Source organism: Pseudopipra pipra, chromosome 7 (genome assembly GCF_036250125.1).
Source record: "Pseudopipra pipra isolate bDixPip1 chromosome 7, bDixPip1.hap1, whole genome shotgun sequence".
In the NCBI taxonomy this organism is placed as follows: Eukaryota; Metazoa; Chordata; class Aves; order Passeriformes; family Pipridae; genus Pseudopipra; species Pseudopipra pipra.
Genome location: NC_087555.1, coordinates 15517475 through 15639370, shown reverse-complemented (window position 1 = coordinate 15639370; position 121896 = coordinate 15517475). Strand labels below are relative to the sequence as shown.

Genomic DNA, 121896 nt, shown 5'->3' with positions numbered 1-121896 from the left:
CAAATTCTCTCATTTCCTGGAGCTTGGCATCCTCTTCCACATCCTTGCTCTTTCCCCCCCCCATCTTCTTAAGAAATGTTGCACCTTATTTTCTCCCACAGGAAAGATTTTGGGGCCCACTTTATTTCACAAAATAATGGAAAAGGGGAAGTCGAAATGGACATAGCTTGAACAGTCAAAATGTGACAGTTAATTTTCTTAATGGACTTGTCTGTTTTATGGGCTAACAAAACATTTTCCCTAACAACACTAAGGTTTTAAGTTGCACCCTCTCCCTTTGGTTTTTGTTTTTTTTGAGTTAGAAGAAAAAGTTTGATGACATTCATGAGTAGACAAGAAAATCTCAGCTAAATTACAGCTTGAGGAAAACATAAAAGAAGCAGAACATCTTTGAACTGACCTCGTTTTTCCAGTATATAAAGTAATACTTCGCTCATGACACTTTTAACCTACCAATTCATGTCTTATGTAGTTTTAATTAAAATACCCCTTTATTCTGCATTATGACTTCATCATTTCTTAAAAAATTATTTTGACAAATTCAAAACAGCTTTAAAAAACATACTAAATCTAACTGAAAGTAAACTGAAGGACAAGTCTTCCTGCTCTCTGTATGTTATTAGAGTAAGGGGAGTGAATTCTCTGCTCACATAACTACTTTAGAGAAAATTAGCCTTATGCTTTCCTCAACAGTGAAAGATAAAGCAGTTTAAGAATGGTGAATGAAGACAAGCTATTGTCTTCTTTTAAATTCACAATACCAATTTAATGACAGGGAGGCCCTTAAACTGTTATTGGAGCTTGAAGTGCCCACCCTAGCTCATGTATTTTTGGGGGGGCTGACAAGTACTAAGCTACTTTAGAGTACACCTGCATTCAAAATTTAAGAGTTATGTTACTGGAACCTTAAGTAAACTAGAGAACACCATGCTTCTAGGTTAATATAACATACCATCGACATCCAGTTAGTACTAGTAGTAATATTAAAAATTGTGTTTGATCTTCAACATGTACACGATCTGATTGTAAAACTCATTAAACACAACCCAAAAACACTTTTGTAGTCAGTAGAACTGAGGAGATGAATTGTCCACAATCTGAAGGCTGCAATATTGCTTATTGCAACTCAAATGGCTTTAGAAAGCAGGACCTGTAAATGGTAATTTTAAAGTATTTTAAACAAAGAGTGGACAGTTTTGTCCCAAAATTTATCTAACTGCTTTCATACTGTGAGGTTGTATTTTGACAATTTATGTAACAAAGTGGTCTAAACAGCGGTAGTCTTTTTTTTTTTCTCCTTCAAAAAAACATGCTTTAGACTTGAGCATATGAATAAGCAAGCTTCTCAGACCTTGCTCCAAATAAAATATAGTTACAGCACAGAATTACAGTTCTTACAAATACCACAAACACTTCTGTCAAGATTTATTCCTGCAGGAATGGCGAATTTGCTGGGTGCGTCAGCAGCTCATCTCTCTAACACCTAACGCCACCACTGTGAGGAAATCCAGGATCTCGGCCAGGGAGTCCTAGGAAGACGGATGAAGCCTCTCTTGCTGTACCCATGGACCTGGATATTACAACCAGTTTTGAAAGGTAAATTTTAAGCATGCAAGATCAGAACAGGTTCCTTCCCAAATGTCTCTTTGGTTCATAGCAGCTCAGTCCCAGCCGAGTCTGGAAGCTTCCTCTGTGAGCCATCCCCCTGCAGGAAGCCACAGCCAGGCTGTTTCAATTGTTCTTTGAAGTACCAAGGACTAACAACTGAAAAAAATAGTGAAGAACATCACAGGACCTCCTCTTCTTCAAGTCTTTCAGCCAACACTGGAGCCAAATTCCAGTATTAATTATAGACTAGATGACTTTACTCCTTCGCTGTGCTTCGACTACCAGTAGCTGTTACTGCTGAGAAAAGCAAGCCCTGGATCCCTGCATGTTATTCAGCTCTACAGTAACTCAGAACTGACCACCCCCAAAACTCCTATGGCACTGTGCAACTCTGGGAATACCCTTGTTTTGAATACTACATTCTATTTTGACTTCTTTCTCTTGTAAAAAAAAATACAACTTTGACCTGCTGAGAGCATAAACAGTAAAAACAACAGCTACTTTAAATAGCTCAGTCTGTTAAATATCTGTTAATATTTCAAGAAATGAAAAAACAACCAACCAACCACAAAGAAATTGTATATGCAGCAAAGACTTGAACTCAAGTCCTAATTTCATCCTCTCTCTGTTTTCTCAAAAGAGCACAGTATTTTTAGCCACTAGGGTGAAATAAGACAGAGAACTAGAGATGTTTAAGCTGGCATTTCCTGATCAGAATGTCTGAGATCAAGTGCTTTACTTTTTAATAAATATTTTGTTTTCACAGGTACTGTTTTAATGCATTTCCATTTATTAATGATGTCATTAACAAACTTTTTAACTTGACCAGAATATCTCAGAAGTTATGGGTTGATAAAAAATATGCTATTAAACCCATAACACAGGAAGGGAAGTATTACTCTAGATAAATTAAATAAACCTGTACAATTAAACCATTATGAAGTATTGATTATTTTCAATAATGTCCATAGACAGCTATCGAAGAAGCATAACAATCATCAGAATTCTTTTTAGAAAACATTCTTTCAAATTAAGTTTTCATGGATTTAACACACATTGCCAAAATGCACAAATCATTTTGAAAATGAGATGTGGGTTGGGCAAAAACCCAACAGTTTAAACATATACAGCATGATGCCACTTAAGTATTTTTAGATGCATGGCTTAGCAAGATAGAAACCTTATTTTTTTGCAATATGAATTTATTTTCTATGCAAATGTTTTTGACTTAAAACCTTTTATTACATGAAAGGTTGCATAAATAAATTCTGTTAAATACAGAAAAAAAACTGAGACATTTTTCTTAGAAAAATGTGACAAGACTTAGGCAAAAGTCATCTATTTCCTTAGGAATGGTTTTATTTTCTGTTATAAAACAGCTCAAATATATTTCTTATGCTTTATAGAAGATGAAATATGATTTACACATGAAATATGTAAGTTCTCATATGTCCAGCATTGTGTTAATTTCACAAATTAAGAAAGAAAAATGTAGTTATACAGCTTCAACAACTGCATAATGTTCAACTATCACCTCTCTCTCCTACCGACCATGCCCACACTATTTCCTATTTCACCCCAGAAGACTTTCCATATTCTTCTTAGCTATTTACTGTTGAGAATTAGAGCCTTAACCAGATGATTCTGATTAATTTCTCATGCAACCAAGGTAGACAGAGCTAGTTGGTCCACATGACTTCAGACAGAACAATTTTATACTATAGACTGCTGCAGCAACCGAGTGTTGCTTTTTTGTTTTAAACTTTGCTTCCAATGAGCTTGAGCATTTCAGGCCCTGTAATTCAAAACGTCTAAAAAGACTTGAAACACCTCGTATTTTGCTTACTTTTTATATATTGGGAAAGATGTTCCTTAAACAACTCCTTTGTAGTGCTAGAGTTGAAGTCTATGACTTTAAAATCAAATTCATAGTTAAAAAAATAAAAACCAAACTAATCATTTTCCCCCCTAAGATCCCAAGTGTAACTCACTCAGGATGTCACAATATTAAAAAACATTGTGAAAAGTAACAGAACAAGTTGACACACTTTCACATGTGACATTTAAAACAGCAACACTGGGGTTTCAATTTAAAAAAATCTTAATTTAAAAAAATCAACTGAAGTATTTACTGATTTTTTTTCATATTTGTATAGTTGGAAGAATATACACATATAGAATGCCTGTTTGAAAATTTTTGTAAAGTTTTCTCATGTAACATTCACGCTGTAATCTGAAATTTGTTGTTTATCACCCCGGCCTCAGCATCTGGCTTTGAATTAACAAGCAAAATTAAAAAAAAAATGTTTTTTTTGGACTGTAAAGTTACAATTACAAATACTTAAAACTAAGTGACAAAACACCCATTTTGCTGATATCTTAATGGTTTTATTCACAAAATAAAGAGCTTTGTCTTTCCCAAGAAGAACTTAACAGAAAGACTTAATGATACAATTATAAAAAAGTGGTACAGAAAATTTGAAAAGGTCTGGTAAAATTTACAAATGCAAACTATCACTTTGTACAAAATCTTTTTTTAAAGAAAGTTCAGTAATAGATTTTAAAATACAGTCTTAACAGCTCAGAAACGTACATTTATGTCAAACTGTGGTTGGCCTTCATTTTCGCCTGTGTGGGGAATTCTCCCTTTGTCTGTCCTCATTCCTCCTGGATTCCCTCTCCTCATTCCTCCTGGATTCCCTCTCCTCATTCCTCCTGGATTCCCTCTCCTCGTTCCGCCTGTGTGGGGAATTCTCCCTTTGTCTGTCCTCGTTCCTCCTGGATTCCCTCTCCTCGTTCCTCCTGGATTCCCTCTCCTCGTCTCTTCTGGACTCCCTGTCCTCGTCCCTCCTGGGCTCCCTCTCCTCGTTCCTCCTGGATTCCCTCTCCTCGTTCCTCCTGGATTCCCTCTCCTCATTCCGCCTGGATTCCCTCTCCTCATTCCTCCTGGATTCCCTCTCCTCGTTCCTCCTGGATTCCCTCTCCTCGTTCCGCCTGGATTCCCTGTCCTCATCCCTCTTGGGCTCCCTCTCCTCGTTCCTCCTGGATTCCCTCTCCTCATTCCGCCTGGATTCCCTCTCCTCGTTCCTCCTGGATTCCCTCTCCTCGTTCCTCCTGGATTCCCTCTCCTCGTTCCTCCTGGATTCCCTCTCCTCGTCCCTCCTGGATTCCCTCTCCTCGTCCCTCCTGGACTCCCTCACCTCATTCCACCTGGATTCCCTCTCCTCATTTCTCCTGGGCTCCCTCTCCTCGTCTCTTCTGGACTCCCTGTCCTCGTCCCTCCTGGGCTCCCTCTCCTCATTCCTCCTGGGCTCCCTCTCCTCGTTCCTCCTGGGCTCCCTCTCCTCGTTCCTCCTGGGCTCCCTCTCCTCGTTCCTCCTGGGCTCCCTCTCCTCGTTCCTCCTGGGCTCCCTCTCCTCGTTCCGCCTGGATTCCCTCTCCTCATCCCTCCTGGACTCCCTCACCTCATCCCTCCTGGACTCCCTCACCTCATTCCACCTGGATTCCCTCTCCTCATCCCTCCTGGACTCTCTCACCTCATTCCGCCTGGATTCCCTCTCCTCGTCCCTCCTGGGCTCCCTCTCCTCGTTCCTCCTGGGCTCCCTCTCCTCGTTCCTCCTGGGCTCCCTCTCCTCGTCCCTCCTGGGCTCCCTCTCCTCGTTCCTCCTGGGCTCCCTCTCCTCGTTCCGCCTGAGCTCCCTCTCCTCGTTCCGCCTGAGCTCCCTCTCCTCGTTCCGCCTGAGCTCCCTCTCCTTGTTCACCCTGGACTCCCTGTCCTCATCTCTCCTGGATTCCCTCTCCTTGTTCACCCTGGACTCCCTGTCCTCGTCCCTCCTGGGCTCCCTCTCCTCATTCCTCCTGGATTCCCTCTCCTCGTCCCTTCTGGACTCCCTCTCCTCATTCCTCCTGGGCTCCCGCTCCTCATTCCACCTGGATTCCCTGTCCCTGTTCACCCTGGACTCCCTGTCCTCGTTCTCCCTGGGTTCCCTGTACTGGTCAGAGTAGCGGCTGTACTTCTCCCGGTGTTTCTCCGAACCATTTCTGTACCGGTCCTCTTGTTCCTCCTCTCTTGGACTCGAATCGTCACGGTCTCTCTCTCTGGATTTCGATCTTTCTCTTTTTCTACTGCGATGTCCATTATCTTTGCTCCAGTGTCTGTAATTTTCATCATCAGACAAAGAAGCTCTTCTGTCTGCTTTCTTAACTTTTGAATTACTGTGTTTATTTTCCAGATCCTTAGTTCTGTCATGGTTCCTATCTTTTCCACTATGGTAACCATCTCTGCCATTGGACTCATCTCTGTGATGATATTTTGACACACCATCTCTGTGTGATTCTCTTAAATGTCGGTGATTTCTTTCTGATTTGCTCTCAGTATCACTTCTTTCCTCTTGATGCCTCCTTCCCATTTTCTTTTCAACGGATTTCCTTTTCCTTTCTTGCTTTTTCCTGGAAACTTTATTGGATTCTCTATTTTTCTTCTGCATTCTCCTTCTTCTAGTTTTAGAAACATCTGAAATTATAACAAATTATGGGACTAAGATTGCATTTTAATTTAATATGTTTAACTTATTAAACTACAAATAAAATTGTAGAGAGCTATTTTTTTTGTCAAAAAAAATGTGTGTGCGTTATATAAGGACAAAAGTTCCAAAATAATGAACTCTGATTTTTACCCCTTAGCTCTCTGCAAGTGATGCCTGTCTTTTGAAAACCTCCACCTGTCATCATCCTCTTGTTGACTTGATATGAAACGACCACGCATAGGCTGTAAAGTTACACATCAAAGCACTCTCATAAACAATCTTTTTTTTTGGGGGGGGGGAAGATGACTTTTCCCAGACTATCCAGTCCCAAAATCATTTACTTTTCCTGGAAAAGCTTCTCAGTCTATGGAGATTAAAAACAGCAGATGGGGGAAAATCTCCAACACTATCCTATGAGGAAATAGAGGGATGATGAAATGGCTTGAGATAATAGTACTGCAGCAATATAACAAAGGCCCTCGGGCTCAGTTTTTCAGGAGAAGTAGTGACAGCTTTGTCAACAAGATTAACTTCTGTATTTCTAAATACACAGCAATGCTCATCTCAGTGGAAGAGGCCTTCCCTTTCCTGTTTGCTCTTTATTAGGGATCTCCAGATTCCACTTGACAGTATTTATCACTAACTGCCATTTAGAATAACCATTAATTCACCTTATTGTATGAACTATAGTATCACATCAGCTTTTGAAAATATCACAGCCATAAACTGACTACTACGTATAACATCTGAGTTCTACAGCAGTTTTCTAATCTCATGTCTGAACTAATGCTTTCTGACATTCTGACAAATGCAATGATGAATCAATTCAGATACATTATAATGCATTAAGTTTTTTAAACAGTGTTTTCCATACTATTTTACATCCACCAGAATGCAGAAAACGACCCAAGAAAGTAAACAGAAAAGAACCAGCTGCTTTGATAACAGATAAATTTCATCCTCTGCTGGACCTGCTTTGGTTAGAAGTACCTCCCCAGAGCAGTGCCGAGCTGAGCTAGCTGATGAAGTCCCAAACATTAACTGGCAGTAAGACAGTAACCTGTAATTTAGCTGTATACTCAATTTCTCAGTTTCTAATTAGCAGGTTTTTTATTTTTCTCTTATACACTGCACTGTTAAAACACTGAAATACTGCAGCACATTGCTCTGAAAAATGCCTTTTAACTCTTCCAAGTTATTTTACAGATTTAAAAAGCTGCAAACACAGGAAAACTTGGAGTTATAACCAGTAATGGGCCTTAACTAAGTTTACCATTAGAGTACAGTTATTTCCAATTAGTGTTTTGATCACTGTATTACAGTACACAAGAACCTGAAAAAGACAAGTGAAACCAGGCTGCAAAGGTATCAAGATTCAAATTTTAATGAATATGTTCCTGAATGGAAAAAAGGCAAGTAGGAGAAGCCATGGTCCTAAACTTTGAAAAATAAGTGTTCACACTGGCAGACTGCAGACTCAGTTGGTTTGTCACTAAGGACTTCCCCCTCTGGTTCCTATCAAGCAGCTCAGCAGAGCCATCTGGCTCTGTGCTGAACCAGTGCCTCCTCTGACCCTGTTTGACTGTGCCCTCCTCCAGTGCTGTCGTCATTAATGCGATTAGTGTGATGACACACAACCCAGACTCCTGTGCACTAAGACTGTGATGGAGAACTAAAGTGCATTTCCAAAGCATGAGCAGTTCATACCGTTTTTATTTTATAAATCAACACTTTCACTTCAAAGGCACATAATAAATCAAATTAACTTCGAATCAGCAAACCTCTGTACTGCAGGAAGTCATGCTGTGCTATCATCTGCTCATGTCTATATACTGGGGGAGACTGCACACACTAACTCATACTACTAGCATGTACTTTAAAGACTAAGCAGTGTTTATGACAATTCGTGTCAGATAAAGGTTCTACATCAGCAGGATGGTATAAGATGCTAAATGCTAATTATAATGCATAAAAATACTAAGTTGTCGGCAAAAGCTAATTCTTCCTTGGAGATTTCTCTACAGACAAGAACCTTCACAGTATCACTACACAAACTCTTCCTGAAGAAGAGGAATTAGAAATGGAGCCTCAGATGAAGAATAATATTTAAATACACTGCTAGAACTGAAGAAAGTAATTTTTGACTCACGAAGAAGCACATATTTACTGGGAAGGACACGAGTAGTATCAAGCTCACTCAGTCAAGCCAAGCAAAACAGAGTTGTGGACATGAGTCTCTACAGTTCACCAGTAAACATCCCACAGAGATATTAATAGGGAATGACTCTAATTCCTCCATTCTCCAATAAACTGAGATCATAGTAGTATGCAACAGGTATCAACTGTGTAAAAAAAGTAATCTACAAAACAATGTTTCTCAGACATTTAAGTCTCTAAAAATAGAACTCTCAATTTTTCTAAATTCCAAAATAAATTTCCATGAGCAATATTTAATATTTTAAAACTAAGTTAGAAATGAATTGATTAGATTTTAAAGCAGAGAAATTAACACTGTTTATAGCCAGATTTTCCTCAAAACAAGCATATATAGAAACAGAAATAAACAGATGTAAATAAACAGAAGTAAAAGAGAAGTAAATAGTTATACAGCTAGTGTTTACGTACCTGAGTCACTGCTGCTGTCACTGCTAGATGAAGAGTCACTGCTGCTGGATGACTCTGAGCTAGTACTGCTGCTGTCAGAATCAGAATCTGAGGAAGAGTCTGTCTCTGAAGATGAAGAGGAATCTGATGACTCAACATTTTGCTTCTGTGTCATAATTAACTTCGGTGCATTTTTAAGATGCTCCCGTAGTTCATCCCTAATTAGCAAAAAAAAAAAATTGTTTTTCAATTTTATTTTTTTGTTTGTAGGGGGAGGGAAGATGAAGAAAGTGAATATTAAATCAGAAGTGTTCCTCACGTTAGTCCTCCAAGGCCAATAGAAGTGAAGAAATTGATGGCAAAGCGAGTGTTTCTTGGGTTATCCCGAGGCAATAATCCCTCAAAGAACGGCTGCAGTGTCCTGATGGAAACAAACATCTAAATTAAACACCATGCCAGCTCAGCACTCTCACTGACATCAAGAAACTGAAAAAAGAAACTGTATGGATCTCCACAGGAGAGCAAGGTTTCTCTTCATGTATTTTTCAACACTTTCATTGTTTGCATCTATGATGGATCTAATCAAATGCTATTTAAAAATTTGCTCTTTTATGAAAAGCGAACTTCACACACAGAATTGCTACATACTGACAGATCATGTGAAGCCCTTAAGTGACCTGTGAAATTGCAGTAGCCTGTGACAGCAAAGGATAACATGCACTGACCGAGAAGGTCAAAGATGGATGTACCTATGTTGAAACCCCATTATACAGGGCCTTAAGTATAGTTTCAAATTTAAGTTTACAAGAGCTAAATCATCTACCAAATTCTTCATCATACACAGAAGAAATGCCAACTTAGAAGAAACAGCTCAAGCAATTGAAAGTAACATTGCCAGAATGCAATGCATTAAATCTCATACAGAGTTAAAAGAACGTGTTATTTACACTACACTTAAGCAACTGATCCTAGAAAACCTGTTACTAATAATTGTGTGTTTTTTTCCTAATTTTTGTCACAAAGAGAAGCCATAGTGTCATTTAATATGCAGCTATATAGCTGACAGTATATACAAATAAATTCACACATGGAAAATTCTTACACAAAGATGAATATCATTATGGGGGGTGAGAGGGGGAAGAGATATCTTGCAAACAGTCATGCACATACTTGAACCCAAAATGATGGTAATACACTCAGCTTAATATGACTCTTTGCAATGACTAAATCTATACATGAACTTATTCTTTGAAGTAATGCAGCTACAGAACTTATTTGAACCTGAACAGAGTTTTTATCTGTACTTTTTCAGATAAAGGAGCTCATTAAATTTACAGTTTTGAAAATAAAATTTCTACTTACTCATCTTTTAATCTTGCATTTAAATTAGGAAGTCCCATATATTCACTGAGTTCCTGAAAGAATATTTTGACAAAAATTCTACTGGAGGATGTGGTAGTTTCTTCACTCAGTATTATACATTCGAGGACCTGAAAACGTTCAGAAAAATATAAACCCTTAAGTTTAAACACACATTCTTTTATTTATCTTGAAAATTTTGTTAGAAATAACAAATAAAGACTGATTTTTATTTCTTTTTTTTTTTTCAAAAGACCATGAATTCTATGATTCCTAGTCAAGACTGTCTTTCTCAAAAATTCTTTTCTACCACCTGGGAGTGGCTTCTGATTATATTTATGCTAGTAATTCTTTAAGGATTTCTTTCATATACAAAAGCTCCATAAGAGAAAATCAGGTGTGTGAACTTCTGGGAAGTTAGAGATTTGGGACTTAAGTACTAAAGAGGTAAAATATTTGGACTGACTTATGTGTGCCTGAAGAATGACAATTAGACTAGGCTATGAAACAAGAATAAAATGATTTGAAAAGAGAAGTTACCCTATATTTATTTCTTTATTTTTTAATGTTATTATATCTCAGATATAATATGTTATTATATCTCAGATGTTATTATTTTAATGTTATTATATCTCGGAATGCAAGATTGCTTTTATTTATATGGTACTTAAATTATAATATGGCAATATTTTTAAAAGTCTTATAATAATTCTACACAACTTTTAATTTAATATATTAAAAGTTCAAAATTCTTTTCTAAAAGATGTACATTTTAATCAACCAATTCCAGCTGAGTTCCATAAAGCAACAGCTTAAATCAACTACTGAAAAATGGGGAGGAAGAATAATGATGCAGAAGAGGCAAAAAGAGGAGACGGAACCAACCAGAATTGTTCAACAGTGTCTGAGAAGATACTTAACATAATCCAGTTTGCTACAAGGACAAGTAGTTCCAAATTGCAGAACAAATACTAGAACTAATACATTATATATTATTGTGGAGTACTGGAGATTAACTCTTGAAAAAGAAATCTATGACAATAGCTCTTTGTTTTTAACTTACACTCCAGGGAATTGAATCAGTGTATAGTAGATGAGCAAACATCTTGGCAACATTTCTCAGTTTGTTCGTTTCCAAACGATGAATGGTATCATATTGTTCTTTGAAAATAGCTTCAAAGGATTCCATGTATTCTTTTTTTAACATGCAGAAACGCTGAGACAAAATTGTACAATTTAAACAACGAGATTAAACAAAATACTAAATATGCAAATAATCTACATGTAAGTGACCTAATGGTGTGAATATTTACTGCAAAATTTCCTTTTTAAATAACCCTTGGAGGAAGAGAAAACACATTCAACTGGATATATTTTATTGCTTTGAGCAGTTGTCAGAACAAGAAACTCATCTGAATTGCAAAGTAGTAATTATAAATTTTGAACTACAGCAAATTATCCAGCAATTTGTTTTACTTCTATACATCCAGTATTTTCAACAGATATAACCCCACTTTTTTCATGACATTACTGAATGACTATTTCAATTTAGAGAAGCAGTAGGAAACACATTTTGGATCTATACATTCCAAAGAATACGGAAATAAAAATTTATATTCATCTGAACCTGCAGATTTGTATGGTTAGTGCTTTGTAACTGATTGTCAGCAGATGGATTTCCTCAAGTACTGGATCACAAATACAGATGAGAAAAAACACTCTCTTTCAGCATAACTTGCCCCCTTTAGAATGCAAGTATTTAATCTTAACTCTTCGGATCTGTAAATATTGATAAAAAAAAGCTAAGTAAGAAATCACTGCAACTAAATCAGCAGTTAGTTACACAAAAACAGAGAGTTAGCTGTTAATTGAAAAGCAAACAAAACACTCACAGGCCCGGGACAGTAAGTATTCAATCTTGCACTCTAAATTAGTCCTACTAAGCAGTTCTGAAAGAAGTGGTAAATGACAAGTCTCCAGAATTAATATTCGGCACTGTAAAAAGGCTATTTTCTGGTAACTCACAATACTTTTGTCTTTTTAGTACCACTAACACAATTAACTAACGTAAGCATTTTCAGAATGATAAAAAGGCTATTAGTTTTATTTATCCATTAAAACTTAAGTTTGACACACAAAAAGTAGAGTAAACCAATGAAATTTTCTATCATAAAGCGTAAAATTTTAAAACAGAACTCACCCCAGCCAGTAACCCAAAGAATTTCTCATATGTTCTTTGCTGAGCACAGCAGTCAAGTATCATATTGCAGAGTTCTTTCTGGGTTATGGAAAAAAAAAAATATTTCTTTAGGAAAATTCACTGTAGCAGCAAAAACCCCATCACTAAGTACCAAATAATTGAAGAAAGCCTTATACAAGTACGAGCTTTGAAACGAGCATTTACATAAAACTTCATTGGTGACACCAGTAGTTTTGTGAATTCCTCTGGGATGTGAATATGAACTTTTGCCCTTCAAATTTCTTCTAACACACTGTGTATCTAATCAAAAAAAAGTCAGAACTCATTTACAAACTGACTTTACCACAGTGAAAAAAGGAGATATAAGATAAAAGGTAAGGTTTTGAGGGCTTTTTTGGTGGTTTTGTTTTTGTTTGTGTGTTGCTTGGGTTTTTTGGGTTTGTTTTTAGGGTTTTTGGTTAGTTTTAAATAGCACCGATTCCTGCATTTATGGAAAATGAAAACTCTTCACAACTTTCAAATGTCAAAATGGCTTACAGACAAGCCATTTGAAAACGCCATGTGCATGGTTAGCAGTGTTATTTCCAAAATCAGAAGTATCTGGAGTTTTTGGTATATACTAATACCTTTAACTACTCAACCATCGTTTTCCTGACAAGCTTCTGCAAGCAAAAGGCTGCATTACAGTGCAATTGCTTCAGTCCTGAGGGTGATGTTCAGAAAGACTAAACTCAACCCTGGGAGGCGAACATGCCTAGACTTACTCTATAACAAAGAGAACAAGAGGAACTTTTCTAAAGCAGCTGTTTTAGGCTCATATTCAGAATCACCCTTTAGAAAAGCATCTCTCCTTGCCTAGGAAGAAGCAGAGGAAGCCTAGCTAGATTAGTCTCCCAAAACTTTTGTGCATCCCCCATTATCGACAGCCTGTCTTTCCTTTTCCCGTCTCCATGGTGAACACAGATGTAAGCAACAGAAGATGCTCTCCTTCCCTTACACCAGCTACCTGGAACAGTTAGTCCAGTCTTTCTGGAATACAGACTGACTGTCTCCCCTTCTCCTTGTCTCCCAACACTATCACCCCAAGATCATTATCGGATCAACCTCTGGCAGCTTCCTCCTCCTCTTCTTTCACAGGCCCCAACCCAAGAACCAGAAACACAAGGATGGGTTCTGCTCTGTACCCTCCCCTCTAGGACCAGCGCCCTGGCTGAGAGCAGTGAGCCAGGCAAGTAAGCCTACATGAGTTTAAAACCAAACTTCCCCCACTATGTAAGTTACAGATTGTAATACAGCTAGGAATTGGTTTAGGGCACATTTGGAAACATTAAGAAAAGTGAAAAAAGCATTTTTATATAAATTAACAGCCATGAAATACACAATGCTTGAACTGCATTGCAGTTTTTCCCCATTCCCTTTTTTTTCTATTACCGTTTTCTCATTAAGACCAATTCCATAGCATAATCCAATTTATGACACTTCCAAATATGTTTCTGACTGTCAGTCATGTATCTTTCATTATTAATTTAATTTATCTTTAAACTAATATTAATGTTCCCATAGAAAAGGATGATTTCAAGTGTTTTGTTCTCACACCAATTTACTATAGCATATACTAGATTTCATATTCTCCCACTTGTGCCACTCTTCCAAGCATAAATTCAGAAGAAACATTTTTGCCCATCATAAAAAATTCGAAACAAATAAAAGGCCAACCATGCTGAACAAGAAAAAAAAAAATTACTCCCCCAAATAAAAAGGCAGTAATGTACCAAATAAACTTAGAGATGTGTTTGAAGGCATTCCTTTTAACACTGTCACACTCTGTTAGTGTGATGTATTAAAAATGCATATCAATTTTTTATATTATCCCATTTTATAGGATTGCTGCAGTTAATCAGTTTTAAAACAATAAAAAGGGTAAAGTGCTGATGTCACTGTTAATAACATCAGGAAGACTTGAAAAACAAATTACTTTTCTTCCTCATCTTAAATGCAATTATAACCTTGGTATCCCCTGTGGTTTACAGTAATTAAATATTTTAACATTTTAATTAAATATTACAAAGATTTCTAGGAGGGTATCTTGAATAACCACATGCATGAAAATAGATTTGCCCATAAAGACATTCTTGCTAGTGTTATCTAAACAACTCAAGGCTAAGTTTAGGGTAACTGTCTTCCAGATTTAAAATTAACAAACTTTACAATTATTTAATTATTTTTTTTGAGAGATCCAACAAGTTCAGATGGCAATTCCAGCTTAATTTCCAGCTTCAAAGGTTAGTTAACTCATTTCTGTACTCCCAATGATGTTTATGGCAGGAAGAGTCTACGTTATTTAGCCCATCACTTGTTTTGAAGAACGGAATGAATTTGTTCCCCAATTTTACAGGTAATTCATATATTGTGTTGTTCGACGATTTTCATTCAATGCTCAGCGATTCCTCAGTTTAGTTAAGAAAGTATGTATAGCTATCCAGTCATGAAATAAACCACTTCAAAAATACCTGTCATCTCATACAGATGGTGAATGATCTTTTGTGAAGATCTTGAATTTATCATTGCATCATGAATAACAACAACGCTTCCCAAAACTGCTAAGAGAGAAGATAAAGAGAAAAGCTCCCTCTAAATGCACTGCACTTCTCACACTTCTCCCTAAACATTTCCAACTAGCTCTTACCCAAACAGAGCAATGGTTTAGATGAACCGTGGTTCCACCTAACATGGCAACTATCATCATACATTTGAAGATGCTAAAGGGTAAGCCAGGAAAAGACAAAAACACTGGACTTGTTTTTTTTCCCAGTTTTACCAGTTTAAAAACAAGCACACCCTGCCCAGTCTATATGCTCTCAGCTTCACCCAAAGGCTATGTTCACTGCAGACGGAGAGCCAAAGTAACTCAGCTTTCTCACTCCCTTCTGATCATGGGTTCCTTTTTACAGCTAGTACTTACCCCCGTCATCTCCCCCCCATCTTTCTCCCCTCATTTTTTACAATTTCTTTAAGATTTGCATTCAGCTAAGACTGGAATTTTGGAGCTGCCCCACAGGCTGAGGAGACCTCCTTCATGAGGAGTCTCTACTCCCCCCCCTAGCCGGCAGGGATGCCATCTGCAGCTCCCCTCCCTTGCCAGCCCCACGGCTCTGTTCCATCCATTGCATACACAAACTGAAACCACCACGAGACATCCCCACCCAGTAAGCTAACACAGCTTCTTAAAATAGAAAACTATCAATGCCAACCCTTGGTTTCTAGGAGTTTCTTCATAAAACTAAAGGAATTAATTTGCTGGGAGCAAACCTAGTGAAGGACATAGGTTCATTTAAATCAACGTGAAACTGGAATTATGTGAAATGAGTGCCTTGCATTTTATATATGTGCACTGCTTTTACAGACTCTAAATTTTTCCTTTTTTCTCTTTCATTTCACTGAAGTGTATTTAACTTCCTCTGACTACCCTAAAGCTTTGCTTACTGCTGCATATTTTAATATGTGTAACAACTACACAGGCCTATTTTTTCCAGCATCTCTGCTCTTTTTCTTCCTTACTTGTCAAATTACCACAGGGAGCCAAGGCTGGCAAAGCTATGGAAGGTGTTCCAGTAGCAGGTGGCCTCTCCGCATGCTACATGCAGTGCTTTTGACAGCTACTACACTGTCTCCAGGTCTGTCCCATGGTCAGCTAACAGTCTTCCTCAACTTTTGTCCCTTTATTTACCATTTTTTACCCCAACTTGTTCTATGTTTAGAGCAATATATGCTTAAAGCTGAATATGGTAATCAAAAATCTTGCATAAATCAGACTTAACATTTTACACAGGAATCATTAAATGGATATAAGCATAGAAATATACTTTTCATTCATGCTGCTACAAGTCTGCAACACACAAACAAGAGTCTGGTGAAATAATACATAAAAGCCCCACAGTATTTCTTTCTTTCCACCGGAAGGCTACACATGCAAAACTTCATTTTAAGTGATTTCACTGAGGTAATCTGACCAATTTCATCCCCTTAGGTTAAATAAATGCATACATACATGCTTAGAAGATCAAAGTCTAGTCAGAATTCTAGCTAATGCCTGCTATCAGTAACACACAAATACAAGCTTATTCTACATGGATTCTATATCTTGATTTTCTCTAACATCAACATATACCACAATATGGCTTGTACATGCTTTTTTCTTAATTGATAAATTATGAAAATTCAGACTGATTCTACATCTCAGGCCCATGAAAAGTCCTGCTTCAGAAGACAGGAAATCTACCTGAGGATGAGCACCTTTTACAGGCAGTAGCAACTCTGTGAACTAATCATGGTGCAGATGCCAAACCTACCAGTTGTAATACCCTCCAAATTAGAAAGGAAAGCAATGAATCTAAGAAATCATTCATTTGACCTGAACAGAATTATCAGCTTTAGACCATCCCAGTCTACATCAGTTTCCTGAACAACATTTTCACTGAATGTCAAGGTAGAGCACTTCTGTTATCTTCAAGACTCAAAGCATAAATAACACAAGAGACACTGACACTCCCACCCCTCCAACTAGGGTTGCTTTGAGCAAGTGACACCATCCTGTAAAAAAGATGATGTGTCAGATGCACACATAATTCTTTCAAGAAGGCTGTGCCTACAATAATTTTTCTCATTTCAAGTAAAAAAAAAAAAAAAAAAAAAAAAATCCCATGACCCATTACTTTTGTCTGGGATACCAGATTGAGGGGCAGATACAGAAGAAGCTCTAACTTGAGCGAAGTTTCAAGCACTGCTGTATACAAATTTAGTTCTTATCACAAGTAAAAAAATGAAGAAAAGCCTAAAAGCCAAACCCTTTTAGACATGCTTTCAAAGAGCAAGAACAATGCATGGTTGGTTTAATTTTTTGGTTGTCCCCACCACCCTTGAGGGAGACTGGGCAACAAGTCATGACATTTCTATCTTCAAAAAAAAAGAAAGAAAAAAGGAAAAAAACACCACCTATATTCCTAATGTATGTTTTCTTAAAGAAGGATCAATTCTACATCTAAGCAGTTGTCACTCTGGCATACTCTTTTATTACTGTGAGGAAACTCAATTCTTTGGGGTTTTTTTTAACTAAAAATGCCAGAAACTGAAATGTAGTCCCCCTCCAAGACCAGAGGCAACAAAAATCTGTTCAGGGTAAGCATAACGTAAAAAGCCTATTTCTGACATTTCAGTAGGGCTTGTTTGTTTGCTTTCCTCATAGTTCAGAAGCCAGAACAACTGATAATACCATACTCCAACCACAGTTTTAATTTATTTAAATTTTCTTCTTTAGTAATGCATGGGATTAATGTAGCTTTAACACAGATAATAACAGTACCTTTTAAAAAAAGAGAAATAGTGTTCTCTGCCAAGCCTGAGCATATGTCCAAAAAAGCAACTGCAAGGCTTGTTTAGAACAGCTTCTCATAGGCTGTAGTACAAATTACAACAAAGCTTTTCAACTTTCGATCTGCAGGTTTCAGTTGGGTCTAAGTAACATGAATAAAAGCAAACCTATTCCTAGAAAATTTACTTAGAAAAGAAAGAATTTCAACTCTTTGAATGTCTTCCCTCCTTAAAAAATAATCAGAGGACTGTTGACATCCCCCTCAGCAGCTGGTACTAAACTGCAATGCCAAAAAGCAGTATTATGTTGTTCTAGTCTGTAGATTATCCATTTGAACCTTAATCCTCTTTCTGCAAGTCAGAACTGTGAGACAGATCCATTACTGGTATTAAGCATACAAATGCTTGTGTTGCACAGCAGTTAATGAAGCTTTCAGTAAAACAGACCAAAAAAGAAAAAGGTGCTTTATGACTAAAAAAGTAATAGTAAAGAATCATAGAATCACTAAGGTTGGGAAATACCTCTAAGATCATCAAGTCCAACCATTAACCCAACACCATCATGTTCTCCACTAGATCATACCCTCAAGTGCCACATAAACCCATCTTTTGAACACTTCCAGGGATGGTGATTCTACCACTTCCCTGGGCAGTCTGTTTCAATAACTGACCAACCTTTCTTCTTTACTGAAGAAATTGTTCCTAACACCCAATTTAAACCTCCCCTGGTGGAACTTGAGGCCATTTCTTCTGGTCCTGTCCCACCTTGCTGCAACCTCCTTTTGGGTACTTGTAGAAAGTGGTATGGTCGTCTTTGACCTCCTCTTCTCCAGACTAAACAACTCCAGCTCCCTCAGCCACCTACAGCACTCAAGGTGTGGCCTCATCAGTGCTGAGTACAGGGGGACAATCACTTCCCGGGTGAAGATCTCCCCTCACTAGTGTTACACTAATAAGGTTAGTTACTACATACATTGTTTCAAATAAAACAGAACAGTAATTACAGCCACAAGGAAATTACCAGCTCTCTCCAGTGCAACTCCCATGATGATAGCTTACAGCTGACTGAAAAGCTGTTTATAAAATTAGATAGGTACTTACATTCTACCAATATCAAATATAAGTACCAGACGAAGAACAATTTCCTTTACTTGAAAACATACCAATTGTATTGATCTTACAGAGTCTGAAAACAAAACAGCTTATATCTGATACTCTACAAGATTACAGCAAAGCAATCATACTCAAAACTGCTTTAATTCAGTACACTGTTTATTCAAAGAAGACTGTGAAAGCAACAAAACAACACACTCTTTTAGCACTATGCTAAATTTCAAACCCCACTGATAAAGTCTACAGTTGTCTGCAAATATCTTCAACCCCATCTTCTTTCAGAGACAGAACTCTCAGAGTGACTGCCATGATGCAGTACTCTTGTCATAGGATAAAAGTTTCAACAGTCCAAACAACAGACCTTTTCAAACAGGCTACAAGCAAACATGTGAGTTGCCTGACAGAAAAGAGCAAATGCATAAGACAAATTGCTTATGAAATATGTGTCAGTCTATTTGCTCTAAAGGTTGCGAAATTCATTTTGAGGAACAGCTGTAAGGAATCACTCTCACTCCTCTGGTTGCTATACAGACTAGGTCCCAGAACATGAGCAAGGATTTCAGACACTACCATAGTACTGTTTCTTAATAATGTTAATAACAAAAAAGAGTAAGAAGCAAGGCTTACAGTCTGACTTTCAGGGAAGTCCATCTTCAGCAGTTTGTGAGCACATTCTTCAAAGTCTAAGCTGAATAGAAAAAATACTTCTCATTATCTGTGCAATATATGCCATGCTAAAAACATTTCAGAATTATATTAAGATTGATTGTTGGTGCTGAAACTTCAACTATTTGGAAATAAAGTATCTCAGCTGTTTAACTTGCTGGATTTTTATTGTTGTTGTGGGGGGTTTTAATAAACATTCCTATTTTCTGAGTTTGTATCTGAAAATTAATCCAAATTGATTAAATTTGCAAACCATTTGAGAACAAGATGACTCAAGTCATTATTATTACATTATCTTACAGAACTACATAAAACATAAAAAAGCAGGAGCTCATTTTGCACATCCTGAAACACTCTGAAATGCAAGCACTGTACATAAGATCCAAAAGCAGTATATACCACATTCTCCTCTTTACACTCCTGTTCTGAAAGCCTTTAGCTACCACCAATACCTCCTCCCACCCAAGTAAAAGATGAACAAACTTCAGTATGGCAAGAAACTATTTAACAGCCACTCTGAGAAACATAAGAGCCTTTCATACCTCTCAGTATGGTATTAATTCACATGTCTAATGATCAACACCACAACTACATTATCACACTCCTCATGCAAGTTCAGAACCTGCAGAGTATTACGAGCCATGCCTACTTTTAATGATGGAATTCAGTGGCATGCAACAGGTCAATCTCCCCTCTCATCCCGATGAGACAGGAGCTATACCACCATGTTTTGATCATTTGTGCCACATACTGCAAGGGGATTTCATTCTCAAGACAACTTCAAACAGTACACTTCAGGGTTGGTATCTGTATACTTATTTTCCAAGCCATGTAGATGTTAATGGGCCTAAGAGAACCACACTGCAGAACTCCTCTTAGAAGTGGAGAAAATGTACAGCATTTCTAAGTGTGTCTGGGTAATTTTTTTCACAAATTCTTAAAATGCTGTATAATCTAAAGATCACCGACTTTCATTCACTGAGAAAATTCTGATTACAGCAATAGTAACATAAAAGTTCCAGTTCACTACTCAAAACATTTTGAAACAAACAAGATTTATCTTAGAAAGAGAATTTGGGTATCCATTTGTCAAAACAGTCTGCTTTACACAGTCAGGTCAGGCTCCATAATGAACACTTCCCTACTTTGTTAGGTTTTTTAAAATTTCATATTAAGAAAGAATTTTAAAAGAAAGAAAATTAGAGATCACCCATTTCAAAAGAACTACACTTATAGGTGTACAAATCATATTCTATTTACCTTGACTGAATAGCAAGATAAATTGTACGACGGAAGGAGACCAGGTTAATTTCTGTTTTGTCGTGAACAGTAACTTTCTGGCCTGGAAAAGAAAAACATAGTTTTGTAAAGAACAAAAGATACATGTAAAGATACATGTAGCAATCTCTTAGCAGAGCTCTATGTATCATTTATTACATCTGTAGTGCAGTATTTTTCTAGAAATATTTAGGACTGCTTATCATGTTTATGTATTTTTTTAATCTTTATTTTTACAGATAAGGAAAAAAATCGTTATTCGCTTCATCTGTAACTAACAGGAATATTTAAATATTGTTTTAACAGGATAATTCTACTTTTAAATTCTTCTTTTAAAGACTTTTCAGTGACTTAATCACTGCAACCTCTGGATTTAACATTTCTTGTCTACATTATTAGCAACCTGTTTTCTGCACAATTTAGCTATACAATGCTTTATGTTGCACCCCTGATTTTAACAGGTAATTCTTAGTTTCTATTATGTGTAGGATCTATGTTACATCATTTTGCAAAGTTCTGTTTTGTCCTGCAGTAAGTGTAGAAAAATCCACTCTGAACCAAACCATTCTGTGAACACTCATTTGTAAGGTATTCACTATTCCTTCAGCCTTTTGAAGTTTGAAGCATAAATGATGAAAAGTTATGTGAATGATCATACTTTTCATCAGACTGGAAGCTCTGCTCTTCTGTGAAATACCCCAGCAAACTAGTAAGGAAATCCATTACCGTTATTCCACAAGAACAATACTTGACTGGCTTTTCAATTACTCATGCAGTCTGCACAAACATTGTTTGCAAGGCTTTTCTCACAGAAAACTGATACTGTCAAGAATAACAGGGCAAAGTTGCTTTTCTGTTTCTGCCTGTGTTGAATGTTTTAAGACAATTACTTTTATACTGTTTGCTCGTAAACACTTAGATCTGAGAATAAGATGAAAACATCCCTTAACATTTGAACATCTTAGTTCTGCAAAATAGCTAAGAAGGTAAGCTTTCCCATTTCATCTACAATAAATCACTAGTAAGGTGCCAGTTATACACTTACCATCTTCACCCTCCTCTTCATCTTCTTCTTCATCTTCCTCACTACTTCCAGCTTCTTGATCTCCTTCAGATTCACTGTCACCTTCATCAAGAATTTCTGAAAGAAGAGTATTCCATATTATTAAGGAATATAGACCATAATATTTTCATTACAAAAAAATCCCTGATTCAACACCTAAAGAGGGAAAGGATACCTCAGGTGGAGAACGTGGCACAAGCAAAAAAAAATAGGTATGTCATAATTAAAGGAAAACACCACTGGAGAAACAATACTGAATAGCAGGAGCACAATGATGAACTTAATGACAGCTGTCTAGGACAGAAATATCCCCCACTGTTAAATAATAAGGCTGGCAACAACAGTGGGATAAGTAAATGCCATAGATAAGTAAGTACATAAATATCACATATAAGTGAAATATACACACGAATATCCCTACCTTTCTTCAGTGTTTTGTATTTCTCCTCATTTTCCATAAAGTTTGGATCCATCTTGAAAACATCTTTAGAACAAAAGAGAATCTTTATTTAAAATACAAATTGAAGAAAGCAATGAACATTTAAACTTGATTTTGTTTTCTCAGGGCATGCAGTCACAGAATTATCTTCCATTTCTAACTTACTAAGAACATCCTCTGGGTTGTAGTCATCTTCTAATGGCAACATATGAGTAAACTGATCCTCCTCTTCAACTAGATCTAATCCCTCTGGAATAATTGGATGATCCTTGAAGCCATCCTTCCGTACAGCAAACATGACTTCTATCATATACTGAACACGCATATCAATTTTAGATTCATGCAGAATGTGTCGAAGACGGTCAAAGATTGCTTTGGAAAAGAAAGAAATGTAAATATGAAAAGGATTTACTAAATACAAATGACAAAAAGACATGTTTTGGCTAACTATACTTACCATTGATACCTCTAGGAGAAACTTCTGTTAATTTGAGCCCACTCTCTTTGATAAATCCAATTGCTACTTCAATACTGTCATCAGTAGGCCTTTCAAGAAGCAAGGTGAGCATTTCCAAACATAAAACCTCATGAGCCTACGAAAGGAATATCAGCAAATAATTAGAATGCACAAAGTTACACTATCATCACAGTGACTTACTTGACAGATCTGTACAGCCTTTGAGGATGTCACAACACACTAATCACACACACAAGGCAACAGCAGCAGGACAAAGCTGCTTAAGAAGAAGTCCAAATTTCAAATAGTTTTACCACCTCTATTTACACCAACTTCATAGTAAATGTGACTCTGCTATTGAAAAAGCAAGCAATGAAAAACATTTTACCATTAAGAAAATAAGAGAATGCATTTCCAAGAAGCAAATAAACCAGCACTTGCATTACAGAAACTAGTTCCAAGTGCATTTTGTCTATAAATAAATCAGTTCTTCCAGGATTAGGCATATAAGCAAACGGCACATCTTGGATTAGCTTCCTCTTTACCAAAATGCTGTACATTCCCAAAGCATTCCGGAAACACTGCTTCTTGCCATTATTTAAAATGGAGTATCCTGATTTATCACACATAAACAAGGTGCATAGAGCTGGACATAAATTTGGTTTAGATGTAACCGAGTCCAGTTCTGCTTACACAAATTGTTGCAAGAAAATTCTGTTTAAGATCTGTGGGATAGAGCCTCAGACGATCCTTACTTTGCAACAAGACTTGTCTGAATAGTAGCCCAAACGTATATATGAAATCTAGGGAAGCTGTGGAGCGTAAGTGTAATGATAAGTGATGATAACTGCACAAACAATGACCAATGTCTTTTCTAAAGAGGTCCTAACAACTTAAGGTAGGCACCACACTCAGGTTTTCAGGAACCGTTAGAGCAGGGATTGCATCTTCACTTAGGCTATTGCTGCCTTAAAATTAAAAATTAGCTATGGCTATGGTTTGGATTGAATAGAAACATAAAGTAACATACCACATTCTGATTCATCAAATGTGCGACAAATTTTGAAGATGTTAGACAGAGTTGCTGCAAAAGAAATAAACCAGGAAATTTTAACATACAGAAAAAAAGACTTAACTCAGACATACTACAGATTTGTGCATTTCACAATAAAATTAAGTCATGAGTTGTTTGCAATCAGGAGTGTAGACTTTCAAAAAGAAAAAAAACGAAAAAACTATCACAGTATCAACCCAGAATAGGTTGTCAAAGTTTCAAGATACTACTAAATGTACTAAAGACTGGTCTCAACTGCTCTCAGTTGTGTTTCTTTCAAGTACATAATTTGACCACACTTAACAGACAGTTAACACAGCAGAAGGACAAGTTTCAGCATGTTGCTTCTTCACGTTTTACATACCTTGTCATTTCTGCGATATCCTTTGCGAAAATTTAGTATCAACCTCTTGAGAATCAATTCACCAATATTTGGAAACTTTGAATTGATAATTGCCACAAGAGCTGCGTAAACATGAGTAAATATCGGAGAGGCACTCTGAGCTTGCAAAATGGATCTAGACAGCAATCCCCTGTAAAAATAGGTAAGTTTTAAGATTTTTCTGGTAATAAGACATGTAGCTTTTTTATTCAAATGGTGTTCAGCCAAAGTAAAGAATAACAAGTACTTATCACATAAAATAGTATTGTGCAGTTGGAATAGTTGGAAGATACCAAATGGTCATTTTCAAAATGTTGTTTATCGTGCCATAAATGGAGTTTGGCAAAACACGTTGTCCAAATCTGCCTGAACTCAAAAATTCTTAAAATGGTACCTTATCTTCCATTAAATATTGTTCATTTAAAAATACATTTAAAAATGCTAAGCATGCAAACAGCCATCTTGTATCCTGCAACTTAGGCTGATTATAAAAGACTACTATTTAGAGCCTAAATAAATGTAAACACAGGGCTCATGAGAAGAGTTCTTTTATTATTCTAATGATCTCTCTTACATTTATTATCAAGACTGAAGTCTGAAAAGAATCTGCAACTTATTTTCCCCCCCCTCTCAATTTTGCTTTTTGTAATGCTTAGGAGCACACACAATTTGACTTTTGCTGTATTACTCCATTACAAATAGGTGAGGGGGGGTAAAGAGCCCTCCAAATGTGAATGTTCAAAGTACACACTGGAATCCAGCTATCTTATCTTCTCTGTGGTCTACTGAAATCCTCATAAAAACCTCCTACATGGTACTAAATACAAACAGCCTAGGGACCTCATTCCTACTTACTTTGGAATTGACAAAGGGAATAGGACTCATACTAGTGCACAGAAGCGGAATATTTCCACTTTGAAACGAGTAGTTACGTCTCTTACAAAATGAAACTGGTCTGTTTCAGTTCTTATTTATCCTCCACTTAAAAACTCAGAAAACTACTTGACAGCTGGCAAAACTTCATGTCATTACTTTTATATGCACCTTTGTGCAAATCTGGAAGTCAGACTTCAGTGTAAGAAGGAGGGAAGTGGTGCCGTTTCCCATCTACGTTCCTTTGCCATTTATAAACCACACACAAAAACTTCCACAGATAAGTATATTCTACAAACATTCAATAAGCTTATTTCTAAATGAAAATACTATTGCTTGTATGAAAATTATGTTTCAGGGACATGAAATGTGGGCAAGTAAAAAGCAGTCCTACAAATCCCTGAGATTCATTATTTTTAAAAGGAATGACATTCAGGAACTACTTGCTCACTCACTAGATTTTACTTAATTCTTGTGTTGGTAGGTTTTTTTTGTTTGTTTAAATGGTAGCCAACCTAAGAAACCCATGCTCCTTTAGACTTGCAGATTTAACCCCCAGTGACATCAAAATTAATGCAAGGAAAGTCATCACACAATAGTTGCATGATCACCATGACCTAGTACCGAGCTCAGGTAGCATAATCATCTTTTCTCTACATTACAACAATAAACAACATAGGCAGGCAACTGTAGTAAAACTTGTATTGCTAAATACTGACTACAAATATTATTTGTCCCAGAGAAAAAAAAATCCAGCACTAAAAAAATAAACAGCCACTGACAACCGTAAATTACAAGCCAAGTAAAATACACAGGGAAAACCTTTAAGAAAAGGTTGCATTGTTTTATTCCACCAAGCATTCAATCCCTTTCCCAAGTAAGGGACTATTCTGCATAGGACAACATAGCCTAAGGGTAATTTTAAAATCTGACCAGACCCCATACACTACACATAGCACACACTGTGAGGTACACGTGAACAGTACACATAGTACCAGAAAAGCAAAAGAAATATTTTAAAATACAAAGACTTACCTTCCCCTAACAATATTTTCCTGAAGCAGCTCATGAATGATGTTTTCTATATTAGAAACGTTCACTTTATTGACAAGACCATTGATTGACTTCTTCAAGGCTTCCCAACTCATCCTCTGATATGCCAAGCTATTACAAAGGCATCACAAATTATTCAAGCATAAATTTTAAGTAGCACTGAGTAAATTTTTATATACATATACATATATAAAACTTACATTCACATTTTCATTTAATCAGTGAAACAAGTAAGAAATATTCACTGCATAAATGTGAAGATTAGTTCACACCTATACATTTAACTACTAGAAAATCACTGATATACCAAAATGTAATACCAACTCAGTATGTTCAGCTTTCTATGCTGTTCCAAAAAATCCCTAAGTACATTCTGTATCCCACTTTCCCATTTACATTTTGCAGCAGAAGCAAGTACAGTTTTAATGTGATTCTCTCATCTCTCTTCTGACAAAAATATATCTTCAAAACAACCATCACAGCCCTCTAAATGGATCCCATTTTCCCAACATTCTCTAAAACCCTTAAATGTTTTGCTTTCAGCAAAAAAACTAATATGTCACTTCCAACTCACCTATTTTTATCAGTGATTTGCTCTTGCATCATCCTGAGCTTGGCAGGTGGAATATATGCACCACCTGTGCGAGTAAGGATTGGATCCACTTCTTCTTTTTTCTTCTTTGAAGTGGCCTCATCATGAGCAAGTGAGCTCTGAACTGTCGACCTCTCTGGACTCCTACGATCGGGTGATGAATATCTCCTCTGCTTCCTCCGATCATATTCTCTCTCCTCCCATCTGTCATAGTATCTATCTCTCCCCCTTTCCATTCTTCTAAAAAGAAAAAAAACACCCACCAAACACCCAAGGGTTCGTGAAAAGTTTTCACATTTTATTCTTTAAAATAAGTATTTTACTACCGATTAAGAAAGGGTTTGATACCTTCCATCTGAATTTCTGTCATCATAGTATTCCCTTCTTGAATATTCCTGATCATATCTGCTGTCATCGGAGTGTCTTCTCTTTCTGGGAGACGGAGACCCATCATGCTCCATATCCCTGCTCGCAACCCAAGACACAAAAATTCTTAGTAAAAGGCTGAGAAAAGCAATGGTATTAATATAACATCTACTTACAATACAATGTTACAACGCACAACTGTTCTAATTCTGCAACCTGAGTTTCAAGATACGCACCATTCAAATAAAACAGTCCACTTTTACAATACTTTCTTGTCAGGAAAAAATTATCATAAATCAAAGCTCTGTAAAAGGAAGCTCCTCCCAGAATTTAAAATTAAATATTAAACATTAATAACATTAAATACCAAAGGTAAATTCGGCACCATGCACACTTTTGCTTGTGCAGCACAAAAGTCTTGCTCTGACAATTGTGGCATCAGCAACATGTGAGTTTAAGCAAAAAGCCAGCATCTAATTTCCATTTTCAAGTCCCATGACAATTTAACTAAATGCTAAGGATTTTTATAGATTTAGTTCTAGTAATAAATCTATTTAATTACTGTTATATTGACATGTAAATATTTTATTAAACCTACACTTACTTTTCACCGCTCAGTTATGGTAATACAAAAAAAGAAACACAACCTGATGATTTTTTTAACTTCTCTAAATCACTATTTGAGGTGTATATATATATATAGAACTGAAAGGTATAAAACTCACTGTACCTGTCCTCTGGAGACAAACTTCCTTGTCGGGAACTGTAGTTTTCCTTCCTTTCATGGCTGGAACCATGCTTTAAGAAAACAAAGAAAAAAAAAAAATCAAGCCCCAGCACGACTGTGAGCACATACTTTCAGAACAAAGCATACCACATCTTCAGTTCCCTACTCCTTTACAAGAAGGGCCATCAGGTAAAGCTAAAGGCAGTCAGTTATGATGAGAGGAGCTGGTTCTCTTAGAAACACGTAATTAAGTACTGGACTCTCTGCTACAGGATGCTGCAGATGCCAAATGTTTATACGGGTTCAAGACACTGGATAAACACTGGAAAAATCCACATAGGTTACCAAAAAAATTTATCTGGCTCAGGAAGCTGCAAACAGGTAGAGTGGGAGTGTATGTGGGCAAGTACTTTTATAGTTGCCCTGTTTCTAAATTTTTCAAGGCATCTGCTGTCAATTACTGCTGGGGGCTAGAGTACACAGACCACTTCCCTGCTTCCTCCTTCCAAATGCCATTTTACTCTGTTGCATCACATGCAAAACCATCAACAAAATTCTACCACTTCTTGTTTGAAAAGTGTCTTTCCTCTCTCCTAAAACTCCCCTTTATTGAGTAATTTCTCCCTATCTTCTTGCTTTTTATTAACCATGATTTATTTTCTCATGAGTCATTCCTAGCTTCATACATAAACACCTAAGTGACACTGTTCTATCTGGCAGATTTGTGAAATTGTTTAAGTCATACACACTTAAACAGTTCACACCAAATTCCATGGGCTGAATATGAGATGGAAATATGGAGTCATACTCAAAAATCAGAGCACGACAGCATCTACAACATACACAAGACATTTCTCAAGATGTTTTAAAACTACTCTGGCAGAGTTAAGAAGCAGCTTTCGTAATCTCAGTACTTTTATTTCAAAGGTCCTCTCTTCACTCAGAACATTATTTATCATTTTTCAAAACCATGTTGTCAGACAGTGATTAACTGTGAAATAGGTAACATCTCACCTGATGCAGAAAGTCAACAAAAAGGCTTGCTTGTGCACCTTGACTGAACTTCCTGCAGGAATTCTCACCTCATTTGTTGAAGTGGCACCCTCTCCACCAACATGCTGGTACACTAGTTTTTGACCCACCAGAGAACCAGTTAAAACTACTGGTTACTAGAATACAATGACACCTCCTCCATAAACCAGGTGGTGGAGGTCACCACAGACCAGGGTGGACTGTTATACCACTGATCTCCAAAACTTAACTGGGGAGTGTGTGTATATATGCAAATAAATAATTGCATTTTTGAGGTCACTATAACTTATAGAATATTGCCTTTCTGAGGGTACATTCCTAACACTGTATTAAAATTATACCCAGTACTATCTTGCCTGCATCAAGACAATGATACAAACCCAATGCATTGCATTATTGGGAGCAGGCATCCCTATAAAAGTAAGTCCGTCTAACAACTTAATTTTAGGGCAACATTACCTTTGATGGCAAAGCTAGTACAAGAAATTCACATACTTTCTACAAGGTTTTCTTCCCCTTTCAATAGTCATTTGTGGGATTATACCATAGAGCAGATGACTGAATTCAAGGTTAAGAAAAGCTCTTAAATTGTTTTTTTTTCCCTGCCCAAAAATATAATGCAAGTCTATATCTTAAGCTTCCAAGGAAACGGTAATAAAAATCTTCGAAAAACATGGAACATTTACTGTATTTAAATCCTGTTTAGCAAATGGGAAGGAAGCAGTGGGTCTTTTTAGGATGATCCATTCTCATGGGTTCTATATCATCTGTCTTTGCCCAAGCAGAAACAAAAACACAAGTGTTCACAGAAGTAAAACAATGTCATGTCTGTCTCTGTATTTGGCCTTATCACATCTCCTTGCAAAAGCACCTCTTTGCTGAAGAACTTTTTCCCCTCAGCTCTTCATGACCAGCCTTTCTGCCACAAGTTAGCCTTCTTCCTTGTCCATTTTGATCACAATGATTAACTGAAAGTGTCCAAACAGTCCAAAACTCTTGCTAACTGCCTTATTTTAACAGATGAGGAAGCACTACCACAACCATCAAACTGGGAAAATAGTAGAAGCACCCCTATTAAAAGTCACTTCAGTCAGAAAAGTTGGATCCAAAAGGAAGCCTATGCAGGGTCAAACTTCAGAACACAGGTAGAGAAATACCACAGATTTGAGGCAGTGTATCAGAACAGCATTGCTCTGCTAACCTGTTCCAAATGTAGTGTACTGTAAAAACACAGCATTTCTAAATGATAATTTTAAAAAATTAACTTTAAATTTTTTCTTCTTGCATTCCTAAAAAAATCACTCCCATCCATTCAGAGATGGACCGCACAGCTTTTAAAATGAAAAGCTTCAACACTCACAGTATGACAAAAAGTTGCCAAATTAACTACTACTTACTGTCACTTTATCTTTTCATTTTAAGATCACTGTTAATCTTTCTCCATTCCTCCACATGCCTATGTTCTCTGTTGAGCCACCATCATTCAGTCAATTTTGACGAACTACTTTATCATTATATTCCAACAATATTCAGGACTTTCAGTGTTAGGACAACAGGTGCTAGAAATAGCTGTAATTTACTGACTCTTACAGTAGTTGTTACCACTTACTAGTAGTATCTATCTCTTAAACAGCTACTGTCAATTACTGCTATTGCTTGCTTTGCATTCGGGAAGCTTGATGTAACATAACATCAACTAATTACCAGTAACATGGGAATAATAAAACCCTACAGTTCAGGTTGAAGAAAACTTACATTTACTTGTGTCACCCTGCTCTTCATCTCGACCTCTTGCTTTTTTATGAAGTCCTAAACGTGCAGCAACCAGACAACCCAAGCTGGAATTCAGCATGTGAAAAACATTTCACCTGTAACACATATGAGATAATCAAAAATCTTTCGACTGCACACGGTGCCGGAACCTGCACTTTTTATTTTGCTCTTTAAAGCCATGCTTATATAGATCCTTAAACCAAAACAAGCAGCCCCCCGACCCTAGCCTATTCCGCTTTCTGGCGGTCACACAGCCCCTGTGGCAGGAGAGCGGCTGTGGAGCAGCACCGGGAGCTCACGGGCACAGACGGGCCCGCGACCCGCTTGCCAGGCCACGGTGAGGCTGCCGAGGCCCTGCCAAAGACCCCACGGCCCGGCTTCCGGCCCGGGTCCACCCGCCCATCGCGCTCTTCGCGGGGCCACGGAACCGCCCGGCCCGCGGCCTCCGCCCGCCGCGGAGCGCCCGCACGGCAGGGGAGGCCGCGACCACCCGACCCGCGGGCGCACCTGGCCGGGCGGCGCTCGGGGGCTCCCCCTAGTCCCACGGGGAAGGCGGTGAGGGCCGACCCGCGCACACCCGCTGATTGCGCACACCCCCCGCACACCGGCAGCCCCCGCACCACCCGCAACCCCTCTCCCGCACCTCCGGTCCCGCACGGCCACGAACCGCGTCACTTCCGGCGGCGCGCAGTGAGCACACGGCCCCGGCCCCGGCCCCGCCCAGCACCGCCCCCGCGCGCACGCGGCCGCCCCCCCCCGCCTTCCCCCCGCCTTCCCCGCCATCTTGCGGGCGCGGGAGCGCGCGGGCAGCCCTCGGTTTGGTGTTTGAAATGAACGTGATGGTGGGAGTTGTTAATAAATAAATAAATAAATAAATAAATAAGGCAGGAACTAAGCCGGCAGAATGGCTCCTTAGGGAAGTGGTCACGGCCCCCCAAGCCTGACGAGAGTTCAAGGAGCGCTTGGACAATGCTCTCAGGCACGTGGTGTGACTGTTGGGGATGGTCCCGTGCACAGCTAAGAGCTGGACTCGGTGATCCATGGGGGTCCCTTCCAACGCGGCATGGTCTGCGATTCCGAGTGACTCACCGCAGTGAGTGGCTCTATAGCATGGGCCGTGCTCCCTTCGGTTTGCCCTGCACTTCCCTGGTGCCGCACGCTCCTCCCGTGAAGGGTCTGGGAAAAAACACCTCATTGGTACCAAAGGTACAAGGTTCCTGTCAGACATACACATAACAGCAAACAAGCAGTCAGCTGGCGTCCCTTAAGGATGGAAACCTGCCCAAAGCATCTCTGTAAAATGTAGCGAATTCACGGAGTGAATTGGGTACTGTAGCACACACTTCGGTCACTTACACATGTACTACGGGTTAAACTGCTTGAAATATGTTCCAGGAGATACACAATGCGCTATATACCATGTTGAATGTTACAATGCTCTTAGGGCACTTGTGTAGTAGAGGGGGAGTTGACCTCTGAAAGTTCAAAGTAATTCAGCACCACAAAGCCACAAGAACAGAGGGACTGTGGCTTATTATAAACACAAACTTGTTTGGATTGTGGAAAGTAATTAAATGCATTGGGAGGAGGGGGAAAAAAAAGGAAAATGCTATGTAAGGTCTTAAGTGCTTTTGGTTCATTTTCAGTTCTTGTGAGATAAATGGAAATGAAAATGAAAATAAACTTTTATAGGACACAGCAGATCAGGGTCAGGAAGGCATTAACTCAGCCGAGAGCCAGATGGTTCCTGCAGGGATATCTATATTAGTGCAGTGCAGCAGTGCTGCTGTGCTGCGCCCACCTGTGTCTGTGTGCAAGTTCCTGTGCCTCCATATGTAGTGGGACACACAAGTGCCTCCATATGTTGAGAGGCAGAAGATGGCAAGGAGGTAGGAGCAATTCTAGGAGAATGCTACTTGCAATTTTCCTTTTCAAACATAATTTAGTGAAACTTTTCTCAAGGTTGGAAAATGCTACCAATTTTTTCTTTCTTTCTGTAGGTTTTTAAATCAACTTATTTGTTCTCTACTCAACATTATGGTACTTCTGTTTTGTCATGTCATGTAACACACCTGTAGCACTGCTTTCATTGCAACAATTATTACATGCTCAAATCACAATGTAGGAGGGGACATTGATGATTGGACAGATCTGGTTTATCTGGTGCAGCCATAGAAGACTTCTGTCCTCCACTACAAACTCACAAAAGAGTGAGAGAAAGGGAGCAGCTGCCCATGTCTGAGATCACTGCACATGCTATGCAGCACTTTAACTCAGAACCACTTCAGTTTAAACTAATCTACCAGTCTTTTCAGCACTTGAAGCATTAACAAAATGAGTACAAACCTTTTCTCAAACTTTTCCAAAGCCAGCAATGCTGTCTTAACATTGTGTATCATAACAGATATAAATATTCTGCACTTGAGAGATAATATTTTTACTTACAAAGTCATAAAAGTCAACTCTCTTATTTACTTTGCAATACTAAGAAATATAATCAATAAAGCAAGAAATCCCTACTCAAAATCAACACATGGATAGGATATGTTAAGTAATAATAATAAAAAAAAGTACATACTTGTTTTTCTGCTTACAACTAATTTTTAGCTACAGAATTTGATTTCTTTGGCTTTCAAAATTATTTGCAACTGTGGCACTTACACAGGAGACTGAAAACAGCATGTATCAGGACAGTTGTACAGATTCTGACAATATGAATTGTTAAATGCTTAAATATTATAAATAAATAGATATTCCCTGAACCCACTGCCTGTCTGTGAATGTCCTATGATTTCCTATTCTGCTGTGGAAGTAATCTTTTTCCTGACTCATACTGTGTAAACAGGTGTCATGAAATAAAAAGGCATATGGCACCAATGTGGCAGTGGCATTTTCTGAGAAAGACATCCTGTGGCTGATGGCGCACGTACCATCACTCAGGCTGTCCCTCCAAATGCCCTGGGAGAGAGAGAACATGGACAGCTGAGCTTTCCCCTCAGAGGGAGCCTGAGGGCAGGGATGGGAAATAAAAAGGTCTGTTTCGAGGTGCCTTCACCAGAAGATAACTGAGAACCTCTGAGAAACATGATTATGTTTTGAAAGCTGCTGAATAACATGGGGTGACATAAATTACACTCTTCAGATCTCTTCTTAAATGTGGAAAATAGAGGAGCGGCTGGAAAAGTGGGATTCATTGAACAAGAAAGGAAAAGGGCAGTCTAATACTGAATAGGAGCAGCGAAGTGAGGTTTCCCTTTTCTTCTTTCCTAAGTTAATGCTTTTACTATTGGATTATGGAGTGAAGCTCCCTTCTGTTCCTTTCTTCTCTGTTCTGCTCATCTTGCAGTTCCTTTTCTGCAGTGGGTCACACTTAGATTTTATTCCTCATCAGGGTGAAGGGAGAATACCTTCAGTTTTATTGTGAGTCTAATCTTGTGGTTTGGTGAAATGCTTTAAGAAATGCAAGTTTTAATTCTGTACGGGTGAAAAGACAATGCCTTCAGTTCCCAAATAAACGTGTTAAGGGAGTAGGTCTCAGTGCAGGTTGAGTACTCCAGATGAGCCTTTTTGAATCTACTGCACTCGAGATCTCAAATGTACAGAGTCTGAAGTAGAGCTGTGAGTGTGGTTTCAGACTTCCAGAGAGTAGGAAGAATTCAGGTGCATCCTTTTGCTTGATGTGTCTTCCACAGCTTCTTGCTCAGCATGTGGGCCTCCTTAATTGCCTGGAAAGCACTCGGATCTCTGTCTGTGGTGGATGAAGCATCTAACTGTAGCAATCCTAATAACCCCACAGGAGCCATGCAGCTACTCCGTTAGTGTAAGAGATGGTTCGGATCTCTTATCTCTACCTCAGTCTGAAGTAAATTCTTACAATTGGAATGGAGTGTGATTATGGAGTCCGGAAAAACAATCCAAAGACAAAGCCACATAAGAATTAACTCATGTCAAGTGGCTTTATATGTATTTAAGACAGCAATAGTCAACAGAGAATGCTTCTCCTCTTCTTAAGTAAGCATGGTGATAGATCAGACCTTAAAATACAATAACACCCTGTTCATACAAAATTAAATCAACATGAGAAGTTTGCTTTCAGATAAGGCAAATTTTAAATATAAATTTCTGCACACTGAAAATCCTGAAAGCAGTGACAATTCAACTGAGGCTAATAGTAATTAAACCAGACATAATTATAATATTTGAAACCTGCACAAAGGGAGAAGGATAATGTGTCCAACAAATTCATATTCATCAGCTTAATGTTGTGCATGAATACTCCATTAGTAAGCCACAGGAAACATACTTTTAGTCACATTGTTTTCCCATGGCAGTTTTTGTCATTGTGCTTGAAATGATACAACTTAAAAATCATCCACATGCTACACTCCCTGGACTGGCACCTCTCCTGGCATAAGCATCTGTAGCTTCATCAACTCCCAGTCTTCCAAAAGTGAGCAAAAAAGGTTCATATGTAGAAACTCACTGGAAGTACCTAATACTGCTGGATAAAGCAATCATTACCTTATTCTGGTAACTAAGTCTTTGTAGTTAATATTGCTTTATTAATTAATTGTAGAATGATGGATTGGAGACTGGTTTCCCTGCCTGCTTTATTAGGAGAAAGGACACTGCTAATTCCCATCCAAGTTATTCAGTGTGACATTTAGCATACTGTAGACTTTAAATTTTGTGCAAGGCTCAAACTGTGTTTCCAGATAGCTGTTGCCACCTGCCAACTGTGGGATATTACTCCACACCTCAGCTGAGACAAGAAATTGCATTCTCTGTGGTTTTAATTTAAGGTCAGATGAGTGAGCTGAGCTTAGCCAACAAAGGTAAACTTGTTTGGTAGCAGAGTGGGATGTTGCCATGCAATCCCTTCTGCTACCCTTTGTTGTGGCAAGAGTAATCTCTGATACAGCATGTTAAGAAGCAACATGAGGGAAAGAGAAAGAGTGCTCTTACATCACATATAAACATCACTGTTTCGGAGGGATCTAATATCTGTGCTGTGAAGTCCCCTCACCGTTACATTTTAATAAATGCTAGAAGATCATGGTCTTACAATACTGAGAAATCTGTCTTATTGGTTCCTCAAATGGGTGACATTCATGACACTCCATCACAAATTTTGTTTTTCTCAAGGAAGCACCAGCAGACTCTTAGTCTGTTTTGAAACCTCGTCAAAGCAAAGCTGTGCCCCTGAGCTCAGTGGGAAGGGATGATCATATGTGGAACTTCCACACAATTTCCACTGTGTGAGAACACATAACATATGTTTTCTATTATTTTTAATGACAGTCTCTCAGCTGCTTCTCATAATAGTAAAAAAATCTGCTCAGCTACTGTTTAAAGCAGGTTCCTAGTCTGTGTGCTAACATCTCTCTTCTTTCAATTTAGTGGGAATGCTGTTCTCTGACCAGCTTCTGGGACTGGAAACAATTCCCATCCCTTCAGGCACCTTCTACCCTTAAAGTGATATACAGACTAAGCATATTATTCAGAAAAAGAAGGCACAGTGAATCCAGATTGGCATAAAGGAGTAATATTTTTTTACTATGCGGTTCTGCTCATTGATATTCTTAATGTTTTTTTGGTTGTTCGTTTGAAGCCTGAAGCTGTTCCTGCTTAGTGATGTGGACTGAAGCCAGAGGTAGCACTGCAGGTGCAGGTCACTCTGGTCTGTGTGAACTGGTGTTTTCATGTCCTTAGTGTCACTTTGTCCATACACAGTGCAGAAGAATGTCAATTCTCTCCCACAGAGCTGAGTTCATCAAACCAAGGTGTCACTTTACAGCCAGCCCCCTGAAGTCAAAATACATGATGTCTAAAATTTCAAGGCTTTACCATGAATTGAGTTGTGTAATCATTTATCTTTAGCTTGTTTAGCAATTAAAATCCCTTTTTAGCAACCAAAACCCTTTCAATTATGTTTTTGTTCCTTTGCACTGCTTTTTTTTAGCCTCTGAAGTATTTTTATATCTCCTGACCTTTAAAGAAAAAAATATCTCTACTCTTCTCCAGAGCTGGGACAGTAGAGCCCTGTTGTGGGGTCATGACATTCAGTGCTATAAGGTGTGTTTGTGCCTCGAAACCAAAGTCCAGGGTAATGAATGCACATTTCTTTTGGCTTACCTGCACTAACTCAGTGATTGCCTCGCATAATGCATGGGTTAGTGGTTTGGGGGTTGTGTCCACATCCTTTGCTAAGCATGCAAAACTTATGTGATGTAACCCTTGCCTTACTGAAATCTTGGTATATAATTTTACAAATATTTTACTCTTTAAATAGATAAAGGAACATGACTGTAAAGATATCAGAAACAGGAATATTCTGTCCATACTGCATTTTTATGAATACGTCATTGAGCAGAAGCAGCCACTCAAGCCTTTAACTAAAGCACAAGTTAGAGTGACTGCTTCTCAGCTACTGAATGGACATTTGGATGTTGTGTTCATCTTTCAATGCAGAGAGAAAGGTGCTGTCTGACCAGAGCTATTGACTGCTTCCAATGAATCTCATGTGAGATTAAAGCATAAATACACTGTGGGTAGATGGTATATCATAATGTGCTGGAGAAAGCCTGACTGTGTATAGGTTGCCTTATTTTAGTTAAAAAAATCTGTGTATTCTTAACTTCTGAGTTTCTTCAGTTTCTTGATAATTCCTATGGTCCTGATGTCGTGACAGGACATCTAGATCTTGGGAGGACGTTGAGCGCCTCTTGGAGCTCCTGTATCTTGTAGCATATACAGCCATGTGAGTTAACCCCAACAGATTTAAAAATTCAGAAGGTTGGTTGAAAACATTTTTTTCAGAGTTTAAACACAGTAACAACACTGGGAAGACCTCCTGAAGTATTTCACTAAGAGCTTTATTATATAAAGCAGTAACATACTTGTAACAATAAAGGCAGAAGAATATTGTAACAATAAAAGTAACAACTCAGTTCTAAACTTGGGCATATTTGTATTAAAATATATAATCCCTCTATAACATCCAACTAGTGTTACTGTAACTATTAGATTTTGTACAAAATGTGATGCCAATATTCTTCTCTTGGAAGTGACACATTTTAGTTCTGTTAACTATGTTCTGTTTCACTATGTGAGATCAACATTTGTCTTCAGGGTGAAAATGATCCAAGGATCCTACCTGACTTGTGAATGTAGCTGGTCTAAATCCTCACAGAACCTGGATGCTCTCTTCTGTCTCTCATTTTAATATTTTTAATCCTATTTCATATAATAGAAGTTGTTAGCTCTACCCAGAAGACTCTATCTTTTTTTTTTCCTAGAATGAAGAATCTTTGTGGTGTGTAATGGAGGAAGTTAGCCCTTCAATCTGGAAAAGAAAGTATTGCAGTCAATAATAGACAAGTACTAAATAGATAAAAGCAATTACTTTGGAGTGACAGTGACAGCATGGATGTAATTAATTATGATTTTAAACAAAATACAGAGTTTCTATCATGTTTAAAGATGAATATATTTAAAAAATCATAAAAATTGGTAAAATTACTGGTTCAAAATAGTGAAAACAGATGCCAAAATGTTGGCACTTCTTTGATAGTTTTACCAGTTGTCGTGTGGTTTTGCATACTGTATAATCAATGGTAAGAGCTCTTGACCTCTTTCACTTTACCCAGAGACAGATATAAGACCTGTTAACATTTTCCCCCCATAAATTACTATGGTGTATTGTCTAAAATTTTACTGAGAGCAGTGTTATCCAGAAGAAGTCATCATAACAAGCCCCTTCAGCAGTGTGTTCATCATGTCACAAAGTGCGACATTAGTTAATTTTCTCTTCTTAGCACTGCAGCAGAGCTTCAAATTAATAGCTATTGCAAACTATAGGCAAACAGTAGGTGCCTGACTTAATTAACTCTGACTCTGTGTGATGTGATTTGTATCTTGGTGTTGCTTGTGCTAAAAATGGGCACTGTTTTTCCTATGGCATATGGCTGTATTTCTCCCAAGGGCTGTGATATTGCAACTTTAGGAGCAAGATTATTGTTATTTGATGATTTAGTTATCATTATGGTCTGCAGATCAGAAGATGTGCAAACACCAGGGTACAGCGAGTGGAATAATGCCAAACTAATTGTACTATTGTGTTGATGAAGACCTCCTATAAGTAATAGATAAATAAAAAACTATTACTAAGAACAGTAGAACAGACTTGCTGTATGGTCTAAATAGAAACAGACTGTATGATGACATGGGTGATCTGAAGAGCAGAGTCCCACTGCACTCAAGGAAGAGATTTCTTATTTTTCCCTGCAAGGTTAAATTTTAATCCCAAGCACTGTCTCATCCCTGCACCATCATGGCCATGAACGGTTCTGCTCAACTGCCCAGGGCAGGAAATTCAGCTTCTCAGCTACTGGAATGGTTATATGTCTTTGTTGTCCTATTACTGGTAAAGGATTTATTTCACAAAGCTTCTGGGGACACCATGAATGAAGTTGAACACTGTCAAAAATGGTCTTCTTCCCAGGAGGGCTTCTGGACAGATAGCTTTGATCCTCACTGAGGGGAGAATCACATAAAATAATTACACTGTTCTCTGTGAAGGCATAAAGTGATCATGAAGAGTGCATAAGAAAACCTGTCTGGATACAGGTGGCACCCTCTATCTGCATCCTGCTGCACAGGAGGTGTTCCAGCATAGCAACACATTCTTCAAATTTTTACAAATTTGAAAAAAATTTAGATTTTTTTTACAAATCTGAAAAAGCTTGAGGTTTTTTTTCAGAGTATGTAATGGTGACTGTCCCGTCCTTTTTGATTATGGTGAAAAGACTTCTACATTGTAAAGCATTAAATGCAGCATGAAAGTACATTCAAAAATAGTAATTTTCTTTAATTTTCTTTCTTTAAGATTGTATGGTAAAGTCCACATCAGAAAATGTCATATTTAGTAACTATCAAGCAATTAACCAATGGTTAAATCAATGCTTACAGTCTCACACCATGTTTTAATACCCTATGAATATTAATATTTTTTGTTTTTTTCAATGGGCTTTCTCCTCAGATGTTATATTTGAAGGGAGGCAGTACACTTGTCTTACGGTTGCTAACTGTACCTTCTATTTTGAGTTGAGTCGTCATGGTCTTTGCAAAGAACCAAATGTTCCTATTTCCTATGAGAAGTGTTTCCAAATAAGTCTTTGGCAATATTTCTGAACAAAGCAGGATCACTGTAGAAATAAACTGGCTTTGCCTCTCAAATCTCCATGGGGCTTATGAGGCAAAATGGCTTTAGCAGGGAAAGTAGGTTAAAGCAAGGACAGGCAGCCTCCTCAATTAACAGAGATGAAAATAAGTGCCAATACTCACCTGATTCAGAACCTTTAAGATGCAGTAGTCCTAGACCGCAGGTCAAAAGAATAAAAAGTAACTAAGATTTACAAAAGCATGTTCCTTAACTGTTATTTGGATGACTTACCTTTAAACTGGGTTTACTTTATAAAATAAATTAAAAAACTCGTCTGATATAATCTTAATATTTGAGGGTAGTCTATTTTTTCTTTATATATGAATTTTTATACGAATGCTTCCTGAAAACCTGATTTTTTTTTTCTGATGTGCATTCCTGCCAGTGTACTTCAGTAAGGAATTAGAGGGATTTTGTTGTGGTTTTTTTCCAAGCATTGAATCATAGGTAATTTGCTTGTATAAGAATTATTTGGGAAAATAGTGTCTTGTTAATCAATTATTTTTAGAATTTCATCTTTCAGACAAAGATTCTCTAGGAAGTAAGATGTTTTTCCTATTTTTTCCCTTACCTAATCCAATAGCTTTTTTATTTTCTACCGTACAAGTTGTTAGCAACAATATGGATTTTTTTCCCCACCTCCTACCTATAGCTATAATGAATTATTACTTCTGGAAATCCTTCTGTAAGTTCCCTAATGTACTGTTACATTGCTTCTCAGGTCCAGTGGTGAATTACCTTGAATGTAGTTATTAATTTTTGACACTGAGGAGTTTTCATAGCTCCAAAATTTACTAATAGTAGTTCCATCACTAATGTGCCATTCTCTATAGTATCACTGTGTATCGTTGTGGGAAAATAAATTCTGAGAACAGAAGCATCTTGTTCTTGTCAGCTTTTCGCCCTTCTTTTTGTAATGAAACAGTGCCCCCAAGAGCTCTTTTTCAGGAAGGGGCAGTTTAAAAAAATTAAGTCAACTATTCATGACAGTATTAATCTCTGAACATAAAAATCTTGCCAAGCATTGCAACCAGAGGTGTTACTTTGAGGGACAATTGTAAGACTGGTTTTGATTTGTGTTTTGGTTTTCTTATTTTATGCCAAATGATAGAAAGTTAACTAAATGACTGAATTCTTCCAATGGTTCCAGTTTAGAGACCTCTGCCTGCAGAGGACATCCTTCTGGCCCTCTGAAGAGAGGGAGGATGCACCGTGCAGAGCAAGCGTTGCTCCTCAGTGAGAAGGGCAGGGCTGGTTTTGTCCTTTGCTGGTTGACATCAGGACAGCTGGCAGTGGTCCAGGAACCAGCTATTTGTTTGTTTGTTTGCGTGTGTAGATAAACAGAGAAGAAAGATGGCATGAAGTGAAGAAGAACAAAGAGAGAGTAAACAAGGAACAGCTTTAGTTACATCAGAGTCATAAAAACGCAAATACCAAACCTATTAGGCATTTTCCTAAAATACGTGAAATACACATGAAAATAATCATGAACAGCCTCTAAATCTCAGAAAGGCAGATTTTTATGATAACCTGAAGTAATAAAATTTTTTAGCAAATAAAATTTTTTAAGTGTTAAGAGTCATCACTACATTTTCCACATTAAACACAGCAGTTGATTGACAGCATCATGACTACTGGAAATCTGAGGACTCATCATCACAGCACCTAGTGAATTCATCATCCTCAAAGGAGGAATTTATTAAAGTAAAATTTGGAAAGTAAAAAATGACAGTTTCTCTGTCAATTAGCCTTTACATTCAGAGAGAACATGAAGGGGAGGGTAAGAGAGAAGAGGGCTTGAAAATAGGAAAGGATACCACTTGGGGGGAAAAAAAATCCCTTCATTAATCTTTGCATTCAGTGTAGAATTGAATTTAATATATTATTAACACCACAGAGCAGAAGAAGAGTCATAAAAGAAAGCAAAGAGAGGTTGAGTTTTGCAAATAATCAGTCACTGGCTTCAGTCTGCAAACTAGTTTTGTAAGTGTATTTAATTATAATCCAAAGCTGCCTGCAGATTATCCACTATCCTGTCCACAGACAGGACAATTTGAACTGCAGATCTTCCTGGAAAAGATGATACTCTAATCTGACTGCTTGATAATATATTGATATAGCTATATCTACAGAAAAGTATCAGTTTTTATGGTTAAGTAAAAGGGTGTATATCAGAGTGGTGCTACCAGTTGGTGCATAGGCACTGAACATTCAGCTCTGATTAGCTTACTGCTGGTAGTGTCAAAGAAGGAAGAAGGGACTGAGGATGGTGACTGACGGGCTGAAGTTGAGTTTGTGGCAGGAACATCCAGGAGAACTGGGCATGGGCCTTCATTTACTCCATAGTGCTGGGTCTTCTCCTGGGGTAACAGACCTACCTGGAAAGGAAAGCAATAAAAAGATTCCTATCAATGAGCTCCACGCTGATGAAAACTTTTTCAGAAGAATTTAAAATGAAAGTTAAGAGCTCTGCCTTACACAGCAGTTACCCCACACAGCAATGACAAATTCATGAAACATAAAGGAAGACCTCCCTGTCCTGACAACCTCCCCAGCAGTCCCAGATACCAGTCTGTGACAGATGAGCTTTGCAGTGTGCTGTGATGTTTAGCAACACAGGCTATTTCACACCAACCCCGAGGAGCTGGGAGTGTGTACACACAAGGCTATCAAAGTCACACATTCACACACTTCAGCTGGTTTTCCACCGCCCAGCTGAGGCACCTTCTGGCTTCAGCAGGGCCCTCTGCCACCTGCTGAGCTGGTGACCCCCCAGCTTTGCTTACTCTCTTACTCTCTTCTGGTTCAAGAGAACTGCCTCCTCCACAAACAAAATTTGTTCCTCTCCAACACTTCTTACACCATCCTGGTGCCCTAAGATTGTCTAACCCTGAAAAACATCTACTGGAAACAGAACTTTAGATAGTTTGTTGTTTTTCTCTCCATCCCATTGGATGGGTTGGCCAAAAGTTGACATTCATAAATGAAATTAAAAAACATAAATAAGCAAATAATTGCTTTAAATAATTTTCAATAACTGGTCCCAGGAACAGCTCAGGACTTCATCTACCACAGAAGCAGGAAATTTAAATAGTAGGCATGGTCTCCCCAAATAGCCTGTTAATATCTCTCTTTAGCAGTGATCTAGTTTTCTCAGGTGTATCTCAACAGACCGTTTCCAGCCAGGTCCCAGGCCCCTCAGAGATATGGAAGTGGAACCCAGCACTTTGAACTCTTCCTGGACAATGGGCAGATCCTTTCTGTCTGGTAAATAAGTGTAAAAGGCTTGTGATGTGATAAGATCTGTGCCAGAGCAGGAATCAGTAAACTAGATGCCATTGTTCAGATCAAACGTGGTTATTTCTGAGTTGTACAGATCTGTCTGAATGGAGATAACTATGAGAAAGAGGAAGTATTATAAAGCACACACAGAAGAAATAAATCATAGCATTCTTAGGCATTCCCAAGTCCCAAAGAATAAAACTATGCTTTCAGTAGCAGCAGAATTAAGCTTAACTCTGTGGCATGTAGCTTTGTTCTCAGCATAAGACATGTTTAGATCCTGTAGCTTCCCACAACTTCATTACATATTCACTAAATATTTTTACATGGAAATTCTAAACTCGTTTTAGGTCACAGAGTGTGTCCATTTTTTATCTCACTGAGTTTAAAAACTTAATTATTCCTTCTTGTATTAGAATTACAACTAATTAGATTCCCTACGAATAATAAGAGAAATGTGCTGTAATTTATCTGTCAAATGCATCCATGTAAAAATATTTTAAAGGCTATACTGGCCTCTCAAATAAATGTAAATAAAGACCTACTCTGTTAATCACTGTTTTATAAATCTTTATAGTTTTGACAACACGTATCTAGTTTTTCCAGTCTGTTTGCATCACAGCACATACCTTAGGGGTGGAAGAATAACCTGTAGTCTGGGAAAATTAAGCAAATGCTCTTGGTTTTTAGGTGCCTTATGATAGTTACATATACTTTGAGGTGAGTCGCTTGTGTTTTATGCTTAATATAAGCATAGGGAAGTTGTGGTACAGCTGATCAGCATGGCTTTTCACTAGGCATTCAGGGCATTATTTGCAACTCAGTGGATTTATTTTGTTCTGATCAATAATCTGAAAAATTTCTGAGCTTTAGGAAATATTTCACTATCCAACATCCATAGATATAAAAATAATTTGATGCATTTCGCTTCTAGCATTTAAAATTCAGCATTTGCCTTAATCTGGAAGTCTGTTCTTTTAAGCCTTAACCCTCTCAAATATGAAACTTGAATAGGTGTATGGATGAGCGTGACGTTTCCCTGTATAGAAAGTAGTTCTGATGCTTTTGAAATTTCTTGCCCTCACCAACTGTAGTCAACGTTTCCCAACTTGAATTGGCAATACCAAAATGTGATACCACACAGCAAGTCACTTGCTGGTGGAGCAATGATACGCAAGCATGTATGAAAGTGTTACTCCTGCTTGAAACTTCAGTATTCCAGTTTTGCATTTGTTATTTAATTGGAGTTGGAGCGGGGAAAGAATATTTGTCACTGATTTCCCCATCTATAGAAGTAATTTCTACTTAAAAATTAGAAATAATTTCAATTGCAAAAGCACACACTAATTTTTTTGCTTTCTTGATTTGATTTCTATGTGGCAGTAAACTCACTAAAGACAAAATGCTGTGGAAGAAAAGGTGATAATTGCTAGTTTTGTAACTGGGGTCAAGTGAATTGGGCAAAATGTGGGAGAAAGGTGACCTCTGCTCAGAAGCCTCCCTCCTCATTAGCAGGTGTCTGTGGTTTAATGACTCACCATAGTGCAGAGAAGGAATCAAATTAGTTGTTGTGTGAAGCTGTCATTACTCTGTGTGTTTCTCTGTATAGTTCCAGCTTAAAGCATGTCGTTCCTTTCATAGCAGCCCCTCAGATTACTGTATCTCATCCTTTCCACATCAAAGTGCTGTCAGCACTTTTATAGTATAAAAAGGATGCAGAGATAATTTTACGATACATTCTCTTCAAGCAGCTTTGACTTGTGCAGTTGCAACATTTCCTTTTATTCTGGGATTTGCAAAAGAAGTTGCACTAAAATGAGTAGCGTCTTAAAACTGAACAAAGCCAGGAAACTAAATGTCTATTTGGACCAAAACACCTCTGCAGGGACAATGAGGATTTTAGGAAGTTAATTCTTCTCAAGTGCTGCCTGAATTATATTTCAGTCAACTAGGAAGAACCATTGACAGTGTGGAAAATGTCCATTCTTTGAAAAGCATGGATCATCTGTTTTTATTTACTAGCTGAAGAAAAACTTGGTACCTTAGGAAGTCTTCTCACTCCCAACATCAAAGGTTCGGCCTCAGCTAGTAGCCAGTACGTAGAGAGCTGGGCTCACTGTCTTGACCTTGCTGCTCTATGGGAAAGTAAAAAAAATAAAAGAATTAATATAGGAGGAAAGCAAGTGAAAGGCAGCAGAAAAACAGAACTTTGTAGAACTGGCTTTAACTTTTTAGGACTTCGTTTAAATCCACTCTGCCAAGAAATTTGTTTTCCTCTTAGTCATTATGCAGCTATGCATATATAATCTAAAAATGTTTCACATTGTTTTTCCTAACCATGTTTGTCATTTGCTAGCATCTGTAGAAGAGGTCATCACAGAAGTGAATAATGACAGAGAACAGAAATCTGAAAAGCTGACAAACTGCAAAGGGGAAGCAGCCTGTGTGTTGGCCAGCAGACAAGCAATTTGGTGTGGTTCATCCGGCCATCTTCTGTTTCAGGTATTCTCAACAGCTGGGACTAGACTGATCTGATGCAAGACTTTGCCTCTTTTCCCTGGGGGAAGGCTAAAGGTGCCTGATCTTACTATGTCATTGGTGGTAAACTGGGCTTACTACAGTCAGTCTTTCCAAAGTGAGCAACAGATTTAGGTTTTCTGATATTCTCCCTGCTGCTTTCCGCATTGGCAAGTAATAACATAACAAGGTCTGGAGTTTCAGGTGGATGTGGTGTACCTTTCTCAGGAAGACCTGGGGACCCCTTCTGTACAGTGGTGGTTGAAGGTGGTTGAAGGCAATGCAACAAAGGAACAATTCTGGACAGGATAGACTTACCATAGAAAGGATAAGCCTGAGTCAGCAGGCAGGGACTGCATCTTACTTTCATGGAGGAACTCTAACATTTTGGTTTTATCTCAGATTTCAAGAAATTCAGATTTATTTTTTTTTTGCAACAGGAAATAGAACTACAGATCAATGAATAATTAGCAAAGCATTACTGTGAAAGCATAAAGTTCAGTGAGAGAAAGAAAAGTGAATATTTGGATGACTCATTTTTTTGGACTTGATGGAAAATATATCTTGAAATCATGAGAATGAAAGTTTAGATCTATATATAGTATGTTTGTGAGATCCATCTCTACCTAAATACCATTCAGCTTTGCCTTAGAATCATAAAAGATTTGAACTTAAAACTAGTTCTTCCTTCCTTCATTGGGGTTTTATCTTTTAGCATATGACACAGTAGTGTGTCCTTGGCTCTTCATGACTTCAAAGGGACAAATACTTAGTAATAATGTTCACACAGATGTCACAAACTGATCTTGGTTACAGCAGTGTAAATCTGGAGAAACTCAGCTGATCTCAATGGACTTACTCAGGCCTGAAATCAATTATTGCTGTGGTGTGAGTGCATGGAGCCCAGGTCATCGGCCCAGTTCTGGCATTGAGATGCAAATAGAAACCAGGGGGAACAGGAGAGCATTGCCCAGGCATCCCAGAGGCAGCTGGGCCACGCAGGGCTCCTGGCACCACTCGTGCAGAACAGGCGAGAAACAATGCCGAGGCGTGCCTGGGTGGTGCATCCCGTGTAGCTACACGGCCAAGGAGCAAGCGGGGAGAGATTCAATGGAAGTGGGTAATTGTTATGCAGCCATGCAAGAATAGAAACAAAATGCAGCTTAAATACTCCTCCCCCAAGCCAGCCCCCGTGATTATGCTACCAATAACCACAGTAGTAGCTGTGGTGCCCATGTTTCCATTTCAGTCCCTGGCATCTCTGGGCACTGGCACTGAAGCAGACCCCAGTTGGATGCCTGGAAGGCAGTGCTGTGCCAGGCTAGTGATGGGCTACATCAGTTTAGATAAAATGATGCTTCCTGACACCCTCCCTGTGTCAGCCACCTTGTAGGAACAGGCTGAAAACACACATACCACAAAGTCCCTTTCCGTTTCCTTCCTGTGTCTTACCTCCTACTGCCAACAACCAAGCAAATAAGAACATGAAGTAACACATTGTACCAGCTTAAAAATTACACTTCCCACCTGATGTGTGCCATTACATAATTTTTTACACAGAGAATTTAACCCAAAGTGGCACATATATTAGTGGCTGAGTCTCAGTTGTTTTCACAGAAGTACCCCCCAGTGGATTCTCTGGGGGGTAGGGATCTGCAGACACTCTTGAAACCCCTTCCCAGGCAGCCTGCTCTCCAGCTTGCATTAGCTTTAATAAAAGGCAGAGGGGCTTGAGAGTTTTGTTTCTTTTACCATATCAGTATTTTCCTATATAGTGAGTAGTAATCTATATAAGACAAAATAAAACTGAAATAGATTTTTTTTATCCTTTGTCATATTTATCCATTAGTGATTTTTCCCCTTTGGTACCACACATAACTAAATGTGAAGAAAAGAAATGTTGATTAGGCAGCTAATTCTGAAAGCAAAGGATGACATCAAATTTAACGGTGAAATTAATCCTCCATTTCTTCTTGTCCAGTTTTTGTTATAATTAGTTACTGTCATTTACCTTTCTCCATTTGTTAAGCTCCAAGGGACAAATTTTGGAAAATAGTAAATAAATACATAAAAACCTTAATAAACCCCTTGATCTAGACAGGCAGAGAATAAAGCCTCATTTGGAAGGGATCAACAATAAATACTAAGGAATTGCTTGATTTTTCTGAAGCTTGGTTGTTGGTTTTTTTAAATTCAAGAATACAAAATATTAACTCCATTTTGCAGTAAGTTTCAACTAGCTTACCTTATTTTTTGAAAATGGGGGAATTCCATCGTAGACAGTGGATTTGGCACTTTATTTTGAAAAACAGCCCTAACAGGGAAACTCTCTTGTTCCCCGCTTTACTCCCTTCTGCAAAGGCCATATGACTTTACAAGCTGTTGTCATACCTACCATAGAAATACACTGCTGCTAAAACTGAGAGTGGTCATTTTCTTCATCTATAGTGCTTTTAGACAACCTGGAACATCTATCTACGCTTTCACTGCTAATTGTGTAAACATACACATTGTAAGTGCAAAGGAGAAAGCTGCCAACTCTTTTATTATCACCTCTTCATTAAGCTCTTACAGTTTAAAAGACTTAATATGGAATATAAAGATACCAAATTAAAGCTGGTGTTTCACGCACCTCCTATTTTGGTGAGAATTATCCTGGCTGAACACAGGCCTCAGAGCTGACAAGAATAAGGATAACAAGAGGCTGGAGCCTCTACTCCAGCCCAGAGTTCATAAAACATCCAGAGGGGTCCCTGGGCAAAGGCTGAGGAGGGCGGGGACTTGCCATTCTCCTTGGCTAAAGCCCCAGGTGTAAGAAGGCATTTTACATTAGAGCCTCTCAGAGCTGAAAGGTGATTGGGGCTAATAGATCAAAACAAAGGAGTCTTCTTCACATCACTATTACAGAAGGAAATGACATGAGTTAGTTAAAAAAGCATTCTGAGGGCACTGAAGATAGACAGAAAATGTTATGTTTCTAGTTATGGGGTGCACATGGTTGGGTCACGGTCATACCTGCAGTAGATGTTGTCATGCTGGGGGCCATATGCTGTTAAATTTCTCAGGAATTAATAAAGTCGTGACTCTGCTTCCCCAGCCTCCTCCACAGGTCAGCCAAATTGTGGGGTGTGCTGCCCTGGCATGTTCTTGCAGAATGGGGATACTTTGAAAATCTAAATACATCTTCTTTGCATAGGGAATACATAATAACTCTACCAACAAGTATCCAGGCAGACTCTGCACAGCAACTTTGAGATGCAAACATCCTGTGAGCTAGTCGGACTGTGCAGGATCATACAAGTGGAATTCCAGTTTTATATATGGGCACACACCAAATAGTTTTGAGGTGTTGTGATCTAGCTAACCTGCTGTCTGCAGAGCTTTAACCCATTAGTCGCCTACCAGATGTATAGTATTTATTTTCTCTTGCTGGCCACAAATCTGAGATGATCCTGATACAGTCAGCCAGAACAATATTTTCATTTATTGATATAATTCAATACACTGAGTGCATTGGCCATACACAGAGTTAAGTGACAGGCTGACTGTTATTTATCGAAGCGCTCTTGTAGTGGCCAGAAGTAAGAAGTAAGGATAGCGTTTAGGGCCTTATCCTTCCTATGCTGCTGAGTCACCTCAGTTTCTGTAGGAAAACAGTGAGGAATAGGGGACAAAAGCTTCCTTTGGAATGGTGTCTTTGGGAAGGAGTGTTGTCTCATGACAGCCAGCAAAGCTGTGCTGGCAGTGGGGACAGTTTCTGTGCTCACTATACAGCTGATACTACTCAAAAGGCATTACTGGGAGTATCACATAATGCTGATATGTCACAGTAGAAGGTCATTGCTGTCCCCAAATTCTGCACTTCTACTTACTGAAATAAAAACCATAATAGAACACATATATATACATATATAAAAATCACTATGGTGATATGTCTTAAAGGTACTGTAATAAACACAAGTATTAATTATTCCATGTAAAAACAAACAAACCCCTTGCTCTAGTTCCCCTGAAATGTCAAGCAATTCTAACTGGAATGGGAACTATCCACTATGAATGGTGGATTGTTATGGTGAAGCTGGAGGGTGTCTGCTTTATAGAAATAGAACTAATGAATTAAGAAAAACCCAACACTGATATGATAAGCTCACATTATTCAAATTAGTTGCTATGAGAAATCACTGAAAAGAGAGCCTTTTATAATTTTTTTTTTTAACTGGACTCTGCTCGTGGTGTTAAAAGAGTGAATATATGAAATAACTGAATTGTAGAATCTTTATGTTAACTTTCTTTTGATAACTGAGCTTTGGCATAGCCTCTGCTTTTAAATGAGAGCACTCAGTTTGTAGTGCTGGCTTAAATTCACTGTATGGCTAGTGAGCTCAGCAGGTTTAGCACTTCTCTACTCCAGACATAGCAGTCATATGTTTTTTTCCTCCCCAAAGAAGTAAATTATTTATACAGCACCAACCTTTTTTAACCTAGCTTCTGACAGGCTGGGATTTTTCCAATCTCAGTTGAAACTGTCTAAATAATTTATCAAATATTCTTTCGAAGTACAATGAATTCTGAAACCTAAGAAATGTTAAATGAGATTCTTTGCCCTTCCAGTGGGAAAGGGTTACTGAGGTTAAGCTAGTATGTTCTTTGAACTTTTCTCAGTCTCTGTCTTTTCCCATTGTACAGTCTCCTTTTTCTCTCCTACTGTCTATCTATTAATTTTCATGACATTTTCTATTTATCAGACTTTTCCTTTATGTTTCTGTATCTCTTGCTAACTCTTCCCTTGCTGAAGTCTTTCTATACCTTTTCTTCTTCATTATAGTAAGACAGCTTTCCTTTGAGATGGTCCTCCAGAGAGAGGAACCATTGATTATTGTGTCCCAAGCTGTACAGGCAGTCCTGAATCTTTCAGTCCAGCCTCAAATTCAGCTGAATCATCTCCCATCCCCATTAAGAAAATGGTGACAAATCACAGAATCATAGAGTCATGGAATGGTTTGGTTTGGTTTGGAAGGGACCTTTACAGGTCCTCTAGTCCAACCCCCATGGGTCTTCAACTAGAGCGGGTTGCTCAGAGCTCCATCCAACCCGGCCTTGAATATTTCCAGGGATGGAGTATCTACCAGCCCTCTGGGCAGCCTGTTCCAGTGTTTTGTCACCTTCTTCATAAAAAATTTCTTCCTTATATCTAGTCTAAATCTAGACTCTTTCAGTCTAAAACCATTATCCCTTGCCCTGCTACAGGCCCTGCTACTAAAAAGTCCATCCCCAATCTTAAAAAATCTGAAGATCTTTGGTAAAGATAAGAAAAAAAGACATTTCCCTAGAACTTGAATCTGCAAACAACGTGTAATCTTGCAAGAGCATATTTCCAGATCAGGTATCTGACACACACACACATACATGCACACCCCCTCTCCCCCTGCCCCAATCCATTCCTGTCTGGTCAAAACTTCCTCAAAGATTGCCTTTCTGTAACACTTGGATAATTCTCTCTCAAAGAACCAATAAAAAAAGTTTGTAAACACACATACACACACACACAAATCCAATCCACCAAAAGAAAACCTTGGGCTATTCCAATTTTTCCAGAAGGTATTTTAATCCTTTTAAAGTTTTGTCAGTGATTCAGGTGGCTTCCTTTACCTGAATCAATTCATCCAATTTACTCAAAAAAGAACTTCCAATTTTCTTTTTAGGAAGAAGAAATAATAAAGTAGCACCCCACACTGTTTTTACTTAGACTCAGCAATTCAGCATTGTATCCTTTATAAATTAATGATATAATGAACTGCGCTTCAAGATGTCTGACGTAGTATCACAGCTGAAATCAGCAGCAGAAACACAAACTAGCAGCTAAGTTTCTGATACTCTGCTGTACTGTAACTGTTTAAACAGAACATTACTCCTTTAAGGAAGCCATTTAATTTTGAAGTTTTAAAGCAAGTCGCTTAACCATAAAAGCAGACTTTAGAGAAGCTGACCTGCATGAGCCCCTATGTCAGAGAATGATGCCCAGGCACAATCTTATAGGAAATGTGGTAGGATAGGAATAAGAAATAATTTAAAAAATTGCAACCAAAAAAAGGGGATACAGACAGCAAACTAACTAGCAGATTAACTCCTTATAACTATTCTTTGTGAAGTACATGTATATCGTAAAGTTTTTTATTGCAAGTTTGCTGAATTTTTCCATCTTCTGACTTGCACTGAAGATTTCCTTACACAAAGGATATTTTTCTGAAGATTTCCTTACACAAAACTGCTTCTAGCTCTAAGTCTTAAAAATACATTTGTTACATCATAACCTTGAGTTATTATTTCACCATATATTTAAAAAGGTCAGTCAAGAATAAAGCTTTGCTTTTGATTTGGAGAGCAACAGTTCCTCCAATGTATGGCCACCTTAATATTAATAAAATACTTTAAAACTGTATGTGTAAAGATTTGTTATGAGATATGCAAGTTTGCATTATTTAATGGTATGTTATTATTTAATGTTTGTGGTTAATAAGTTTTTATAAGTCTACAAAAATTTAATTTCACTCCAATACTCTGGTTTCCTTTTCTGTTTGATAACAGCGTAAAACTTAATTGTGAAGAAAGCTCTGTTTATCACTTAATAGCTATCCCTGCTAGAGTATTTGACCCTGAGATCACCTCAATTGATTAGAGCATGGTGCCAATAACGGCAAGGTTGTGGGTTTAATCCCCGCATGGGCCATTCATTTAAGAGTTGGATTCGATGATCCTTGTAGGTCCCTTCCAACTCAGAAGATTCTGTGATTTTGTATTTTCCTTTTTAGAAAACAGTCTACTTGGAGCTGAAGGAACAGGGAAAGGATGTTCGATAATCCCGATTCCCCACTAGATGACGCTCTAAGTACAAAAACACACTCCGGCATGCTCATTAATATATGTGTGAATTGCTTGAGCACATTACGTGTTCATTAATTTACTGCTCTTATGTGCTCATAAAGATTAATAATATGGAGCTACAGTGGCCTATGAAAAATTCAGTTCTATTCCAAAGTTTGGCTAGATATTTCTCTCAGTATGTCTGTGGCTATAGCACATTATTTAACTTCAGTATTAAATGGTTTTGGTCACTTGTGGTACAACAGACATGCTAAAAGCCTTTTTTTCTTTTTTTTTTTTTCTTTCTTGGAACTTACCATAATGTGGTTAAATGCCAAAATTTACTGCACTCCACTCCAGTAAGGTGTAGTAATTTGAATAGCTAGCTGGGTATTAAAATGCAGCATGTATTATATACATATATTGTATACAAGCATGTACACTCATACCGATTCACAAGCTGCAATAAACTGATAAATGCTATTAAATAACTGTGTATTCACCTGACACCTCACAGACATCTTTACATAAAATAAGGTAGCATAAAGGAATTACTGTCATAACAATGCATTCCGTGTAAAGTGTCTTCCATGTGTGCCATTCCTTTATAAAAGATGTAAGACTAAGATATGAAACTACTACTCGATTGGAGAACTTGAGCTGTTTACAGTGCCAGTTGTGTATAATTACACCTCAATCCTGTTAACTGTTTACATTTTGTATTATCTATTCTAAAAAAAAAAAAAAAAAGACATTTCAATCTTTCTCATTTAAAATGGTTGAAATTCTTATTGCCAAAACACAATATGCAAAAGAAAAAAAAACATCTCTAGCAAAATTTCAACCAGAAAGGCTACTTTTCTAAGCAAACAGTGCTGAGCTTAAAGATGTTTTATGTATCCTGACATATAGTTGCTTCTGAGTGTCTTATCAGCAACTTAGTGTGTTGTTCAAGCTGTGTGGAAAAACTTTCAGATCTAAGTCAAGTGAGCACAAAACACAATTACAGTCATAACTTGTTTGAATACGCCTTGTATTTGCATCAGTGGCAAGCCTGAATGAATGGCAAGCCTGAATTCTTTCCAATTCATGAATGGTAAGTTTGAAATGTGTACTAAATTAGAAGATGGACATTTGCAGCAGAACATTGATGTGCAAGATTTTTAATGGTTACTTTGATTTTTGTTGTTTGATTATATTAAAATATTTCATGTATACATTTATCTCAGTCTCTGAACGTAAGTATTCTAGGTAACATGGCGATGACAGCTTTAATGGGAGCAGACTTGGCCACCCTGCTGTGACAGACTAGTGATTCACAGTATTTTAATCTTTCATGTATTGACTTTCTTACTCTTTAAAATACATTCAGCTACAGACACAAAAGATACTGAAGTTCTGTTTAATAAACAATTTATCAGGATTCTGAACTTCATTAATAAATTAAGGAATATATTTACTTATATGAAAGCCTGACCTGAATGTCTAAATTTCTTCTTTGCTTCTGTATTTACTTGTTAAAAAATCCCTTAATCTTCTGGCTTGAGATAACTTTTATTAGGATTGTCACTAGTGACATGTTATGAGGATTTATAAGAAGATTTTTTTTCTGTGTTTTTCTGTCAATTACATGCTAACTATTTTCTATACCATCAATTTTTAATGAAAAAAAATCCTTGTTGTCTGATAAACCAATACTTAGGGTACTTAGAGAAATGAGGTACCAATAATCCTTTATTTCCTGAAAAGTAACAGGAAGACTGAAAAAAAAGAAGTTTGAACCTTTAAGCAGACATTATATGCTATTTACACCCTGATTCTGCTCAAGTAATGGAGACTTGTGTCAACATATGACTCCACTGGCTGCAATGGTTTCAGGGCACAAGGGAAGGGCTCTCATGATTCAAACAATGTTTCTAGTTGCAAGAAAAAATAAATCATGACCTATGCTTCCCCACTACTGAAAATAATGAGAACTTTTAATTTTAAACTTGACTTTAAAATTTGTTTTATAGTTCTAGAGCCTTTTGGCGTTATATTTTCAAGATTTCTGGAACAATCATGACAGATAATTATTTTTTAGGTTTAAAAATTAATCCACACTTCTGGTTCTCTTAGCTACACTGGCAGACCTCTTCTGTGTGCTCAGCTGTGTCGGCAGAAAAATGCTGTCTTCACTTATGTCAGTCAGGAATGTGGTGCAGTTATACCAGCCAAAAAATTCCCTCTGTCAGCATGTCTTGACTCTGAACTAGGGCCTCTGGCAGCCAGGCTGGTCTGACATCACTGCAAAGGCAATGAAGACAAGCCTTCAGAGCCACTCTGGCTGAGCACCTGCACTGGCAGAGCCCAATCTAACCCTTGGAGCACCCTAAATGACAAACCATGGTCAGCAACTCCAGTGTATGTTTAAACCTGAACTCTTACCCCAAGAATAAAATCTACATTTTGTCCTGAGGAATGTCACAATATCAGCTGTACACAAGTGACGCTCTGGCACTGCAGAACCTGCCTGACACTATCCACACAAAAGTCAAGCTGTTTTTGCAGCATAAAGGTATGGATTTATACCTGGCTGCCTTAGAGCTTTCAATGGCTCTCAGACTTCCCAGTCCTAGGAAATCTTTTTCTCTTAACTTCTATTTCTGTCTTTCCCAGCGTGGGAACAATACCTTTTGTTTCCAATCTGTATCTGTGAGGTATTGTGCACGTGGGTCTCTGAGGGTGCCACTGTTTGAGTGATGAGAACTACTTGATGAGAAAGTGCAGCCAGATTACAGCAAAGAGGTTGAAAATTAGAGCAAAAGGAAGAAATTAGGAGGAGTACGACCCAGGTGGAACTGGGGATGCCAAAATTAACATCTCCCTTGCTCTTTTAGAATATATTTTGAAAAAAGCCTATTTCAAATTCTGGTTGAGGCAAAAAACTGAGTTTAAGCCTATTCCTCACTCTGTCTCACTTGTTTGAATGTAAAGCATTCTCAAGTTGTGTACAATTTTTGCTTTCCACATAAAAAAAAATGAAAGTGAGCCAGCTGGAAACCCCCACAACCTGTAACACTGAGTGAAATCTCCAGCAGAGGCATGCTCCCAGGCACTTCGGGTAGAGGAGAGGGCAAAGAAGGTTTAGCAAAGAGCACAGTGTCTTTTGTTTTGGTCAGAAACTCTGGGATCTGTGGCCTGAAGAGGAGAGGAGAGAAAGGAGAGCAAATAGGGCATTATCCCAGCTGTAAAAAAAAGATTTACTCAGAGCACCTTCTGAACTAAGGTGAGCAATAATTTTCTATGTGTCTGCCCAGCTCTTACCCCCTCTATTTATATGGTATTTTAAATGATTGGAATAAAATATTTGAAGCTGAATTGAGCAGGCAGACATTATTTTAAACTGACCTACAACTAATAACAAGAATATGTTCTCTGCAAACAATGAAAGAAAATATGTAGAACTGAGATTCTAACTAATTTTTTTTAATTCCATTTGAATGAGTCCCTCATCCTTCTGAGGAGAAAGCAGAGAAAGGGAGAAGTGTTTGAAAGTCAAAATACTACTTTGCACATCTCTAATGTTTTCCATTCTAGGATGTCTAGTTCTTTACAAGCTTAATGTGATTAACTTTATGCCAGGTAAGCAGTTCTACCCATAAAAATAGGTAGGTCTTTACAGGATTAGGGCCTCAATTTGTCCTTAAAGTGGTGAGCAGTGAATATCACTGCTTTAACAGATAGAATAGTATAAATAACAGATACTGTGATTTGCCTGAAGATCTGTCAAAATTAAAATTGTATTGGATTGACCTGAAACAAAACAAAAGAACACTCACATTTGCAGCCAGCTGCAAGGAAAAGGAAAGCAGAAAGAAAGAAAAAAATTAACATGATGAAACATTTCCTTTGATTAAATTATGAAACATTTCTTTCTTAAAGCTCTTAAAATGTCATTCTTTAGAATAAAATGGAAATTATTTAAAATTACTGGTTAGAGTTGAAATAGTAATTCTTAGTATGTCAAACTGAAATGTCTACTTTTCTTTGTGCGCAGCATGACAATTGTCACATTGTAAAAAATACCCTTTGGTAGGGAATGTTTTCTGGTCTCTGTGTTAGTGCAGGTTAAGTGGAGCTTTTGGCACATGGCTGTTGATGGGAGCGCTCCCTCAGGTCGGAGGGTTTTCAGAGGGTGGCTGCCCCGTGTGGCCCTTAGCCCTCTCATGGCCAGGCTGGCCCCATCCTTCTCCCCCATCTGCCATTTCTGGTTCCTCTCACATCTCTTGCTACACACTTTGTGCACACAGACCCCACAGAAAATTACTCTATTTTTTTTTCTGATTGTTTCTTCTTGTTGTGTTAGTTGGGGAAAGATCTAGGACTCTGAAAAGCTTGCTCATCACTTTCTAATAAAAGTCTGCTTAAAGGATAAGCAACAGTAGAATAACCTGCATGGGAAAGGGCTGAGGAATCACATAGTGAGAGTGCAGCTGTCAGGGAGTTTGAGAGGGTTTTGACAACCATGGATAGAAACCAGGGTTCAGGACTGAGAAAATCTGAGAAGTTTCCTGAAGTTCACTGCTAGCTCAAGGGAAGAACAGCTTATGAAAATACTTTTTTTCAGAGAAGTCATGCAAAATATATAAAAAAAAAACAGATTAATTTTAAAACTATTTAAAATTTAATGTGAAATTATGTGTGGACCAAGCATGTGTTAAGACTTGGACTTAGTATAATTTACTGCTAAACAAAACCATGTTTAATTAATAAGTATCCTACTTAAGAATGAGTTAAAAATGTTATTTTTCAAATTATCACCTAAATATTAATTTAAATATTAATTTAGTTTTACTCTATCTCAACTTTTTTATTAACAACATATATAATGTATTACTGATTAAATATATCTTCTATGCAGTAGAGGCATAATGAGATTTTTCAAAACTGCACTGACTGGAAACAGATACCTCTGGGAATTTTCAAGACTACCTACAGGTCACCTTGTATCCATCGATTTCTTTGGAAGCAGGCACCTGATTGTCATATTCCTAATATGTGGCTTAGAGTGACAAGAAACAAACTTCCCATTCGCTAAGTGTAGTTAATACAAATGTAATGCTAATATATGTTTTAATAAATGATGCTATTGGGTAATTAAGAAAAAATTGGGTTACTAATAACATATTTTCTAAATCTCAATTTGTACATCTTTTATGCTGTAATTGTACATTCAGCTTGATACAAATTGAAAAATACCTTGTCTAATAAAATTGAAATATTTTCTAATGTAAATTAAGGTTTCCACAATAGAATTTGAATTAATATATGTTAAAATTTCTGCTTGAGTAAACACATATATGAACAGTATGTAGTAAGAAATATCCACCTGAAATAAAGGCTATGTGCAGTTCCACTTTTGAAGGATTATGCACAACTTTAAGAGCAAGCATTTTTAGAATAACAAGGATAAGTCAAATGAAAACCAAGAGTAAAAGAAGTTATTCAAATAAAGGTTCCATGATTCAGATCTGTGATTTATATCACTTTGATTTACATGTCAATCTATAGTGCTTACAATATTTTGCTCCAATGCAATTAAGCTCATGAACTGGAGACTATATAGTTGTACTGAGCTGCAAAGACATCTTTCTAATCTCTCTGATTCCATTTTACTCATCTGTTAAGAGAGAATAAAAACTTTTGTCTTTTATGGGGGAAGGTACCATGCAAATGCAAATGATATTATACAGAATGGAAATTTAAATGGTAAAAGAGCAAAGGGTTTTAATAAAATGACAATTCAAGACACATATAAGCGTCCCTGTGTGAATGTTGATTGAAATGAGGAAAGTTAAGAGTGAATTTTAAGTGCCCATAGCAAAATGCATCGAATGTTAAGAGTAAATTAAGAAGTGCACAGGCCAAGGGACAGAACTGTCTCATAAATGTATAAAGAAAGAACTGAAATATTCCTTTGAGGATTTGGGACAAAGGATCACTCAGTCCTTGATAACAGTGCAAAGCAGGTTGGGGAATAGGCTGTGGGGAACACAGGCATAGTGACACTTCAAAAGACACAGGAACTTGAAAAAGTTGAAAATGCAGTTAGCGACAGATTTGGATCTGAAGAGGGAAAAAAGCAAGAGTGAGCACAGCTGGATATGATCTTTGATGTTGAATTACACAAGGTTTAAGAAGAATTAGGGCCTTTGGAAGATACTGTCATTGGAAATTCTAAGGAGTGACTCCAGGGCAGAGCAAAGGCAAAGTTTTTCTCTATGCTCCACAACCCAAAGCTGCAGCTGGCAGGTCGCTCTGGTAGAGGCTGGGCCAGGTGAGCCTGGCACACATCACTGTGCAGATGCTCACAGCTTCTAGGAGGCATCCACCCTGAGGTGTCTCAATGAAGTGAACAACAAAGATGAAGGAACCAGCAATGGCCTCTCAGGTGCACAGGAACCAGCTTTGAGATATTCCTGCTGAGTCTTGCACAAAGCCTGCGTGTCAGGTGGAGGCTCTCAGAGAATACTCTGGGTGGCATGGGAATGATGTGCAGGTACTAATACAGGAATGATAGGTAGGCTGCCAACCCTCTGGATAGGCTATGGAAACTATCCTTTCCTGTTTTCAGGGGCACTAGAGTTGTGGCAGTAGTCTTTAAAATTTAACTAAAATTTGCCAAAACACCAGTATCTTGCTATGAGAAGCAAGATACCATGACAAGATGACTGCAGAAAAGGAGGATGTCAGGCTGTCATCTAGCCCTTCTTATACTAACAGAGGCATCCACAGTGACAACATAAGGGTTATGACTGCACAAATGGTACTGCTGAAAATGTTATTTGTGAATTCTATCTTTTATGAAAACTTTTTTTTTTTTCAAAATGTGCTTTGGGAGTGTGCGAGTGGGGCAAATAAACACAATGGGGAGAATCTGTGACTTCCTAATGGACACTCTCTTATAAAGGCAGAAAAGAAATAATTTCCAGCATTACCTGCCTAATGTGAGAGCTGAGGAGGAAGACAGGCAAATCTCACCTTCTTCTGGAGGAGTTCTTAGGCTGAGGCTATTTTCTCATCCAGGGTATGGAAAACTTACTGAAAGTGAGGAGCATGATGTCTCTGTGAAATGACAGATCTTTGTAGTGAGTAGGAATTTAATGCTGAGTAGCCACATATTACTCCTGGCATCTAAAACCTCCCATGTGGTCTGCTCCAGACTTTGCACCACAAAGGGGAACAACAACCAGTGCAACCCTGTAAATCCCACTGTCTCTTCAGAGACTGCCTCAGACAGTCAACAATAATGAAGAGTTTCAGTGTCAAAGGACATTTTCTCTAATAGCCCAATCAATCAAGTCAATTCCTCCTCTCCTCCATGCCTTCCCCTCCCAGCCTTTGAATTTTCCCAGTTGCCACTACTACTGGAGTCTCACTGGTGAAGACAACAGCTGAGAAAACACCTGAAGTTTTTACAGAGCTTAGTTTAAAAAGGTCATCTCCTTTGAATTGAAAAACAAATAAATAAATAAAATTAAATCATTTTAATGGATTCCAGCTGAGGAAACCATACGACACCGAGATACAGTCAGCCTAAGACAAGGCTGTCTTCTCACTTTTCATCATTTTACTGTCTGCTCAACTGGTTGGCAGTTATAATGCTGACAGTTTAATCCTAATTTCGGAATCAGTGTCAACAACTATTTCTTTCTCTGGAAATGATACAGAAAGACCATAAACGACGTAGAACATGATGCCAAACAAACTCTCTCCTTTTGGCACACTAGGAGAAGAAAAAAAAAACAAAACAACAAACCCAAGAGAGCGTATCCATAGCCATTCCTTCTTCCTAGGAAAAAGCAAACAAAACACAGTGTAAGAAATATTTTCCCAGCTAGAGTGGGCAGTTAAGACTGTCAGAAGATGTGACTAAACCACATTTGATTCCTTTGCTTGTTTAATTTACAGATACTCGTGCTTCTAAAATTTAAACTGGCAAACTGAAGAAATCCTACTGGATCAATGATAATGTGCTTTTTCTGAATTAAGAAATATCATCACTACAGGAGAGACAAGGGGTACTGACTTCAATCTCCTGGGGAACAATGGATGTCTGGATCAAATATAGACTTGCTATATGTCCTTTGGGCATGAGGTTTTGGCTATATAGGGTTGTTACTTGTGACATGACCCCAAATGTGTGAATGAGGTAGCTCACTTTATGCTACTGCATAAAGTGGAGCTCGAGAAGTAAAATTGAACCTTGTTGAAACCCACTTCTTGCAGGCAGCATACCTTGTACCAACCCGCCCTAGTGGAACAGATCCTTTTCAGCTTGTCTTTTTTACCCTATACTGCTGACTGATAGAGTAAAAAATGTTCTTAGTTTCAGTATGGATCTTGGGAAGATTATTAAAAATAAATGCTCATCAGTAAAGGCTGGATTCAGAATGCTTCTGAAAAAAATGCAGTCCAGTATTTACCTAGGAAGACTTATTGTGAAAACTCTGTCAACAACCTCTTCCCAATTAGCCTGTGATACCCTATCCCAAAGCCTGGTACTGGAAAGTGCACAATATCCAGCTCCCACTGGAATCAGGGCAATCCTGTTGCCTTCAGTGTTTAACATGTTCTCAACATCTCATAGGATGTGGTCTTCAAGCTCCAGTTCACAAGCACATGTGCTTAACTTAAGCATGTGAGTAGTCCTATTAATGCTGAAGTGCTTAAAGTTAACCATGTATGTAATTGTTTGCAGGCCTGGTTCCTTAATTAGCTACACTCATCCTTTAATCCTCCCTGTCTTTTAACCTCTGCAGTGTTACATGCCTCAATTTCTTTAATCAGATAATGAACATTAGGGAAGTTGTTATTTACTACTTCTGCTTCATGGCTTGAACTAAAAAAAGATGGACCCTTTGGAGAGACCTATTATTAAATGTGGTAAAATTAAAATATAATGGCATAAAAAAGATGTTTGCAGCTTTTGAAAAAAATCTTGATTTTCCTTTTGTTAAATGACTTTTCACACTTCCTGAAGTCATGTATTGATTTCTTGATAAGATTATCCCTAAGTTTAAAAATTGCACGTTCACTGTATGATAAACTTTCAGGTTTAACTAAATTCCTATTACACTTTCAAAGCAGGAAATCAAAACTGAAATGCAGCAATGCAAAGATGACAGAATGGCCACATTAAAACAAAACCCTCTGCCAACAAAAAAACCAGCAAAACCTCCCAACAATGAAGTTCTAGAATACAAAATAGAACAGGGAAAAAACCCCAACAAAACACCTCTGGCAAAAGTAGTTTTGAAGTGGACATTTTCCAATTACTGTTTTTCATTAAGTGTCTGCTGCTTGCACTTGGATATGCTGGTCGTGCTGCCTGCTTTCTGCCAATCTCTCCTTATCAACTCCAAGGGTGCCAGGAGGGTGGGAAAGCACATTTGCAGTCGTCAGGTTTCACTGCCTTTTCTACTCCCTTGACCTACTTTTTTCCTCCTAATCTTTAAATTTCCCCTTTTTCTTATTTCAGCACATTAGCATTCCTCCAAATTTTTAATTATTCTCCATAGTAATTCCCTGGAGTCCACTGCTTAAACTTTCTTTCTCTGCTTGCTTTACCTCTAAGTAATGAGCACCTATACTATACTTTACCATAGTCCAATCCCCTGTAGTTTCCTTTACTTCATCTGTATGCTGCAAGCTGTCCCTTTTGGAGAGTTGCCTTGCAGTTTGACAACACTGGGAGTCTATTCTTTCTCAGATGATTTCCCTGTCAGGTTCACTGCTACTAAAAACAGGACTACTGACAGCATACATTTTGAATCCAGCCATGAAAATCGCTTCATGATAATCTTCACCCAACACTGCATTATATGGTACTACACTGGCTACTGGGCTGGGAATTCTTCTGTTTGTAAATCTGCTTTTTTGGCCATATTATTTTGAACATTTCATTTCATGCATTGTACTGAAAAACGAATAAAGTATCACAGCAAAGCATTAGATGCTTACCTAAAAAAGGGAATGCTAGCCGATCCAATTTTCCTACAGTGTTGCTCACTTAATATAGTGAATAAGCCTGAGGTCCAATATGATTCCTTCATAACGGACACTGAACTCTATCACTTTCTTCCTCAAGCCAGTTTGCCATTGAGCCAGATGTACTCTACCCATCTTCTCATTACTATGATCAATCTTCTCTCTGCTGATCAGAATTTAATCCTATTAAATCACTAGGCTTGCAGTAAATGAGTATCATACACACGCATGCTTGCCACAGCAGATTACTATAACTGCCTTTATTTTTGGAAGATGCACTCAAGGCTGCCCCAGGCTAATCTGTACAACAACCCTGCTGCATGGCTGCAGGAAGCTGGGAGCGGCACAACCCTCCCCTGGCAGGGAAATGCAATGCAGGGATTGCTTGGAGCTCACAGACCCACCCCCCTGGTCTGTGATCTGGGATTGCCGAGTTTGGGGATGGGTGGCAGGGAGGACTGAGCAAACAGCCTGGAAGTTATGGGCCTGTTTTACACCTTGTACAGCTGCTCATGGCTGGGTTGGCAGCTGGGGGATGTCAACATCTAAGGTTTGTGGAGGCTTCTACATATCCTGGTGCGGTTCATTTTTCTCAATTTTATTGAAATTTTTGACTATTTGCCCTAAAACGGTAATAGAGCAATAAAGGTCTTGACTAGGGGAGAAATGTTCCAAGTCATTTAGTAATTTGTAGCTGCCAATGTTTCAACTAGTTTGGGTCACTAGAGGGTGCAGATTAGCCTCTTCAGGCTCAGTCTGGACATTTGTGTTGTGACATGTAGACCCAGACAGCCTCCTGATTTGCTGTATTAAGTGCTTAAGAGAGGAGGTGTGAATTACTCATTTTGAGTCTGTTGCATGTGTTCAGTTTTCCTTTTACAAGCACACACTACCAGGGTGCTATGGTATGTAGAGTAAAGCATTCCATGCCTGTTTCTGCAAGATATTTGCCAATATAACTATTAACCAGAATAGCAAAATAAAAATTTAGGTATGGCTTACTTAGCCTTTTAATAGTCTGAAAGCAGCACATTCAAATTACATCACCTATTTTAAAAACACAGAATATAGCCCAAAGAGATTTTTAGCCTGTAATTGATCTCTTTTCAGATAAGATGTACAGAGTTTTCAGTAAATTCATATTACTTTCTCTGTGTGGCTTGCCAAATGATTTTCCCCATTTTACTGCATCTAATAACAGAGTTTTATAATTTAATGGTCTCTAAACTTCTTAGGATTAACAAAGCAGCAAAGAGATAACAGATTACATTTGAATTAAAGTGTTAGTATCTTCTGCATTTAGGTACATAAATACCTGTGACCTAAAGAGTATTTTCTAAGCTATAAATACACAATTGCTAATGTTTTTCACATTTTATGAAAAACATGACCATTATGTCCGAATCTGTTTTTTGTTTTATATGGCAATAGTTTTAGATCACATTTTTGTCTAGCTATCATAATGAACAACTTGGATTTACAAATATTCTTGCCAGGGAACTAGTGGTTCGGAAAATAATGAGGATGAGAAAACCTTCCTTGTTCTCTGAGCAGGGTAGTCTCTTAATGAGAGATAATGGTGATGAGCTATAAAGCAGAATGGTCCAGCAATGCTCCCCAGAAGCTGCACAGGACAGCATCCTAAAACCTTCTGCTGAATAAAAGCATCTGTCCAGAGCTTAATTAACAAAAAATTAGGCATTTAAAACTATTTAAGAAAGCTAAGATAATTCAGTTAAGAGTGTACCTCTGAGTTCACGTGGTCATTCGTGGTTCTATTGAAGATCTATGCTGTTGCAACAAAGAAGCAGAAAGAGTGTTTATAAACTTTGGCAGAAGGAAGCAGATATGATTTTTGTCTGTTAGATGTGGCTGGATCCACTTGCTGGACCACAGGCAGATCAATAAATACTAATTAAATGAAAGTCTTTGCCCACAGTTATCATTTTGCTATTTAACTTGTTAAAGAAAACTTTCTTTTATGAAAAGTCAGGAGTTATGGTGTGAATTTAGTTCTTGACAGTACTCAAATTAATCATGCTGCACAGGAGTCAAAATTTCATTAAATGTTATTAACAACCTGAAAAATAATGCCCCATGCAGGTTATCCAGTGTCCAGAAGTACATATAACAGCATAATTGTGGCAGTGTAGACAGCTTCTGGTTGCCAGTTTGTCTGTTATTATTTTTATGTCTACCATTCCCACTGTGGATCACAAAGTCTGTTTCATTGCAGAAGTGGATGGGCAACTAAGAATGCTGAAACACGTTCAATAACCTGTTGGGGAGCTGAGCTGAGGATAAAGAAAGTCACTGACTCTCAGTGACACTTTGTCAGAAACAGAGAGGTCTGAGTTGGGGAAGAGGATATAGTAAAGACAGAAGAATGAAAATAAAAATACCCTCTTTTTCTACTGTGAAAAATGTCTTTACTGTGATAGGGAGCTGCTAGTGCAAAAGGGGAAAGTAGGAGCAGCAGCATTTTCAACTTTTCCGAAAGACACCTGAAAAAATTGATGTCTTTGATAGAATTGTATCTAAATTAACAGACTTAATTAATTACTAAAATTTCACTAGTTCCAACAACAAGCTGCATGCTTAAGAAATTCTAGTTCAAAGTTTGCTCTTTACCTGACCTAAATTAGCCTCAAATAATTTCACCATAAAAAATGACTGCAGCACTGGAGGAAGGATCTCTGAGGAGTGGGTGGCATGAAGGGGAGACTTGGTGTTGACTCAGGTCCTCAGCAGGAGTGAGATGTTCTGGGTTCCAGGCAGAGCTGGCACAGTCACATGCTCTGCAGAACCAATACCCACGTGGGAGCTCTGCTTTTGGCCCACTGTGGGCAGTGCAAAGGAGACCAGCTCTGCTGAATCGGAGCTTGGCTCTGCATGACAACATGAAGTTTCTCTGCAAAGGTGACAGCAATAAAAACTCTGTGAGGTGGCTCTGAATGGGGTCTGAATACAGTAGGGCCTTCCACATGCAGCCTGGGCAAGGGCAGTGCTAGTAAGAGGCTGAATCAAAACACAAGAAAAACACTATCAATTTTCTCAGACAATTTTCATCTCAAAAAACGAGGAACCCCCATACTCTAGAGCTGCAGACAGAGTTGTGACTGGTGTAATTTCTCTGCTGAGAGTTGGAAGAATGTAAAACCCAGTGACAGCAAAAGAGTAACTGTCCAGCAGGGAGATGTCATAGGAGCTGCGAGTGTAGCCTGCAAGTAGATATATTTCAAGGCCTGATACTCTTTGGATTATTTATGTGAGAATGCTGTGCAGAGAAATATATGCTGCATATTTAGAGTACGCTTAAATCTCCATGTGGACATCTCCTCGCAGTCAGTATTTGAGTGGAGCACAATACAAGGCTGGAGGAAATAAGGCTTTACTTTTCTTCGACTGTGGCTGTGGAATTCTTCACAGAGCAATTGTTCTAGATTTGATTCTATTCTGAGTCAAACAGCTTAGATAAAGGGGGTTTAATCAAATCTTAGTTCTGGTTCAGTTGTCCATGACCAGGAAAAAAAAGAAAATAACACAACAAAGCAATTAAAAAAACTAATATAGTTGCACAAAAATAACATCATTAGATGAAAAGATTTGAATCAAAATTCCTAGTCCAAGGTAGATGTTAAAGTCACTTACTTTCATTCGTGAATTAGGGAATATAGTGCAATATAATGCTCTTTTTTAATCTATTCCTTGACTCTGTACTATCTGAAAAGTAAATATAACACTTTTCTTCCAATGATACCTTTATAAGCAAAGACAGGCAATTTCCTTAAGGAAATCTTTTTTCGATATTTTGTAATAGAAAAAGATCAATTTTTTTCTTTTTTTTTTTTTTTTAACTTTTCTTTTGTCTTTCATTTTATTCTTGTATTTTCTTGCCCTTTTCTGAACATAAATGTCTAGATCAGTGAAGAGATCCTTGACCCTCCACTAATCATTAGCATTTTGTGATGGATTCAAGTCAATGACCTATGGATTAAAAGCACTATAGCCTGTTACCAGTCTACCAAGAGAGTTTGTCCTAGTGTTAAATGTCATTTAGCAAAGAGTCTCTACTTTGTGACCTTCTACATTTGATTGTTTAAAAAGGAATTAATCCTAAAATAATTAATGCCCATTTACATTGTTCTCATGTATCTGTAGGCTTCTGTTCACTCTAGGTATAAATACACCAGAATTCACTCTTTTTTTATCCTTCATGGTTCCATCCCTGAAATTGTAATTCACGGTCAAGATATCTGTCAACACATTGCTCCTTTTGCTGGTTGATAATTCATACAACAATAGAAACTATCTTCCAAGTGCCACCTATCTTTTTAATAATTCAAGATATTAAATAAATAAAATGAAGTATGTAGTCGCTGCCTTATTTCTATAAACTTGCTCATCCCTCTCATACACATTTCATGATAAAAGCTGTAAGTTAAGAGACACTGATAAGTCATCACCACAGAAAGGGAAGTTTCAACCACAAAAACCTTCGCTTTTCTAACTTACTCTTTCTCTACAAGAGGAGACAACTTCCAGTTGCTGTCACTATGAGTGTGACAGTTGCTTAAGTTAGCCAAGTTTCATGCATCAAGTCCATGTGTTTATACTGCCTGTGCTTTTAAGCAATTATAACAAAATTCAAATCCCTTCATATGGAATGAAGTTTAACACAATATTTTTAGAATTCAATTATTTTTAATTTTTATTAAATAAAAATCTATATTTTCTGTATTTCTATAATTTTATTTTCTTTAACTTTTCGATTGAAATAGCTTACCATATGAATTTCAGATGTAGGTGTTGAACACAGAAAAGTTAAAAATTTGATTGTTACATCCATGACAATGTTCTGCTATGGTCTCCATCATGAAAGTGTTGCATTTACTGACAATGGATCTATGAAGCATACTGTGAAACAGAAAACTACTTTTTGATCCTTTATAGACAGGGAACTGATCCACGGGAACCAAATTCACATTCTCAAGAGCTGCTTAAGGATCTTCAGACCACCAAGTTGATTTCAATGTTGAGTGGCCATTTGAGCATCTGGTTTGACAGAGTATGTGCCATAGACAGAGTCTTTAGTGCAACAATGATCATGAATAGGAACCTTTCCTTCTCTGGGTCCTAAACATGAAGACATCTTTCCATTTAGTTTTTTAATATCTATTTTGAATGTTGTTTTTCAGTCAGCATATATTTGAATAATCAAATTTTTTTATTTTTATCAAGAGGGAGTCTGAAATGTGAGAATTCACTGTTTTGTATTTTTCCCCCAAGCAATCTGTAGAGAGGCAATAGCTGTATTTCACAGATAACACATCCATTAGCAGCTCAGTCTGCTTCTTCTGACCAGTGGGATTATATCACACATGGTTTTGATGTCAGAACTGAAAGCAGCAGGTATCCCCTTTAATTAATTTTTTCCTTTCTATTGCAGACATGTATTTAGTTAGATAATACATTTTGCAACTTACTAAGAAGCAACAACAACTTTGATAACTGAAGAATGATTATTAACACCCCTCCCAACAAACAAACAGTAGGGAGAAGCCAGACCTGGTGTGCACGGTGGGGAGGGGGGTTGCAGAAATTCAGATGACAAACTTCCTTGCCTACAGCCTCTTCCAGCCTGAGGGTTTTCACAGTGCACCCATAGTTACAGGAGAAGCGTTACCCAACTACTACACTGTGATGTGGATGATCTCAGCAGCATAAATGGGTTCATTTGGTCAAATTTCTAACATGACCTTGTCATCCCACGATATGAGGTGGTTAAACAAGGTTTGAGGTTCTAAGTAAAGAAATATAAGTCTGCCAATTTCCGTGGCAAACCACCACTGTTAGTGATTGTTTAGGCTGGTTATGTAAGAAAATGTTGGGGTTTTTTTCAGCTGGTGTTGAAGATAACAGCTCTTTTGGAGAGATGACAAAATGAAACACCCACAAAGAGAGAGGAGCAAACAGTGCTGGCAGAAGCAGAAACTCATGTCTCTGAGATTGTTGCTGCTTTGGAGACCATAGGTTAGAAAAGGAAGGCCCCCCCATCGCCTTATCCATTCCTCTAGATACAGCAAACGACTTCTAGTCTTAAACTGAAGCTGCTTTTCTTGATAAGAGGTTCACAGCACCATGGGCAAGAGTCACAGGTGACAGTAAAAGGCCTGATGTCATTTGGTTTCCTTTGATACATGTCCTCACTCTAGCAAGGCCCTAGTGGCACTGATGAGTATAGGAGGCAACTGGATGGGATAGCCATTATGATAAAAAAAAGTTCCTTTTGTTACATCTGCACTTGTAGCACTGATACCAATTTATATAGTTCCCAGGTCAGCGGCTGAATAAGTACCTGAATAAATCTCACCTTTTTGTTGACTAATTTCTGACATATCATTTTTAGTCTTCAGATTTCACTCTCTTTGAAGGGTTTTGTTCTTCCCAGCTATTTATATAATATGCAGCATGAGATTCTTAGCTCCTATTTGAAGACTTAAAGACAACTGCTTCTAAGTGTCTTGAAAAACCTTATGCTTCATGTTCCTGGAGCTACTCAACATCAAAAATAATGGAAAAGAAAAATGAAACAAAAGAAAAAAATAGGGGAAGAAGGAAAAAAAAAAGAAAAAAGTATTTCAGAGAGGGACTATGTGGTGAAAAATGGCAATATAACTTTATAGCTTATATCCATAGGGTGTTCTTTTGGGCAGCATTCTGGATGAACTTTTCAAGGACTACTTTAAGACAGGCCTGTAGTCTTTGAAGTAGGCATCAAAACTCTGTGCTGCTGTTGAGCCTCCCTGCAAGAGCCCTTCACCCAGCAGGAAGGAGAGTAATGCTGCCTCTTGTGTAACTTACACTCTCATATGCACCCTCGCCCTCTCACTTCACAAATTTGCCTTCCGTGCTGCTTTAAAGCCCACACAAAATTCCTTGGTGATGCAAAGATGAAGCCTGCAAAACCTCTGCGCAAGTCTTGCCAGCACCATGCCCTTGTCTCCGTGGATTTGCACCATGCAGCATCATGAGCACTTAGACTTCAAGGTGCTAGGGCTAAAGACTGTGTCAGTGACAAGTTTTGTCAATTGGTGCGTGCAGTTATGGTGTTTGAATGAATCATAATAATGCAGCATTGAATCATAATAATGCAGCATCAAACTGCCATGTGGCATCACCGGCCTGCCGTGTCAGACAAAACACTGTATATCACAAAATGAATTAAATGGAAGTGAAAAAAAGCCTTGGCCTTGGCATATTTAAGGAAAAGAATGGTTTTACTCCTGCTGTAGAAGAAAACTAAAAAAAGAAAAAAAAAAATTGGTTGCTCAAGTATGCACATATTATAAAGCTGTCATTTACAGGCAGGAAGCAAAAATAAACTCCCTTGCTACTACTGACATAGTCTAATAACTTGCTTTGCTTGATGCAGAATCTGCCCAGAGCTAATGACTTCAGGTCTTGCTGACTCTGTATGGCTCAGTTCCCAGAGCCCTACTGAGCATATGGGGAAAATAGCCAGGTTTTGTACAAACACAAATGTTTGCTTGAGTTGAGCCCAGGACCAATAGAGTCTAACCATCATCTTGGGAAAGGAAGTTTTGTTGCCAAGTAAAAATTTAATCTGGAAGCTGAGAGTCTGTAAGAAATAGAGTTGTTTCCTCAGACAGTCCTTCTCTGCTATGAAAATCAAATCCATGGTAAGAGGAACAGATTGTAAAAAATTGTTCTATGAAGATATCTAAATACCTCCTAAAAAAGATTTATGATTTTAGTCTAGTCCTGAAGGGAATTTGTAGAACTGCAGGACCACTGGCACTGATGTGGGGATTGCAGACAGCACAAATTAGGCTCTAAATAATGGATCAAAAAGAGGAGCCTCCAAAGCTACTTTCTATTGCTCTTTAGGGAATAGCACAGACTATTATAAAATACTGCAGGTTGTGAAGCTCCAATAGAATTGTGTAGTTTAAAGGAAAAAAGCCCCAAGGAAGATGAGGAAAGCTCAGTGGCAGTGAGCTTGGTAGAGCTACACCTCAGTACAGCAGAAGACAGTGGTACACAGGGCAGGGATGTTGAGAGGCCTTGGAGATGAACACATCCCAACCCTAAGTAGTGCTCAGACCCCTGCCCCTCAACTGTGTACAACGTAATGTAAACTTGCAATGCCTGGATGATTCAGTTGGTCCCTGTCAATTCTATATTCTGAAAATAAAGCAAAGGTGATTCTGTGACCTGATGAAGAAGAGCATTCATGGGATGATGACATTCAGGTATATCTAGTGGTTTGCTGATACCATGTTTTATCTGAGCATGATGACACCAGGAGCCATCTCTGTTCCTCGTGTCAAAAGGAGCTGCCACCATCAGCATAAAACAGCCTTTGCTACTTCAGGTTTTGTTATAAGATGCAAGACAAACCTGTCCTCAATTAAAGCTCTATAGCATGGTTATTTATGGTTCTTTTTCCAAGTGATTTTTAGTTGGGAAAAAAAGCAAGAAAAAATACAAAATCAATTATGATCAGATCTAAATTAAATAAAAGTCAAATATAAATAAATACCACATACAGATCAAATATAAATTGAAATACAGCAGAGAATGGTAGTTTATTTTCACCTGAAACTTAAACAGGCCAATATCAGTGAATGCTTAGCTATCTCCAATAAACCAAGAGCTTACTTGCCAGACTCAGTCTCTGGTGACCAGCTCTTTGCAGCTACATGCAAGATTCAGTAAGAAAACAGATGGTACACTGGAGCTTTGCTTCATGAAGAATAATAGATGAGTAGACAGAGCCTCTCAATCTCAGAGTGGCACACAGGGTGATCAGAATCCTAATCACAACCATGCTGTGATAAAAGACTCTGGATAAAGAATGAATTAAGGTGGTTTGTCTGTTTTATCAATAAAAGTAATAGTAAGATATATTTCTTACAATTCTTTAAATAGAAGACTACTCACAGGAGTGATACATACTGCTTATAAAGCAGTGTGAAGTGGGATAAATCACCCTGTCCATTTAAAGCCTGTGCGTTTTCTGCCTCTCTATTACCAGCAAGATTATTCCCTGCGTTCTGTAAAAATGGATAAGAATATATAAAAAATTAGAGACCAAAATTCTCCTTCTGGCATCTTTTGTCCCCTTACTGTGACGGCTGGCACGGGTTAGAAAACAAATAATTTGCTTTATGTGACACTGTTTTGTTATTATGATACATTATAGACTAATGCAGGATTCTGTCATGTAGAAACATTTGAGCAAGATTTCCATATTTGAAAAACAATTTCATGTCAAGAAGGTAATAACAAGTGAAATAACATCAATATAACTAGAATATTAGGACAGCCAAAAGTAATGACTTTGCAGCCAATGGTATTAGAAGGAAATAGCTTAAATTATTCAGCAAGTAAACTGATGTCATGTGGTCAATTCACTGCATGTTTCACATATCCCAATTAGAATTAATGTAATAATAGAGATTGATTATTAAGTAATAAACAGTGACCAAACAAATTACTGTAAACATAAGTCAAATCTGCTAGGACAGCATATCTCTCTCCCTCCAGTTTGAAGAACAGCCCTTCAAACAAACCAAAACTGAACAAGCAATTCTTCAGAAATATTTTCAGACTTTTTTATTTATCTTGAAAACATAGATTAAGCTGTCTCAGAAGAAGTCATTGAAAAATTTGTGAATGATATTTTCTCAGTGTATTACTGTCCAAGATGTGATAATAATAAAAAAACCCAAATATTTCTTTGGGCTTACATGTAAGACTGCACTGCCCATGCTGGTTATAGTGAAATGTGAAAAACTAGGGAGGTCATGCATTTTTGTTTGTATTGCAGCACCAAATTCAATTGATAAAAGCAGACTCATTTATGAACTTCTAGATATTTTACTCAAAGTAAATAATAATTTATGCTATAGAGATTTTAATACCGAATTGAGCCCCTTCACAAACGTTGATTCAACTAGACAAACTGCAAGGTTTCACATCTTTCATGCAATACCATTCCTGCCTTCTAGTCTTTCAGATGGTGTCAACTGGTACAAAGTTGTGCCATAACACAGTTACTGGCAGAGAATCTGTCCTTACATCTTCCTTTAAGTCACTGTAAATAGAGCGTTTTCATTCTCAGTACAAACTTATCTTTCCAACAGCTACAAAACTGAAGCTGAATCTTGGGTTCCTAAGGCTAACACTAGAAGGATTTATTAGCTGAAAAAAACCCCTTCATCCCACAGCTTTCAGTCTGTGGGATAGGATTCAATCTCATTTCGTATGCAAACACTGACAGAAATCCTAAAAACCCTGTGTAAGCCCCTTCAAGACCTTCATGTTTGTTTTCACCTCTTCTGAGTGAGTAATTCCCATTAAACAGAAGTTCTGGCATGGTGCTATTGCTGACCTGTCCTCAAATGTTGTTCTTTCACTGCTTCATTTTGTGCAAGCCTTCAGACTGCATACAGTGATAATCTCATTGTTTTAAAGGGGTTTATCACCAAGAAACAGCAAAGGAATTGGAAACGAAAGAATTTCCACCTCATGGTGGACAACACTACTGTGAAAAGGCAGGTCCATCTTGCTTGTGTGGATCAAAAGACATACAGCTCGTATGGCAAAAACTTTTTCTTTTTTTTTTTAATTAATATTTGGTGTTAGATCACAGAAATAATTAAGTATTCAAGAATTATTATAAAATTCACAATGGAATTCATAATTTACTATACCAATGCAAGGCTTAAAGTAGCATAAAGAATACATTCTCCACTTTGGGATGTTAAAGAACTTTGTTATAGATTTACCTTATTAAAAATGTCCATCCGCACAGTATGTTGCCCTTGCCAGCATATGTAAGAAACACTTGATGAGATGGGAAACCACTTGGCCTTTTCAACAAAAACTTTCCTACAAAGTTACAGTAAACCAGTACTCTCAGAAGTCGATGGTAAAGATGGCAAGTTTGAAAGACACTATCTGTTGTTTCTAAATGTTCAAATAGCAAAAAAAAGAAATACGAGATAACTGCTTGATGCCCCAGATACTTTACAGTTTGTGACCACTTTGTAGAGAACTTAACTGAGATACAGCGCTTTTGAGACACTTGTTCAAACACATATTGCTCTCACCAAACCTCTCCTCTCTGTCTCTTGGCATACTGTGCAGTTCTACCCTCCATCAGACTTATATGCAGTATACTCCTAGATCTTGAGATAAACTAATAGGCATCTGAAAGAGACCCCAAATGAAATATTCATGAACTGTCATAACATTCATTACCATTTTATGATTCTCTTTACTTGGTTGAACAACAACGCTTTCTAGCACTCTATTAAATCAGCTAGCAAACTTTATAAATCACCAGCTAAACTACATGAATCTGTCACTTCTTAATGTACTGTCTGGGCTCCAAAAATACTTGAGTATATGGCTAAGTCATACAACTTATAGGACTCTTTGCTGTCATTCTACAACATTGATTTTTCTGGGCAAACTATTATCGTACTAGGAATTCACCATCTTTTTTACAATTGAGTTCGAGTTTGGTAGCTAGATATGCCAAAGAAACACATAAAATCGAAGAGATATTTACTTTTTCAGTAATGAAAATATACTTAGCTTATCTGGAAAAAAGATCCCAAACGAATTTGTATGAACTTACCAATTAAATTCAAAACTTTTTTCTGAGCTATAGTGAATAGAATGTAGATGTGCAGATCTACCTAAAGCTCTGCAAGACTCCTAATGTTGGACTGAAGGCTAGCTCAGGCAGCTGGAAGATGATGCTAAATCCTAGTGAACAAAAGTGGAAGTGACTGGAATTGCTGAGGACACAGATAACCTAAAGAAGAATCAGACCTGTCCATTTCCATTAACATTGTCAGCTCTTGTTTGAGGGCCTTCTGGGCATAGATCTTCCTGGCTGTCTGTACTGCAATTTTTCCACTTTTCTCTGCAAGATAACAATAGCTCTCATTCCAACTTTTATCAATTACTTGCTGCCCAAGATCAACATGATCCTTTTATCTGTTATATTTGCTGGAGTCAACACTGCACACCTTATTGTCTTCCTGGTTTTTTTTCCCCTACTTCCATCAGGTTTGCTTAGCCTGTTTTTCTCCGTGTTGCTTGCTAAAATCCATAATCTACATAGTTCTTATTCATGAAAAATTTTAAACAATTCTCTGATGGCTGACTTTGGCCACATCAGCCTAGTCAATAATGTAGCTGAGAAAAAACCCTGTAAGCTGTCGAATAAAAACAACACCCTGCCTCTAAACCAAAATGAAGCTATCAACTATCTCCTGATTTTATTGGCTCTAATTGCACCTGACATCCGAAATATTTTTCAACAGCATCTGCTTGGCTGATTCTACAAGATCACAGTTACAATAAATTTTGTCTTCTGAAACTGAAATTTTCAGTATCTGAATCTTTGGCCTCTTTTCTACCATGCCCTGGGTCTTACTGGTTTGTGTGGCTTTTGCCCCTGAAGCTCTGGAAACCTAAGCTTATTTTGAAGCTAATTCCTTTCCTCTAAGGAGCTGGTAGATAAACTAGAAATTATCTACACACAAAGTTAGCCTTCTGATGCCAGTCATCTATTCCTGTGATTGAATTTAAGCACCAGTTTAAGTGCTTTGTCAGGTTGGAGAAACAGAGTCAGGTTCAGGGCCCCTGGTATTAGCAGGAGACATATACAGAGACAAAATAACCTTTGGATTAGGCCAAGAGTATTTATAACCATTACAAGAACACTTGACATGTATCCATTAAAAAATTATGAAAAAGGCAGAAAATTTCAGAGTAGACTGTAAAACTTTGGTAGATTCATTTTAAGTTACAGGAACTTTTAATTGTTGGTACAGAAACATTGCGCTAAATGATATGAAGTATGATTTTGAAATTCAAGTTCAGAAAAGAAAAAGCAACACAGAGAAAATTATTATTTTGGATATGTTGATATATTAGGTGTTTTTCTTTTTTAAGATAAAATTATTTTCATTAGCCCTTCAATTTTTTCACTTCTTTCTTGTCATTAACATGCCACAGACCAGAGATTTGGCTTTAGAGTTGATTCTGAACAATTTGCAACAAGCTCCAGACTTCATTTAATAAAAAGCAGTAAAGTCCAGTCTGGCATCCTAGTTCTGGCTTCATTGACTGCAATGGCAATTCTCTCATTATCTTAAATAGGGGCGTATTTTATTTTTGGTGATTAAGTGCTATCACAAAAAGCTCTAACATCTTTCTTATTTTTTATAAACACGTCTCTGTAGAGCACATTTCCAAAAGATGAGTGTACAAAGGTGAAAGGGCTTTCCCTGGGTCAGGTCTGAGCTTCTTTTGAAGAAGCCTGTAGTTTCCATTAGAGATGTAGTAAGTAACAAGAAACATGTATCTACTGCAACTGAACTGTAAATGTTTGACTTTTTAACTTGGGAGGAACACTTGCTTTGCAGATACCTTTCCAAATGTGATTTATTGTACCTTAAGGAAACAGAACTGAGTGTTGCTGAGGTTAGCAGAACAATATGGCAAAGACACTAACAGAGCATCACAAGATGGAAGTGATTGCAAATTTTCCATTGGAATGTTTTCCAAGAGGATAATTACTTTTGATCAATCAACTATTTCTATGGAGAATAAGCTTTTTCCTCAAAAGTTTTCAGGTTATGAACCTTTTTGTTTTTAAAAAGTTTATCTAAAAAAACAACCAAGCAAAAATCCCATTTTTTTTCCATGAAACCTCATTTTCCTGCTCCTACATCTATTGTATTGCACTAACTTCAAACTTGGTATTGCACTGTACAAGTAGTGTCCTCTGCAGATATTTGACAGCAATTTTGTTACGCTTCACATATAAGGAAGCATAAAACCCAATACAAAAATTAATGACTGAAGTTTGTTTTAACTAAACTTGAAGACCACTGCTTTCCAGTTCAGGATATTTCGTGTGAACATTCCAACTTATTATTGAAGTTCTGGATATGACAGCTTTATAGATTGCAAAGCATTCCAACTGAGATAATACATTACAGGTCAAAAGTTGATTTGGTGTTAATTGTCACATTCCATAAACTCCAGTTGAAATTTAATGCAATATCATCAAAATTATGTGATGCACAATACAACACATCATAATGGTACCAAAATTGTCCTTGTTTCCAAATAACTGCCACATTTTGCTTGAGATATTTAATTGTTTTGTAACAATTTTATTTTGCTTCCTGAAGCAATGACCAAATTTGCTAGGGAATCAGTTCTTCAGTTCTGAATTGCAAAAATACCCCAAATCGAGACAACAAGAGTTTAAAAGATTGGCTTATAGATTTCCATCAGACATGACAGTGGCTTGGAAGTTACTTTTGTTAAGGATGGAACATTTCCATGACAATATCTCACACCACTTTGTATTGTTAAAATGAAATATTTATATTCTAGACAGAGAAGGTGAGATTCAATTGCTCAAATGTGTTTGTCTAGGGACATTTGAGATATCCTAAAATATCAGTAACATCTCTGAATGACTGGCAATGGTATACAGTACACAGGAGACATCCAGGTTGCTCTGAGGCAACAGACAAAGGCTAGACAGCCACCTAAAATGGTGTTGGCTCTCTGTTTTTTTGGGTATCTGAATTGTTTCTATAAAGCATGTAGTGTCATTAATCCTACCACTCACTGGGTAGCTGGAAAAACACTTTCTACTGAATTGTAAGAGAAGGAGCTATGAAGTCCATGTCTTGCTTCTGATACATATATCTTGACAGTGACAGGTTAGTTATGGACCTTGTCCAGATACCTAATAGTATAATGACATGCTTGCACACCAACAAATAAAATCAGAGTGCCTTGCTTGGGTAAAATCACAGGGCAAAAGCACATGAAAGTCACAGGATTGTATACCCACGTCTGAAGTAACTTATTCCTTAATTCTGCAAGGCTCTAAGGAAATTTGTCTCTCTGCTTAACCCTTAGGAGTAAAGGAGCATTATTCCCATCTGAACTTAGTTGTCTAATTTCACTAATAAATCTAGTTAGCAAAGCCCCTGAGACCCTTTTCATGTCAGTGGAGGCAGGCACTCTGAATTCCCTTCTGAAAGAGCCCAAGTTAAGCTTTACTCAACTGCTTTCTGCAAGGCTTACATTAAGGGATGAGATATCAGCATCAGGTAACCTAATATCATTCTTTATGATCAAGTAACAAAAACTTTAGGGCTTTTTGTGACTATGTTAAGGATTTTCAAGTCTGCTTTTTTTCCCTAACTACTTTATTATCTCATATGAGATATTATCGTATCAAACTCATATTATCTCATAAGAGAAATGCTGTTTTATAAAAGTGCATATTCTTTTACATGAGATCAGGGAGACTGCCTTACATCAGACTTCCACAGCAGTAGAACAAAATATAATGGTTCAGACTCTGCTTTCAGTTATATCAGCTTGGGTTTTTGAGTCACCAGTGGATATAATGAAATTGCACAACTTAGGTATTGGCCATAATTATAGTGCTTAGAGATAATCAGATGAAAGATTAGTTGAAATATAGTGCTATAATCAATAGACAATAAGTAAGAAAACAATTAGTTTACCTTTTAGGAGAAGCTTGTTGCCTTTTTAAAGAAACAAACAAGCAAAATCAACCAGAAAAAAACCCAAACCCAAACCCAAACCAAACCACCCCCCCACCCCCACCCCCAAAATTTATTTAAGGAGTTTTGGTTTTATGGAATTCTAGCTTAAGAATGTGATCAACATTTTTGCTATAGACATCTAGAACTCAGAAGCAGGACAGATATGTATCACAACTATACCTAGATGGAAAGATAGGAGAAAGATAACTTTGTGAGAAGAAAATAATTAATTTTTCCTTGGTCATTAACAAAAAAAGATATAACTTAATGAAATGAACCCTAAATAAATTAAGAGTACAATATGATCTCCAACATCAGGCTTTGTTTGATAAGAACTTTGATGTATGTGGGCAAGATGGAACAGCATAAGGCCAGATGAGCCTCAGGAGACCTTTCTACTGCTCTCCTTGGGCATGGTCACAGACAAACCTCTGCAATTCATACTCACAACACTGGTTCCTAATGCTCATTTTGCAGGCTAGGTTTTGGTAGTGCATATAGGGAAGTTCTCCAGGCTCTAGGCCCATCCTGTCTGACTTTCAGCCATAACCCATTAGCCAGATATAAAGAAACTTGGGAGAAGAGAGAAAGGAAGACTGTACAAAGTAGAGGAGCTGGCCTCAATCCAGACAGCATATTCTTAATGGCTTCTTTACAGTGGGTTTGTGATCACTTCAGTGCCAGCCATGAGCACTATCAGACCTTCAGCAAGACCAAGACTGACCCACAATTTGATCTGCTTTGCTCAGCAAACCTCTCTGTTCAAACTTTCATCATAGACAGAAGCAATGTCTTCAGGCATTTGAATGCCTTCCAAACCAATAACATCAGAGAGTAACTTCCCTCAAATTTCCAGAAGAAAAGCTACTAAAACAGGAATAAGATTGCTATTAACACTAGGCTGGTAAATGAAAGGAGTGCCATTCTTTGATCATCATAGGTCATTACATTAGTTGATACTTTTCAGAATCAATCAGATTGACCACTACATAATAGCAATATTTTCATAGAATCATAGAATAATTTGGGTTGCAGGGGACCTTAAAGATCCTCTAGTTCCAACCCCCCTGCCATGGGCAGGGAACCTTCTGCTAGACCAGGCTGCTCCAAGCCCCATTTGACCTAACCTTGAACATTTCCAGGGATGGGGCATCCACAGCTTCTCTGGGCAACCTGTTCCAGTGCCTCACCACTCTCAAAGTGAACTATGCATTCCTAACATCTAATCTACACCTACCCTCTTTTAGTTTGAAGTCATTGCCCCTTGTCCTGTCACTAAAACCCCTTGTAAAAAGTTCCTCTCCAGCTTTCCTGTAGCCTCATTAGGTACTGGAAGGTGCTATAAGATATTCCTGGAGCCTTCTCTTCTCCAAGCTAAACAATTGTCAAGTTCTGTGTATCACAAAGTGATGCAACATAATTTGCCATGATCTCTACACAAGTAAATATCCAGGGAATGGAAACACAACTTTCATTTTATGCCCTGTGACTAGACTAGATTTTACTTCTTAGCATGGTGATTTTGGTAATTTCAAAACTATGGGCAGTAATAAGGTTCTTGTACATTAACTAGCTAGAAATAGTCTCCAGATATGTGCACCAAAGGAGTTATTTCTCAGGAGATGAGTCCTATGAGATGTGGAACATTCTGGATCCAATTCAACAGAGTATTTAAGCACATATTATTTCATTTTAAGCATAGGAGCAAATCCTTTATTTAAGCTATAGTTCTCAGTGCCTAAAAGAACTAAACTCTATTTTCCTGAATTCACAAGCAATACAACCAGTGAACAAAATAACAATTAGATGGTGCAAGTCAAGCCATAAAGAACAAACAGCAACAATACAGACTACTTGCTCTGGACAGACTGTTTCCATTTAGCTTACAACCTCTCTGCTTTGCAACTGTTGTCTTATATCCATGTTTTCTCTATCACAGCTAGTTAATTCCTAAAATACAGTACACAACATTATTAATTTCCTGAACAGCTCTCCTCCTTGAATGAGGCAGATGTTCTTCAGTTCCATACTGGCTGTCAGCTTCAATTATTGTGGAGCCAGCTGAATTCCCCCTATAATCACGGTTGTCATGCTAGTTGACTTGGAGAAAGCAGGCGTGGTCTGTGAGATGACGTACATATGCCTGCATTCTCCCCACTTTCTTAAAGATCCAAAATAAATTCTCCTGTAAAAAACTGTTTAAACTAAAACCTGAAGAATTGTTTCAGAGCCAGTTATTTTTGTTGAGCATAGGTTTGGGATAAATACCAACGTTCAATATGTTGAAGTCCTAATAAAAAGAACAGGCTTAAGTGCTACCCCTCATCAGAAGAGCCCAAGGATGCAGCATTTACTAGCATTTACAGCAACATTTTAGCACCATTAGCTGACCTGAAGCAGTTTTTAATTCTGGTGGCTGAGAGTGAGCTGATGCATCACCAGCTGTACCATTCCCAAGCAGGGTACCTCTAATAAATTGGAAAAAGGTGACCCAGATATTTTTAGTGCTGTGCTCAGTTTTTCAGATCAGTACGACAATTCCTGTTTTGCAGCCTGTTACTGTCCTTCCTATTCTTGTTCTCAAAAATTTTAATGAGGAATTAAAAAAAAAAAAATGCAAACCAAAATGAAAATTTGGCTTGTCAAGAACAAAAATGTCTGGCACCTAACTTATGCACTGGAGTTTGGACTGCTTCAGTCCCCTTATGAATACAATGTCTATTTGGTGTCCAGCAGAGGAAAGAAGAATACAACATTCATAGACATTTTAGTCTTTTCATAACCTAACGAATGTATATAAGCCTGCTAAAGAAGTGGTTTTTCTTCATTTTGACTTTTTTTTTTTGTTTTGGTTTGGTTTGTTTTTTTTTCTTTTTCCTTTCTTTCTAGAATATATGTTGGGTATTTATGCTTTTTTCTCCCATTGTTGAATGCTGTCCTGTGACTTTGGTTAAAAAATTGAAAGAGACAGACTCCAATAATCTATATTTAATGGGTAATTGAATTAGGTATTTTCTCAAAACTACACATTCCAGCAATAGCTTTTTCATTGCTTCCAGCCTATACAAGCACGAGTTTGTTCAGTTATCTCCTGGCTATGATCCAGTCAGATAGTTAGATGCTTGAATGAACACAGAGAAATATTTTTACAGTGTGAAGAAATTTGATTCTTGGCTACAATACTTACCCTAAATTGCTTAGTCATGTGAAAGTATAATTTCACTAGCTAGCAGATATCCTGTCAAAATTCCACTTGCAACATACTTTAGCTCACCAGCTTTGACCTTTATGTAAGGTCATCTACACAGCTGTTTAAATAAAAATATACACCATGATAACTCACAGTGTGCTCCACTCATGCAGAAACATGAGTGAACAGCTTATTGATTGTAGTGTCTGACATGACCTGTTTGTAATTAGGAAGTCAATAACCTGGATTCTTCCTCTCTTCTCCACCACCCACCTTTTCCCAAATTCCAAAAATATCTCTGCGTTCAAATAGTGCTGATTTTGGATTCCCATCCCAATTTTTGAACACCAGAATTTCTGTAACTCTTAAATAATTTTCTGCATTTTACTTTGGTCCAGAGGTCTGGATGGTTGTTGTGGAAGGAATTTATGAAACAGTACAGAAATAATATTCAAAAGAGATCTTAAAACATAGCAAGGATATAGCAGATTTTGGCTGATATTAAAATCATAACTGCATAAGAAAAAAATACTTAGCTGACAACACTGGCCAAACTATTGCTGCCTCACTATTTGACCGAGCTGACAAAATAGCTACAAAGCATGATCTTCCCCCATCCTTACCACATGGCCTCAGCCCTTTGCAAGATGCTATCTTTTAACTTTAGCACCATTATCCCCAGTTGATATTTTCCAGTTACCTACTTGCTAGATACTACTGGTCTCTTTCAGTACATATACAGAATGTTACAGGGCTTGAAAACGTTTGAGGTTGTTGCTCAAGAGAGGAACAGGGCATGCAGATAAACTAATGGAAGAGATCAAATATTTAAATAACATGTGTAAAAGACTTCAGGTATCTTACATGGCATCTCAGAAAAGAGTCAATTATGGGGCACAGAAAGAATCTAATAATAACCAAAGTAGGCCAAATGCAAACATTGTCATCCTGGCAAAAATTTAAAAGAAGCTATACAAATAGCAATGAAGGAAGACAAATATGCACACTCAGAGCATGCACACCCCAGAGTATCCTTACTGAATCCCGTGATGAGAATATGATCTACCAAGCTGAGGGAATTCCAAATTCAGATACAGCTACATTTCACCTGAAAAGCCTGCCAAACCCAAGCTACTTTGCACTCCCAAATTGCCACAAAAACACAGAAAAAAATCATGGCAAGTACTTTTGTACTTACATGATTCTTTATACTGGCTAAAAAAGGAACAATGCACAATGTTGCATCATTTTCACTAGGCTTAAAATACAGAGGCAGCATGTAAAAGCAGCAGGAACAGTAATCAGAAGAGAATAATCCTGCAGGAAGCCCAAAGCAAGGACCCGAGTTTCAGCAAGTATTTGAAAATACACAATTTGCTTTCTTGCAACTTCACATTCTGAAGGATTTGCATGCATATTAAGGTACTGACAAAATACCAAAGTATTCCAAGACAAAGCACAAGCTTAAGAACCCTCAGAAAGACACATTAAGAATTATTCAGTGAATGCTGAAAAACAGAGTTGTTGAAAGGATTTTTTTTCAGTGTAAGCTTTCTTAAAATAAACATACGTTTTAATAGACAGCATTCTCAGAAAGAATTTTTTCTAGTGTAACAGGCGTAAAGGTTCACCCTTCATTTAAAGTACTATTCACTAGCCTACAGCCTTTTAAGCACTGTATAATTACCACATTGATGTAAGAGGATATAAATTTGCTTTCATGAAAAATGCCAACATATTAAACTTCAGCAATGCATTTGTATCATTCAGGGCATTTTTGACAAAAACTAGGTGACTCCAGGAATTGTTTTCCATAGACTCAGTTGTATTCACTATAAGACTTCTCCAAACTCTATCTTTTGAGAAGATGTGGGTTTATATCTTGACTGGCTTTCACTAACATTCTCTCACTTCCAGCTTGCAGTGCCTGAGCTGGGATTTGGAGGGCTCTGACACATACCCAGGTAGTGATGCTCTCCCTCCCTCTCCAGGGGACATTCCAGGACTTAAACACACCAGTTCCCAGAACTCTTAAGTTATATGTGCTGAGGGTTTGTAATTTAACACATAGCATGCACACATTGCCCTTCACAAAAGTTTTCATGCTTTTTCTCAGAAACTTGTATATTATTGTGGAACCAGTGTGGTAAATTGGATCAATTCAGTGACATAATTTATGATATGAGACTAACCACAGCATCTTTGAAGCACAGTTAAGGGGGAAACTTTTGAGTGGAAATGAGACGCCATTTTGGAAGCAGGAAAGGGATGTGAGAATTTAAAGTGGAGAAAAAAGTGTAGAGTCGTAGCTGCTCTCCTTAAAACCCAGACAAACCCAAAAAATATTCCCCCATTTCCTCCTTTGTACTTATCTTCAGAATCCATAGAGCAATACAGAATGCTTGCCTTCCAATGCCTGATTCTTTTTTTTTTTTTTTTTTTAACCAGGGCTTCTCTTTACTTGCCCAGATTTATTTCCTCTGATCTTCACATCAGCAGTACCGTGGCTGATCTTCATAGTCCTGCTGCAAAGCACCACTTCCCTTCTCCTCTCCACATTTTCATGTAGTTAAGAGAATTAACTTGGCCTATCAGATATCATTAGTATTTAAAAATAAAAATAAATTTCTTCACCTATTTATGGATTTATTAGTTATGCTTACCTGCATAGCAGGTAAGTGGCAGAAGTGCATTCAGCTCCCTCTGCTTCTACCCCTCCATGCTATTCCACAACAACTAAAAATACAAAGTTTCTTTATCCTAGACTGGAAAATCTAGCTCTGCACCACAGCCTTACTATTAACTGAGGTACTGAATGCTGCAGCAATCTTATTAAATTGTATTGTAGAAACCTCAAACCATGCTATATTTTAATAGCAGAACTAGGTTTGCTTTTTTCTTTTTTAAAACAAACTAAAAATACTCGATTTCTCATTTCTGTACAGTAAACCAAACCTTGCAAAAGTCAAAATAAGTCCCAGTCTGATTGCAGTAAACACTTCAAAGTACAGCATACCACACTCCCCCTCCCATCCCACCACCTTCTCATACTATTTGACTGAGGCTTTCCACCATGTGGAAACATTCTGTTTCAAACGTGCTTCTCATCTTTCAGCGAAAAGCATCTGCCTAGGCCAGATGCTTTGGTTGTCTTCTTCGTTTATTTACTTGGCTGTTATTTAACATGAAATAGTTAGCACATGATGACAAATGCAAATCTACCCCTCTTGCAATAATTTCTTTCCAGACATAAATGCTTGTTCTTCATCCTGGCTTGTCCTAGAACAAGCAGAGACTAGAAACAACTGTTTGTTTCCTGGAATAAATTTTTAGGGAAGGTGTAAACTTGCATTCATTACCATTAATTAGATCAAGCTAATTAGCAATTATTTCCATTTAAAAAGGAAAAAAAATGTTTAGTCTAAATAAATCCTGATCTGTGCACGTGTGTGCTCAAGAAAGTGGAGCTAATTTCTACGAGTGCATTTCATCAGGTAGAAGGAAAGTGAAGACTGATCATTAAGAGAACTGAACTGAAACAGAACAAAAAGGCATATCAGAAGTGCCACTTGCTGTATTTCTCCTTTTGAGGGTGTATATGGCTGTTTTTCTACTGTTTTAAACATATGGCATAACAAAGGACAACTGGCACTTGAGGTCCTACAGAGGAAGTGAGTTTGGAAAGAATACTTTCAAGGAGGAAAGTGTTATCAAAACTGAGATAAATGACTATTTCTCTCAACAGTAATGCCAACTTATGCATCCCCTGTGCCCTTCTTACTCCATGCTCTTCTTCTCTCTGGTGCTGGTGCCACAGCTGGTGTGGCTGCACAGTGAATGAAATCAGGGCAGTGGTCCCGTTTAGGAAAATTGCTTAAAGACAATAACCCCTATAGGTGCCATTGTAAAGGAATGACTTAGATGGGTAGAATAGAATACGTTATAAATGTTTCTTTTTTCTCTAAAGATAGATTTTGGAAAGCCTTACCGTGAGAGAAGCTTCTGTCTGTGCCGCGGCTACGCAGACCCACAGGCAGGACTCGCATCAGGGGAGCGGCGGGGCCCCGGCGTGTGGCTGGGTGAGGTGCAGCAGCAGCGGTCCGTGAGCCATCCCAGCGCGGCGGGGAAAGCGAGCTGTGCTTCAGTATCCCATGTTCCTGCCTTTTCCAGCTGAACTGCAGTGACAGAGCACCGAGCTGTCTGTCAACAGAAAGAGGGATTTTTTTTTTTTCCCCAGTTGCATAAGGAAGCAGTCAGATCTGGCTGTTCTTGTAATTTATCTCCAGCTCAGCTGACTAAGATGTACAAGTCATGAAACTAACATATTTCTTATCAATTTTCCAGTCATTTTTTATAGGTACTGTGGACTACATTGAAGGTACCCTTCTCAGTTCATTGTGGTGCGCTGTGGATCTGCAGCAGAGCTCAGTCCATCTTATGTAGCCACTTTCAAATATTTGCTACAGCAAATTATTAGCTGATAATGTTTATTTAATGCCCTCATGTAGCAGCCGTAGATTATACCATCTCACTACAGAATTATTAACAGTCCAGAGAACCCTTTAGTTGTTAATGACAGAGAATAGTTGGATCCTGCAGCAGTGTTGCTTGAATGACTCTTTCTTTAAAAGCTGTATTGTATCAGAGATTTGTTTCAATTTACATTAGCACTGATGGACTGTCTTCAGCCTTTACACAGAATTCCAATTAATGTCAAAGAGGAGTAATCACACATTAAATGAATGAACAATATTTCCCTTAAAATTTAATGTGTACATGAGATATTAACTATGGTTTTACTTAACTTTTATACTAGAACATTAACTATAATTTGCAGAATAAGGAGTTTCTGAGTTCCCTCCCCCACAGAAAATTAGGTGCTGCTGTTTCTGCAAGCATAGTCTTGCTGAGCTTAGAAATGGTACTGGAGGCTGTAGAGAAAATGGTCAGTGAATTCCCCAGACAACTTCAAAACAACTCTCAAACCATCTCACACTACACCCACACATGAGATTAAGCCTCTGAACTGAGATTAGCTGCCATGAAAGATGATAGGAGAGAGTCTAAACCAACAAAATACTACACTAGTTAATGAACTAGTTAAATGGGAATTGAGGGGGAGGATTCACTGTCTATGAAGAAGGAGAAAGGCCAAACAGAACAGAAGGAAGAATATTAACACACAGTAGAAAAACTCTATAAAATGTACTTTTTTTTTTTACTGTAATGGGATGAGCAGGAAAAGAGAGACAACAGCATAAGTAAACATATAAAAAATAATGGCAATACAGCTTCCAAGTAGCAAAAGATGTGTAATTTGACCGAGATAGTTTACATGACACCTTTTCTGTTGATGACAAAAAACCATAAAACCAACACACCACACCCCATAATGCACCACTTTCCTGGAACATTACTGAACTAAGGCCAAGATTAAGGTTAAAGCCCTTCGAAGTTTCACCTTCATATAACTGCTTATCACACCAACTTAAGTGCTTTGCCCTCCCTCTGTTTTAGGCTTTGGCACTTTTCTTACAGAGTGGAGGACTATGTGCAGAAATCTCAGCACTGAGGAAGGCAGCACCCACGGCCACACTCTCAACACCTGCTCTCAGCAGTGTGAGCTGAATCAAAGCCTCAATAAGCCCACACAAGAGCAAATGTGGCTGGGGATGAGATGTTACAGGAAGAAGGCAGCACTGAAAGGCAAAAATCTGTCAAAGAAACATAGTTTTATACCAGGGAGAAACCAAACCAAACAATCTCTCACAGCCCTTGTCTGTCTTGTTCTCTTACCTGCATCTGGTCTTTAAACAAAATTTGTGCTCCCTCAAGAGCACTTATAGTCCAGAATCAGTGACAGTGGGATACAGTGCACCATCCAAGAATTATTTCTAAGTGCTTACTTGAACTCATCTAAATCTAGTACTCCTTGAGCATTTCATTTTTTTCTATGTGGTTTCCAAGTTAAAGTGTTGTAAAAGCCTTCGAAGGAGCCTTCAAAGGCTGCCTAAGTAGGGAGAAAATACATTTTGAAGAGGACTGTGCTATCTTCTAGAAAAACTAAGTCCTTAAAAAAAGGTGAAAAATCTTACTAGTATTGGTTTTAGAAGCTTCAGCCAGAACTGCAGTGTTTAATGAAATCCTGTCCTTGAAGGAAGGACTCACTAGCCACATCAGTTTTCTTAGATTCAGCACTGGAAAGCAGTGACTCAGGCAAGGAGTGCTGCAGCTAGGAAAAGAAAACCCAAAGCAAAACAAAAGAAAATAAAATAATTAAAAAAAAGAGAATGGAAAAAGAGAAAATAGAGGAGTCTGCTAAAGTTGAAAGGCTATATCAGGCTTGGTGTATGAACAGCGTATGATTATAGGTGTAACTTAAAAGCAAAAAACCCCACAGAAAATGCTTGGAAAAGGAGATGGGAAAAGAAGCACCAGGGAAACAATGGAGAAACATGAGGTTATTCCTGTGTGGCAGACCTGGCCCTACTCCATAACAAAAATATGCCATTTCTATAGCACGTGGTCCACCTCCATCACATGGCCAGTCTGATATGAGCGAGCAGTAGACCTGCATGTGTCATGGAGAGAGAGCTTCATGTCATTATCTACACCCATGAGAAAAATCTGAAGATGGATAGGGCAAGAAGAGTATTGGCACACACAGCAATAGCAACAACGTAAAAGGCAAAAAAAGAAAGCATCGACATATCCCCAAATGCCTTGTGGGCTGATCACATTAAACAGAAGAGCGGTATGATTAATGACACAGAAGAAACGGATACTAGCACAGGGAATTTGTCAGAAATATAAGGTTTGCCAGAGAAAAGTGCCAGTCCCACCATCTCAACTGGTCACAAGTGTGCATCAGCCAGAGTGAAAATGGACATCTTTTGGTTGAGGAAATCATGAGTGTATGACCACTGACTGAATTGAAAGAACTGAGCTGAAAGAATTTATGTTATAATGGAAGGACACAAACCAAGTTTCCACAGAAAAGCCATATGTTGCACCATGCAGGAACTGCAACAGGCACAGTAAGCCCCTACTCAGCTGACAGTTATAGTAAGAAGCAGGATGAGTATAGAGATAGATAGGCTGCAAGAGACCATGGAAGAAGAAACATCCATAATATTGCAAAATAAACCAAGCCCAAGTATAGCATGCAGATATAGTAAAATGTGGCTACAGGAGCTGATGCAGTCAAGACTCAGCAGTCATAATCTACACATGTGAAGGCAAAAGGTAAGATGAAAAACACAGTCATCCTCCCAAAATATCCCAGAACACAAATGCACACACAGAGGAAGTAACTTGCAAACTCATCATGTTATTGACAGACTGAACAACCTCACTCATAATGTCTTGCATGTTTGCAAGATCTGAAGAAGGGAAGCTAGGCAGCAAGTGCTGGCAGTCCCTGCTGCCCATACACAGCATGTGGGCAGTGAGAATATCCTTTGATGACCTGAATACTGGTAAGGATGTCCAGAAGTTTGTCCTTGTTTCTATCTGTAGTTTTTGTTCTTTAGGAGTTTATTTTAATACAGTTTTGCTTATCTAGAGTGTATTCAATGGCTACATCTACATGAAATAGTTGCTAGATGTTGGCATACCATTGACACATAATATATCCTCTTAAAACCCATCAAAAAAAGATGCAAGAAGAGGAGTCTACAGCATTTGCTTGGCTTGAGAGCACTGAGCAAAGTAAAATGGGCTCTGAAAGTACAGTGGCTGCTTAGCCCTCAGTGCCTCACATCTGTGCAACATCAGCAGCAGAGATTCACTGTTTGACGTGGATGTAAGAATGCTCATTTTGTATTTCAAGAATAGGCACAGAAAACTATATACCTGAGAGGGAAAGGTGCCTTATGGAGAAGCCAGTCCTGGAAGACTGCAGGGAGTTTGTGCCAGTGAAATACAACTCCTTGGACTGGATCTTACTTCACTGTGCAGTGGGTTTACAGAAAGTGGGCCCAGTTCTCTCCTGGCTGGATGTGAGCACCATCCACTGAGATCAAGTCCATTACTTACAGCTTGCAGAGCAAGAGTTGGTCTGTTTGTATGCGAGTTGAGAACCCTTGCAAAAAACACTAACAGCATATGAGAGCTCTCAGTTATCCTCTGAAGACTAGGCTGTCTGCCAAGAGGAAAGCACATTAGACAGACACATCAATAATTCCCATCATCTATCCACCAAAAAAAGAGATTCCATTTACCTTAAAATGCATCATATGTGGATTTTACCATGCTAAAAAGGGCAATACTTGTAGGACTCTGAACTATCATAGTATAACAGGATTTGTTCCCCTTAATGCTGCTCAGATGCAGCTACTGCCTCAAGGAATTTATATTAATTCACTGAATTCCATGCCTTCCCTGACAGGAGTGGGCTATTCCGCCATAAATTGGCTAAACTCTATGGCTATAACTGATCAAATGATGTGTGCCCATACATAATGTTTAACCATAAAATTTAACTAAAGAAATAAAACTTGAACATTGGCCAATAAAGTGGATAGAGAAGTGGCAGCGATGGTCTCAGCAGTAAAGCTATTCCCAGCACTGAGTGCAGGACAAGCATTTCAGAATGTAAAATTAGGTGAGCCAAATTCCAAGCTGGTGATTTCAATACACCTTTTAGAAAGTTAAATTTAAACTGTTGAACATGCTATTTCAATGTAATTTTCTCTTTTCCCACTAAGTATTTCAAAGGTCTTTCACAACTATGTCAACTGAGAAACTGGCCAGCTATGTTCTGTACTGCATTTTACTGCTTACTGGGTCATTTTGGCTAACACTGTGTTTTCAGCTGACTCCGCTTGCACTGCTCTGTGAAGAAAGGCAAACAATTCTTGCCTACATCTGAAAAACATTTTGATCAGTACAGAAAAGAAAGATTACTTTTGTTTGCTGTTGTTTGTCTAGGATTGGAGTTAAAAAAGTTGAAAAAGAAAATAACAAATTCCCTCCTCCAACCCTCACTATGAAACTTCTAAGCATTTTTACATCTAAATACTGACTTAGATCATCTGAAAACTGGCATTGTGTAAGGAGGGCAAATGACTTAAGAGCAAAGATACGTTTGGACATACGTTGCTATAAGGAAAGACCGATTCAAGATTTTCTATGTAGCCCATTTGACTGTAACTCAGTTGTTGAACTTGAACCATATGTAGATATCATCAGATCAAACCCTAGGCTTGGCTAAAGAAAAAAAAAAAACTGAACTAGATTTTTTAATAACCTGGTTTACATCTGAGCTGACCAATTTTTTTTTTTCACTGATCATTTACCATTTGCCATCATCCTCCTGTAGAAATGCATGGACATTTCTCCGGGAGGAAATTGCTCATCTGTGTGTGCATGGATCAGTTTGGGCCAGAGCAGTACCAGCCTGTGGATTCAACACACCTGTAACAGCTCCAAGCCTGCTGGGGCTGGAGTCCTCCAACCATCAGAAGTACTGTGCGTATTCAACACATTCTGCATTATGTACAGTCATTGGTTGATTTTTATCCCTTTGGGAAACATAACTTGAAATTTCTCAGTAGTTTGGTATAAGTGCAAGCAATTAAAAAATTATACCTGAAATATTCTTACGGGAATAGAGATTAAGGGAAAGAGAAGATGGGAAGGGGGGATAAGGGGCTCAGAACTTAGGCAAGGTAGGATGAGCAGGAAAGAATAAATAGATGCACCTGTACCAGGGATTTGCATCCTCTGGTTTGGTCCTGCCTTGCAAAAGCTAGAGTGTGGGAGAATCACACCTCTGTGAACGGGAAGCAGAGAAGAGATGTTCCTACCCCAAGAAGCTATTTCTTCAACCACCACCCACTTTTCCACATTACATACTGTACCTGTATTACTTGTCTTTAAAGAACACACAGCCTTATCAGGTAAGTCACCTGTATGTCAGGAGAGAACACAGGCACTCTCTATCTACAGCCAACACAGGCCTTTGCCTGCCCTACAACTCCTCCTCTTCCTACTGGACTCTCTCCTTCCCAGGCTTTTGAGGGCTGTCCTTAAATACTCTGACAGGTTGCTGGCCCTATCTACCTCTGTGATTCCCAGTGAGGCTGGGCAATTAGCATTAGTCCCTCAGGCTAATTATCTACTCAGACCTCCTGGCCAAATCTCAAAATAACCCCAAACCTCTGCACAACACTTGGGTAACAAAGGCTGCAGCCACTTGAGGAACAAAAAACAGAAGGGAAAAGACAAAGCAAGTCACAGTTACAGTAAGGAGAATTTATGAAAGCTTGTTGTCATCACACCCATCGTAAGTTGCTGGTTTTTAATGTCTTGTGGGAAGCAGTGCAGCTACTAGAGCCAGCAGCACAGCATTTTCTCTCTGGGATATTTTAAGTCATTAAAGGTTGCTAAAGACATATTTGTCCTTGGACAGCTTAAAAGAAAATCTTTTAAAAAACTGGCATGTGGGACTCAGTGAGGTAATGAGTGATGTGAAAAAGCCAAATATTAGATTCCAAGCAGTGTAGTATGTTTGAAATTTCACATTACCTAGAGGGTAAAGAAAAATTCAGTAAGTTATTTTGAAACAGTGTAAGCAAACAAGATTTCCTGATTTTATCAGTGCTGTTTGAGATTTATTTGAAGCTGCCATGCAGCAGAGGATAATTTTCTAATATCACATTCTCTTTGAATGGTTCAAGTGTTTACCATAAGCAAAATTAAATAGGATTTCGTAATAAGCTGCTTCTTTATTGACTTTACCCTGGCAAAGACCAACATATAGGTGGATGATATTCTATTCAACCAGTGGCAAAAACTTCACTTGCTGGCCTCCCCAGGAGGCTATGCTGTCCTCTACAGTTTGTGAGACTGACAATTATTTGTCAAGGTGACAAGGGCTTGAGTGATCAAGATGAGAGAAAAGCTAAGAGGTAGAGAAGTATTTTCTCCTATCTTGCTCTTGGCAAAAGATGAAATGAGACCTCGTTCTTGTGGGCTAAGTGAAATGTAGAGGTAATAGAAAAGGTTATCTACAAAAATCACCAAACAAGACACAATATTTCTTTTAGTTTCAGAGGAGATAAGACAAGTAAAAACATCTGCTATCACCTAGAAATGTCTTTCTTTCAGAAAAGGCGTAACTGGGACTAGGCATATGGCATTGGCCTGTACTGCCCCACGGGAAACCCCTGCTTTGGTACACTGGAGCATTTTACAGCATCCACTGTGCAATGCAGATCTCTGGGTGAAGGACAATGATTCCTTCTGGAGAAGGACACATCATGTTCTTGCATTAGACTGAACATTCAATTTATTGCAGATGGATTGTAACAGAGTCCTGATGCCATCTCTAACCTGGGCACGCTGCCATGCCTCAAGTTCATTCCAGCGATGTACTGAGATGGCTTTGCTCCTCTTAGTTTCAAATCTCTTTGGAGACAGTCCAAGCAGGCTTTCCCTACTTTTTGACAGCTCTTGGCTGACTTCTTCCAGGCTTAGCAGTTCATTTCCAAATTTCCCACACTCCTCACATTGCTCCTCTTTGATTCAGCTCTGCCCAAACAGGCCTTTCTTCGAGCCTGGAGTCTAATCTCCAGGTGGTGAGCATCCACACCTTGCCTCATTTTTACCCAGCTGCCCTCTCAGCTGCCCTTTTACCCTAAGATGCCCTCTCAGTAGAAAGACTGAAGTGTTATTACTCATTTGCCTCCCCCTGGCAATGGCGCAGGGAGGGCCTTTGCTGAGTATCACATGCAGCTCCTCAAAAGCAAGTTTAGACAGAATTCCACCCCACAAAAGAAGCAATGAAAGGAAAGACCAGATACCATCTCCTAAATACGTGACCCTCCCTCCTAAGGATCAAGCCTTCTTGCCCTCTCTGACAGAAGTCAGTGGTGTATATTGTGTTATACAGATGGATCAGAAGTTGTGCAAATCCAGATGATTATTTCTGATGCTTTTAGATGCTGGCTAACAGTTCTAAATATTTGCCTGCTGTTGGTAATCATCCAGGTTTGTGAATTACTCAGAAAATATTCAATTAGCAAGAAATTAATTGTGTTTTTAATTACCAGCTCTTCTATGATGATATATAGTATAAGCATAGATGGAATGAACAAAAATGCAGATTATGCATGCAGAGTTGGAAGGAAGCCTTCCCTGAAAAGCTTTTTTCCAAATACTGAACGAAACCAGGAAAATAAAATGAAAGATAATAATGGGAACTGGGGAGAAAAAAATTACACTTTTAAAGTCTTATATGGGTCTGAATTCAAACTCGGGTCTGACACAGGATGTGCACTAGCTGTAATCTTCCAACCAATCCATCAGCACCAGGTTCAGCATGTTCAACCCAAACCATCCCTTCCTCCAGCATTTCCTGTCAGCGTTTCTGAAACCTTGAGCCATCTGACAGAAAATGCTTGACTTAAGGATAAAGAATGGATGCAGTTCATTTGAACACAGCACTTGGCATCTTCAGAACACTCTGGAATTAGGCACAGATTACCCTGCAGCTGTTAAGGGCAGGGGAATGAAGAGATGCTGGACAGGAGCTAAAGCATTTGGCTGAGACAGTGTCCAGCTGAGGTGCCAAGCTGCCCTTCCTTACCACAGATGTGCCAGTTTGGCTGCTTGGGCCCTTTTGCTGATGAACTCTTGGCTAGATGTTTCCAGCAGCTTTGGGACTATCTCACATCCTTAGTGTGCTAGAAATTCCATCTCTTGGCCCTCGAGGCAGAGGATACCTCCTGTGTTGTTTTGCAGACAGTTGAAGTGGAGGTGATTAAAAATACAGATACATTTTCCTGGAGAACTAAGGAGAAGCTTATTCCACTTTCAGTAAGGACTTCATTGAGGATTGGTCACTTCCAGATTTCACACAGAACAGTGTGTACTTTTAAAATAATAGCAACTGTCTGTAGCCTGACTATGGGCAGAGGTTTAAGGCCCAGCTCTGCCATGCACATCTTGCCTGTAGGGCTCCCAGTATTGAACCTTACATTTTGTTGGGGCACCATTTTTTTTTTGTTCACCAAACCCTTACCAACAGATGCCTTCACCACCTATAGATGCATCTCGTATGTGCACACTCAGTATATTCAGTGACATCACAGTGTAAAACAACGTGCCTACCATGGGAAACACCAGACAGAGTTTGAATCAGCACTGGATCTGCCACTGAGCACAGATTTAAAGTTGCCAGACTGGTTCGGTGTAATGAAGGCAGCTGCCTGCTCCATTTCAGAAATCAATGAGACATTGTCATCCACTGCAGGATAAATTGAGAACTCTGAACTAGGGTCTTGACAGGTAAAATGCCTTTGATTTTGCCTTTAATTCAGCAAGCACACAACACTACTGGATTCTCTATATTAATAATGAATACATAGTGAAGCTCATGTCAGTGGCAGAGTTTCAATTCTAACCTGAGAACAGCATACCTCTGTGAGCAGCATGTCTGGGAAAAGCAAGACACCATGCCCAGTGTAGCCAAATACAGTCAGGAAATGTGGCAGCTGTTTAACAACACATGGAAATAAAATGATAGTAACAAAATTTGTAATTAGATTTATTAGCTCCTTTCTTATTTTCAGCATTATTTGTTCAGTCAAAGAAATTCACTTATTTTCTTCAATTTTGTTTCTAGTGAAAGATCTGAAAACATAAGGTCCTACAACTGGTTTGGACCTCAGAGCTCTTTAGGGCAGGAACTCTTGCATACATTTAAGTGCAGCATATATTCCAGACATACATGTGATTGCTCCAACTGACCAGCAGACCACGTTCTGCTTGCCCACATTGCCCTCCTGCAGAGGCCAAGTACATGTGCCCTTCCCTCCGGCTCAGGCTCACAACTATGCCACTGGGATCTGGGTTTTGGATCTGCCGAGGGAGAGAGCTGGTGCCTGCCCTGGCACACAGCACTGGTGTGTGGGTTTGCACAGTGATGAGCACACCACAGCCTGAGACCTCAGCTGGAAACATTAGGAATTACCATGAGAAAAACAAACAATAAGCAAAATGTGCTGCGGAAATCATCTCACATCTTAAATGCCAGTCTGAGGGTTAACATTGCCCTCCTCTGAGAGAGAGAGGAAGAAGCTTGCCTTTCTATTTGTTTGATGAAAGGCAGTTCAATTTCTGTATTTTAAAAAGAAAAGAAGTTGTCTTTCATTAACAGCCAAAATTGAAGATTGATAAATACTGTGGTATTTTTCAGACCAGATCCATTTTTTCAACAGATCTTTAAAAAGTAAAAAACTGACATGTAGATTTTAGCTGGTATATATATATATATGGTATACACAACACTGGCTGCAGCCTGAAATAAATAAGCCAAAGCCATGATTAAGATGTTATATATTATGCAATTACTGTGACTTGGTTTGCTGTTTATATCCACTCAGAGTGAACTGATCCAAATCAAACAGGTTTGAACCTATATTTGACAGCTCAAGTTGGCCTTTTTTTTTTAAATGTAAATTTGAACTGCAAGATCTATGATTTCATGTTCCTAGAGGAAAACTTAAGAACTGTAATTGAATGCTGTTAAAAACATACAGTGGACCTTTACATAAAAATAATGTATTTGAATCTGTATTTGACAAATGACTGGGTATTAGTTACATTGAGTTCAGTCTCTTGGCCACAGTAACATTAATTTAATCTCCATCTCTTAGTTTGTATTTACTGTACTGTATTTAGATGGAGGGATCATTAACTGCATTAATAGCAACAAACTGTAGATTTTTTCTAATTTACAGTTTCTCTGTTGATTGTTATTTTCTCAGTGCCAGGAATGATTATGAATCTGAGTGGTGCCAAAACACTACAGCCTTCTTTGACTTCAGCAAGAGTTGCAGCTGGTCTGCAGATTACACAATTTTGGTGTTATGTTTGTGGCAGAGCAGCATAAGCTATGAGGTGAGGGCTGGTCATGTGGTGTTATGATGAATTTGAATTCATGGGAATATTTTACTGGAAATCTGAAAAAATAATTTGATCTCTCTTCTACATCTTAACAAACTCTTTGAACCTACCTGTCTTCTGAATAAGGGCTGCAAATTATTCTAGTTATAGGCAAAAGTACGAGTATGTTGCATGTTGCCACACAGGATTCTCTAAATACTGTAATACTAAATAGATCTATAAATGTTAACAGACTAAGTTGTGATAGTCAGATATGGTATGAAGATTCCTGAGAATAGCTAGTGTCCTTCATAGACCTATGTTTGGATTTCGTTTTAGTATTTTTATTACTGCTTTTATTTATTGTAGTGTTATTGCACAATTGCTATTGTGCAAGTATTCGGTGGCACCTCACCTTTTTCTCAACACCTTCAGTCATATAAACTGAGGTATTGATTTCTTCAAATAACCCAGTGGTCTTGTTGAATTACTTGCAGACTATGCTGCACTTGCCTTGTTCTGATTATCAGCACCCATTTAATCAAACATTTAAGATGCTTAACAGAACAGAAGGATGATTACCAGTCTTTGAAAGACCTGAAGTCAGCACCGTTGCCAGGATCAAAGGAGCAGTTTGATGTATAGGTGTTTCATATTAAAACCAGACTGTCTGGTGGAATCTTGATGAAGACATTAATATGAATTTATTTTAAAAAAAGTTTATTTGAAACCTAATATGTAGCAATAGTCTAACAAAAAACTGACATAAAAATCAGACACTGCTAATGCATAAATTATAATTGGAGGTGGGTGATATAGAGTCTAACCTAGATCAGGTCAATAACACCTTGTGAAGAGTGATGTCTGTGACTGTGACACGAGTATCAAGAGTGTGATCTCTCTCTACATTAGGACATGAAGAATACCACAAAGAACTCAGCAAGAAATTTTGGATTGATCTTACATACTACAGCTAGACGTATAGAAAGGAATGTCGTTGATGTTCTCATCCATATCTCACAGATAAAGATACAAGCTGTTCAATTAGCACTAAAAAATGCTCAGCCAATAATCACTACAGAATTATGTCTTCCTCCCAATGTGAACGTGAAAGATTTGTTACAAGTAACAACACCAGGAGTCTCTGAGTACATCTTCATCACCATATTAGCTTGGGAGCAGCCCTAGGAGCATACAGGCACTCCTGAGTCCTCCTACTAAATCCATGAAGCCTGATATGGGAGCGGTTATTGGATTGCCACTATGGTACTGCTTTACAGCATGAGTGCTTATATTCAAGTGAAATCTATTCCTGTGTACATGTACTCAGACGATCAAGAATGGTAACAAAGAGATGAATCTCTAAAAAAATTAAAAAAGGATTATATTTAATCTTATTTTTTTCCTAATCAGTTCAGGTCTTGTTTTAGTATCTTAAATACACTGCACTTAAAAAGAGCCTCACTGCACCGTGACCCCATCTTTTTTTCCCAAGATTCAGCTATCTTATTTTTCTTAATAGATATCATGAAAGTTTTTCATTACTATACTGTGAAGTATTGTATTTACGCTAAATTACACCAAGTACATTAAAAAAAATCTGTCATGTTTAACCCCAGCCAGCAACTAAGTACCAGGCAGCCACTTGCTCACTACCTCCCATCCCAGTGAGAGGGGGAGGAGAAAGAAAAAAAGGTTCTACTTAGCAACAACCAAAACATCAGGGTGTTATCAATGTTATTCTCATACTGAATCCAAAGCACAGCACTGTACCAGCTACCAAGAAGAAAATCAACTCTATCCTAGCCAAAAGCAGGCCAACACTGAACACTTCACAGTATTTCTGTCAGCTCAGTGAGTGGTATTATTCATGACAATAATTTTTCTAACCACACCAGTCAAATAGTGATCAAGATAGTTACTGCCTCTTTACACAACTTACAGAAAAGGTGTTTTAATGCCTTTCAAAAAATGCAATGTACTTGGAAACTCAGAGAAGGAGTGGTTTTAAATCATGGTGGGAAACCTGATGCAGTGTTCTGATTAAAAGATATATGAAAAAAACAACTGCAGCAATGCAAGTTGACAGTTCCTACATCCAGAAACAAACAGCAACTGCATTTATTTGAAAGATACATTCAAGGCAAGTATGTGCAAAATACAAAGGGTGTCCAGTTTGATGGAACAAATAGCTAACATTTTTTTCCACTTTTCACTAAGAGAGAAGACTGATGACATTTTAATGGTGTAATAAAGACCCTGATTGCCACTGGTGACAGAATATGCCATGAGATCCGAATGAATATGATGGATAGGAGCACTTGCACTGTATTGAATTGTTTTTTCATTTTTTTCTCTGTTGACAACAGTCCTTTCAGTTCTTCAACTTTTAAATAAACCAGCAAAGGTTGTGATGGAAATCTTTGAAGACAGGAGACCTATGCTTAAAGTTTAGTGTAATTGCCATTTTCATGTTGGTCTTAAAAGTTAGTTTCACCAGCAGAAAATATGTGAGAGTTTAACTGTTTATACAAAGAATTTAGAGCTAATTGCTTTGTGCTAGGAATCACAACTAAACACTGAATTACTTTGACATAGTTCTTACAGTAGAAAAGTTCGCTCTCTTTCACTATCAGAAGAGACATTCCTAGGATTATGGTTTTGGATTTGTGATTTCAGAGATCTTTGTGCAGAAATTTCTGCATTGGCATAAGCTTATATTTCTTCTTATGCATTTTCCCTATGTTTTGGGTTTTTGTTTTTGGTAAAGCATAGAGTTGCAGCACCCTGGACCATTTCTTCTGGAACATTTCTCCTTACTGGAACATTTACCCTTGGTGTATCTGGAAGGAAGACCTTCTAGACATACAACCTTGTCCTGTATCCTTGATGTGTTCATGTCTCAAAATAAGAAGAAATTTGTATGCATAATGGACAAATGGTAGGGCTCTCAGTCCTAAATATTTAGCCAAGCAATTATAGAAACACAAAAGTTCAAAAGGCAAACAAGGAAGTATCATAATCAGAAATGTAAATGAACCACAATACTTGTAAGAAGCTAATTAACAGCCTAATAAATCCCTGTAGCAATGGATTAATTTCATTAGGTCTCTGGAAAAGGAGAAGCATTTTTTTCATTTACACGGAAAAAATGCTTTCAAGGATACCTTGTGGGTCAGACCAGTGCTCAAATTTAGAAAATTATCTGACACCCTCCTCCAGAGGTACAAATTGTAACCTAAAAATAATTTTGAGTGTTACTAAAGGATAAGCTGGTGGAAGAAGAGTCCTTCAGGAGCAAAGAATAAGCATTACCCCTCATTTTCAGAAGTCTGTATCTTTTCACATATATGTGGTCACTTCATACTTTTCACCTAGCTGCATAATAATTTCCTCCTGACTCAGAGACGTCTTTTCAAACCTAATTTTATGAGGAGTTCTGCTTGGTATCAAATCCCCCACTGTCTGTAAAGATCCCCTTGGAGAGCCAAGTGACCTTTCCCTGTGGGTGGCAGCAGTACCTGTGGGCCATGCTGGCACTGGGGATAAGTCTGGCCTCTGTCAGAATACAACATGCAATTTTATCTTAGCACAGCTGCCAATATCATATTATGTGACACTACTGCAATTTGAAAGTAATCAACACCTGAATTCTATTATTTATAGAAATTCCTTTAACTACAATGTACTTAAGGGAAGAGTGAGAGGCTAGTAAATGTTTTTTAAAAGAGATAAATTGTTCTATCTTAGGAAAAGCAAGATGGGACAATCCAAAATCCCATTCTAATTTTTTAGTTTTAGATGATGTAACTGAGAACTGTGGTAAAAATATTTAGTTTGGTCTGCATTCCTCTGTACCTGACCAGATGGGCAGGGTAAGACCAGACTCAAGCATCCTCCTGGTCACCCTGCAGAGTCCTTGAGGGATGGTAGAAGTTTTTGGATGAACAGTCTCTCTCCTTAGCTGTATTTGCTCAGAAATGGCTGTTAATGGTGTTTCACCACCTCAACAACTTATTCCAATACGGCTATATCAGCTGTTTCTCAACTGACTGTTTTCACACCAACCATCAGATAAAATTGCTCTTATGTGAACCAAATTTATACAGCATAATTCTTCAACTTCAAAAAAAACTCCTTTAAATTCAATTACCCATTTTTTACTTACCATCTTCATTGAAAAAGAATGATGAGTGTGAGCTCGAGAACCTTTTTTGTAACAATTTTATATTAATATTTTGCATATAAAAACATGACTAAAGTTAAATACCACAGAAAGTCTAAATTATTTTTTTCTTTCATACTTAAATAAGGGAAAACCTTTAAAAATTGTAAACAGACCCTCATCCAAACATAAAAGTCTTCGTAAATGAGCTTATGTCAATGGAGCAGGGAAGAGGGAGTGATTTTCACACTTACATGTAAATGCTTTTAAAACTGAGGGTATTTCCATAAAGCTAAATACAATTCCTCAATGGGGAAACACTTTAGACAAAGATTTTTGGTCCTTTAATCTATTATTTGCACCAGAATAAAATCTGAAGCTTTCCAAGAAGCAACTAAGGTGCAGAGACAAATGGGTAGAGATGAAGGACAAACACAGCAGCCTAATGATATTAATTAGGGCTTCAGTCCTTCATTAGCAATGTATACATTTCAAGCTCATCTCCTGAAGTGCCTTAAAATTAAGAGGTACAGTGGGTATCTTACAAGTAGTCATGAACTACAAAGTCATTAGTGACATGACTTGCATGTTATAGTTTTCAATGTTGCCAAGATTGCCACTGACCAACTGACGAAAACATTGTGCTCAGGGTGGTGATGGAGAACAGCCCAACAAATGCTGGTGTTAGGGAAGAGCCACCTGTGCCAGTGTGAAGCAGAGGAGTCCATGACCTTAGGTCCAGGGAATAGGGACAGAATCCTTCACAGGCAGCATCCCTGCCACCCGCAGTGACTTGGCCTGCACTGTACCCACTCTAGAGAGGGTTACAGAACTGCAACTACCAGTACAATGCTCAAAGTCTTCTCTCCACAGCTGAGAGAGCTGGGAGAGAGCCCCACTGGGTCTGGTTGGTTGTTTTTTCATTAACGTGGTCCTTAAGGGTTCAGCAGGTGCTTCAATTTATTTAGATCTCAAGATATGCTGCCTTCCTCACCAAGGCACTTCTTTCTTTCTGTCAAAGACCTTTGCTACCTACCACAGTAGATTTTAAAGCAGGGAGAAACAGGATTTTAACTCAGCAGGTGTGGAGGCCATTATACAGGTGCAATGAATAAATAAAGATTTGGAAAGCTTTTGTCAGCCTAAAATACCTCCTGGTTTAGTAAAATAATAATAATAGTTGTAGCGACGTCTGAGGTTTGCCACTGAAAACCTACAATTTTAAATAGCTGTGACTCCCAAATTGTGACAGATACCAGCCTGTATACCTCTACATTTAGCCCCTTGAGTTTATGTTTCTCTTTCCCTGTAAAAACAGAGGATCATATTTGCTCTTTGGATAATTCCCCTTATTTAAACATCCTTATTTCTTATGAGCAGCAGCTCACAGAAGCAGGGTTGACTACTGAGTATGTGGCATATTCACAGTGTGCTCAGTTCTGATTAAAATTAGTAGTTGCAAAGCCATTAAGGTATCTGAATTTGATCGGTTATAATTAGAACAAAACTGTCACAGTAACAAAGCAACATGAAAATGTGCTGTTCCTTTAGGGAGGAAGCAACTGCAGAAGAGCCACTTTGCAGATATAGGATTTTACATAACTAATAAATCTGATTAACTTTTCAGGTCATTCTGTGTATGCAGGATGGCTTGAGTTGAGAGATAAACAAGCTCTGGAATTTCCTTTTTGTGACAAAAAATGTCATTTTGTGCAGAAAATGTTTCCAAGCAAAACTGCAAGAAGAATGGAAAATTTTGAGCTCTTCAAAACATTATAACACTACTTTATTTTTTTTTTAATAATACATTTCAGCATTCCTGAAGCCTTGATGATACATTGTCATGACCTGAAACAGGCTAGTCTGAGTCAGCTTTAAATTGAAGGCATGTTTTTTTCATAGCAAAACAATACTTTGAGGGAGTTGTAATTTATTAGAATGTCTTTCCATCATTCTGTTCTCTTTGATGAGCTAAGGACTCCTGTCCAAATATGCATCCCACTGAAGTTAATAATTGATTACAGTTCAGTAGCCAAACAAAATCAATCTGAAATATTGTTTTGAAAAAAGCTTTGAAAGCCCTGTTATTCTAAGGTTTTTTTGTTTGGTTTTTTTTTGTTTTGTTTTTGTTTTTGTTTTTGTTTGTTTGTTTGTTTTTTTGGTTTTTTGGGGTTTTTTGTTGTTTTGTTTTGTTTTGTTTTTTGTTTTTTTTTTTTTTTTGTTTTGTTTAAGAAATGTTAAAATAGTCTGATTTTTAAAAATATCTGTACCACTAATCAGTACTACTCACATGCTTACCAGGAGAACCCATCAACCTTAAACTACATGTTTTTAAAAAATAAAATGAAAGACCTTTTTTATCCCATGTTAAACTTGATTATACATGGATAAGCAACAGCACAGAACATTTTCAGAAGGAAACATAAATCAGTGATGCACAACCCGTTCTCTCCACAGCCTTTGCATTATCAGGGTGAATGGGAGTATGGATTACAGCTATGCAGATATAAAAATAGATCTTAATATTTCAAATCTGTTTTAACAGAGTATTTTTTTTCAGTTTTTTGGGGGGGAGTTTTTCTGTTCATTTGTTTTTTGTGTTTGTTTGTTTGTTTTCTAATTACATTTTTGACATCTTGACATATTAAGTGGTTTAAAAAATGGAAAACCAAGCAACAACCCACAAGGAACAATCTCATTCCACTCTTTCCTATTCTTCTCTATTCACATCCTACAGTGACAGATAGACTTGTTGTTTGACTGAGCAAAAAATAATGGGAGAAGCATTGAAGTTACAACTTTAGTTTGAACGGTACAACACCAAGACCTTGCCCTGCCTGGTAATGATGTAGCAGGGGCCAGTTGGCAGTGACTAGCCCAGCCCTACCTCCTAGCCTGGCACAGCACGAAGCCATGGGCTCCCAGCAGGGCAGCTGCTCCCTGTGCCAGCCAAGGTGTTCAGCTGCCTGTGCCAAGAGCACTTGCAAACCTTCCCAAACCTTCCCAGTGTCTGGTAATATGAGCATTAAATTGAAAGCCAGGAAAACTCAAGTCTTAATTCCAGACCTGGCATTCACTTGCCATAATCTAATTATATGTTGTATTAAGCATTCATGAAGAAACAAAATCATTAAGTGATTGTCTATAATAAAAGGGACTGTCCACAGTTCAAGCTGCATGCCAGATACACAAAGCTTGCAAGTGGTTCTGACTCTGGTCATCATGATGTGCCCTGGTGTCCCAGCTACCCTCTTCTTACCTTGGCTGAGGGCTGGTAGGAAATCTGTTCTCTTTCCTTATATACAATGTTATACTCTGTCTGTAGGGTGGGTTTTACAATCCCAGCATGCTGTACATGGGTTTCCCAGGCAACACTTGCAATACAGGCTTCAGTATCAGAGTTACTTGCATACAAACCGCATGCAATCTGCCATTACTACAGCTGTTGACTCCAGCACTTTAAGGTTTTCAAACTTTTATAAGAGTTACAGATATGTGTCATTTAATAGAGGGAGAAACTAGGGCATCTGATGATAAGTCTGCTCTGGTACTTGGCTATTGCACAAGCCACCATGCCATGCTATCTCCTTGTGAGGTTTTTTATTTGTCAATGGAAAATGCAAAAGTAATTCAGAAAAGTTTAATTAATTGCATTTCAAATTCATAACTTGAAAAAGAATTAACACATAAGTAAAAAATAAAAGCATTAAAAAAGAAAATAATACTTGTTCATAGAATCTTTCAATTTTTTAAGCAAAGGAAAGGAAATAAACCACTTTATTTTAAATTAGACTTCTTTATGACATCTCTACTATTGAAATAAAGAAAGAAATAGAGCCTGCAATCTGGCATGCAAATCACAGTACAGCAGGGAGACATATCTTCTAATTCTGTAGCAAGTACAGTAAAATCTGCAAGCAGTACACAGCATGTGCTCATCTTTCATGTGTGCTTCTCTTCCTTGTTAAATCAGCACTAGACACAAGGAGGACAGGGCACAACATGACCATGAGCCATGGCTCTGGCTCAGGCACTGAGTTTCCTTGCAGGTGTCTGGCTCTGCCCTAGCCCTTCTGCAGGGATCTTCCTCCCCAGCAGAGTGTTAACTCCTCACTGGCTGTCTCAGAGAAGGACACTGGGGTCTGTACACCTTGGGAGAAACAGAAATTACTCTTTTCCTACTCTCTCTCCTTTGGAATTGTCCTAGTTGTACAGCAAGATTGATTTTATCCATTTAGAACAGTGCAAACACTGAAGAAACAACAGCTTTTATAGAGGATGGAAAAAAAGCTAATTTAAACCTTTTCTTAACAGCAGTCCTGAAGGACCCAGGACAGGAAAATGAAAGGGAGAAGATGCAGTTTAAGCTACCAAAAGTATTGGCAGATAGCTGCTTAATCCCAGAACTGTCATGTAAACTTAAACCCTTCCCCTGGCAGTGATTCAATGATCTTCAGCTCTCCTAGGAGCTTGAAAAGGTCAGAGAGAGAACACTGCCCTTGTTCATGTGCAGGCTTGATTGCCCTTCTAGAAAGCCATCTATGCTTGAGGCTCCGGCTGGCAATTCCAGAATGGAAAGAGCTGGGTACCCTGACTGGGATGGACACTGTTCAGCTGCTGCTGACTCAGCACACCCACAACAGGCACCCGTAATTCTCGGTGGGGCCTCAGCATGTGCCAGGCACCTACGGGACCCTCTGGGGCCACCTCGGCTAACACTCATAATCATTTTAAGTGTTTCCAGTTGTATTCAGTGCACATCCCTGTGTAGTGTGGCATCAGAGTGTGTTTCACCCTGCTGATACCGTGGAGATGGTTTCCCTGGTGTGAGGAAAGAAGGAGTTTTGCTCTTGGATCGCATGGTTTGCATTTGGTTTCCCTATTTCTGTATCTAGTGCAATAGGGCTATCTTCATCTTAAAGATTAGAAGGCAGCAGAAGAGATACCTGATTCATAGCTGTATTCATTCACCTGCAGAGCCTACAACGCACCCGTATAACCTCCACCTTTCCTAGATCCAGTGTGTTGCAGAGCACTACTATCACCATGCAGCAAAACCACACTTAGGCACAGCAGAAAAAAAACTCCCTCTTCTGTGCGTAATGGTGATCTATGCCTTTACAAACTCAAGGCCTTATTACTAAAATTTCTCCTATATAAAAAGGGAGCCCTGGGAATGGAAAACCTCTATCTGGGACGAGAGCCATCTGCTCGGCAGCAAGGACTGTGGCAGGCTCCTCATGGAGGGCTCCTTTTTCCCCACTGTCCCATCAATGCCCAGCTCTCCATGGGGACAGGGATAGGGACTGTGTCTGCAAATACAACTCCCTTCAGACCACAGAAATTGCAGATCAATACAGGAAAGTTTAGTTCATGCCCAATCATTTTTTCACGTGCAGGAAAACATGCATGCATATATGAGTCCATATTCACCAAAAGAATTTGTAGCATAACCTGGAACAAAAAATCTGCAAGTCAGATTGCTGAACTGCACATTCCTGAACTGCAATGGAATGGAGGACAAAGCAACATGCCCTGAAGCTGGGCTGCAGCCCACTGAGAGGTGCTGAGGAGTGGCTGAGCAGGGGCAGTCCCTGGGAATGGTACACAGGGGTGCTCTGCATTCCCCATACAACAGTCCACCTCCCCCTTGCTCTCCTGGCCTCACAGGCACACCACAAAACGTTGTTGTCAATATTAATGCATTGCAGAGCAGTCAATAGGGAATGCAGTAGAGCCCAAGCCCTACCTGGCTCCGTTTATTTTACCAGAGACGCTGGCCACATGCTCCTCCCTCCTCTGACTTCCCAGGGAACATTTTTGCTCCTTGTCATCTGCAAGGTCTTATAGGACCTGCCAAGACCACCAAAAATCTTCCCTGAGCACTTAGTAAAGGTTTCTGCTCTGCACCCACGAGCGTGCCAAAACTGGCCTTGGCTCATCACCCCGCTTCCAGAGCTGAGAGCCTCTCCTGAGCCGCAACTCACCATCCATCTTGTGGCTTCTGAACAATGACTGAAAGGACATTTTATCCCCAGCCACTTTCTCATCATGGCTTCCAATCAGTCTAATAAATTTTCATAGTCACTTTGAGAAATTCAACAGGAGGATACTGCCTTTTTTTTGTCATTTTTCATCATCTGCGTCATACATTTCAGACTTTCCAGGAAGTTTAAATGTTCAAAGGAAGGATTATGAATGATATCCTTGTTCTAATCTGAAAGCTTTAGAAAAGTTTAATTTAGCATAAATAAATTTCTGTGACAATCACTCGTGATTTCATATTTTTAAAAGCATTTTTTCCCTAATATTTTCTAATAATTCTAATTTATGCATCCATAAATGCCCGATCATCATCTATATTATTTCTTACACTGGCCCCACATACATGTGATCACCGAAACTAGGACTAAACAGTTGAGCTTTCTGCCAGAAAACCATGAATACAGAAAAAAAAGAACAGATTCATATTAGGACATACGTATTTTAGAAGTGATACATATTGATCTGCTACCTTCTTTGAGGCAGTCAACAACATTTTTCTTCATTCTTTTTCTCCCAGGTATTCCTACTTTATGAAATGCACAGTACAGTAATACAAGGTGTATATTTTTACCAAGCATAAATCTTCCTATTTTCTCTCCTAAACTGCCATTTCTAGTTGCTGAATAAAATTATGATAACTTGTGTCATACTCTGTATATTAGCACTGGCTGATCAAAGGCAAACTTTGTAAGACAAGTGTCAGCATAAGTATGTACATTTTAAGAAAGTTTAGACTGAAAGAATAAAACTTAGAACTGCAAACTCATCTTGATATTTGGCCACACTTTGAAAGAAGACAATGGGGGAAAAATCTACACTTTAAATAGTTGCTCTGTTGTGCTTGATATTGAAATTCTGTGAACTTTCATAAAAGGTGCAGAAACATTAAAACCAGAGAAGTAGCAAACAGAAGCAGCAAGCACCAAACTGCTTGTAGAGAATACACTGCAGGAACTGTCTGCAAATTTTCACTGATGAAGCATAAAAGAAACACTGTAAAACATTACTGAGTAATCTCACTTATTGTTTTCAGACAGATTTATTTTCATCTGGACTCCTTGGGACCATCCTAAAATTGCTTCTCAAAGCCTACAAGCTCTAGATTTGCTGCAGGAAGGATTGGCAAGTGCATTTGGCTCATAAAGAAACCAAAGAACCTCTTTTGAGTATCTCTGTGATACATGACTCACAACGACAAGCTGGCTAGGGTACATGCTAAGTAGCTTATTTATTGGCAAAATTCTGTCGTGAAATTGAAATGGCTCATTTATTGTCCTGAATTTATCTAGATCTCTTTTAACTAAATATACCAAAATAACACCTTTGGCTGCAATCATGCTCCATGTGGGGAGCCTAGTAAACTGGCACTGTTGTTTTTATTTTGAAATGATAGCTATGGTCATTCATGGACCCAAAACTCCATAATCTTGGTGGACTATCCTAGGAAAGTTAGCTGAAGATTTTCAATTTCATTTTTTGCCCAAGGCTGTAAGAAATGTTTTTGAATGTATTCAGGTATTCAAGAGTAAACTGAGATGTAAGGCTCTGATTTCCGTAAATTCAAAGATCTAAACATAAGATAAGGTAGTGATACAAATCACTATTCAAATGTGCATTTATAGCTCTCTGCTAAACACAGTAAAGAACTCCCAGCAGATAGTACTTTTATTTGTGTGTGGGTGTACTCCAGCTTTGCATTTCATTCTCTAGGCGGCACTTAGCAGTATTTATCCAGTCATTCGAGTCTTGTGTAACCCATATAGTTTTACCCTTATATACAATGTCAACTTTGTAATATCAATACCATAATATCCTTTTTAAAAAACCATAAAGTTTGCACTGTCAAAATCAAGTATATCGAAATAAAGTCCTGCGACATTGTTTCAGATTTTTACAGAATACAGATATGTATATGATAGTTCTTGACAGGCTTTCAGCTATATCGTGGAAAATGACAGTAAATTCACTGTGTCTATAGATGCAGCATCTGCAGCAAGTCTCAGACAGCCCCTGTGCAGTGCAGTGGTGACTGGCTGTGCCTCTGCCCAGGGCACAACTGCACCTCCACCAGGAGTTGACAGTGGCCCACGAGATAATCCCTGTATCCCATGTGGCAGTAGAATAATTTACAGTCCTGATGGCATCTAAGGATAAAAACTTGTATTTAACCCGTATGTGGCCCAATCAATACAAGTAACTGAGGTTGCAGCTATAACCCCACAATGAGAAAGTATGATGCAGAGTAAGACATCCCAAGAACAGAAAATATTCAAGAGCATTTTTCCCTATCCTTCTTTGTCACTGAAGAGCATCTCTATGTTCTTGCTTTAGCTCAGGTGGGGAGACATAGTTTGAATTGAACCTGGTTGTGGTCCCTGCTGCCCTCATGTTTACTACACACAGCAGTGTCCAAGTACATAAACTGGATAAAAAACAAAGCTGGACTCCCATCAGCAACAGTTTCATCACACCAGACCAGTTCAGATGAATCCAAATAAAATAATGAAAAATGCATATAATAGCAATGTCAGGTCTTCAGCAGCCACTGTTCTGCTCTGCAGAACTGTACTACTCTGTACTACTGTACTACTCACTGATGTAAAAGCCTGACCAGCATGGTTTCAAGTCACAAGGCCATTTTAGTACTGAATGTTTGCCAGGCAGAGTACTTATTTCTTATCACACAAACCACCAAGACTAATCCCTTTGTGTGATGGACATTTGTTGCATCTTCTGTTCAGCATCATATGAGTTTCTTGGACAAAGTCCATCATTTAGATGTTGGCTAGTGCACATGCTTATTTTCAAAGGAGCTTTTAATCCACTTACGTTGAAAAGATTTATTGGTTTAATTATTGGTTTATTTTCTGGTTTATTCCTACCCTTTGATGTTACTGGTTATTACAAAGCTTCTATAAAGGGGCTGTTAATTACTCATGCCATTCAGAAATCTATTGAAGCATGATTTAAGGCAGCACATACATTGCTTGATGAAGAGGAAATCATTAATTTTTTTCACTCATTAAAGAAAAGAGAACATTTTGCAGAATGTTTTCATAATGGTGACATGAATAGTATGTCTTCATTGGGACTGTCTGAGGGAAAGTAAAGTTAAGGAAAGGAGGGAAGTGGATTTCCAAGTGCTGCTATCTCATGGCTATGGAGGGATATCTGGGTAAGACCACCACAGGATGATTTGGCAGAGAAACACCTTTGTCAAAGACTGAGGTCTGATGTGCTGAAAGAGCAACACTCAAACTTTGAAATGAACTTCGTATTCTCACTGTGAGAAGGCAGAGAATGGTGTCCATCCTCAGCAGGAGAATTAGTGTTGCATATGGTTTGGAGTTATATATCTTTCATAAGAAAGGTGGCAGGTAATAGGGCTTGTTCCTGAGGCCTTGCACACTGGAAAAATGCATTCTTTGTGCCAAGGAGAAAGATTAAAAAGCTTATCATGCACCCATTTGCATTACTTTGTAATGCTGAATGTTGCTTACTAACTTACTACTTCCTTGTTGTGAGAAAATCAATAGTCTACAATGATTATAACACTGCTATAAGAAGATCTGCTATTACCATAAGCAAAAATTTGGAAATGTTGATTTTTATTTGCTTTTAAACAGATGAAAAGTAGGCAGCAGCTATAACCACATCCAATCTGGACATTAAATCTGCCTATGAGTTTTGAAAAAAGGTATTAGATTTCAGTGGAAGAACTGCTAAAAAGATTTTTTTTACATCCTAATGAAATGCAGACTGACACTGGAAAGCTGAGAGCCAAGTGTCAGGCTCTCACATGAAAGGGGTCAAATTTTAGGAAGCTGAGTAAATGCGAAAGACTGAAAACAGTGGGAGTTTCTCTCTAAAGCAGACTCTTAATATTTTGAAACTAAACTGTTATCTTAAATTTAATCCAGATGTTAAAGATAAAAAGCATTACAATGATCGATCCATCAAATTCCAATTCCAAACTTATTCCAAAGTATATGTTTCTTCACAAATCCACTGCAAAAGCAGCCTTTAGCTTTTGGCAGTAAAACAGCCCCATAGAGTCCAACTCTGAAAAAATCCCTCATATCCCTCAACACAGACCAAAAGTAAGATTGTGCACCTGAATACTACCAGATTATCTGAGTTAGTGCTGCCAAAGGTACTACCAACTTAGAAGAAAGTTATTCAGGGTACACCCTATTCTTACAACTCCCTCTCATGATCTGAAGATGCTCTGACATCTCTCAGGCACAACCCCTTCGGGATTGCACTGAAGGCAACTCTCTCAGGTCCAGTGTAATATAGATTGTCATGAGGTAAAGGCAGTGCAACCTCTCGGCTTATGCACCAGGCAAACCAATGAAAGAAGCACCTGGTGCAGTGTGCTGTGACCACGTAACGGGAAACTTTGTCATCTTTGGTTCGAGATGGGCTGAAATGCAGAGTGATTACACTCCAACAGTTCAATATGCTGTGAACCAGGTGTACAGGTTTGTACTATAGACCTGGCTTCATTCAAATGCTGTGAATCCTACAGTTACTGTAACACTGAGTCAGCATTTAGTCTTTCCTACTGCAGGTGTGTGCAACCACTAGATTCTTAAAATTAGATGTCAATGCAAGAGCAAGAAGTACTTAAAGTACAGCAGGTAGCACAATTCAGCACCACTTTTCATCAGCTTCTGGAATGAAACTGCTTCCATTTTAGCTGACATGCAAAGAGTAACACCAGAGCTATCAGCTTGTTGGACATCAATTCCTAAAAGTCAGTTAACACGTACAAACTTAATTCAGAAACAACAGAGATATTGCTGCTTGCATCCAAACATTGTTTAAGGCCATTAGATGTGCCTGCTATTCACTTTGATGGAAATCAAATTGCTCCCACTGTCATGCAGACTCTTAAGGTCATACTTCACCATTGGAAAAGCATGCAACCTGTGTTTTAAAAGTTCCACAGTATCATTTCATGGAATATAGATGATTTTGTTTTTTTTTTAATTACTAAGAATTTTTTATTATATAGTTTCTGCCATTTTTTTTGTTATAATATCAAATTATTTGTCATCTAAGGGATTTTCTATTTGGTATGTTGATGTAAAATCCTGATACACAAATCCTCTAAGATTACCAAAAGTATTGATACATAACATCGGACCTGGAATGACTACACTAGTTACGAGTTATGCAATGGGTTGTTATTCAGGATTCTTCCTGAACTAGAAACTCTGTGTCATGAAGCTTGTACTGTGCTTGCTGTTGGGCCATGGAAGAGAATCTGTTGTCTTCTCCACCCTTGACTCGCACAATCTCTACCATCTACCCTTGCTAAAGAGGAGAGAAATCAGATTCTCACGGAAGTATCACTTAACGACATCCTCAGATAAAAAAGCCACGGCCCAGCTCACACACAAGAGACTTTACTCACAGTTTGCAGAAGGACAAGGTAACAGAAACAAAAAGAGGTTACATCACAATGCCTGAGAGGGAGACAAGGCAACAACCTCCTAGCATGTTTCTACTTTTGGGCTAGAAAACACATCAGGATTTTCACATGATCCTCTCTTTGCATGTCAGGAAAGCCCTACGTCTCTTGTGGCTTAAAGTGGTATTTCTGTCTTTCCTTGTCAGTGCTGTGACTGTGACATATGATAGCAATATGAAATATCCCCAGCAAACACCTCTACATGCTGATTTCTTTGCTTTTGGTGTAAATTGTTACAAAAAGGTAGTTCACTTTAGGTAATTCTGACCTTGGAAGTCAGGGCTTTGTATAAATGTAGTCTCTTTTCCTTCTTGGTACAAATGTTCTGGTATAATTATCTTGTCTTGATCTTATTTCTCACTTTATATCAGTGTTTAGTCTCTCTGATTCAGTGTATTCATGTTGTCTGAATCACTTAAAAAAATTCTTGAACATGTTTTAATCAATCTGTGCTTATAAAGAATTATCATTAAAACTGAGTGGAGCTCAGGTGGATTAGATGTGCAGAAAGGACTGTGAGGAATCTCTGGTTGGCAGGAATCTGCACATTTCAGGAGATATCTGAAGCTTTAGAGCTCAGGTATGTGGGGGTTTGTCTCTCCCTTAACATCCATCAAGCCATGGGGGATGAGATCCTACAGACACACTACCAAGCAGTGGTCCTCAGCCATGAAGGTGTGTATCATCATCCCTCATGCCCTGAGCCATTACTGCTCTTATTTCTCTTCCAGTGCCTCCTGGGGCTGTCACTGCACGAAGCTGGGCCTCCACCTCCCTGAGATGAAATTATATTAAAGGTGGATTGAACTCAGAAACCTTTCTGTTTCTGGACTTAGACTAAAATGTAACATGTTAAACTAGATCACTGATAAGGCCTCAAAGAGATGGCATCTGCCAAAGAGGAGATTGCAGATTTCTGGCTTATTTAGGTATCTAGGGGAAAATGCATATTCTAAAATCAAGATTATTCTAAGATTAATATTTAGAAAAACTTAAAAAAAAATCAATCAATTTCTATAATGGCTCTCTGCAATGTGAGTGCATATTTTCTGTGATGGGCAATAAAAATATATTTCTTGGCATTCTCCTAATTTTTGGTCCTGAAGTCATTTCATCATGAACAGATAAGTTTTTGTCATGTGAGGTTTTAAAGCATAGAATGACTTAAATGTTATAGTATTTTTGTCTTGATATATGTATTACATATATTCTACTTCTGTAAGTAAATAGCTGGGTTTGTGTGTATCTGTAAAATACTTTGGCCTACAAAAGAAGTAATAATTTTAAATATAAGGCCAAAAGTACCTCATAAAATTAAAACACTCTCAGAGCTCTTCCCTATTTGAGTGCCAGTTAGGATGAATTTGCCTGTAGAAAAGTCCTAACAATCAACAAACATCATTAACTAAAACAACTTCCAAATCTATTCCATTTTCCTAGACCCAGTGTATTCTTTCAACTGAACTGAAGAGTGTGATTTTCCCTGATCACAATGAATTAACATAAGCATAGGTTTAAACTACATCATTTAACAGTTTATTAAAGATGTATCTCTTGTTCTGCCATAGCAATGAAAGCAATTACAAACTGCCTGTGTTAATTTTGCAACAGATCACAGTGGGATCTGTACAACCCATTAATGTAATGGGGATTTTCCAGTACTCCTCTGGAAAAGAGAGTAATCAGTAAGAACATATCACTTCTTATTAAATTAACCATGAAAGAATTTTGATAGCTGCAAGCTACAGCTACTCCCATTTGTTTATTTAGAATGATGCAGGAACCAGTGCTAAAGATTAGTCATAGTAATGTTGACGATAACATGTGAAAAAAAGGCACGTATTGGGTCTACAACCACAGATGGCTGAATGTATTTGTGAAAGCTGACAAGCACAATTAAACAAAGGTGTGGTGGTTGTAACTAGCAAAATGCAAAAACATCAGGAGCAATCAGCATGCATGAAGTCAAATTCACATGACAAGGTGAGGGCACACGAGCAGCTACAGAGCACAAGCAGTTGTGCTTTCCAGGCCCACAGAAACAACCAAGCAACCAAAGAAGCAACCAGAATCCCAACAGTTGTGCTTGTTGTCTTCTGCTTAAAATACTCAACCATTCAACACTGCTGCAAAGATCCTATTTATGGGTTCAGTGTCTGCTTTCAGACTCTATCTTGCAGAGACTGTGTTATGTTGTCTAAAAGAACATGCCTAAAAAAAGTGCAAAGAGCAACTTTCTGTGCCAGGGCTACCTGAGCTGCTGACCCCACGTGCATAGGAAATAAGCAGGTGTTAGTTCACACAGTCTCAGATTTACCCTTAACCCCATGTGTTTTGATGAATTTTCCTTTCACGGGTGGTTAACGCTGTTTTTGAACAGAATGTCTCCTTTCTCCTCTTGTAATACTATAACCACAGAAAATTCCTTTAAAAATATTTGATGTACATTTAATGCTGTAATGTGATAGTATATGGCTGAAAAATTAGTCACAGTCAAATGTATGAACTCTGTAAAACAACAGGGTGGACAAACATAGCTGTTGGGGGTACAGAAGAGAAAGGTGGAGAGGGATATGATGATAGTCAGTAAATACATCAGAGCTAGTTGCAAATAAGAAGGAAAAGATCAGGCCTTGATATTTATGGTTCTTTCAGAAGTAATCAGAAAAATGAATCATTCAGGTTAGCCTTGGGAAATCCACTGTCAATGTAAAGGGAGTCATGCACTGGGATGCTGTCTGACAACAATGTCTAATATGAGATGTATTAGATGTATTAAGATCAAAGGTGGTATAAGTGTCTTGATTAGACCTTGGCCAAAGGAATGGATTGCATGAGTAACTTTAGTTTATGATGGAAAATGAATGCTAACAAAAAAAAGATATTGCTTTAAACCACCAGGAAGTCCAAACCAATCTCCTGAAATCAATATACTGAAGTTCAGTGTGAGACACTGACCCTTGGTCATCACAGCAGTTTGGTACAGACATATAGGGCAAACCAAAAACTAGATGGGTTTGACAAACAGAGAATGGAGGAAGAGCAACATATTGCACTGCAAAAAACTCTTACTAGTAACAGAAGACCACCAGTGTCAAATAGCTTTTGAAAAATTTCTAATAGGACCAGTGTAAAGGCTTTATTTTCTCATGAATGCCTCCAAACCAGCTGCAGTAGTTTACGATGCTTGTGATTATCTTAAAGATCAATATCAAAATATCAGACTGAATTCTTACACCATACCCCCAGGTCTGTCGCTAACAATTCTGAAAAATGTCAGTAAAAGTCTTTGTGGTGAGTTCATTAGTTTCAAGGTGCTCTGGAAATGTGAAGTGCAGTACGAATACTGAATATGAGTGAGTAAGTCAAAATCCTGGGAAGGGACCACAAGGAGGCAAGAAAAAAATTTTTAATGAAAAGAAAGCCCTACAGGTACTAAGAAAGAAGAAATGTGATTGCTGGCACCAGAGAGAACTAAGAGCTCTTCTGCCTTGTGAGATGACAAGATGGGGGAGATACACTCTGCGTGAGTTTTCTTCTGGCCAGTAAAGACTCTTAAAGCCCCTTTAGAACAGCCATAGTAGCACCTTCCCTAAGAAGCCTTGCACACAAAGAACCAGCCACTCAAATGGGCAAGAAAGGGACAGTATGAAGCAAAATTTTTCTATTATTTTCACAAACAAAAGTAAGTTTTCACAGACCTAGAAAATCTGGGCTCAGGCACTAATGTAAGTAACTCAACAAGTTCAACACAAGTCAAAGAGTGATACTAGCTGCTGGAAGGATGGAGACTTAAGGGGAAAGAATCAAGGATATATGGTTTACAGGGAATTCAGTTAAAAACACAAAAGCAAGAAAGAAATCTTCCTTGGTTCTCCACTGTGCTCAGTGCTCTCTCTCTGGCTTAATGGCTTCAAATGAGCTGCACACGCCTCTCAACAACGCACCAACAAGGGCAAATCTTAAAAGTGTCTGAAAAGCAGCAGAACCAGTGAAAACCATGGAGACTGCAGCAGAAACAATCCTGCCAGTGTGACAGGGCAGCCATCCTGAGGCTGCAGAGGCTCATGATTTTACAGAGAAAGTCAAACGGGAAGCCTGCAAGACTTTGCCAGGCAGGAAATTGTGCCAGGGGACTCCAGCATGCACAGAGGCTTCTGTTTTGCATTTTGAAGACAGAAGCAAACTAAAACCTGCAGAGAAGATTTCTTTGACCTTCAGAGAGGAATGGGTTTCTTTTAACTCCTGGTGCTAGGCATTGAAACAACAGGTAAAACTGCAACCACAGGAACTTCTGAGAAATGACGCCTGCAGGCAACTCCCTCAGAACTGTCATCCTCCCCTAACCCAGAGCCTGCAGAAAAGAAGAATCTTTCAGCATGAGATAAGAGCCAGCAAATTAAAGCTCTCATGGACCAAAGGAAAATAAAGAAAATTCTATCATGGGACTCACATTAAGCCTTTTTCTTCCTCTTGTTATCAGAGGAACTAACTTGAATATCTATAACGTTCATAACTGTTATGCTACCATGTAGAAAGGAAAGCTTCTGTGGTGAAATCATAGCCCACGCCACTTAGTGATCAGCAACTTAAAAGTGCACTTTCAATTCCATCACTGCAGTGGGTCCTGTAAGTTTCCCAGACCATCTTTCAAGAACACTAAATTAAGATTGAAAGTGTTACCTCAAAAAAGCACAGTAAAGTCCAGGAACCAACCTATTGCAGGGCTAGTGGGATGGAAATCCTCATTTTTGCAATTAATGCCTCCCTATTGCAATACAGAGACTCCTGCATCCCTGATACTGTCCTGTGGCCACTTTCTCCATTCAGGTCAGGGCTGGATCTTTCCCTGTACTGGCCAATCCATGGGATGATGAAGATATATACAGGAGTCACAAGATCCACACAAAATAAATCAAGAGAATAATTCAAAGATCTATTTTAAAAAGTTTAATAATGACCTCAGTATGAAGTGGCCTTTAAGGAAATGAAAGAGAATGATAGACATATGAAGTAAAAACCACAATATTGATTTACATGTGGATTCATTTTTTATAATTTAATTTTAATTTCCTAAGTCAGTTGCATCCTCTCTGCTGTGCCAGATCAAATAAACAATTAACTGTTATCAGGCATTTATTATTGTTATTCATGAACCTTGATTACTGGGACACCTGAAGACATATGTATAATACTCACTTTTGGTTGCATATTTCAGTTGATGCTGCATGAGCTCTCTAAGATAGTTCAATGTACCACTATACTCTTAGTATCCCAATGGGTTTCAAGCCAGAAACAGCTGTGAAATAATTTTTCTGATCAAAGTAAAAAAAAAAAAGTTTATTTTGCTATAGTTCTGTTTTATTCTATGCTACTAAAAGGCTATGGATTATCTTTATTTTCACATCTGGAATTTACTGTAATAGAAAATACTAGTGTTCTCCTTGCTGCCAAAGAAAGCATCATCCAATTAGTACTGCAATTGCTGCCCATTTTAGGACCATGCAGGCGCAAGAGAGGAGGTAAAGATAAGAGAGTGTGTTTTCAGATTACCTTGGGGAAAACAAGAGTAATCATCACAAAAATGAGTGTATTTTTCTCAGTTGTCAGAGTTGCAAGTCCCCATGTGTTAACAAATGGAAAATAACACATTCAATGCAGTCAATCTAAAATAATCCCAGTGTGAAGGATGCCAGCAGCAGACCTGCCAAGACATGCAGTGCCTCACTGTGACCACGCAGACTTCATTGATCACAAGTGGAGAGGAGCTCACAATCACATTTAAATGATGGTGAGGCTGCCAGCATTGCTATACCTGGGAATCACAGTGTATACTGCAAAATAGCAGAATATCACACCTGCACATTGACAGGTGTTCACTTGAATGTTTGAAACCTTATGGAGCTAAATCATTAAGCTGCTGGAAAAATGGTGCATGTCTTGAGTCTTGACATACGGAATAGCTTTTCCACTGTCTGTCTCTCTCAAATTCAGAGTAATTTTAAAAATTATACATCTTCTCTTGATCTTTAATATACTCGTTTGTCCCATATTTCATCACACTGGTATTTGTTGATTGAGGAAGCTCAGTGGTATGAATTTAATAGTAAGTGCTCACAGAACAGGAATTGCTAGACAAAGTTTTAAGTCATTGAAATGCACATATCTGTATCCCAGGAGTGTATTACTAGAAACATCTTCGTTATGTTCATGGCTTAACTGTGTCTTACACTTTCCCAATTAATAAGATTTCATAACCCCTGAGGTTTATGTGCAAGCAGAATTTCTCAGTGAGTTTTGAATCCTGGATGCTCAAGAAAACTACTTTGGCTAATAAATCCCTCAAGTAACAATTAGTGTTATCAATGTTATATACATAGTTTATGATTCCAGTAAAATTGCCAAATGTCTTCTTTTATATATTCAGACAGACACAGTCATAAGGTTTAATTCCTAGGAACACAGAAATTTTCTCTGCCTACTGAAAATGCAACCAACAGGGTTTTTTTGCCAATTAAGGCTGTGTCCCTCACAGGAGTGACCAGTCCTCCTTTCTACTGCACTGGAAGTGCAAAAAGGCTGTCACCAACTCAAACCCTCAAGGCTTCATCCTGAGCCATTGCAATGAGGAGTCCAGATGCAGACCCTGAAAATTTAAAAATGTATGTAAAAAAAAGAGTGGGAGAGATGGTAAAGAAAGGAAGGGTAGACCTTTTACATCCTTTATTGCTTCTCTATACACCATGTGCTAGGTGTCTTCACACTGTCTCTGAGTCTGTCACCAATACTGTGACCAATCTGCTCAATTAGGGAAAGACTGACCAACAAAATTTTTCCTATTCTTGGCTGATTTTGCACAGACCGTAGCAGAAACCAACACTATAACCATGGTTCAGGGAACAGTTAGGGTATAGGGGTTTTTTTTAAGTCCTACTATCCACCAGCTAAGAAGAACACTGCTTAAAAATCCATAAAATGGAAGAAACAAATTTCAACCTATTTTGTCCTTATGTCCACGTGATACAGATTTATTCCATCTAATAATTCCCTTAGTGGTTGTGTGAAGTGAAGTATTTCCCAGCACATTGCAAACCTCATAGTTGGAGTTTAGAGTTGTCACAGGTTCTGTTCTGGCATTTGTGAATATCTGCCCTTGGGCAAGGTAGAGTGTTCAAGAGAGATCTTATACATCCATCTGTCTGCAAATACAGATTTTCATGTTTTTCCCATAACCCAAATACCATCAGCAGAATCAACAAGGCAGTATTAAGAGTAGAATCACAGAATGGTCTGGGTTAGAAGGGACCTCTAAATATCATCTCCAACCCCCCTGTCATAGGCTGGGGCATCTTTCACTCAATCAGGTTGCTCAAAGCCCCATCTGACCCGGGGCTTTGAACAACCTGATCTGAGAAAGGAATTAGTAATGGAAATATAAACCATCCATAACTTCTCTGCAGTAGATTCTGCAGTCCTTACCTTATACTAGAATTTATTAGAATATGTCATAGCTTTAGTGAAGCATTTTAGAAAACACTCAGTATAGAACTGAGATAGTTTTGATTTATATTAAAGGAACACTGTCAAAGAAAAACAGAATGAGGGGGTTTTTTCCTCCTGTGTTTGCAGCATTTCCTCTTTGCACCTGATTCAGTTTGGATAGTGAACCTAGACTATTTACTTTTCTATTTCAACTTTGCTTTCAGTCATTTTTGCTTTTTCTTCCTTCCTTTTTTATTTTTTTCCTATGTGTGTCTTTTTCCACTAGCACAGTAACACCAGGATTCCAAAACTCTGTGAGGCTGCTTAAACTTCAGACCAAAGACAGGTGCAGTAACCCCTTCAGCAGTGAAAGCATTTCTATTCAGGTTAGGTCTTTTGTTTTTGTTGCTTTTAAATCCTTTTTTTCTTGAAAAATCTTACCCATCTGTGTCTTAAATTGATTCACAATCCTCTAAAAATTGCCATTCCTGACAGTGTAGCTGATGAGCCAGTTGTTATCTTTCCAGTTTTCTGGGTTTTACACCAGTATCACAGTTCTATGTGCCTCTTAATTAACTTTAGCTTTGTAAAACCTCCTAGTGACACAGTTTAAGACATAGTAGATGCACCTGAAAAGGGAAAATAAATAATCTAGAGAAGCTGTCATAGAATATTCTGAATGCTAGTTTTACAGACTCAGCAGCAGCTTTTTGTTTATCAGCTCGGGATTGCAACGTGCAATGTGAGTTTTATTAGCTGTATTTTAGAAATAAAGAAAATGGGGGGGGAAAAATCAAACCAAATAACTAGTAAATAATTTTTCTCCTATTTATATTAATTTATATATATATATAGACCAGACAGATACAGTGCAAAACCGATTTTGAAGATAAAAATGAGATTCCTGGACATTCAGACCTTTCATTCTACTTTACCTTGTCATTTGAGGCATCTCATTCCCAGAAAAGAAAAAGACCTGGGTCTCTTGGGCAAGGAAAACACAAGCAAAGTAGAATTGGCTCTTTAATAACATACATTGCTCCAGGTTTATAGATATCTATCTTCCATGCCTCAGAGCTGATGAATATTCATGAAACAGTATTGTATTAATTAGCTTAACTTGTAATTGAAAATATATTTTGGAGATTTATAGTGTGATTTTGGGAACTTAACTGGCCTCCTGCTATACAAAGAAAAGTGCAACATACTTCATATGGCAGCCAAATCTGTCAGTGAAAGAAGTTCTGCTCTATCCTGATGGCCATTAAAAGCAGCCTGTTTAAGAGCAAAGGAAAAGGATCACAGCATCTGCTCTGCCCACTGGTACTTTTTTGCAGCGCTAGTTTTTAAAATCTTTTCTTCCTCAGTAATTAACGAAAATATGAGTTAGAGCTAAATTTTAAAACACGAAGATTTTTAACTCTGGAAAGCGTTAAGATGAGAAGAGAGAGATACTTCTCTTCATCCCCTGGTCCATTTCAACCTCCAGCTCCATCCTGAAGATGCCACTTCCACAACTAAACAAATGTCTGTTCTTACTAGCATTTCTCTCTTCCTGTCCTTGTTTCACTTCCATATCATCAATTATCACTTTGGCCATCACAATTCAACCTGCAAACACTTGGCCCAAAAAGAAAATCAACAATTTTCCATCCCTTAGTCCTGAAGGATGGTAGTGGCAGCCATTCTCCAGAGAGTCTTAGTAATTTAGCATTTAGCAATTCGGAATTTAGTAATTCAGCATTCAATACAGGCATAGTTTAGGAATTACTTATTGAGATGCGTGGAGTGGCACAAAATATCCTACAAGGACCAGACAAAAACATCCTTGAAAACAGATTCATAACTCCTGGATTTCAGCTGTCACACAAAGACCTTCTCACGTCTCTTCTAGTTTTCAAACAAGCATGTTAGCATACTCAGGCTCTTGGCAGCATCACACAGGAGAGCTCACATAAAGTAACAGTATGTATGTTTTGCTTGAAGGAAGATCTGAAAAAATGTTTTAAAGGAAATGAATTCTGATCAGAACGAACAAAATTTTAAGATTTCCTACATTCCTTCAGGTAAAAACCTCAAAAAACCCAACCAACCAAACAAAATCCCCTACAACCAAAAACCAAGCCAAACAAACCACCAAGCCCGGAAAACAAACAAAACAATTGAATGAACAATAAATTAAAAATGCATTTTTTTAGTATAGGTTGCTCTTACCACTTAAGAATGCAAGCATTCAACATGACCACAGAAGATGTTTTGATTCTATTTCTTCAGGTTTTCTCACTTGGCTGGCAAATCTTTTGAATCACAAACTTGCACTGCAAACCATTTATGTGGTGTTAGCAGAACTGCCTTTTTAAAATTTTTTTTAAAAAAACCCCAACCAACCAACAAAAAAAACCAAGCAAAAAACCACCTCCAGCTCTGTCTAGACTGTAATGATACTGAGAGTATATTGAAGTAGTCATTGTTATTGTGCTTCTGGTAGTTGTAAATATATTCTTTTTTATAAGGCAAGTTATGCTACTAACTATACGTGTGTT

General features: G+C 38.2%; 1 protein-coding gene and 1 long non-coding RNA gene across 6 annotated transcripts; both read right to left on the bottom strand.

Moving 5' to 3' along the window:
• Positions 1–3974: 3974 nt before the first annotated feature.
• Positions 3975–31231, bottom strand: CWC22 (CWC22 spliceosome associated protein homolog). 4 transcript variants are annotated; one of them, XM_064660705.1, is made up of 21 exons: positions 31040–31157; positions 30515–30627; positions 27731–27798; positions 26983–27099; positions 26617–26874; positions 26025–26153; positions 24099–24267; positions 23711–23764; positions 22681–22816; positions 22389–22595; positions 22206–22268; positions 21767–21862; positions 20704–20785; positions 19405–19465; positions 12298–12375; positions 11161–11313; positions 10101–10228; positions 9058–9159; positions 8760–8956; positions 5539–6121; positions 3975–5490 (listed from the first exon to the last, which is right to left on the bottom strand). In XM_064660705.1, the coding sequence occupies exons 2-21, from the start codon at positions 30539–30541 to the stop codon at positions 4227–4229; spliced, it is 3972 nt and encodes a 1323-aa protein (XP_064516775.1). In that variant the 5' UTR covers positions 30542–30627; positions 31040–31157; the 3' UTR covers positions 3975–4226. The 4 variants fall into 4 exon arrangements, with proteins under 4 accessions (XP_064516775.1, XP_064516773.1, XP_064516771.1 ...); XM_064660703.1 differs by lacking the exon at positions 31040–31157 and adding an exon at positions 31176–31231 and having other exon boundaries at positions 3975–6121; XM_064660701.1 differs by having other exon boundaries at positions 3975–6121.
• A 6155-nt stretch (positions 31232–37386) lies between these two features.
• LOC135417092 (uncharacterized) lies at positions 37387–85515 on the bottom strand. 2 transcript variants are annotated; one of them, XR_010431892.1, is made up of 6 exons: positions 85279–85515; positions 64195–64238; positions 60217–60249; positions 59439–59522; positions 45079–45172; positions 37387–42133 (listed from the first exon to the last, which is right to left on the bottom strand). It is a non-coding gene; the product is annotated as an uncharacterized LOC135417092 (long non-coding RNA). The 2 variants fall into 2 exon arrangements; XR_010431893.1 differs by having other exon boundaries at positions 37387–37877.
• Between the last annotated feature and the right edge of the window lie 36381 nt (positions 85516–121896).

Excerpts from the sequence above, each read along its gene's own strand:
- CWC22 (XM_064660703.1), bottom strand. The coding sequence starts at position 30,541 with ATGAAGAGCAGGGTGACACAAGTAAAT. Across the intron at positions 10,229-11,160 it reads CTGATTCAATTCCCTGGAGT|GTCCTCGAATGTATAATACT; the intron begins GTAAGTTAAAAA and ends GAACGTTTTCAG. Across the intron at positions 9,160-10,100 it reads AATGCAAGATTAAAAGATGA|GACACTGCAGCCGTTCTTTG; the intron begins GTAAGTAGAAAT and ends TGTTTCCATCAG.